General features: G+C 35.6%; 9 protein-coding genes and 1 long non-coding RNA gene across 11 annotated transcripts in view; 3 read left to right on the forward strand and 7 right to left on the reverse strand.

The window, feature by feature from the left end:
• Positions 1-1,447: 1,447 nt before the first annotated feature.
• On the reverse strand, positions 1,448-20,593 carry LOC123666418 (protein vav). Its single transcript, XM_045600511.1, has 16 exons — positions 20,375-20,593; positions 18,536-18,711; positions 18,396-18,455; positions 18,146-18,320; positions 14,282-14,452; positions 13,245-13,460; positions 12,353-12,472; positions 11,222-11,338; positions 10,710-10,886; positions 9,598-9,800; positions 8,831-8,948; positions 7,842-7,984; positions 6,890-7,033; positions 4,504-4,653; positions 3,760-3,928; positions 1,448-1,522 (listed from the first exon to the last, which is right to left on the reverse strand). The coding sequence occupies exons 1-16, from the start codon at positions 20,591-20,593 to the stop codon at positions 1,448-1,450; spliced, it is 2,433 nt and encodes an 810-aa protein (XP_045456467.1).
• Positions 20,594-21,041: 448 nt separating this feature from the next.
• Positions 21,042-52,912, forward strand: LOC123666410 (spectrin alpha chain). The gene is made up of 46 exons (XM_045600505.1): positions 21,042-21,161; positions 24,767-24,860; positions 25,173-25,346; positions 25,458-25,724; positions 25,856-26,044; positions 26,387-26,575; positions 27,906-28,076; positions 28,548-28,715; positions 29,042-29,281; positions 29,904-30,092; positions 30,173-30,281; positions 30,477-30,656; positions 31,162-31,346; positions 31,563-31,715; positions 31,806-31,965; positions 32,178-32,383; positions 32,665-32,892; positions 33,165-33,299; positions 37,464-37,598; positions 37,703-37,828; positions 38,073-38,264; positions 38,522-38,711; positions 39,043-39,253; positions 39,650-39,767; positions 40,088-40,132; positions 41,139-41,287; positions 42,414-42,615; positions 42,799-42,944; positions 43,048-43,150; positions 43,496-43,645; positions 44,080-44,217; positions 44,303-44,420; positions 44,655-44,850; positions 45,067-45,384; positions 45,601-45,805; positions 46,100-46,304; positions 46,597-46,823; positions 47,061-47,174; positions 47,286-47,433; positions 48,021-48,135; positions 48,870-48,893; positions 50,420-50,532; positions 50,896-51,045; positions 51,284-51,454; positions 51,675-51,844; positions 52,132-52,912. The coding sequence occupies exons 2-46, from the start codon at positions 24,786-24,788 to the stop codon at positions 52,258-52,260; spliced, it is 7,326 nt and encodes a 2,441-aa protein (XP_045456461.1). The 5' UTR covers positions 21,042-21,161; positions 24,767-24,785; the 3' UTR covers positions 52,261-52,912.
• A 908-nt stretch (positions 52,913-53,820) lies between these two features.
• Positions 53,821-60,141, reverse strand: LOC123666426 (dual specificity protein kinase Ttk). The gene is made up of 6 exons (XM_045600518.1): positions 59,260-60,141; positions 57,543-57,688; positions 56,729-56,889; positions 55,666-55,868; positions 54,819-54,966; positions 53,821-54,017 (listed from the first exon to the last, which is right to left on the reverse strand). The coding sequence occupies exons 1-6, from the start codon at positions 60,139-60,141 to the stop codon at positions 53,821-53,823; spliced, it is 1,737 nt and encodes a 578-aa protein (XP_045456474.1).
• Positions 60,142-65,455: 5,314 nt separating this feature from the next.
• Positions 65,456-89,499, reverse strand: LOC123662461 (histone-lysine N-methyltransferase EHMT2). Its single transcript, XM_045597306.1, has 19 exons — positions 88,312-89,499; positions 87,021-87,194; positions 86,363-86,446; positions 86,200-86,280; positions 82,008-82,135; positions 81,355-81,548; positions 75,106-75,308; positions 74,469-74,677; positions 73,403-73,579; positions 72,832-73,133; positions 72,395-72,555; positions 72,056-72,217; positions 69,136-69,199; positions 68,924-69,057; positions 67,741-67,885; positions 67,299-67,448; positions 66,732-66,965; positions 66,410-66,594; positions 65,456-65,642 (listed from the first exon to the last, which is right to left on the reverse strand). The coding sequence occupies exons 1-19, from the start codon at positions 89,067-89,069 to the stop codon at positions 65,531-65,533; spliced, it is 3,657 nt and encodes a 1,218-aa protein (XP_045453262.1). The 5' UTR covers positions 89,070-89,499; the 3' UTR covers positions 65,456-65,530.
• On the reverse strand, positions 77,276-78,427 carry LOC123666430. The gene is made up of 2 exons (XR_006745248.1): positions 78,215-78,427; positions 77,276-78,136 (listed from the first exon to the last, which is right to left on the reverse strand). It is a non-coding gene; the product is annotated as an uncharacterized LOC123666430 (long non-coding RNA).
• A 6,707-nt stretch (positions 89,500-96,206) lies between the features above and the next one.
• Positions 96,207-108,548, forward strand: LOC123666436 (endoplasmic reticulum chaperone BiP). 2 transcript variants are annotated; one of them, XM_045600533.1, is made up of 10 exons: positions 96,207-96,620; positions 97,591-97,738; positions 98,443-98,662; positions 100,201-100,289; positions 100,660-100,803; positions 101,577-101,693; positions 101,983-102,076; positions 105,339-105,441; positions 106,065-107,694; positions 107,807-108,548. In XM_045600533.1, the coding sequence occupies exons 1-10, from the start codon at positions 96,493-96,495 to the stop codon at positions 108,023-108,025; spliced, it is 2,892 nt and encodes a 963-aa protein (XP_045456489.1). In that variant the 5' UTR covers positions 96,207-96,492; the 3' UTR covers positions 108,026-108,548. The 2 variants fall into 2 exon arrangements, with proteins under 2 accessions (XP_045456489.1, XP_045456485.1); XM_045600529.1 differs by lacking the exons at positions 96,207-96,620; positions 97,591-97,738; positions 98,443-98,662; ... (2 more) ...; positions 101,577-101,693; positions 101,983-102,076 and adding an exon at positions 104,649-104,779 and having other exon boundaries at positions 105,292-105,441.
• Positions 108,545-116,960, reverse strand: LOC123666448 (adenylate kinase 8-like). Its single transcript, XM_045600543.1, has 11 exons — positions 116,868-116,960; positions 115,651-115,786; positions 114,647-114,732; positions 114,473-114,578; positions 113,369-113,553; positions 112,954-113,167; positions 112,695-112,819; positions 112,084-112,175; positions 110,184-110,334; positions 109,050-109,137; positions 108,545-108,684 (listed from the first exon to the last, which is right to left on the reverse strand). Exons 1-11 carry the CDS (start codon positions 116,958-116,960, stop codon positions 108,578-108,580), a joined length of 1,383 nt encoding a protein of 460 aa, XP_045456499.1. The 3' UTR covers positions 108,545-108,577.
• Positions 116,961-117,258: 298 nt separating this feature from the next.
• Positions 117,259-119,128, reverse strand: LOC123661206 (putative RNA polymerase II subunit B1 CTD phosphatase RPAP2). Its single transcript, XM_045596194.1, has one exon. The coding sequence runs from the start codon at positions 119,026-119,028 to the stop codon at positions 117,316-117,318; it is 1,713 nt and encodes a 570-aa protein (XP_045452150.1). The 5' UTR covers positions 119,029-119,128; the 3' UTR covers positions 117,259-117,315.
• A 10,444-nt stretch (positions 119,129-129,572) lies between these two features.
• On the forward strand, positions 129,573-138,285 carry LOC123666455. The gene is made up of 7 exons (XM_045600548.1): positions 129,573-129,741; positions 130,888-130,973; positions 133,004-133,087; positions 133,624-133,751; positions 134,090-134,185; positions 136,440-136,958; positions 137,886-138,285. Exons 1-6 carry the CDS (start codon positions 129,607-129,609, stop codon positions 136,931-136,933), a joined length of 1,023 nt encoding a protein of 340 aa, XP_045456504.1. The 5' UTR covers positions 129,573-129,606; the 3' UTR covers positions 136,934-136,958; positions 137,886-138,285.
• A 2,438-nt stretch (positions 138,286-140,723) lies between these two features.
• The window catches only part of LOC123666474 (nucleolar complex protein 4 homolog B), an 8,460-nt gene continuing 5,004 nt past the window's right edge, over positions 140,724-144,179 (reverse strand). Inside the window, exons 9-10 of the mRNA XM_045600568.1 lie at positions 144,008-144,179; positions 140,724-141,370 (exon numbers count right to left, since the gene is read on the reverse strand). The exon at positions 144,008-144,179 is cut by the window's right edge and continues 25 nt beyond it. Coding sequence (XP_045456524.1) covers positions 141,251-141,370; positions 144,008-144,179 — 292 coding nt within the window. The 3' untranslated portion in view covers positions 140,724-141,250. The remainder of the gene's footprint in view (positions 141,371-144,007) is intronic.

Here is a 144,179-nt window from a genome sequence, read left to right on the forward strand (position 1 = left end):
TACATTTTTTTGTTAACTATCAAGAAAAGAGAGCTATAATCAAATTAAAGTGTTTTGCATTTATTAAAATTACACCGCAATCAAGGCACGCGAGAATTTTTTCATCTAATCTTGTATATCAATAATTGTTCATAATATCAATTTCATAAAAATCCAACCCCAAATATTGCATTTTTTTAAAATTCTAACTACTTAACTATCTACCTGGACGAGGAAGAAAGTAATTTTAATAGACTTTTGCTTAAACTTGTTCCATGAACTTATCATTTTAAATGTATATTATGTATGGGACTAACATTAATTTTGTGCTTTGGTGCCAAATTCGTGATTTTATAACTACGAAAACAATGGGGATCAATTCGTGTGTGCATCTATTCGCAATACACTTAATTCTTCTCTATACAATAACAATAATTTTAGAATATAGGCATATAGTTGATTCCATTATTAAATGTTTTAATAATGCATATCAACTGATATCATTTTATATATTTACTAACACATAAAATTTGATACTTCATTACGTTTAGGACAACTATGATACACATTTAATTTCACAGTATACTCTGTTGACATCCTACATAAGTTTAAAGTTTCGAAACAAAGAGTTCACGTGTAACGAGAATTTAATTGAGATTGCATTGACGGGATATGCTTTTAACATTTTTTATATAGATATCTATCTAAGTATTATTCTATGACTTGAAAAAATAACTTATATAGTTCACAAAAATAAATATATATTTGACTCATTTTTAGAACACCAACAATAACATTTATGTTCGGCAATCACGTTGCTCGCTAAAATACATCTGTTAGCGACTAAAACTTCACTGGTTGATTCTTATGCAATATTAAATATAATTGTTTGTAAACTTAAAGGATAATCATCCTTTGTACATTTGAAATAGACTCCTATTATCGTAAAGCACGAGTATTTAAAGCATTATATCATTTCAGCACAAGTAACACTTACTCCATATATATTTTTGTCCATTACTTACATAATAAATTTCATAATCAACACCTATTTGCACTTCACCGTTTAACTTTACTTCAATATAATTATTATGCAGTCGCCGTTATTAATTCTATCTACACCATCGTTCAATATTATCGATGTCCATTACATTACACAGTTCCTCCATAAACCTCCAATGAAACCTCTCTAACCATCTTTTATAATTATTAACTTGTTGAGGTTACTAGAGTGAATCCTGTCGACTTCCGATACCTCAACTCCGATCGTAAGCCCTCACCTACGGCTCGCTCCACGTTACAAGTGAGAGCTGCAGTGAGGCGTTCAGACGAGGTCCCCCTGCTCATCCGGGTCCCCCGGGTCCGCCTGCCCCGGGGCGGGCGAGGCGGGCGGGGCGGACGGGGCGGGCGAGGCGGGCGGGGCGGACGGGGCGGGCGGCGGCTCGCGCTCGGCGAGGCACAGCTGACATCAATCAAGCGCGCCGATACACTCGGGCTCCTCGCGCACGCACTCCTTGGGGAAGTAGCCGGATCTGTTGTCGCCCTGGAATATGAAACGTATTTATCATAACCAATTGGGAGAATCCAGTTGTTTGCAAAGTATTCTATAATATAGGAATTTGTATTGCGCTTTTGAATTCTGCTTTCTCACTTGATATTTATCAAAATTTTAATATGTTTCTCTGTAAAAAAGATGAACGAGTGTAAAGTTTATTTATTTGGAACTGTCTTATTTAGTAAAAAAAAACCCTGTCAATATGTTCACTTGCTCACTTTCCCGATATGCTGACATCTTTTCAGAATAATCATATTCATGCGATCCTGGTAAGCGAATCTTGGTTTCAACCTTTCCTGCCCTCATCATCTTTTATTCCCTACCTGGCTTCCATCTTATCCATAGTGACCGCACTGGGCGTGCTGGGGGTGGCGTTGCCATTTACCTTCGCTCACACATTCCTTTTACCATCATCAGCAAATCCTCGTCTCGCGATGGTCATGGCACAGATCACCTGTTTCTTGAAATAATTGTTTTCAACACAAAGATCCTTTTAGGTGTATATTATAGCCCATCAGCTACTGTTGACTATTTTGCGTCGTTTGAAAATCTTTTAGTTAGTTGAATGCCACTCACTCCTCTCCTAACTGTTCTCCCACTCTCCTTGATTGAAGCATGGTCAGTGCACAGCCGTAGAGTTTTCTTACCATGATCTCATATTTCTTTCCTATAAAGTCCGGCCGCCTAAAGCTCAGCCAATAATTCTTCTGCAGAGCAATTTTGGTGGCATTGATTTGGATCTTTTACGTAAAGATAATTTAAATCTAAATTAGACTGGTCTGACGTATTTATTGCGTCAGGGGTGGATGATAAGCTACTTATTTTTAATTCTCAGCTGATCCAGTTATTTGACAAACATGCTCCTATTCGACCAGTACTTAAGAATTTTATACTATATATGTATGTAATTTTATACTGTCGACAAAAACAAATAGACATGTTTTTTTATTTCACTTCTTATTTTGTTTGATTTATTTTATTTTACGGTATTCGTTATTTTCTAAAATACTAAATTTCCTAAATACTTTTATGTACTTAATTAAAAACCAATCAACAAAATTAAAAAAAAAAATCAAGAACTAGAAAATATATATAATAATTATTATTATTACGTAATTCACGTTTTTTCCGCAATTATCACTTACTTTCACAACACATTAGCTTATAGACATTTGTAAAACTCCATTTACTATTTATTCCACTAAAAACAAATATCAATTTATCATTTTAAACACATAAAAACTATTAAAATACGAATTTCGAGAATACAGATAATTAATATTTTTGAATGTGACATTTCAATGTCTTTTTTTAAAAAGGTAAATAGGGATGTGGTCATAATATTTTTAGAGATGAATAAGACAGTATAAGTGAATGAACAGCATGAGCGATAAAATAGGCCACGTTCTTTACCTATATTTTAAATTTTCACTAATTATACTTTATTGATAAATTATATAAAACAATATTACCGTAAAGCGATTTGTTATTAAGTTTTATATATTGTTTTTTTCTTTTTTTTATGTTGAGCGCAAAAAATGCTTACAAAATATTACAAATGTCAATCTTTTATAGTAAAGTGTTGTTTATTGTAAATGTTTTATTTTATACTATAAATATTTCTGAATATCAATTTCACCCTGAACATTTTTAACGCTATCACACATAATGTAAAATTATAGCAAATAGTACTGGCATAAAAGCTTACTGTAGTTCACAGGATAATTTTGTGGGACTTACCATGAGAGGTTGTTAGAGAGAGTGTGTCGCCGGCGCAAGATTTTTTATTCATAGTAAATACAAATAATGTGACAATAATACTAATAAGGTCGACTTTTTTTTCTAGACACAGACAATATTGTGTTGTAAATTTTACTTGTGACTTCTTTTTTACCGATCATTTTACATAAAAGAAAAATACATTTGTTGTCTTTTATAAAGATGCTCGATTAATTCTTTTTTTTTTTTCGTAATTCTGTACCTCTACTTATTCTTAACAAAAATATTCATTCAATATATTATCAGGTTTTGAAATAATTTTAGTAATATGGTATCGTTAAATATTTGAACATAAAACTTTACTACACTTACAATATTACTCTATTATCTGTGGTCGGAAGTACGCCATATTTGTTTACTAAATAAGACTGTTCCAAAAAAATAGGCTATAGATAAAACGCGACGCCTTCAACGGCCTCAAGCAGCCGAGCACGCCGGGCACCCACCTTGTCGAGCGTGCGGCCCTTCCACCAGCCGCGGCCGTCGCCCTCCTTGCTGAGCACGAGCACCTTGGCGCCGGGCCGCAGGGCGAGCTGCGACGCGTCCAGCGGCCGGAAGTCGTGGATCACCGTCGCCACCACGCGCCGGAACGGCCAGCGCAGGTTCGAGTTCAGCCTACGTTCACGTTCATATGTTTATTCATTGGAGTTTAATAATCTATACATCTGTACAGATAAATAAAATTGGAGTATCTGTTTGTAATAATAAAATAATCGCTCTTTACTAAATGCATATGGATGTATACAGGATACATATACCAAAATAACATTTTTACAATTTTTGTCTGTCTTTCTGTCTGTCTGTTTCGGCTAATCTCTGAATCGGCTGGACCGATTTTCACGGGACTTTCGCTGGTATAGCTAATGTAATAAGGAGTAACTTAAGCTGCTTTCATTTTAGAAATTTATTTTATAACTCTGCGAACTGAAAAATAACCTTTTTGTCAAATTCCACGCGGACGAAGTCGCGGGCACAGCTAGTATACTAATATAATGTTAAAAATCGAGAATTTTGTAATGTGCTTATGTAAGAACTAATATATAAATAACAGCGATGTAAATAAGATATACATTGGACGGTATTTTCATAACAATTGATGCACGAATGTCACAAAGTGAAATGCGTTCATAAAAAAACTGTATGAAAAAATTAAACTAAAAATAAAATAAAGAACAGCGCACACAACTCACCCAACGAAGTTCTCCGACAAGCTGGTCTTCTCGTAGTAGGAGACGAGCTCGACGATGCTGCGGAAGAACCGCGACTCGGACAGGAAGTAGTGCGGCACCTGGTCGATGGGCTTGCGGCACACGCGCATGTGCTTCACCGTGTTGTCCGTCCTGGGCGCAGAGTTCATTCACAAATTTGTGTTGTCAACATGGAAGTTAGCAATTTTTGTCCAATAGACGTGTACCATGTTCTGATGGAATGTGTTCGCGTTGAGTCGGAGAGGTGGGATTTTTATCTTAATATATATAAATCTCGTGTCACAATGTTTGTCCTCAATGGACTCCTAAACCACTTAACCGATTATAATAAAATTCGCACACCATGTGCAGTTCGATCCAACTTAAAAGATAGGCTATATTTTATTTTGATATATTATGTTATTATTATATTTCAGAAAAAAATAAGGTGATACGAAGTTCGCCAGGTCAGCTAGTATTAAATATAATATTAACTTGTTCGATTTGGGTCTGTGTAATGTGATTTTGAGCAATCCTTTGTCAGCAGAGGCTGTAATGATGTATAACTTGTACAAACTAGTAATAAAGCGTAGATAAGTTTAATATAAGCCCCTATGAAGGTGACATATTCAGTGTATGAATAAACCCTCTATAAATAAATAAAGATATAAAAAAAAAAAATTTGTTCAATGGAGACCCCGAGCTTCAGTGCCTAATATTCTTACATTCGTCTGCGACGCTAATTTAACGTGAGTGAACAACGTCATTGATGTAACAATTCAACTTCTAGAAAATGACATAAGTGGATAGATATTTCTACAGATCAGTCACATGACTCGTGGTCGCCTAATAGGACATATTATAAAAATACTACTTTAAAAATCGGTTTATGCTTGATGACGTATGAATTAGGGTTCAGAATCGGGAAATCCCGGTATCGAAACAACCGGCATTTCCCGGTTCTTTGGTCAGTCAAAACGGGAAATCAAATTTCATTCCCAGTTCCGTAGGTACCTTTGTGAATTTTATTTTAATTAGGCAAATTATACAAAAGCTAACTAGAGATTCAAACTGGGTATTCACGTGATATTAATAGTGTGTAATGAACAGAAGGCTGCTATAGTAACAATACGACGGTGGAACAGTGTCAACAGGTGTCTTCAGACATCATCCCATTGTATAGTCGGTTAAAACTCGTGTAGAACCAACGTGTCTATGGAGAGATGAAGGATACCTGAAGGTCATAAACGTCATTGCGAATTACCCGTCGTTGATAGGGTTTAGGAATCGGGAGTATATATTGGAGGACACCTGCAAAGGTGCAAATAATACTCCACATCTGCGAAGAAGAAGCCAATTTCCCAATACGAAACATCGTCTGACCCTGTTCAGTACTTTTAAGCAGCTAGTTTGGCATTACTCTCCAAAGGACGGATACCAAGGATTCGGAATAGAACCTCATTCGTAACGTAAGCCTCACAGATCTTAATATTTAGGGAGGAGTTCAAGAAATTGGGAGGAGTTTCCAGAATGTAAGGTACTTCGTAGACATCGCATTAACGCATTCAGCCTGTAACATACCACCGTTGGGTGAAGGCCTCTTTCTCCGAACTTAAAATTTAACGAAAACTACTTAAATGTTTAATAGTAGTGCACTTTTGAAGAATAGCACTTATTTTATATAATAAAAAGTAAAAAGAACCGAAAGTACCGAAAGAATCAGGAAATCCCGGTTCAGCTAAAACAAAGTACTGGAAAACTCGGTTCTCAAAAACAGACCTGTTCTAGAAATCATAGTATGAATACAAAACGGGTAGTAAGTTTCGAAATTCACAGCAAAATAATACTGTTTTCAAGCAGTACTGTGTTCCTGTTTGTGAGTAAGGTGACCAGAGCTCCTGGGGGATTGGGTCGGCAACGCGCTAGCGATGCATCTAGTGTTGCAGGTCTATAAGCTACGGTGCTGTGTGGCTACGGCACGAAAGAAGAATATAGCCATTCCCTCTCTTCCCGTGAGTGTCGTAAGAGGCGACTAAGGGATAAGAAGGTTCCACTACCACCTTGGAACTTAAGAAGCCAACCGATGGCGGGATAACCATCCAACCGCTGGCTTTGAAACACACAGGCCGAAGACGGGCAGCAGCGTCTTAGGTGCGACAAAGCCAGCCTTGCGGTCACCAACCCGCCTGCCCAGCGTGGTGACTATGGGCAAAACACGTTATTTTTGGCGTAAACTTGTGGAGGCCTATGTCCAGCAGTGGATTGTATAGGCTGTAATGATGTCATGATAATAGAAATTGAACATCTCTACCGGCACAGGAGCATTGTGATAGTTTTGGTAAGCGGTCGTCGTCCAGCAGAGGGCACATTAAGGCTAGTGCAGACTCACTTGAGCGAGAGCGCGTAGTGCGTGTCGTGGTGCGGCGGCGGCGGCGCCAGCGCGGCGCGCGGCCGCACGCGCAGCAGGAACGTGCCGTCCACGCGCCGCTCCAGCCGCGCCGTCGCCGTCTCGCGCCCCATCTCGCCCACGTACCTGCGTACACCAACTGCTTACTACATGTTTCTTGCGGTCATGCATTACGAGGACTATTTTAGTCGTTTATGGTTAAAATAATTGTGTTTGCAGGGAAACGAAGTGTGTATACGTATGTGTAAGTCTAATTATAAAAAGCAAAGTTTTATAGGTTGATTTTTTATTTTCTAATAACAAATTAATATGCGTTATAACACAGGAAAGAAATGCATAATAATTGTGTTTGCAGGCAAACGAAAAAAAAATCGACTTCAATTATATCGACAAGTAATAAAACGTAGGTAGACGAAAAAATAGTCAAGTAAATACGCGTTATCAATGATTACTCCAAAAGTTGTAATCAGACCTCGATGAAATTTAAATGTAACCACATGATAAACATCGGCTTTCGATTAAATTAAAAAATCATCAAAATCGGTACACCCAGTAAAAAGTTATGCGGATTTTCGAGAGTTTCCCTCAATTTCTCTGGGATCACATCATCAGATTCTGGTTTCCTTATCATGGTACCACACCAGGGATATCTCCTTTCCAACAAAAAAAGAATTATCAAAATCGGTTCATAAACGAAGAAGTTATCCCCGAACATACATAAAAAAAACACATATTTACGATCGAATTGAGTAACCTCCTCCTTTTGAAGTCGGTTAAAAATAGAAATGAGTGCTATTTATATATATAAGCTGTGATCTGTGGTTAGACTTAATTTCTATCGACACGTTAAATTTAGTCGCATATAATATTGAACGGTTCGTCTATCGTCCTAGAGTTAGCCACTTATGACGTAACGTAAACGCAGTCGGCGCACCACATGTAGTAGTGCAGCGCGCTGTCGGGCTGGTGCGCGTGCGGCGGCAGCGGCGGCGCGGGCGCCAGGCCGCCGCCGCAGCGCCCCGACAGCGCGATGCAGTCCTTGTGCGCGCACGCGTTGCACACCGAGCACAGGTAGCCCTGCAACACACGCACTCATCGGATTTCGTTCATACACATGTGTGCACTTAGTGACGCTGTATTTTATGCAACATGTTTCTAATTTTGTACTAAAACACAGTTTATATATTAGTTTTCAAAAGAGTATCTGCGAAGTTTCTCGCCGATTCTTCTCTACAGAAACTACATTCCGAATCGGTGGTAGCTTTACTTCTACAAATATAATAATTTATTTTTAAAGTTTTAATTTGTAAAATGACGTTTCGAAAGTGCTCTTGGAGCATATTTCATTGAAGCTATTTTTGATTTTGATTTTATTTTATAAGAAAACGCATTGTATTTAAGAAATTTACTATCATCGTCAATGAATCGACGACGCGTTGGCGCAGCAGTCACAGTACTAACTGTTACGCTGGCGGTTGCAGGTTCGATCTCCACTCACGGCAGATATTTGTATTGGCCATATAGATGTTTGTCGTGGTCTGGGCGTTTATGCTTGTGTATTGTGTGCTTGTTTTCGGACCCCCAACATAGAAGAAAATCCTACTGGGGGCCGTTGAGTGTGAATCGTTTATTTATTTTATTTATCTAATATAGTTCACTATAGGCACACAAGGTACGCCACAAGATCCGATCACCCACACTAGTCATCTAGATACTTCCAGTTACCCTCTCCAAATCATCGCTCCATCTGGCTGGAGGACGTCCAACACTACCGTTTAGCGAGTCATGGTCTTCTTTCATAAATATAGTAATCTAGTAAATATATACTAATGAAAATAACCAGACCATTTTTTTTAAATTTAAAACAGTGTGTGACAGTGTGCAATGTCTAACAAAAAAAAACAGCTATATATCTTTAAGAACCTGGAATATTCTGCCCTTAAGGAACTTCGAACAGTGGTGACACGTGGCAGGCTTCTGGAACGTGTGCAGGACGAATTTGTGGTTTGTGCTACGACACCCGGGCGGCTCTAAGTTGTCACTGTTACCGGTGATTAAATATTAAATTACTTAAACTTAGAATTCAAAACATACTTGAAAAATTTATTTTAGTTTAATTAAAATGATACCGTTCAAATTTTAAACAACAACAATTTAAAATCTAGTTTCAATTGAACTGCATCACAGTCGAGAGGAATTAAAAAGACGGTTTCATGAAAAGGCAGAAATAAAAATACGGTCAAACTTTCAGCAATGTTTTCAATAAAAACATACATATTCTGCAAATATAAAAAAATCCATACCAACTTCAAGGTTAATTTATCTCAACCAAGACTTCATCTATCTTTAACATTTGTGCTAAGCACAGACTGAATACTTTTTTTTTTATTTATAAATTTTGATCCACGGGCTCAAAATGCCTGTGCCTTTGTTTATCATGCATGCATTATAATACTACAGGCGATTTTTCTACTTATTATACTACAGATCAACAGTCCTGTGACTGCCTAGTAAAAGTAGGACGTGGTCCGACGCCGACGGTTTTTATTTATTTTTTTTTCCCCTTACTAAATACTGTTTATGCAGAAGTATACACATAATTGCTTTCTAATTTTTAACATTATTATTTTTATATGACTGAATACTTAGGGCCCGTATAGTGTTGGCACACGGAGGCACAGTGAACGTACATGGCGTCCTTGATCGCCTTGAGCCACTTGCGGCGGCAGTCGTCGGTGCGCGCGTACAGCGTGTAGGTGGTGTCCTTGGAGCGGCGCACGAGGTAGAAGTGCGCCGTCCAGCGCGCGTCCCCGCGCAGCGCGCGCCGGCCGCAGCCCTCCTCCACGCGGTACTCCGCCAGCCGGATGCCCGTGCGGTACGAGTACTGGTTGTCCTGCGGCACACGTGCGCACGTGTAGCACACATCGGACGCTGATATATCGACTGGACTGCAGTTTGTTGAGCGCGTCGTTTATTACTCTTGTATGGTTTCGATAGTGTTATTAAAATCGGTTCAGTACTATAAGAGATTAACGATTACAAATAAATAAAATAAACTTCTCTTTATATAATATGACTATTAATAAAAATAAAATTTGATTGCACTAAGATTGCAAATATCACGTCACTGTAATATTTTATATATAACACTTAGCCTGTAACATCCCACTGCTGAGCATAGGCCTCTTTCTCCATGTAGAGGGAGAATTAGAGCTTAACCCACCACATTGCTCCACTGCGGGTTGGCAGATATTTTCCTTACTATGAGTAATAATTGCTATCAGGTAATTATGATAACAACAGGGACCGACGGCTTAACATGGTCTCCGAAGCTCGGTGCGGAGACCTACAAGGACAGACATCGAAATCGGAAAGAAATATTTAAATACAAATATCCATCCTGAGCAGGAATCGAACCCGCAAACCGTCGGTGTTTTAGGCGACACGCACCTCTACATCAGAGCAGTGTTTATATATTTAGAAATATTTTTTAAAGTTTACAGTATATTTAATTCTGTTCACATTATGTAGTTACTGCGTGCTGTGTAACCTTTTTTAAATAATAATACACTAACATACATGCAGTTCATTGTAAAATTAAAAGTATACTCATTAACAAACGTAATTGCTAACAATCGATATAATACAAACTATCCCGTATCAACCAACTACACTACTCGTACCATACAAACCGTACGAACAAAACTACTCGCTATCCGAGGTCAGTCAGTATCTAGCAGATCTAGGCCGCACCCAAAGCTACGTTAGTAGTGTGTGTGATATTTACTGTCGGGTAGATCACCTTGACGGGCTTGCAGAGCAGCATGAGCTTGTCGAAGACGAACACGTATCGCGAGCGCATCTTCTGGTCCTCGTGCGCCTTGACCTTGAGCTCGCCGTCCAGCAGCAGGCGCCCGTACGCCGCCAGCCCCGCGCCGCCCGCCCCCAGCGCGCCCGCCTCCCAGTCGATTATGCTCTCCTGGTACATTCGTCTCCATGTTACACTAATTATGACCATTGTCTTAAAGTTTACCGATATTAATCGGTCATATTTTCTTCACATATATTTTTTTTACTCACATAGTTTAATAAAAATAATGTTCACTTATAAAACATTACAAATTAGTAGTTTCACCATTAAAATTATCTACAAATTCTAGATTTATTATTTAAATTGGGTCAAAACAGTGGAAAAACTTAAAAAGGCATCTCAAAAGAAACAAAATTCCATTGTGTTGTGCATTTGACTGATTTTACAAATAATTATATTAAATATAGAACCAGATTGTTTCTCACCCGGTGCCGCTATCTCACCTGGACCTTAGCGAGCAGCGTGAGCACCTCGCTGTCGCGCTTCACCTCGTTGATGTACTGCGCCACGTCCACCATCGCTTCCTTCGCGCGCTCCAGCCCGCGGAACTCCTCATGGTTCTGAAATTTTATATTATACAACTGACTAACTTACAAGTAATTTAACTTAGGAGTACTTGCTTAATAATAAACATTATTATAAGTTTTTGTAAATCTCATTTTTATCTTGGGTTTGATCTGTAATTGTCTATTTTTAGCCGACTTCAAAAAAGGAGGAGGATACTCAAGTCGACCGTTTTTTTTTCTTTCTTATGCATGTTCGGGGATAACTCCGTCATTTATGAACCGATTTTTATAATTCTTTTTTTGTTGGAAAGGAGATATCCCTAGTTTGTTACTATGATAAGGACACCAGGATCTGATGATGGGATCCCAGAGAAATCTAGGAAAACTCTCGAAAATCCGTATAACTTTTTACTGGGTGTACCGATTTTGATGATTTTTTTAATTTAATCGAAAGCCGATGTTTATCATGTGGTCATATTTAAATTTCATCGAGATCTGATTACAACTTTTGGAGTAATCTTTGATAATGCGTATTTACTTGACTATTTTTTCGTCTACCTATATTTTATTACTTGTCGATATAATTGAAGTCGGTTTTTTTCCGTTTGCCTGCAAACACAATTATTATTTCTTTCCTGTGTTATAACGCATATTAATTTGTTATTAGCAAATAAAAAATCAACCTATAAAACTTTGCTTTTTTAATTAGACTTATACATACTTATACACACATGGCATAGAGAGAATATTTTTGCTGTGAGAGAAGTAATTTAGAGGCAATTTTTAAATACGATTATTTTAAATCTTATGTTTAAAATACTTCTACCAATTGTTCGAACCAATTGAATCTAAGTCGAACGTAACATAATTTTAGGTTTGTAGCTATTTTAAAAATAGCCAATTACAATTTGTTTTAAACAGCAAAACAACAAAATTGCATTACGAGAATGTACTATTGATTTTGTTTGTTTCCTAATTTAAAAAAAAATCATAGTTGACTATTTTTTAAATGACCTCCTGAAATATTCCTAAACGAAAGCTACAAAGCCATAATAGAAGCGCGTGTACCGGTTGTGTTTCGTGCACGAGCTTGTCGAGCAGCAGGTGGTACTTGAGCACGCGCTGCATGGGCACCGACAGGATGTCGCGCAGCTGGATGCGCCCGTCGCTGTGCTCCTTCTGGCATTTCTGAAACGACAATTTGATAACCAATAAAACTACACAAGGGGTCTGTTAGGCTTCCTCAAGGAGCAGGCTGGCATGAATGAGGCCCCCAGCCTACCACGCAAAATAGGCGCACTGAGACGTCGAGTTGCGGAGAATAGCCCGTGGAAAATCAATCAATCAATCAATCAATCAACAAATAAAACCATATATATACTGTTCAATGTTTTAGAATTATTTCATTTAATGATTTGATGATAATGTCTCAAACTCAACCGTCCCCAATTCCGGTCCGCAAGTACTTTCAAGAAATGGTATAAATACTGAAATTAGTTCTTATATCATATCTTAAATGTTTTTTTTTTTAAATATATATCACTAGTTCGGCAAACAAGCGTACGGCTCACCTGATGGTAAGAGATTACCGTAGCTTATAGACACCTGCAACACCAGAAGCATCGCAAGCGCGTTGCCGACCCAATCCCCAATCCCCCCCAGGAGCTCTGGTCACCTTACTCACCAACAGGAACACAATACTACCCACAGTCGGGCTGCTCCATATTTTGAACAGGAAATTCCTGCTGTGCCCTACCTCAGTTAAAATGTACAAACGTATGTATTTAGGACATACTTGTTTATTTATGATGGAAAATTTGCGCATTGAAACTTAATCACAATATATATAGGCATATATTGTTGTTTTCATATTCATTTCACATATTACAAATGAAAGCAGTCTGGCTCATCATTCTTAGACACATTTCATTTTATTGTTATAATGAAATAACATATTTACCGCAAGCTGCTTGCTAAACGTAGAGTCTCTCGCATCGAGCGTTTTGAGCGTGTCCTGAGCGTTCGTGAGGTTGGAGCAGTAGTCGCCGTACAGCAGCAGTTGTTCCCTCCACGCCAGAAACACATCAGCTAGTCTCGGCGCTCCGTTACCAGGAACGCAGTTCTCTGTAGCTAGTCGGAGTTGTCTCAACAGTCCCGAGTGGATTTCATGTAATTGCTATAAATAATTATATTGTTTTTAATTAGTCATCATTTCGTAAGTTTGTTCTTGTACTATCCCATTAAAATGGATTTTTATTTCATAACAAAAAATTTAGAAGTTTTTTCCTGTTTTATATAAAAAAACAACATTACAGGAATTTCGTAAGCGTTGCCAGTCTTTAGAAAAAGGTACACTAGACGCTGAAAATACCCTATTTAATTAATTTATTATAGCGCTCAAGGAAAATCATGTAAATATTGCTGTTGCTAGAGAGATTTAATTTATGTTATACAAACATTTTTTAATATCATATCAAAAATCGACCGTTCCAGCGGGGATCGAATCTGCATCTCCGACTGACCGTGTCGGTGCTCTAGTCAATTAAGCTATGGAACGAAGTACTCGCTAGATGGAAATTTTTGATATGATGATTTTATATTCGGTCTAAGCGAACAAAATCGTACAAATTATGTAATACATTTTTGCGATAACATATTAATGATAATTGATATCTAACGTACACAATAACTTACAGTATCTCGGTAAGTAAATAATGATAATTGTCTATTTGTTAAGGTGTACGCGTGGGGTACGGACGAGTAATCATTGGTATCACTGGTATACTTATTGATGTTTACGGATTGAGCCAACACTTTGATTTATTGCTATATACAGTTTTATTAAGTCCCGAGAAGAAGGTGTGCAATTATATCCACATGATTTAAAAGTTAATAAATAATCGGTCACATTAGATCGTGTTAACACAACGGTACTTGGATAGTTCTCTGTACACAATAAACAAAATAGAACATAGGTATATAATACAAATAACATACCTTGACACCGAAAAATATGACATGCATGTCCTGAGGTTTCAAATAAGGCGTCAGCGGCCTCAGGAAATATTTAATTATTTTACTAAGCACGTCCACGTAATTGCACTCCGTGTCGACCAGTTCCCTTATAACGTAGTCTCTTTTTTCTAGGCTGTGCGACGACGTCGCTAGCTGGAAACACACAAATAAATAAATACATCTAGAAAAATCAACAAATCTGAAAAGCGATAGACAAGCATTTCAAAAAAAGAGTGTTAACCATTCTATGCTATCAACATTATAGACAACTAACTACATGGCGGCAAAAAATCAAATGGCATCGGAAGTAATGAGTATATGAATAATTCAAACCAAGATCGGAACGTAATGTGTAACTTTTACTCGTTCACTTAAAATTCCAAGTGAGGCATGAAAATGGGACCGTCAGTGAGAGCTTGCCGTAGAAACGACCAATCGCATCGGGTATTGCCACGCGTGTAATACCCCGGAGACGTTGTACGAAAGTTTATTGTTTTTATTGTGCAAATAAAAATGTATTGCATTGCAATTATTGTTATATAGAGAAAAAAAAAAATACATTGATAATTTACGACTTCTTTTAATGAATAGAATATAAAAGAGATCGTAATCTAAATCTTCCAAAGATCATAGACTCATTACTTCACTGGCTGAATAATAAAAAAATAAATAATAAAAAAAAAGAAACAAACGCGTACTGCGCTGAAAGCGATCGGATGGTGCGGGGCGGCGGGCGGGTCGCGCGCCGGCCCCTTGACCGCACAGAGGTCGTGGTAGATCTCCTCGTCGTGGATGCGCGCGCAGTAGCTCGCGTACTCACCCACCTCGCGGCCCGCGCACACGCCGCCGCTGCGCACGCGTCCCATTTACAGCCGGGCAGATAGATCGAACGAATGCAACGCGCTCCTTTCTCACTTATACAGATCTTACTGCCCATTTAAGGACTTTCTACTATTTCTAACAAACGTGAATCGACTTTTGGGCTGATACTAACTATATCCTTATTTTTATAGCACATCATCATTTCATCATTCTAGCCTATTGCAGTCCTCAGTTGGACATAGGCCTCCACAAGTTCACGCTAAAAATGCGTGAACTCATGTGTGTTGCCCATAGTCACCACGCTGGGCAGGCGGGTTGGTGACCGCAGGGCTGACTTTGTCGCACCTAAGACGCTGCTACCCGTCTTCGGCCTGTGTGTTTCAAAGCCAGCGGTTAGATGGTTATCCCGCCATCGGTCGGCTTCTTAAGTTCCAAGGTGGTAGTGGTACCTTGTTATCCCTTAGTCGCCTCTTACGACACCTACGGGAAGAGAGGGGGTGGCTATATTCTTTGGTGCCGTAGCCACACAGCATATACACATAATAAATTTAATATGTACTGATGTGCAGTTGAAAAGAGAAAGATTTGATTATTTTCTATGACTTTACGAGTAAATATATTGCACAATTTTTGTACAGTAATGTTTCGGTAGAGGACAGAATGTATGGGGATACAAATATTTGCGCGATTTTGGTTATAGCGACTGAAAGAGAAAGCGTTTAGGTACAACAACTTAAAAACACTTGATCTCTTACTACGGATACTATATGAATCGGTACAAAAGCTACAGATACTGCAGGAAGAATTAACATATTTTTGGGTGGTTACATTTAAATTTACATACGAAAGGAAAAAAGATCCTAATCTAAACGAATAACGTATTTAGTGGGTCAACGTTTGTAGAACTCCATACGTAGGAGATAAAAGTGACATAGTATGGAGCGGGACAAACATAAATGAATAAAATATGGATTTTACAAACGATAGAAGAGTTATATGAAACGGTACAAATAACAGTGGGGCCGAAGAAAGATTCTTTAACTTTAAACGATTTGAAAACCGGTACAATCCGTTACAAACTAGCATAATTAAATGGAAATTATAAAAATTAAGTATAACCTAACAAGTTGCCAACTTTACATAATTATGTAGTTCTTATGTGCCTAACTTCCCAATTTGTATGAAACACATACGATTATTATCAATGCTATACAATCGTTTTCCTCTAAATAAGAATACTGTACGCTGAGCTAGATCGCTGCAAGAGTTTTGTCGGCAAGATAAGCATCAAAGGTCTTTTGTGCTCTTTAACCTTAGAAATATTTTGGTGCCTCTTTTATGAAAGAATATTTTAATTCTATTTGGAATTTTAAAAGCCCAAACTGGGGTTTTTTGAGAAATTATTTTCAGAGGCTGCGGTACACAAATAGTTGTTTGGCGTTAGGCAAAGCAGGCATTAGGTACTATTACCTTTCCAGTAAAGAGGATGTTTTTACTACTTATTAGGTACATATGCGTATTACAATTAAGTTTATATTATTCATAAAATCGTATATCTACATAAAATATACAAATAATAAAAAATGATAAAAATTAGCATAACCGAGACGGGAATTACTGTTTCGAGATTGTGAAGGCGTGTAATTTTACTACAATTCTGTTTTTTCATAATTCTCTAACGGCCGCTTTCTATATGATTTAAAATTCGCTCGTGAACAAATTTGGGTTAATAGTATTTTATCGCAACTAAAGTTTCGTTCACGCGGCTTTATTGTTTTAAGTTTTCGACACTCGCTTTCGTTCGATCTATTTGTGACCGGCAATACACATGGTTTCCTACAAAGCGTAACATAACTTCGCCGTATATGTTTATATCTCGGAACGGCACAGCTGGTTACTGTACAAAAATCATATACAAACAAATTCGTAGCTCATTGCTAAATACGAAAAGTCGACGCAACTATTTATACATACGTATAAATTTTATATTTTTAAATTTTCATCGATGATAGGAAAACTTACAAATACAGCAGGAAATTGTACGCTTCGTAGGCGACCAAAACTATGAGCGAAGTTACTGGAGACGTATTGTATTTCAAACGATTCCGACGTTCTATTTTTAAAATTTTATTAAATCGAAAGGAATATAATATATCGTATGAAATACAACGGCCTTGACATAATGAAGCAATAATATGTGATGCTGATAAAACACTTATTTAAAATATAATTAATGTGTTTCAAATTAAATCAAAATATGATTTCAGAAAAAAGAAATGTGTTCTATTCGATGTTTATCAAAACATTTAAGCTTTAACAAACATCTATTCGTCGATCTAGGCTGCTAATGCTTATTAATTCAAATTCAAATTCAAATTTAAATTAAATTAATTGTGTCGTGGACAAAATAAAATTAAAAGGAAAAAACACTCATCTATTAAGCATGTGATAAAGACATGCCTCATATTAAATAAAACTAAATTCAAAGATACTTTTGCTAGATTCTATCGCTACATCAGCACTAAACAAACATAACAGGCAGCGGAATACGGAACCATCGTTCAAAAGCCATATGTTACTCGCATTATATTTAGAATATCTTATTTAAATTGGATTTATCTCTGCGACGATATTTTAAAGCTCGGGTTAGATAACGTCCAGTAGTACCACGAGTATGTGACATTCTAAGAAGCACTAAACGTATCGAAGGCGATAAAGATCGCATTTTTATTGGAAAAGAATGATGCATACTGTTACAACAAAATAATTAATTAATGTCTCATGTTCGCGTGACAAAGTTGCAGACAGTTGCTTTTACTTTCATTACCTTTTTCGACATACTAAAAAATACTTTGAATGATAGTTCAATATTCTTTAATATATTTTATCGCCAAGCCATTAATCCGTTTCTAGACGATTTGTTTTAAAATTAAAATCATAAAAAAAAACGAAGACAATCTAAAACAAGTTTCGAATATGTATCGTGAACATCAGTACAAAGCGTCAACAACGAACAAGCGCCACCTCAGGCATGTCGGAGGTGAACTTGACATAGCAGAGGTCCTCGTATATCTCCTCGACGCGGTCCTCGCACGTGACGCTCGGTATCGTGAACTGTATCCACGGTACTTCCGCGGTGTTCGCGCGGTCGTCGAACGCCACATCGTACGGGGGCGGTAAATCCGTCGCTTGGTTTACGCTATTACAATGGCATACATTTCAAAAAATAGTTTTAAACGATGCCTACGATACGCGATAAATGATAAACACTTACACGGCTTGTAAATCTCTGTAAATGTCCTCCTCGGATTGTGTTCTTCTTGCTGAGAATGGTCTGTAAAAATTATTCCATTTAGGTATTTACAATAACTTAATTGTTATTTAAGACTGAAAAGTCTTTATTAATATACTTACTGAATATTTCTCGCTAATGCCTTTGGACATTGACTAAGCTTTGCCAGAGTGCACAGAACTCGATGAAAATTGGACAAGTCAAAGAGCATAGAGGGGTCAAACAAATCCGTCTCCCTGAGTTCGAACACTTCGTGGCATGTTCGTAAGAATACTTTTATATTCCTCATACAAAGAAACTGTAAACAAACGGAATATATTTTATTATTACCTATTCACTAAACATTTTAGTTAGTAACATTATAAAAAATTGCAGTATAAATATAAATGGCTATAATTTTCTCATGTGTTCAAAATAACAAGTATTCCAAGGTCATGGTTATTAAGCATTACATGAACAATGAATTCATCTCTAGATAAATCCACAATTTACATATCAAAAACTAACAATGAAGGTACTTCTGTTATGTAGAAGATGAGGTGGTATCAAAAATTAAATTCCACAATAAGTGTAAGTGATTTTTATTATCAATTGTAAATGAACAATTAGTAAAATTTGTTCTTGACTCAATTTTTTCAAAGCAACACAAAGAAAATATATTTTAAAATAGATGATAATATCACATTATTTCTAATTCCTCAAATTGCTTAAAAATTCCTTTAAAAACTAAAGCATTAATCCTGTAAAGTAGTAAAGTAAGGTTGATATCACTAATTTGGGACTCTTGACTTGTACTAAATTTGGTAGCATAGTCAAGCTAAAGATTTCTTTTTCAGTTGCTTTAAAAACAAGTGTATATGTAGTTATTAAAGGTGATTAAGTGCCTGTTGCACCAGTTGTGGATAACGCTATTTGACAGATGACGATACAAATATACATTGATAGCGGTAGGTAGAATAGGCCAATAGGTTCTCCCAGGTTTCTCCTCATTTAATAATATAATCTGCAACATAAAGATTAATAAATGCTAATAGAAATATCTCATAAATGTAGTAGAATTTTAATTATCATAAGTATAATAGAATGACGATGCGTTGGGGCAAGAGTTATAGCACTGGTTGTGACTGTGTGTTTTGGTGTGATGGATGTGATGTTTGCCATGATCTGGTGCAGTCCTTGTGGGTCTTCCCATCGTGCCTCAGAGAGCACATTAGGGCCTTGGTCCAGGTTCTTATCATGTACACCTGATAGTGATCATTACTCATAGTAGGGAATATATCAGCCAACCCGCATCGGAGCAGCATGGTGAATTAAGCTCTGATCCTTCTCCGATATGGGGAAAGAGGCCTATGCCAAGCAGTAGAATATTGCAGGCTGAAGCTTTTCATAGTAGAATTTTATAGTATTAAGAATGATGAATCAAAAATTTTTTACTGTCTAATACTGTCATCGATCAAATAGCGTTATCCAAAAGTGGTAAAACAGGCCCTAAAAGTAAAATTATAAAATAATAGTATAAAAAATAAGTGCTAAAACACGAAACAGTTGTTTAGGACACAAAGTACAGTAATCAATTCATACATCAGTTTCCCAGTAGTCAGTACAGCGTTAACACATTTGATACAGACATCAATGAACTGCTCACCATTCATTAATGCATGCATAATTAATATAGCTTGAATATATGTGTAACGACATTTATTGATAAAACATCTCTATCAAAGAACATCCTCTTTATTATTCTAAGTGTTGGATCAAAAGTTTTTTGACCTGTTGTCATAATTATATAATAATAATACGATTACGAGTATGTTAAGTATTAAAAGAATAAAAAATATTTCATAGGAATGATAAAAAAAAATTGTTTTCAATCCATGGAAAGTTTTGTAAAAGTAATTTTGACTTGAATATTAACGATTTAGTAGTAATTAGAGCGAAGGTCGCGAAGCTGTCTCAAATACCTGAGCCATCTGTGGGCGCTGATTTACGTCTTTCATGTCGATACATCCTGGATGCAGCACGTTGAGCAGGTTACAGAGAAGCACACCGTCTCGCAGAGTGTATGCGAGGTCGTGAATAGAACTAGATTCCCAATTCGACTTATGATCCGGCCGTAATAAGCCACATCTCGTAAGCCAGGACGCGCACTCGCGCCACAGATCTTCACCGCCAGCAGCCATTATTCACGCATTCACTACACTGCACATCGATAGTAGTCACACCAAGCTCTGCTTTTTAATAATCAACAGGCCATTATTAACAAGGGTTAATTGATAATTGACATACAAATTGATACAACAAACATAACGACAGCCATACCAGAACAAGTATTTCTGACAACTGACTTCCAGTGTGTATAGATACGAAAAAAGTACAATCTAATAGTAATACGTCTATTTAAAATTGACAGTTTTAAAACTTTCAAAATAAAATACGTTTTTAAATTACTACAGAATAAATATCAAACTAATAAAAAAATACTGCCATTTCTATTCATAAATGTTTAAAACTTCGAGATTAACTACAAACTTACAAAATACAAACTACAAAGTACTTAGTCTTAAACTTCAATGAATCTGAATTTCTTAAATGTCACATATTTTAAGAATAGCAACATTTTACATTGATGTAGGTGAAGTGACGCGAATTGTACGTCGAACGAACGATTTTCATTAGAAAACCCCATAGAAGTGTTAGTAAAACATCAATAATCAGTATATGTGTAATTGTGTATAATTTGAATTGTTGGTAAGTATTTAACCATTGAATATTTCCTGTTTAATTTTATTTTAGTACGCCAGGGTATTTTAATTTTTTCTTATCTGACACACCCATGTATCGGCGAATTCCATACTTCTTAACCCTTTTCCAATAAAAATACTTCGTATGATATCAAAACATTTTAAACTATCTTCATACTATTATTGGTTTTATTAATACATCATACTATTTACTAAGCGGAAATCTATTTTTGGAGTATACCGTTATCCTTATTAGGTTTATTTTGGAGCATTACGTCATTGTATAAAGAGGGAAGTGTATAGTTATATAGGTGTACCTAACGACCGGACCCCGGTCGCCGATGCGTGCAGTCTGAGGAATGTTGGAGCACAGTTGTGTCCATTACGGCTTAACTTTCAAAGTATTTTTATTCTTATTGCGAAATTGTGCCGTGAATATCAATGACCTTAATGTACTGCATTGCTGTGTATATTATTGATTTGTAAATCTTTCATGTCAAAGCCAACAATTAACTGTTTTATGAGGTAAAACAATTACTCAATGAGCCATAGTTACAGTTACTAGTAGGTTTTTTATGTGAAAAACATTATTAATCTGTTTTTTTTTTTTTTTTTTACTGTATTGTTCATGTTAGACAGAAGTTGTTTTTATTTTCTTACAGTTTAAACATTACCTAATAAATATAAAGTGTATACTTTATTTGATGTTGTTTGAAGTGCCATCATTATCTTAATATAATTATAAAAGTACACACCCATTCAGTGTGACCTAGATCACACAGCTTACTCAATAAGTACTAAAATTTGTAATAGAATAGTTTCAAGGCTTCTTCTTGCTTCAAAAGTTATTAATTTTATATAAGAGAAATTATATATTAAATCTATTTAAGTCTTATTGATGTATAATGATAATGATATAATAAAGTAAAATAAAAAATAAAAATAAAATAAAATTGATTATAGCTTTGCCTACTTTTATATCATTTGAGTAAAATTTTTATTTAAAACAATTATATTGAAATTGTAATCAATGAAGCTTAGTCGTGCAATTTTAATTTTTCACTCAAAATACATACAAACATTATTTGAGTTATAGATACTTTACTATAAATAATAATACAAAAATGATGTATGTTCTTAAATTACAATACTTTTTTTAATTTTAACAGAAGAGGTTTTGAACATAAAAAAATAAAATATTCAATCCACATTGATTATTTTTGTAATGAAGAATTACAGTCACTGAATATAATCTGATAAACATTTTTATCAATAATGATAAAAAATAACATTCCATTGACAGGTAAATTATATATTATGTAACATGATGGTATATATATACCTTGGATACACAAGAATACCATGACAACGTTCATATATGATATAATAGTTCCTTTTTATCTCCAGTAGTGATGTGTTACAATGCCCGATGAGTCACAAGGCCATGTGATGTAATCAGGCAGTTATGTCAAGTGCGGCTGACCTTAGGCTTTTCACTAATTACCTTGTTTGTCAGGAGTCATTTTTAAGGATTTTATTGCAATTTTTCAAACATATTGATAATTTTAATTTTTTGTTATTTAACTGAAACATATGAAAGTGCTATCAAATATTTTTTTAAAAAAAGGTATGTATCTTCTTTCTTATAAATAAAAATGAATCAATAAATGTGCAAAAATTGAGAACCGCTTTACTACTTAATACTGTATAAATTTTTTCTAAACTTTTCTGAAACTTTGTACAAGGTTTTTATGGAATAAAAAGTTAATAAAATTACACAGAATTTTGGTAAGAAAATTTTAGAAAATGCAACAAATATTTCAATGGCACATATTTGTCAGTTCGGAGACAGAACTATGTATTAACAAATTGTAAATACAGTTTTGATCTACTATTGTGGATAACTTTTTATAACTGAGTATAAGTTTCCCCAAGATAGCAAGATGCAAATAGAATTTTTGTCATGTGCAGGTATCAAACATGTCACCGCTAGTGTGTACTATGACAATTTTGCCAATGCATTATCTGATTGGGTCTGGTCCTGTAGTGAAGTTTTTATAATTATATAGTATAAGTCTCTGATATACATTATCATAGGATATATTTTATATAGTTTTAGTCTGGGATAGACTGGGATTGTTAAGCCATAATGAATGCAAAAAAAAAACTATTTAATTCTATTTATTAGGAGTTTTGGGGCAATGGGCAAAAATAAAATTATTTTGATTTTGTTTACATAAATTGAAGTCGATTTTTTTCGTTTGCAAGCAATTAATAACATCGAGTTCCATACCTTAAGAATTAATTCTTTGTATGGATTGTTTTAAAACAACCATTTTGTAACATAAAAATTGTACTGTGTGTTAAATAAAATGATTCGTATTTAGGCAATTTTCGTATCCCTTGCATTAAAAAGGAAGACGACACACCCACTAGACCATTACACTCAATCAGTGTATTTACCCTAGTTAACTATAACTACTAAAATTTTTCTATCTCTAGCCACGTGTAAAATGTTTTGTTGTTTTACTTGCCTTTATTTTGTCATTTAACACTTAGATATTTCACCGTATCTCAATTATTTGTGTCACTTGAAGACTATTTAGTTAATTTAATGTAAATGTTTAAAGCTTACATTTTATGAATCCAAGAATATAAATAATCTGTGTTTTAATAATTCGCTATCTATTTGATAATAAACGGGCTATATATTGCAAAAATGTCATTCCTGAGATTAGGTCATTTACACAAATAGACGTTTTATATAAAAATTCAAATGTTTTACATGCATGCATACTTGTATGTAGTTTTTTTTTTTAATATATTACTAGCGGACCCGGCAGATGTTGTCCTTCCTGGAAAACAGCTACCAAATTTGATTTCTTACATACCGATAGAGAGCCACCTACCGGGTCCAACTGAGATAAAAACTACCTTATCTCCCAAGTAGGACCAAATTACAGATACTTACAAAATTTGTTAAAAATTGGTTCAGTAGTTTCAGAGTTCATCGTTACCATATATCGTGACACGAAATTTATATATATACTAGCTGACCCTGCAAACGTTGTTTTGCCATATATGTTTTAAGCCCCCCCCCCCCCTTAACCCCCCCCTTACAACTTAGAGATATGAAAAATAGATATTGGCCAGACCTACCCGATATGCACACAAAATTTCATAAAAATCGGTCCAGCCGTTTCGGAGGAGTATGATAACTAACATTGTGACATGAGAATTTTATATATACGATAGATTTTTGTACATGTGTATTCATATGCATTTAGTAAAAAGCGGTTATTTGAATATTACAAACAGACACCAATTTTATTTATTTGTATAGATTTTACAATAAAGAGTGTTAACGTATGGTGAACATTAAAAATGATTTAATCAATTGTTTAAATGATAAACAGCCGTTTTAAAAGTCGGTGAACTCCGCCCTTACAGTACTAAATTATGCTATTAAATTTAAAATCGGCTTCTAAGGGTTAAATAAAAATTAATGTCGTAACTGGATGAGAAAATAAAATTGAAAAGAAATGAGAAATGTATTTATATACTTATTTATTAAACAACAAACTCAGCTACAAAATATTACATTTGTTTCAGATAAGTGAACACATCCAACATGGAGCAGATTCCACCCCCTAAGGAGGTGAAAATCCTTGAAACAGCAGAGGATATTCAAGAGCGTCGTGAACAGGTAATTTTATAATTATTTCTAATTTAATATTATTGTTTATTTTTAGTAATCAAACATAGTGAATACCAAAGATTTGATTAACACTAATAAAATGTGATGAACCTAGTTTAAAAAGACATTTTGATACATATTTACAACCATTTTTAGTAGTTTTATCGTCCATATTGACACCTGTTATATTAAATGATTTTTATAGTTGATCACTTTCGATTTTAAATCAGAGGTGGTAACTTTTGATTCTTTGAAGGGTTTTATTCCAATATTTCCAAGGTTTATATTCCAATATTTTTTAGTTACGAATATTTTGTACAGGTGCTCAACCGATATGAAGACTTCAAACAAGAGGCGCGTGCGAAGCGAGAGAAGCTGGAAGACTCTCGCCGCTTCCAGTACTTTAAACGTGATGCCGACGAACTCGAGTCTTGGATCCAAGAAAAATTGCAAGCTGCTAGCGATGAGAGCTACAAAGATCCCACCAACTTGCAGGTACGATATTGAATCACAAATTTATCGTGAAATTATTTTCTACATAAGTTCAGTCAATTAAATACATGTTTAATTTATCGTGAGAATTAAATTTAAAAATTGGTCAACCAGGCCAAGATTCAAAAGCATCAGGCATTCGAAGCCGAGGTCGCCGCGCACTCCAACGCAATCGTAGTGCTGGACAACACCGGCAGCGAGATGATATCCGCCGGTCACTTCGCATCGGAGACTATTCGCAAAAGGCTCGATGAGCTGCATCGCCTGTGGGAGCTTCTCCTCTCCCGTCTCGCCGAGAAGGGTATGAAACTGCAGCAGGCACTCGTCCTAGTGCAGTTCTTGCGTCATTGCGATGAAGTTATGTTCTGGATTCATGACAAGGTATATTTTTATTTACCTACCTTACCGCCTTTTTTTTGTAATACTTGTTTTCGAAAAAAGTATAGTTAAAAATAGTCGTCGATTGATATTTAAAAATTAAGGAATTAAATTAAATTCTTTTTACTAAACAGGAAACATTCGTATGCGCGGATGAGTTCGGTTCTGACCTGGAGCACGTAGAGGTGCTGCAGCGCAAGTTCGACGAGTTCCAGAAGGACATGGCGGCGCAGGAGTACCGCGTCACGGAGGTTAACCAGCTGGCCGAGCGGCTCGTGCTTGAGGGACACCCCGAGAGAGAGACCATCGTTAAGAGGAAGGATGTAAGATCTTATTGAAAATTATTTTTCTTTGGACACAGTTAATGAGTGAAAATAGATTTTGAAGAGATATAGTCTAGCTGGTGCTAATTACAACTACTATGTTAGATGGTTCAACTCAGTCTGTGTCTGTTTGGGATATCTATACCTGCTTCGGAAGATGTGAAATTCGTATATTCACAAATGAGTGTATTTGGAGATTTATTCTTAAATTTATTTGAGCCTATGTTATATATTTCTTGTATAATGTAGTAAAAAAAATTCTTCGAAATCATAGATACAATTTCCGATCTCTTACATTATAAAAATTATGTTTAACTTATTCATGTATTTCTACTCCCATAGGAGCTGAACGAGGCATGGCAGCGTCTCCGGCAGATGGCACTGATGCGCCAGGAGCGCCTCTTCGGCGCCCACGAGATCCAACGCTTCAACCGCGACGCCGACGAGACTATCGCCTGGATCTCCGAGAAGGACGTGGTGCTCGGATCCGACGACTACGGCCGCGATCTGGCTACCGTGCAGACTTTGCAGGTTTTGAATTTGGTTATAACATAGCTTACCTGAAATAAAGAAATTATTATATAGCATTCTGTGGGTAAAAGTATTTATGAATTAAACATAAAAACTTAGTATATAACATGGGAATAGCAATGTATAACATCCAGCAGGCCTAGCATGAGTACAACGAGATATCTCATGACGAGAGAGAGAGATAATGTCTACATCGAGTATTTTCTCGATTACCCTAACATGCGCACTACGAGAGACAAAATTCTCTTCCGAAGACTTTGCCTTGTCGAGTAGAGAAAATTTTGCTGCCCTTACAAAAAAATATACCATTTTTTTATAATGAAAAATATAAATACTAACTAAATATTACTAACTAACAACACTAACTAACTAACTATTAAACTAATTTAAAAAAACAAGAAATACAAGAATCTTAAAATTTCGCCTATCACTTCCAAAATTCAAAACACTTTGTAATGCGTTCGATTATGAAATTTTAATAAAGAAGGAATTTCAAAAATTAAACATTATCAACAATAATCACAACTGAATATCATTCTTATTTCTTATGTCGTAAAGTTGAATTTACAAGGCTATTGACCAATCGTGCCAAATCGGGATGAACCAACGTTTGGATTCACAGTATAATTTCAAACGAGTGACACATGTTTTATTTAACAATGTTCTCGGCCTTTTGGCTAAGATAAAAAGTGTATATCAAATTTAAAAAAACTAATATGGAAAATAATACGGCGTAAGTAAATGAATTTAATTATATATGTAAAACAATATGCTCGTGTTGTGCTTTATATCTTGTCGCACATTAGATAATTGTAATTCTATCACGCATTGTTTTAGAATAAGAAGCAACAGGGCGCAAATACGTTTTTTGTGCCATTATATGGCACACTTCACTCGACTTTTCGCGCTTCCCGCTCTTCGTATACCGAAATTATATAATTATAATAGGGTAACGCCATGGTATACAAAAAATAGGCACCCGGTTTTATTTATTTTTTATTTATCGTCTTTCTCGTCGATAATATTGAAGACGAGAAGTTTCTCTTCCTAAAACGTCAAAATTCGACAAAATTACGATGTCATGTTAGTTTCCGTAGAGATAAATATCACAGATCACTAAAATTTAATGATTATCTTTTCTATTGACGCAACGAGAAGAGTATCACGTGCACGCATGTTAGCTACTGTAGACATTGAGAGATAATACGAGAAAAGGGGTAGACAAAATTTTGTCGTGGCGCGCATGCTAGGCCTGCATATGTAGACAGGTCAAAAACTGCCTGAATTTGTACCATAGGAATATGAATACTGAAATATATGTCTCCTGTAGCGTAAGCACGAGGGCGTGGAGCGCGACCTGGCGGCGCTGGAGGATAAGGTGGCGACGCTGGACGGCGAGGCGGGGCGCCTGGCCTCCATCCACGCCGACCACGCGCCCGCCATACACTCCAAGCGGGACGAGATCACGCAGGCCTGGCAGCGACTCGTGCAGAAGGCTCAGGTACTCTATATATTACATTCTTTTGTTTGTTTTACTTAAAATGACATTTCACATTTCTCTCTTGTGTAAATTATCTATGAAATGCAAAGTGTATTATTTGTGGTTGTTGCGATATTTTTTTGCATGTGTAATACAATAATATAGAAGGCCGGCATAGTTTATGATTGTGACCATGTTATAAATTTATCCATAGAGATCTTTTACTGCTATATATTTTAATAGGTTTTGTACCTTTTGATACTTGTATTTTTAAGATTAATTAAGTTAATATTAATTGGAGATCATCTGATACGTAAATAGTCATCATTGTCACCATCTTCATTCTAAACACATTCTCAATCTAATTGGAGTCTGCCCACGTCGCCGTTCCTAGTGCACGGTTGTCATTAAAACATATTGGGCTCCCACAGTCAGTTGCACGATAGTCGCTATGTTTAAAACATAAATATGAACGTTGTAATCTGTGACCAGGAACGTCGCACGGAGCTGGAGTCGTCGCACGCGCTGCACCGCTTCCTGGCCGACTACCGCGACCTCATCTCGTGGATGAGCGACATCCGCGCGCTCATCGCCGCCGACGACCTCGCCAAGGACGTGCCCGGCGCCGAGGCGCTGCTCGAGCGGCACCAGGAGCACAAGGTACGTGGACTGTCTACTAGACTATACTCTAATCTATATCATTTTTGGTATAACATATTCTATATCGTTTTGCAGTAACAATAGTCCACATGAAATAAATCATTAATGCTTATGTCAATGACCTCAGTGGTGAGTGATACAATGAAACCTTATCTTATTAATAATTAATATAACCATAATACAAAACTTGACAAAAAAAATGTTTGGCTTCAGTATCGATTGTAAATCGTGTGATCCCAAGTATTCTTTTAAAAAATATTCAATGTACAGTTTTGACTTCCTACCATTTAATTATATGCATAGATGACAGTGTTCGTGTGTGCTAGGGCGAGATGGACGCGCGCGAGGACGTGCTGAGCGCGTGCGTGAGCAGCGGCCAGGCGCTGGTGGCGGGCGGCCACCGCGGCGCCGCCGACGTGCAGGCGGCGCTCGACGCGCTGCACCGCGACCGCGCCGCGCTGCGCGCGCTGTGGGAGCAGCGCCGCGTGCTCTACCTGCAGTGCATGGACCTGCAGCTCTTCTACCGCGACACCGAGCAGGCCGACGCCTGGATGCACAAGCAGGAGGTAGCTCCGTCTGTACACTACCGAGCTGAGGACGGCACCAGCCATTTATACTAAGCTAACTCTTAAAAGTGAACTTTACAATAGAGACTTATAAAAGGGAAAAACGTGACACCTTTTATATTAAGAAATTAATTTTATTATTAATTAAGAAACTTATTTGAAATTTGGTATCTTTAATAGTTAATTTATTCATTGCAATTTCACAATTTTTTTTATTACATATAAAAACACATTTTATGAAGTTCGCATTAAAAAAACAAACTTATCGAAAAGTCAAATTGGCGTAGTATAAATTGTTGGTATTGAGGAGTCCATTCATCACGTGAGGATGAAAAGGAAGGGGGCAGGGGAAAAAAACACGAAACATCAAAGGGAAGGTGTTAAACGTGTATTTCAAGATTTTATTCTGAATATTTCACTAGACTGCAAAATATATAGGTGATTATTGAAGAGATTCATGCTGAAAAACATAGCGTGATTAACGAACGACGAACCCTAATTAGAATCACAATAGTAAACAGATGCAAAAGTTTTGCAATACAAAGCCACTAGCAAACTGAAGGCGCAACAATGTAATGTATAAAAATTATACTTTAATAGAAATTATTGTTTTTATTTTTAGGCTTTCCTTGCCAACGAAGACGTCGGCGATTCCCTCGACTCGGTAGAAGCTCTGCTAAAGAAACACGAAGATTTCGAGAAATCACTCGCAGCGCAAGAAGAAAAGATTAAAGCCTTAGATGAGTTTGCCACTAAACTCATTGAGGGCCAACACTACGCGGCCGATGATGTCGCTCAAAGGAGAGAGATGGCAAGTTTTATTCCCTTTTGAATTAATTGAAATTATTTAAAAGGGACATTAAATTAGTAATAAATTTAAATTTCTAATAGCTCCTCGAACGCCGTGCAGCTCTTCTCGAGAAATCGAATCAACGTCGCGCCCTTTTGGAAGACGCTTACAAATACCAGCAGTTTGAGAGAGACTGCGATGAGACCAAAGGCAAGTTTTTTTATAAATCATTATTAAAATTATTTTAGTTCAAATTTTGAATAAATAAATAACATATTTATTGTAACTCATGGGTAAATTGCAATTTCGTACTTATTTAACAGTTGCAAGTGCATGAGTTTGGCAGAGCCTGCCTTTTACAATGATGTTGTAAGCACATAATAACATAATGGGTGTTGTGCTCAGGTTGGATCAACGAGAAGCTGAAGTTCGCGACGGACGACTCATACCTAGACCCCACGAACCTGAATGGCAAGGTGCAGAAGCATCAGAACTTTGAGCAAGAGCTGCTGGCCAACAAGCCGCGCGTAGACGAGATCAATGCGCTCGGCAGCAAGCTGCTAGAACAGGAACACTTCGCGAAACGTTCGTATTACCATCATATAATTTATGTCAATGTTATGTATGCAACTCTACAGGGACTTTTGTATTGTTGGCTACAAGATTTTTGCTCTATCATGTGTTAGGTAGCCTATAACTGGGTGACCACTGTGACATATATTTTTTTGATGTTATTTCTTCATTTTGTTGTGTGTGAAAATGAAGTAGTGAAGTAAAAATTGGGAAAGTCCAGCCTTTGCTATTGGTTGTTAGTTTTTTCTAGTTATAGTAGTTTCCGATTTTAAGTATTTTAGTGACATACAACTATCTTTTCGGTTGATGGTTATGATTACTTGGCTCACAAGAGTCAAAGCATAATTACTATTCTTAGGCTGAAATATTTCCTAAAAATGAATAGGCTAGATTAGACAAACAAGGTTAGGCAGACTAAGATTTTTGGAAACGACTTATAGTTAAGAATTTAAAACCAAGAATATAAATAATTTTTGTATTTAACATCTATTAATAAAGTATAATTTTTTTTATACAGCTCAAATTGAATCACGCGTGGATGAACTGGGTTCGTTATGGGAGAAGTTAGTTCAGGCTTCAGAACTGAAGGGGAGCAAGTTGCAAGAGGCCGCCGCTCAGCAACAGTTTAACCGCGCCTCCGAAGACATCGAGCTGTGGCTCTCGGAGGTCGAGGGGCAACTGCTCAGCGAGGACTATGGAAAAGTTAGTCATAATAATACAAATATAATTAATTTTCTTAAATACAGGAGTTACCATTTTTATTACTGCATAAATATTGATTAAAAAAAAATCTATTATTATCTTTAGTAGTACTGTGTTGGAGATGCTTCCATATGTTTTCTTTTGTTGAAGATAATAATAAGAAAAATTGACTTGTAAATATTGTATATTAATTCTAATAGATCTTGATGTTTTTAGGATTTGACAAGCGTGCAAAACCTGCAGAAAAAACACGCGCTACTAGAAGCCGACGTGAGCTCACACGCAGAGCGTATTGAAGCGTTGCGGGCGCAAGCCGAACAGTTCATTGAGAAGGGACACTTTGATGCTGACAACATTAAAGCCAAACGCGTTAGTATTTCTCATGAATGTTATAAATTTAGTAATTTGCTTTAGTATGGTGTTTCAAATGGTAATAATATTTGTATATTTCTTATTTAGGATGCGTTAGTGGCACGTTATGCGGCCTTGGATAAGCCAATGGCGGTTCGCAAGCGCCGCCTGCTAGATTCTTTGCAAGCGCAACAGCTATTCCGTGACCTCGATGACGAGGCCGCCTGGATACGTGAGAAGGAACCAATCATTGCATCTACTAACAGAGGTACATTTGTATTACACATCATTTTTCATTAAATTAAATAAATATTGTAAGTGTGAAGACTGTTAAAATCGTTTGTCTCAAAAGACAGTAATATTTGAAACTAAATTGGAGAAAATCTTATTCAACGTTTTATTGGAATAGCGTCAAAATTTAAAAATAAAACCGTGAAACGAAGTCGACCCCCTCTCACGTACGCGACAACGTGTCCGCAGGGCGCGACCTGATCGGCGTGCAGAACCTGATGAAGAAGCACCAGGCGGTGATGGGCGAGATGGCGCAGCACGAGGCGCGCGTGGAGGCCGTGCGCGCGGCGGGCGCGGCGCTGCGGGACGCCGGCCACTTCGCCGCCGCCGACATCGCCGCGCGCCTCGCCGCGCTGCACGCCACCTGGACGCAGCTGCAGGACAAGGCGGCGCAGGTGCTCTTGACGCTCCATTGCAGCTCATGTGTTATATTGAGGTGGGGCGCAGCGCCAAATAGCACGAATGGGGATACTTCCCCACGCCCTTACAGAAAACCTCAGCTAAATATCACTGCTTTCGACAAGTGTCGTGTTATTGTGGTGAGTAAGGTTGCCAGAATTCCAGAAGAGTATCAGAGATACGATCGGCAACGCACAACCTACCGTATCCACTTTCCATTACAGTTCTTCACCTTTGTAATGAAAAAAAATAACTAAAATATGTTTTACAATAACAGCGCAAGCAAGACCTCGAGGACTCGCTACAAGCCCAGCAGTACTTCGCGGACGCCAACGAGGCCGAGTCGTGGATGCGCGAAAAGGAGCCCATGGCGAATACGCAGGACTACGGCAAGGACGAGGACTCGTCCGAGGCGCTGCTGAAGAAGCACGAGGCGCTGCTATCTGACCTCGAGGCCTTCGGAAATACTATCAAGGCTCTGCGGGAACAAGCTAATTCTTGCCGTGTAAGTGAAACTTGCCGTTTCATGGAAGTTTATAGTGATAATTATAAATTTGATACTACTCCTAGATATCATATAAAAGTTTGAAAGCCATATAAAACGTTAAAGTGTAACTATTTCACACGTTTTCACTCATTTTTTTTTTTATACCACAGCCCTTATGTCTTTTCTTAAGGAGAAATTTTCAAAAAATATTTTGTCTTCATTCAGATGATAACGGAGTATGTTTAGAATGATTTGATAAAAGTGTAAAAGAGTATGTTTATATGCAACAGCAACAAGAGTCGCCCGTGGTGGACGTGTCGGGCAAGGAGTGCGTGGTGGCGCTGTACGACTACGCGGAGAAGTCGCCGCGCGAGGTGTCCATGAAGCGCGGGGACGTGCTCACGCTGCTCAACTCCAACAACAAGGTGAGACACACAAACACACAACAGCGCTTATGCACTCACACATATATATATTCAAACACATATACGTATATACACTGAACACTTAGTTTCTGTTCACACACACATGCTTATGTGTTCGTACACATAAAATTGTTACAATTGACTTAACTAAAGCACCCCTGAGACAATCAATCACAATTGGCAATTGTGTAACATTATTGATTATTACACTTAACATACTGATTATTTAAATTCTTAATATATGCCTTAGTTGCGAATGATATCAATCTTTTTTTATTAACAATATGGTGGCTATTATTCATAAGAGTCAAATTTCGTGTAGAGCGCCCGTCGGTGGATTTTGGTCATTTGAAATTATTTTCTTAAGTATTTTTTTTAAACAAAATTTTATTTGTGTCATGTAATACGCATATTAATACGATCAAAAATGCTATAAATAATATTAAGGTAATATTTTTCAACAACTCTTTCGTCGATCTATTCACAATTCGCTTTTTTTAAGCTTAGACAAATCCTACCTTAAACCTTCCTTTGATAAAATTAAACTGCTGTAAATGTGTAAACTTATTACATACAACTACAAAACTAAAAATATTTCTTCACTGATAGTCACTTTACACTGTTATCGTCAAATATTAGGTAGCTGAATGCTTACAAAATATTACGTTTCCTGCTCTTATCAGATAATCAAATTCACGTAATTTCTGGTATTACGTAGGAAGTACGAACACAAGTAGATAAATTTAATTTACTGTGCATTAATTACTCTTTATTAATTTTATTTACAAACTGCACAATACCTTCAGCCTATAATATCCTACTACTGGGCATAGGTCTCTTTCTCCATGTAGGAGAAGGATCAGAGCTTAATCACTATATATTCACTACTACGAGTAATGATCGCTATCAGGTGTACATGATAACAACCGGGACCGACGGCTTAACGTGCTCTCCGAGGCACGGTGGGGAGACCCACAAGGACTGTACAAACACTCAGACTACGGCAAACACCTGTATGGCCAATACAAATGTTTGTCATGTGCGGTAATCGAACCCGCAACCGCCATCGCATCACGTACAATCCATAGCTGTAACCGTTGCGCCAACGCGGCGTTCATATAAATTTTTAATTAAATCTTAAGCGTTTTTTTATTTGGTTTATTATTTACGTTACCGTCGAAATAAAAAATAATCTTTAAAATTGTTATCAAAGACATTATCGTTTCTTTTAATATTTATTTAAATACTTAATAACTACTGTGCCAGCGACTTTGTCCACGTGGAATTTAACAAAAAAGTTATTATTCAGTTCGTAGAATTATAAACTAAATAAATTTCTAAAATAAAAGCAGCATAAGTTTTATTATTACATCGGCTATCTGCCAGTGTGTCTTGTCAAAATCGGTCCAGCCGTTTCAGAGATTAGCCGAAACAAACAAACAGACAGACAAAAATTGTTAAAAATGTTACTTGGGTTTATGTACCGTGTATACATCCATAAACATTTAGTAAAAAGCGGTTGTTTTGATTAAATTTCTTTAGTAATCGAATTATGTTAACTTGATATATGCAATACGTAAAGGGTTTTTCTTTAAAATGTCTCTATTTCAATATTCATCTTTTTTTTTTGTAATTTGGTCGTAAGAAATATAGGTATTGTATTTGTCGACACGATGACATGTCAATATAAGTTGCTAAGCGAATGTACCATAAGTTGTGGATGGCGACTATCTAGTATAATAAATTATAATACACCTTATGTTGAGAAAACACTAATCAGAAGTACTTATCGCATCAAGATACTAATAACTGAATACTCTTGTTGGTAACGACGATATAATTATATTTACATATCTTAGGCGAGATGACTTCACTTATTAGTCTTAAATTCAAGTGTTTTGTTGTCAATATTTACGTCAATAGAAAAAAAATGTATTTTTTAGTTTAGGACTATAAATATTATTATTTTCTGGTCCAACGGTAAGAAATAAAATAAGACTAAAGATAAGTCTTAGTTTGTGTGATACATCATGAGATCTTAAAACAAGAGTCATTTAGAGGTTAATAAATTATATTTTATTGAAAATTTTAAGCTTTTGACACGTATAAACAAATTAAAAGAATCATATAACAGTTCACGGCTATCAGAACTAATCGTAAGAAATTTCGGTAATAGTAAACGTTACGCTATTACGTACTTGATTTAAAAATTACAATCCTTCTCAGTTCCATCGCGAATCAGCCTCGAACCGGCCGCGTTATATAATATACTTACCCAGACAAATCTACGCAGTAAAGTATTAGATATAACAATGATATATCTACTAAAATTTGGTGTTAAGAATTACAGATATACGTGCCTATAATTACTGATAAAAAGTTATCTCGGAGCAAAAAATAAATAAAAGCACTAATTGCAAGTAAGAGCGGCTAGTAACGGAATTTATAAGTATGTAAAACAAAAATTTCGGTGAATCAATCTGTGATAGAGTAGTGATATTATAATAAAAATGATAGTTTTAAGTTGGTTGTGTGTCGCGTTGTTGGAGGATGTCTTTATAAGTAACAAAAGGAAGGAAAAGGATAAGTGTTTAGTGCATGTAAGTATATAAAAATATAAGCGAAGTTTAAAAAATCATTACCTTTTATGAAATTTTTCTATGTGCATTTTTTCACTTTTCAATGGAACATAAATTTTAAAAAAGATGACTAGCCTGTAGGCGCGCCTGCTTTCTGTTCCGCGGGTTGCAGGTTCGATTCCCGCCTGAGTCTGGGTGTAATTTTTGTATTTATATATGTATTATTTCTATGTATATTCATAAAAAAAAGGTATATCAGTCGGCTGTTATATATATATAATAAAAATCATTAAGTTGCTTACCATAAAAACAGACGATCGTGTATGTATATCATAAGATGTTTAAAAGAAGATGAAGAAAATCGGTAAAGTCGATCTCAAATTATAGCGTAATCAAGAGTATAGACAGCAACATACAATTTAGAAACTCATACTTTAGACGACGTGTTTGGAGGCGTCCATAAATTACGTGAGGTGAGATGTCGTGAGATTTTATTCAAATTATTTATTTATTGAGATTGTATTAAAATGCCACTTGCTTTTCTTGAAGTTGTAGAAAAAGAAAAAAGGGGATTTAATTTGTAAGCTTTGCTAAGTTCATTCTTTAAAAGTACGCATCGAGTTGTAAAAATTTGGAACATTCAGAAGAGATCATTCTGTTCAGTTCAGAGGTCAATAGAATTTTTTTCAAACGAGTGGTGCGCCAATTCTTATCTAAATTACCAAACTTTCAGCGTATGTAATGATGTCTTATATACAATATCTTAAAGGTAAAACTTTTGCGTCTATCGTCTGAATATTTAGAGATTCTGGTACGAATTGTCTATAAAACAACATTGATTTATTAGTAATGAACTTATTTTTTTTGTAATCTGTCAATTATCATACCAAGTAGTAACTATTACAATATTACTAGTTTATACTTTTACTTAATAAGATTAACTTGCTTAAAGTACAGTGTTGAATTTCATTAAAAAAAAAATACTCAATGTTAAGTAATGAAAAAGTATTTTAAAAATTTCGCGTTTATTTCATTAATTTGAATTTATTACAATAAATAATTTGTTTTCACCATTAGAGCAGTGTGGTTTTAATACGAGACATCGCGGTTTAACGCAATTGAGAAGCACATACCTTTACATAATTCTTCACACCCATCAAGATACAACTCTATACCTTTTGACACACATTGTTGCAATAGTGTATAATAATATACACATAAGAGAAAAAACTGAAACAACACTTGGTTATCCACATTTACTATTATTTAAATGTATTATTATAAAACGTTCTCTTTTTGAAGCCCTTGAACATATTATAACATCAAAATATATATATAAAGTTTAGAAAATAAATATTTAGCGGTATGACAATAATTTGATAATTACGTCGTTCATATAATAAATATAACAACCGTGGACTACTAACTAATTTCATAAAAAGTTTACCAATATACCTACTTTGTTATGCAGTGGAAATCCATCCTGCAAACCAAATGCAGTTACTATTTTCAGTGATCAAAATTTTGTCGTTAAACACTTATTAAATTTATAGCGATTCTAATTTTAAATGATATTTTGTCTCAGGACTGGTGGAAGGTGGAAGTAAACGACCGACAGGGTTTCGTACCGGCCGCCTATGTGAAGAAGATCGACGCAGGTCTGTCCTCTTCGCAGCAGAACCTCGCCGACTCCAGCTCCATCGCCGCTCGCCAGACGCAGGTGGGCCACACACTTACCGTACATTTTTACATATAATATTTATATATGTATATAGGTATTGATGTGTTGTGCTTCACATCTAAATAAATTCTTTTTTGTGATAGATCGAGGCGCAGTACGATAATCTGCTGGCTTTAGCTCGTGAGCGCCAGAACAAGCTCAACGAGACCGTAAAAGCATACGTACTCGTGAGAGAAGCTGCGGAACTCGCGACATGGATCAAGGACAAGGTACGTAAATCCTGCATCCATTTATTTAAATAATTTTGAATCATATCGTTAAAGAAACGTGTCATTCACTTTTGCAATAACTTTGTCTGTTCTTCTTTTATTTTATGTATAATTGACTAAGTAGTAGGTTCTTAAATTAGTTTTTTTTCTTTTTAGTTAATTTTATTTAAGTCGAGTTTTCAGAGTAATCAAAGCAAGTTTTTTAATGTATGTTAATAATAACTTCGTGAATGGTGTTTTCCAGGAGATGCACGCACAAGTGCAGGACGTTGGCGAGGACCTGGAGCAGGTGGAAGTGATGCAGAAGAAGTTCGATGACTTCCAGAACGACCTGCGCGCCAACGAGGTGCGCCTCGCCGAGATGAACGAGATCGCCGTGCAGCTCATGACCGTCGGACAGACGGAAGCTGCGCTTAAAATCAAGACGCAGATGCAGGTGAGATGAACGAACATAACATTTAATAGTACTGAATTTACTTTATTTTATGATTTAATATGATTTTTGGTTTTCTCTTTAATATTACTTTCTATCGCAAGCAAGATATTGAAGTTTTGTGTAAGATTTTTAAATATATCGTAGGGTGTATTAACTTTTAGCAGCAAGCAACATTTGTCAGTCAGATAATGACGATCGACGAGTCTAACCGGTACGATGCACTCCTTGTAATACTAATGGCTCGCCCCCTCCCCCAGGAGCTGAACACGAAGTGGACGTCGCTGCAGCAGCTGACAGCGGAGCGCGCGGCGCAGCTGGGCTCGGCGCACGAGGTGCAGCGCTTCCACCGCGACGTGGACGAGACCAAGGACTGGATCGCGGAGAAGGAGCAGGCGCTGGCCACCGACGACCTGGGCCGCGACCTGCGCTCCGTGCAGACGCTGCAGCGTGAGTGCCGCCACTGCAGACAAATCACCTATTCTCTACATGTTAAATTACCTGATCCGTACTAGTCAAATATTTATTATAATTGACTACACAATACTGACTATACTTTTATCGACTAAATCGCTTTTTACTTAGTATCTAGTGTGGGTGAATTACATAGGTATAGATTAATTACCGATGCGTATATTCAGAAAGTGATTTGTTCTGCTTACTACCTGTTATTGATTATGGATATGTCGTGATAAAATTTAACAAAAAATACATCACGAAGATTTCGAGTAGTTTAATTTTGTTAATTTCGGACGAATTGTAAAAATGTCGTCGGTAACAGGTAAGCACGAGGGCCTGGAGCGCGACCTGGCGGCGCTGGGCGACAAGATCCGGCAGCTGGACGACACGGCCAACCGGCTCATGGCCACGCACGGCGACTCGGCCGACGCCACGTACAGCAAGCAGCGCGAGATCAACGAGGCGTGGCAGCAGCTGCAGGCGCGCGCCAACGCGCGCAAGGAGAAGCTGCTCGACTCCTACGACCTGCAGAGGTCCGCTCCTGTTTGCTCTCATTACTTATCCCAGCTCCACATTATGCCAAGCCAGTAGAACGAACTTTCTTTATTACTTGTTAAACGGCTGTAATTACTTATCGTCATCCACAGTATTGTACAATTATTTTTTACTGATGCTATGTTTCACCTAATTCACAAAAACAAAGACATCAATGCAATGATTTTTATATTTCGATTTATAATAATATCTTATCATAAGAAAGTAATCTAAGTCATACAAATAAATAAATATCTATTAAATACACAGATGGTCGTTAGTTTCTCAGGTAAACAACTTAATGCTTGTGTGCCTATAATACAATTACATATAAACAAACGATTGGTTACTGGTATCTGGCAATATTTGAATGACGAGAGAGAGTTTCGTGACAGATTCCTGTCCGACTACCGCGACCTGATGGCCTGGATCAACTCCATGATGGCGCTCGTGAGTTCGGAGGAGCTCGCCAACGACGTCACGGGCGCCGAGGCGCTGCTCGAACGACACCAGGTTTGTGACATGTTATCATTTTATATCTCAAAGCCAATATACTTAAAATGTTTAAGGAATTTTATTTAAAGAGTCCTATTGACGGTCTTTATGTTTTAAATTATTTTAATTATACATTGTTTTACTGTCTACTTTAAAATTAAAATTGTATTTATATGTAAACATTATGATGTATATAAAACAATACGCTTGATTAATATCCAGGGGTATAAAATAATATTCTTGCTAAACTATTTGGAAAATTTACTTAAAAATATAAATGTACATATGTATATAGTTATTTTATAAGAGGTAGAGGTAAAACGGAGGTGTGTTTCTAGAACCAGCGCTTGGAGATAGATGCGCGTTACGGCATAGTGCCGCAGGTCAGATGCACGCATGTGTGACACGAGGCCCTGTCATATTACCATTTGCATACTATTACTAAAGAAATGTACACATATTTAAAAAAAAATGGTTTTGTCATTTTATATGATAAAATTATCCTATTTATAAAGTAAATTGCCTGAAAATATAATAATGTTAATGTGACACCGGCTTCATACTTCAATTTCTCGCGCGATCTTCGCGTAATTTTCGTTTTTGAAATCACTGTTTTCTAACAAATATTTTTTTATTGTATAACACCAAAATGAAAATCCACTTTGACAATCATATGAAAAAAAATTGTCTCTTAACTATTCTATGTAGGATATAATTAAATTCAATATATAAAAATATTAAAACGGTGCTTTATGAGACTTAAATAATCAGAATTTTATTTTTGTTCTTTATTTGCATTTTTAAATGGTTTTCAATTTTTTCTCTTTTGATGGTGTTGTAATTTTGCTTAATAAAACAGTGTACTTCTTGTTGTTTCTTCTGCAGTTTATTTTTCAGTTAATTTACCTAACGAAGTTAACAAAAACAATTATCAATTGTAGTTTAAAATAATTTTAATTGGTCAATTAATTGGAATTTTTAATAAAGGTAACATTTTATATTGCACATTGAAAGTTTTAAAAATGTTGTTATCCACTGTATTAATGCTAAATAATAATTATAGAAATTAATATTTTTACATTAAATTCAAATAACACCTAATCTCACAAACACAATTGATCTAAACTTGTAACTAGAAAAATAATTATATATCGTGTTCAGCAGAATAGGGCATAAGCATCAAAAATCCTAATAACCAAACTGAACTAAAGGCCTTTGTTTTGTTTTGTTATGCGTGAAAAGAAAAAGGCCTTTCTGCAAAAGCTTTTTACAAGACAAAAAAATAATTAAGTTATGAGCTATTTGAAGTCCATATTCCGAATTTCCCTCTTTCGCTGAACCGACTCTCAACTTCTGTGGAACCCTGTAGTAACTAGTTTTGTTCGGCAGGAGCACCGCACGGAAATGGACGCGCGCGCGGGCACGTTCCAGGCGCTGGAGCTGTTCGGCCAGCAGCTGCTACAAGGCGGGCACTACGCCAGCGTCGACATCCAGGACAAACTCGGCGCCATGGCTGATGCGCGACAGGACCTCGAAAGGTGAGTGAGCTATTGGTTCAAATATAAACCATATTTATCATAACTGCGTATGACGCCTGTCTAAAAACCGGCGATTTGCGGGTTCGATTCCTGCTCGGGATGGATATTTGTATTTGTGCAAATATTAGTTTCCAGTTAGTCGGTGACTACGTTAAACAGACGGTCTCAATTGTTATCGTAAATGCCTGATAGCAATCGTTACTCATTGTAGGGAATATATCCGCCTACCCAGGTGTAAGATTAGATTATAATAGGGTTACACTATACTATAATATTCTGTCGGATGCAGCATGGCTGTACTTAAAGCACTAAGGAGCAATTCGATCAACTCTAGTCTTATATACGAATGTCACCAAACCCTGGAAGTATTGGCCTCACATAATGAGGTAATCCTACAGTGGATAAGAGGACATAGCAAATCACACGGAAACGATGCCGCCGATGAACTTGCAAGACAGGGGTCCAATACAAAGGTAGCTGGCCCAACCATCTTAATGCCGCTACCATTTGGACAATTTCGCTCGTGGGTTAGGCAACGTACACGTGCAACTCACAATGCCCTTTGGGCAAACCAAACCAGCTGTAGACAGTCCAAAATGATACTCACGGAAGTATCACCGCATCTATCGTGCCGACTGCTCAGTCTAAACCGTCTGGACATCAGAATAGTTGTTGGCACGATTACCGGCCATATGGCACTCAATCACCAACTATTGCATTATGAATGCAACAGACAGTCCCTTTGTGTAGGGGATGGCTGGTTGCTGAAGAAACAGCCACGTGATCCTGGAATGCGAGGGAGTGGCCACACTTCGGGCAACCTTCCTTAAGGAAATAAGGAGGCTTCGAGAAGCCTGCAAACGCCCCAGGAGGCTTCTGAGCTTATGGAAGGAGCTGGGCTGGCTGAACCAGTTAGCCCTCTTTTCACGCATAACGGACCACCTTTGTGTCTAAATGCGGAAAACCAAGCCCACAACAAACAAAAAACAAACAAATACTATAATATTAAAGCTACATGTACGGTACGTTGAGAGCGGCAAAGTGGTGCTAGAGAACTCAGTATAATCGATAAACAATTTTTCGCAACGTAGAATCGCGCATGTTAATTCGCAATACTTTTATCCAGGGCGTGGATCGCGCGTCGCATGAAGCTGGACCAGAACCTGGAGCTGCAGCTGTTCTACCGCGACTGCGAGCAGGCGGAGGCGTGGATGGGCGCGCGCGAGGCCTTCCTGGCGCCGCCGCCCGACGACGCCACGGACGCGGCCGACAACGTCGAGCAGCTCATCAAGAAGCACGAGGACTTCGACAAGGCGATCAACGCGCACGTCAGTACTCCACCTCACCTCGTGATCGTGACCGTTGATGATTTTTGATGTGGACAATTTTCATCTCTAATCGTACATAATTTAATGTTTTGTACCCTATGGCCACCATTTATTGCGTTTTTTTTTTTGAATAGAATAATTTCTCCTTCTAACCTAACCTTCTAACAAGTCTTTTATTTCCAGGAGGAGAAGATCGCTCAACTGCAAACGCTCGCGGACCAGCTGATCGCGTCCGACCACTACGCGGCTGATCCCATTGACAAGAAGCGCAAACAGGTGCTGGACCGCTGGCGACACCTCAAGGAGGCGCTCATCGAGAAACGATCCAGGTACTGTGCTAGTGTTGATTTTTCTACTTCAACGTTACATTATTTGTGAAACATCTTTAAAATTCTTTTAGTGGTACTAATAAAAGTAATTTTTATTACATAGGTTGGGTGATGAACAAACACTGCAACAATTTTCGCGCGATGCCGATGAGATGGAGAACTGGATTGCCGAAAAGTTACAGCTCGCAACTGAAGAGAGTTACAAGGTAAAATAATCAAGTCAAAATTTGTGTAGTTTATATAACTAATAAATACTAATAAAACTAAGAACTAGGACTAATAAACTTTCTAATTTAAAACTTCATTGTTTGATTAGCAAAAACGGGACCTCTAATAACTTATTACGTGTAAATTTAATGTAGTCTTTTAATAGTGTCACAGATTAAGACTACTAAAACATGAAAACTAATGCCAAATATCTTATCTCAAAGATACATTGCGTTACTACTAGTATATTTTCTAATATGCCTTTTTCTAATATTTCTAAGGTATATATATAATCATCACTTACATCTTGTAGAAACATTTAATGAGGGTTTTGTTTAATGCAGGACCCAGCCAACATACAGTCGAAGCACCAGAAGCACCAGGCTTTCGAGGCTGAATTGGCGGCCAACGCGGAGCGCATCCAGTCCGTACTGGCCATGGGCGGTAACCTCGTGCAGCGCGGACAGTGCAGTGGCAGCGAGGACGCCGTGCAGGTGACGAGAGATATACTCCTTAAATTTGAGCAGAGCTGGCAATCAGACGACAATATTTGACATCTTAAAAAAATAATTCGTTTTGGTTCCGTACTTACTTGAGGATACGTTGGCGCAACGGTCATAAGATTATGCTATAAGTAGTTGCGTTGGCGGTCGCGGGTTCGATCCTCGCTCATGACAATCATTTTGCAATTGGTTGACAATGTTGTTGACAAATGTTTGATGTGATTTAGTATTTTACTTGTATATTGTGTGAGGTATTTATTAGTGCGAGTCATTTGCTGTATCATTTGTTTCATGAAATCTACAGTTTATTGTCCCTAGATATTTTACAAATCAAAGGAGTTACGAGCTCTTGAAGAATTTTTTTAATGACTAAGCACTAATAGCCTTTGTTGTGGCATTTTAAAACATGTTTATTTCGCTCGTAGGCTCGTCTCGCGTCAATAGCAGATCAATGGGAGTTCCTGACCCAGAAGACGACTGAGAAGTCACTCAAACTGAAAGAGGCCAACAAGCAGCGCACGTACATCGCGGCCGTGAAAGATCTCGACTTTTGGCTTGGAGAGGTAATTTCAGCAAATACTCTAAAAATCTACATTTTTATAAATTACTAAGTATATAAGATTACTTATGATTTATTTTTATGTATAGGTTGAAAGTCTTCTGACCTCTGAAGACTCTGGAAAAGATTTAGCATCTGTACAAAATCTTATGAAGAAACATCAATTAGTCGAAGCTGACATCCAAGCTCACGAGGATCGCATCAATGGTATGTTATCTACCACTATTGTTTTTATATATTAGGGAAACATTAAAAATAAGTTTTTCCAGTAACGTATCAATATTCTCACTTACACACTACTTTAATTTAAACGGGACTTACCACGTGGCGGTTTCAAAAATATCGTGAATCTCAAAATAATAGTCACCATGAGTTCTGCTTAAAATATTGTGACCGTAAAGGCTTGAAAACCTATATTCCACGAGTGTCCGCCCCCCGTAGACATGAACGCGCAGGCGGACGCGCTGGTGTCGTCGGGGCAGTTCGACAGCGCCGGCATCGGCTCGCGGCGCGCCGCCATCAACGAGCGCTTCGAGCGCGTGCGCGCGCTGGCCGCGCACCGCCGCGCGCGCCTGCACGAGGCCAACACGCTGCACCAGTTCTTCCGCGACATCGCCGACGAGGAGTCCTGGATCAAGTGAGCTTGTTTACCACATTATTACCACGCTAGCTAACTGTGTCACTGGTCGCTATTTTAACTGTGACGTATCTGAACAGTTTTTAAAAATTCGTATACTCATTATAGGCATATCTTGCTTAAATAAATTAGCCTTTTATACATATAAAATCTTCGCTATATATATGTAAATAATTAATGCATTTACTACATACTTTGAAACTTTCCAAAACAAAGGGAGAAGAAACTCCTCGTCGCGTCGGACGACTACGGACGCGACTTGACCGGCGTGCAGAACCTGCTCAAGAAGCACAAGCGGCTGGAGGCCGAGCTGGCGAGCCACGAGCCCGCCGTGCAGGCGGTGCAGGAGGCGGGAGAGAAGCTCAAGGACGTGAGCAACGTGGGCGTGGCGGAGATCGAGCAGAGGCTGCACGCGCTGGCGCAGGCCTGGGACGCGCTGCAGGCTTTGGCGGCCGAGCGCGGCGCCAAGCTGCAGCAGTCGCTCGCCTACCAGCAGTTCCTCGCCAAGCTCGACGAGGAAGAGGCTTGGATCAGGTAAGGACTGACTGTCAAGATTGATCCAACTGTGGGTAACTAAATGTTTCAATTGTAATAGAAATGGCGAATAATCAAGACAATCTATGACTTCGATTGCATGCATTAAGGGCATAAAATCAAGAAATCAATGGTAATTGTTCACCTTAAAGTCATAATTATCACATGATGAAATTGATGAACGTAAAGGTGTAATATGTGTGCTTCGTCTCGCAGCGAGAAGCAGCAGCTGGTGGTGGTGAGCGAGTGCGGCGACAGCATGGCGGCGGTGCAGGGGCTGCTGAAGAAGCACGAGGCGCTGGAGGCGGAGCTGGCGGCGCGCGGCGAGCGCGTGCGCGAGCTTACGGCTGAGGGCGAGCGCCTGCTGGCCGCCGGCAACCTGCACTCCGAGGCGCTAGCGCACCGCCTCGACCAGCTCCAGGTACTAATTTACTGAAAAAAAAACTGTTTTTTCAAACCAAAAATATTTTTTATTCTGTAAAAATAAAAACCTAAATTAAGCCATATCAAGTGACCTAAAAACCTAATCGAGCCTAATTAATCCATATCATCTTAAGTATTCTCTGGTTTTGTGTACGAGCGATAGGTTTTTGGCCCAATTTGTTTGGAGTTTACGTCAAAATTCTATCTCTAGTGAGCAAATTCAGATATAGAATGAGGATTAAAACTGGTTTTGCGAGCTAAATACGCTAAACAATAAACGGTATTGTGTCAGGCTAAACTTGAGAAGCTGACGTCACTGGCGGCGCGGCGCAAGGCCGCGCTGGTGGACAACTCGGCGTACCTGCAGCTGCTGTGGAAGGCGGACGTGGTGGAGTCATGGATCGCGGACAAGGAGACGCACGTGCGCTCCGATGAGTTCGGACGCGACCTCTCCACCGTGCAGACCCTGCTCACCAAGCAGGATACTTTCGATGCTGGTTAGTTTCAAAAGCTTTATTTGCTGTCTATAGCAATCGTTTTTTTTTTTTTTGGAAGAAATAATTTTTTTATAGATTTATTTTGAGACCTAACTAAAAAAACTTTACTTAGAACTACAACAAAACATTACTTATACATTTCAGTTTAAATCCCAATCCCAAGAGAGTCCGAAGAGTATTATTATAATTATGACTGTATTTGATATCCCAGTCCTTAAAGGAAGGTACCAATTGAAGCATTTTCTAAAGTTTTGTATACTAAAACTAACTTCCCAAAACATCCTTCACCCAGGTCTCGCCGCGTTCGAGCACGAGGGCATCCAGAACATCACGGCCCTGAAGGAGCAGCTGGTGGCGGCGGGGCACGAGCAGAGCGCCGCGATCTCCAAGCGGCACGGTGACGTCATCGCGCGCTGGCAGCGCCTGCTCGCAGACTCGGCGGCGCGCAAGCAGCGCCTGCTGCAGCTGCAGGACCAGTTCCGGCAGATCGAGGAGCTGTACCTCACCTTCGCGAAGAAGGTATGTATCTGAGTCTATTCATATTTAGCTGTTCCATTAGTTACCTCGTATTGAGAAATTACACTAAACTTGATTGAGATTAGGAGGGTCGAGGGTAGGGTCAGCTACGCGACGGTATCTTATATTCGCCTCATAGAATAACATTTAAAAAATTATAATTTTAATATTCGACATAATCTTGTTCAAACTTTGTTAATTTACAACTTACATTTTTGGTATCTATTTTCTTTTACATAGGCATCTGCATTTAATTCATGGTTCGAAAACGCTGAAGAAGACCTCACAGATCCCGTTCGTTGCAATTCTATCGAGGAAATCAGGGCTCTGCGAGATGCGCATGCGCAATTCCAGGTACGGAAAATTTGTTTTACTTATTGCTTTAATTATTTCATTAAAAAATGTCAATAAACACAATTTAGTTGATGGTGATATATGATAGTGAGTATTTATTTACCCGTACAGGCATCGCTCTCGTCAGCGCAAAGCGACTTCGAAGCGCTGGCGGCGCTCGACGCGCAAATCAAGTCGTTCAATGTGGGCGCCAACCCGTACACCTGGTTTACTATGGAGGCGCTCGAAGAGACCTGGCGAAACCTGCGCAAGATTATAGGTAATCTAGACTCCAATCTAACTTAACACTCAGAACCAAGGTCGTCTAAATGTTTTTCTGAATCTTCAGTTCTCATACCTGAATCAAATATACATTTACTTAAAATTGGTTTAGACATTTTATATACTATAATAGGATCAGTATGTTATTCAATCTACACAAAATTACGAATTGATGAACGTTGGTATGGTAAAAAGTACTCGTTATTTTATCATTTCATTTATTTTGCATAAAGAAACTTTGCTTTTCATTAATAAAAATTGTGTTTGCTCGCAAACGAAAAAACCGACTTCAATTATATCGACAAGTAATACAACGTAAGTAAACAGAAAAGAAATAACAAACGTCTACTAATAGTCGTCACTACGAATTTCGAGGGTTTCCCTCGATCGATAAAGAATTATCAAAATCGGTTCATAAAGGACAAAGTTATCCCCGAACATACATAAAAAAATCATATATACGGTCGAATTGAGTAACATCCTCCTTTTTTGAAGTCGGTTAAAAAAAGTTATTGATTACGAAAAAAAAATGCTATATTTGAAGACATTTGAGCAGTAACTTACACGTTATGAATGTTTTTTTAGCGGAACGCGACGTCGAGCTGACGAAGGAGGCTCAGCGTCAAGAGGAGAACGACAAGCTGCGCAAAGAGTTCGCTAAACACGCCAACGCCTTCCACCAGTGGCTCACTGAGACGCGGTATGTGCTCAAAGAATTTTTTTTTTTATGTCATAAATTCGACAAAGTTTATAAATAAATAAAATAGATATCTTATAAACATACCCACTACAAACTGCGTCAACAGGCAGCTTATTTGCAATGTTAAAGCTTATGTTCATTAGCAAAAAATTTCTTCCGAAGTATGTATTATACAACTTATTGACGCGCTACCGCAACAGTCTCAGCACACGGTAGCCCACGGCCTCCCGATGTCTCCAGACTACTTGAGATTATGTGTAGTTTGACTACTTTTACGCTCTAAAAATACGCCATTTATTTAATGTGTTTGTCTGGGGCCTCATAAGAATTGAGGTAGGATATACCCTGCTCAAAATCTGGAGTAGCCCGACGGGAAAAAAATGCTTTCAGGCAGTCTTGTGTTCGTATGGTAAGTAGGGTGACCAGAACTTCTGGGGATTTGGCGTTGCAGATGTCTATAAGCTACAGTAATTGCTTACCATCAAGTCAGCCATAGACTTGTTTGCCGACCTCGTTGCATAAAAAAATATGCTCTTCTTAAGCGCGATTGCGAACAGTTGTATCACCTTCAAAGACCGTGACTGTTTGGTTGAGGAAATGCTTAATTAGGATAGATCTTGGGATATTTGCCTTCGCTATTCCTCTGTTACTTCTTCTGCTTACATGAGAATTTTGATTATTTTTTGGTATTATTTTTGGTGTTTCAAAGTGTACAATGTGAGATTGGTGCGCAGGTACCGGCTGCTAGGCTGGGATGGGTAATTATCGGAATGATACGTGTGATTCTCTAAAGTGTAGATAAGCTTTGCTTGCCTGGGCAAAACTATTTCTTTTTGTGATTATATAAGATGATGTCTATATCAAATTATACTATGAAAGGATATAGTTCGCGTCATGTAAAAAGAACGCTGAAAGAAACTGGAGGGGGTGCGTTTGCGCATGGTTATACTCGCGCACAAAAGTACTACTGTTTTATTTTTTAATTAGGCTTTTACTCGCGGCTTCTTATAATGGTTATTGGTAGGTACATTAAAAAATTCTGGAAATACCAGTGCGAATAAGTAGGAGGAGGTTACTCAATTCGACCGTAACCGAACCGATTTTGATAATCTTCTTTTTTTGTTGGGAAGGAGATATTCCTAGTTTGTTACCATGATAAGGAAACCAGGATCTGATGATGGGATCCCATAGAAACTCTCGAAAATCCGCATAACTTTTTACTGGGTGTACCGATTTTGATAAATTTTTAATTTAATCGAAAGTCTATGTCTATCATGTGGTCACATTTAAATTTCATCGAGATCTGATTACAACTTTTGGAGTAATATTTGATAATGCGTATTTACTTAACTATTTTTTTTTCTACCTACGTTGTATTACTTGTCAATATAATTAAAGTCAGTTTTTCTTCGTTTGCCTGCAAACACAATTATTAGTGAAATAAATAGTAAATGGAGTTTTACAAGTGTCCGTGTGTTAATGTGTTGTGAAAGTGAGTGCTAAATGCGGAAAAAACGTGAATTACGATTGACAGTGGTTTGTTTACCAAATAAGACTGTTCCAAAATATGGACAGTACGAAAAAGTTTATTCAAGAGTTGGCAACACTCATTAATCTCCTTTGCGCATTTTGACAGCCAGCGTTCTTTTTACATGACGCGAATTATATATTATAAATAATTTATCTCACTTCTCTATGTAAAACGATTTCGTAATTTAAAACTTGTGCGCGATAGTATTTTGAGTCGACGTCGAACTGTCCAACCAATAGCACACCGGCAAGCATGCTACACGTGATAAACACGCCCGCCCTTACTCCATACCACCAAATAGACCGATAAATCGCTTCTGCGCAGCTTCAAGGCCAGCGTTTTTTACATGACGCGAACTATGTTAAAATATGTGAATAAGTAACAGTTTATGTCCAGGCTATGTCTTTCTAAACGTATTTCATACGTCTGTCTTTTAATTATTATTTTATATTCTACACAAGCTGTACATATTAATAAAATGTCTAACATTTTAATGTTAACGATTTTATTTTCATGTTTTCTTTTTTCTTATTTAAAACTAAATAGATAATAATATGGATTTTTATTTTTTATTTTAGTGGTGTGTTTTTATTTGATTGTTGTTTATTAATATTTTCATTACTAATACTAAGATACAAAGTGTATAGACACATTTGTAACCATCATTAGCATTATAATTATACCATGAGGATCATTATCAATAGTGAAAGAATGTTACTATTAACAAAATATAATGTTATGTATCATGTTCAGCACGTCCATGATGGAAGGCACGGGGTCTTTAGAGGCGCAACTGGCGGCGCTGAGGCAGCGAGCCACCGAGGTGCGCGCTCGCCGCGCGGACCTGCGCCGACTGGAGGAACTGGGTGCGTGACTGATGTACTTTTTATAGAGAATGTATGAAATTTATTAATGTTGATTAGCAATATATTGGCCTTCATTTTTTATAATTTACTTCAATGATTTGAAGATTTACTAAATTTTCTTTTTAAAGAAGATTGTGTTTAACACAAAAACGACTTCAATTTTCATTGATAAACAATAAATGAGAACATCACCAACTACTTTTCACATTTCACAAATTTAAATGGGAATCAAAGTTTAATAAAAATGAACGTTCAAATTGTGAATCTTCTCCTTTTTTGAAGTCGGTTAAAAATAAAATGCGCACTTTACATTTTTGTTTTCTTTATTTAATAAAACTATAAACAATAAACCAATGCCCACAGGAGCTGCACTCGAAGAGCATCTCATCTTAGACAACCGATACACGGAGCACAGCACGGTGGGGCTGGCCCAGCAGTGGGATCAGCTCGACCAGCTGTCTATGCGCATGCAGCATAACCTTGAGCAGCAGATACAGGCCAGGAACCACTCTGGTCAGTGATGGACACATTATTTTTTTTTTTTTTTAACTTTAAATACGATTTTGAAGTAGCCAGAAAAATCGCTAATTTTCAGTAATATTAGTAAAATACAGAACAAGTGAAAATAAAGTAAATTCCGGTAAGCGTAATAGAAAATATCAAAAATTTAACCAAATTTGACAATATGTTGAATAATTGGATTAGTGCAAATGACTAATTCTAATGTTAAGTATTTGTATTAATTATTCAGGTGTAAGCGAGGATGCCCTGAAGGAGTTCTCAATGATGTTCAAACATTTCGACAAGGACCGCTCTGGTCGCCTCAACCACCACGAATTTAAGTCATGTCTACGTGCGCTCGGATACGATTTGCCCATGGTGGAGGAGGGCCAGCCCGATCCAGAGTTTGAGGCCATACTAAGTAAGTGCAAAACTCCTGTCTACGTGATTCAGTAGCTTCATTGTCATTCAACATTAAAATATCACATATATTTTATAAATGCTCTGTTACTATACTGTATGATTTAATATATACAACTTCCTAATAAAATTTTCGATATTTTTTCTTGAAAAAGAAGCAATAATAATAACTCAGTATTTAATTTATATGTCCACGGTATTAATGAAAAGTATGCAAACAGATGTCGTGGACCCGAACCGCGACGGGCAGGTGTCGCTGCAAGAGTACATGGCGTTCATGATCAGCAAGGAGACAGAGAACGTGCAGTCGTCCGAGGAGATCGAGAACGCATTCCGCGCCATCACGGCGCACCAGGACCGCGCTTACGTCACCAAGGACGAGCTGTATGCGGTCAGTTGTCATGCTATCTGTGCATATCAAAACATTATACATATAATTTAATAATTGTGTTTTTAAGTCGTACGTGTCTTTGCGTAAATAATGCTAGATCAGGTCGGCGGAAATAACTTATATCAAGAGATAAACAGAAATGCTTAATGATTTATCAGACAAAGTTGGAAAAGTTTTTGTCCATTACCATATAGGTACTTTACGCATTTTTTTAAGAATCTTATCTGTTGATAGACAAAGTAAATTATATTATGTAACAAGTTAAGTAATGATTACTTTTGTCACAGAACCTCACGAAGGAGATGGCGGACTACTGCGTGGCACGTATGAAGCCCTTCGTGGACCCGAAGACGGAGCGCCCGATCCCCAACGCGCTCGACTACATCGACTTTACGCGCACGCTCTTCCAGAACTAAACCCGTGCCCTCCCCGCCGCGCAGTTGTGCCTATCATTATTATAACTTATTAAAAAAGCAAAAAATGTTTTTAATTTATCAATCCTTCTCTTGAACTGCGCGGTCGGGTGCCGCGTTGCAAGCTTGCATAGTCTTTACTATTACAAATTTCAAAATTCAGACTGATGTTTCGACGCATTTGTTTCGTGCACAATTTATTAGAATCCTGTCAGCTGTTGCGATTCTTTTAGTTTTGAAGAACTAGTGAGACTTTGATAATAAAGTTTTCCTCGCTCGTTCGACGAATATCCAAGCTGTATGCCACAACGTGTAGCGAAGCAGTCTTACCATCTGGTATTTAGAAAGTACAGTATGGGTATGAATTCCTTTCCTCTGACTAGCAGAGGGATACGAAGCTGCCTTGACGGTTTTCTACTAAAAACGAATAAAACTATTTTAGAGTTTGTCTAGCATTTAATATAATCAATGGTTATAATTGCATTTCACTCCATAGTTTTGCAAGCTCATTTATTAAATATTGTAAGCTTAAATTTCATTATTAGATTATCTTGTTTTTCAATGTTATTCCACACTTAACACTAAGATTTTTATTATTTATTTTTTGTATTCACATAAACATTATATTAAATATATTTAATCCGTGCAAAATGAATTCAAGCTTTATTATTTCACTATGTACATTATGTTGTTTACATTTATTATAATTATAAATTATTTATGTGTCTTAAATATTTTCATTAAGTCTATTCTCAGTAGCATAGTCGAAGCTTCGAACTCTTATAAATTTACATAACGTTAAATTTGATGTTCAATATTTAGCATAACTTTTTTTTGTACGATGACGCGCGTCGACTTGCGTCGAATATTTGTAAAACTACACGTTTTATACAGAAATAAAGCTATTAAAATTCCAGACGAAATGTTAGATCTGGACGCATGTCGACGCGCTATTCATGCACTTTTGACTTTTCGCTAACATCTGAGAGAGAAAGAGAGAGAATAATAGTAAAAGAATTTATTAAGTAACAATATTTATTAACTACGGGTACTTTAGTATCTTTCGATCCGAAATAATTAAAATATTATTAAATCCATAAGCGATAGGCATCAAATACATATTATTTAACTTTTATTTACAATATTATACAAAGTTACTAATATACACAACTCCCTAGTACCATGCTAGTCTTTATCTAGGTACATATCCAATTACTGCAATATCTGGGGGCGTAACGAACGCCATATGAAATTATACGAGGGGCCCGCGAGTCACGAGAACCTCCATTAAGATAAACAAAAAACCATTTAGGTTTTACTACAGTATATTAAAAACAGCCTCCTAACATTACAAATACGGATCTATTAAGGACTAGCTCCACTACTTTCTACAACAAACGAAACTCAAAATTAACCATTTAGAGTCTCATTATAATCATTCACCGGAGAAATTCCTAGTGAGGCCGTCGAGGGTAAGGCGTTATCTATGCACAGAGCAAGGTATACGAATCGTGAGAGCCTTTTAGTGTGAGGCGTTCATGAGGCACACGGACGCGTGTGGAGCTACAAGCGCGCCTGCTGCAAGAGGCGGAACTCGTCGGCGGCCACGTGCGGCCGCAGCCTGTCCAGCAGCGGCGCCGGCAGCGCGGCGCGCGGCGGCTGCAGGTGCTTCACGGCCAGCAGCTCGCGCACCGCCGGCCGCGCGCGCGCGTTGTACGTCAGGCACCACTTCAGGCTCGCGATGAGCGACTGCGGGAGATCTGAAACAGTAATACATGTTTCATTGACGAACAAATATTGTTACACTGTGGAGTGATATAGCATATTATACGGAAATTGAAAACTGAAAAAGTGACGGAAGGATAGACTATACCAGAAATAAAAAAATTTGCAAGTATTTTAAACATTAACAGAGTATGTTGAAATTGATTTTTTAATATTTAATTCTAAAAGAGCGTTAAAATTAAAGGAGCAATATTTCACAATTATAAAAGAAAAAAAAACAGTATTAGTTAGGAAGATTAGGTAGTATCGATTAGGCTACTAACACAACGTTGAGAATGTTTGCAGTTATTTTATAATATTAGATCAGGGAAAAAAGTTTCTTCGTATTTTATAGACATTCAAGGTAAATTTTTACAAAATTTATGTACGATAATTATTATGTAATATATATGCATAATTTTGTTCAATAACTTGCCGCCATCTCGTAGGTAGTGAAAGGGTTCCATTGTTGTAAAATTTTTGGAACTTCTCATTAAAAAACCGTTCCAAGTCGTTCTGTCTTGATATAACTTTACACTACCTAAAGAATTCCGATGAAACCGAAACAGTTGGATATCTGAGTATGCAATGTGGTGGATGCATTAAGACTTCCCAGTCAAACTCTCTCAATTATTGTTGAGTGACTAAAGCCGTAAGTGGTCGGGCGTTGCCCTGATGAAAGACCACACCTTTTTCTGTTGCTCAATTCTGACCGCTTAAAAAGATTTTATTGCAATTTTTGTCTAGAAAATACGAAGACCTGTTCCCCGACCTATAGATTAACGTATGCTACTAACGGTCAGCAGGAGGATATTCAATACGGTGGTTGGGGTCGAGGATTGCCGCCAGCTTGGCGAGGTTGGGGATGTGGCCGAATGGCGTCCGGCCGTATATCATGCTGTACAGTATGCATCCCAGTGACCACACGTCTGAACGAAATGATATCTGAAAACCAATAATTAAAATTGTTTTCATGTCTTTATACTACAGATAACAATCATGTAATAAGAAATCTGAACTTGGCGACTGTTTTGAGAGAGACATTCTGCATTTAAGACAAACATTTTTAACGATCTATAGATGACTTTAAAATAAAATATTGCACATAGGATGAGAGTCGTAACCTTAATGTTAAGATATATTAAATACTAGCTGTGCCTGCGATTTCGTCCGCGTTTTGGGTATTTACATGTTAACGCGATTCTTTGAATTGGCATAACTTTTTTATTTATGAACTGGTTGACATGAACACTAAATGTTAAGTGAAACTTACCACAATATATTAGTGAAAACCACGTCTAAATCGAATAAGCCGTTTCTTAGATTAGCGTGCAGAAACACACAGACAAACAAACAAAAATTCTAACAGTCATTATTTTGGGTGCTTTTTGCGTTGATAAAGGTCCCAATAATATTTTTTCTCATATATCTTCCATGTATAGACGGCGGTCCGTTACATTTTTACTATATACCTATATGATATATTATGACGAGATCAGAAAAGTATCGAACGTGAGAACGCGACAAAGGCACAGCCCTCACAATAACAACCAGCGATCACTAGCATGAGAGCTGCTCATATACGAGAAACATGACCGAGCACACGTTTCAACAGTAGTGTGTACAAAGGAGGGGGGCGCGCACTTTGATGTCGGCGCTGCCGCCGTAGCCGCCCGCGCCGCCCATGAGCGCCTCGGGGCTGATGTAGGAGTAGGTGCCGGCCGCCTGCGCGCGCACCACGCTCGTGGCGTCGCTGCTGATCGCCGACGCGATGCCGAAGTCGATCAGCTTCAGCCGCCCGCACACCAGCAGGAAGTTCGCCGGCTTCAAATCCGCGTGGATCACGCCTAAGGAGTATAAATTACGTACAGAGAGAGGAAATACCAATTTTAAATACAAAGTGTAAGTCACATTGGTAAGCATTTGTGATTAGTTGTATGTTATTGTTTATTTTATAATGAAGACTAAGTTTTTCTATAAACGAACTCTTCTATTCCATGATAAAAATACTAAACTTTGTAGTGTAGCATCACACAATAGTCTAAATGCTAAGCAAAGGCCTCTTTCTCCTGTGAAGGAGAAGGACTTGTTTGCTTATGACTAACTAGCTAACAAACCTCTGCTCTTGTACGTCGTACGTACGTACGTGTAAGTAAGTACGTGTAATGCTAAAAGCATTCAGCCCGCCTTTTGTATAATTATTTAATGTATTGTGCAATAAAGTATTAATAAATTAATAAATAGCTATACGCCGCGCGCGTTGCTACGCTTTTTTTTTTTTTTTTGGTCGTACCAACTAGAAACTTTTGTACACTCATGCACAACACTTTGCTGAAGATTATGACATGATCAAATACATAGTTTACGACTCTATAAAGGACAGACTTTCGTTTTTATATATAAAGATATAGGACTGCTTAAGGAATCATTGGGTCTCTCTTGAGTATGAAGTGTTTATTATAAAATATTTGCGTTTATTATTTATTATTGTGGTGCGCAACGGCCAATAGTCTAGAATATTTATAACTAAGATGCGAGAAAAAAATTAGTGCCTTTCTTATTTTAAAATATTAATTTTTAATTATTACTTTTATTGGGTATGTCTTCAAACGACAACTAATTTTGGAGTTCATAGTTGTAAAGATGATACACATGTAACACTGTGTTCCCAACCAAATGATAATATAATGAGCAGCCCGGAACGCACCGTGCTCGTGTATGTAGTGCACGGCCAGCAGCATCTCCTCCCAGTAGTGCAGCACGAGCGCGGGCGGCAGGCCGGCGCCGCGCGCGCGCAGGAACGACGACAGGTCCGTCTCGCCCACCTCCAGCACCAGGCGCAGGAACTGGTTCTGGCGGTCGTACTCGCTGGAAACCGACACTGGTTGTAGTAGCTTTGTGTCTGTTTTGATTACTTTTGGGTTGTAAAATAATTAGCTTAACGCACTCGCATTAGTGCAAAACATTGCACAGCGTTCTTACTTCTTGGAGTATAGATTACAAGCTGTGCTGTCACATTGGATAACTACAATTTACTGATGATAATCATCAAATAATAAATGATTTCCAAAATATCCTGACATCTCATAAATAGATTGACGACGCGTTGGCGCAGCGGTCACAGTACTGACTGTTGCGCTGGAGGTTGCGGATTCGATCCCCGCTCACGACAGATATTTGTATTGGCCATATAGATGTTTATCGTGGTCTGGGCGTTTGTGCTTGTGTATTGTGTGTGTTTCCGGACCCCCGACACAGGAGAAAATCCTACTGGGGGCCGTTGAGTGTGAAGCGTTAATTAATTTATTTATTTATAGGCATAGATGAACACTCATTCACAACTTTCTAAATTTACACAGTTTACATTTGAAAGTTTAGATAAACGTTCATTGAATGATTTATATATTTTGATATCAAATATTGTAAAATATATTCCATAATATTCCATTGGGAAAGTTACGAATCAATAGTAGCATGTATGTTATAATAAACATCTCCCTGAAAAATGTAAAGCTACTAACTAGTCATATAGACGTATCACACGATCAGAGTTCTGTAATTCCTTGAGGAGACGCACTTCATTGATATAGCCCTGAGCCAGCTCTTGGTCGGTGGCCAGGTACACACACTTCACTGCAAACTCACAGGATGTTCTTATTTCTAAAACCTGAAATTGATAAATATAAAGTTAACAATCAAATGATTATCTATTAGAGTTAATTATAATTATCGTTTTTTATTTTATTATTTACTTTTTTTTAAGTATTATTATTATACTAGCTGCCCGGACAGACTTCGTTCTGTCAAAAGTTCATAGTAATTTTTTTTAGTATTAAAACCTTCCTTAAGGAACATATAAAAAAATTAATTAGGCGAATTGGTCGAGCCATTCACGAGTTATGTGCTTAGCAACATTAATTTTTATTTATATAGATTATTTATAAATGTATTTATCGAACTAGCTGTATCCGTGACTTCACGTGGAATTTAACAAAAAAGTTTTTGTTCCGATTGCAGGGTTATAAAATAAATTTCTTAATTAAAAGCAGCCTAAGTTATTCCTTACTACATCAGGTATCTGTGTTCACGAGCAGAGGTATAGACATTTGAAGAAGTAGTACATAGGCACTATCTTAGAGAAAAAAAAAAAAATAAATAGAAGGGGTTGAGTATCCCTTTTGAAATTTTTAATTATCGTTTTTAAACAGTAAAAGAAAGGTTTCTGCGAAGTGACAACAAAATGTAGTGTCCATGAGCAGAAATATAGACATTTAAAAAAGTAGTACATAAGCATTGTCTTAGAGAAAAAAAAAAATTAAAAAATAGAAGGGGTTGAGTATGCCTTTTGAAATTTTTTATCATTGTTTCTAGGCAGTAATAGAAAGGTTTCTGCAAAGTGACAACAAAATGTAGCGTCCACGAGCAGAGATATAGACATTTGAAGAAGTAGTACATAGGCACTATCTTAGAGAAAAAAAAAATAGAAGGGGTTGAGTATCGGCTTTGAAAATTTTCTTATCTTTTCTTGATAGTAAAGAAAAGGTTTTTGCAAAGTTACAACAAAATACAGTGTCTATGAGCCGAGATATGATAACTAACAAATTTTATATAATTGTCTGCTTAGAAAAATTGAAAAAAAATTAAAGTTCAAATTTAAAAAAAAAAAAAATCAAAATTTTCTTGTTATTATAAATTACATTTGTTTTAAAATTTTAACCCTATTACATGCTTAGTAACATAGATTTTTAGCTTTTATATCGAATTAACCTTCTTTTTTGGTTTTTTAAAAATAGATGGGTTGGTATTTACCCTTTGGATTTTTTTCCATAGTCAGATGAAATAACGATACTAATTTGTGTAAAGTTACCACTCAATCTGTTGTTTAGAAGCAGAGATATAAAGAGTGGCTGCTAATTTCAGCGTCATCAAAAAAAGTATGTGATTACATTGTAAAATGTGAATATTATTCAATGTGATATCAATCAATTAAAATTTTTATTTACTGCATTTCAAAAGATTTTTTGATCAAATTAACAAAGGGCCAATAAATGTATAAAGAAATTATTACCCCATTTTATTTTTTACTAGAAAAGTGAAAGAAAAATTTTATGGACTTCCAGCTTTTGTAGTAAAATTAATTAACCCACGAAGGTATGAAATTTGGACAGTCCTGTACTAGAATATATAAGATACAGTTATTCATTGAAAGTGAATCGAAATTGTGATATACAAACAAACCTTGTAAACTTCACTAGAGCCTCCTGTTCCTAATTTCTTTATAAACATATATTTTTTATCTTTAATGGATGTAGTTTTGAACAATACTTTTGAGTTGTTTCCAACCATCCCTTGTGGGTAGGATGGCGTTGCAGCATAAGATGCAGGCATTGGCTTTCTGTTTACTGGTGTCTCTGGCACTGGAAGTGGCGGCTTAACAGGAGCCAGTGTTTGGGGCTCTACTGGAAGCTGTTTCTGATTATGTCTAAACAGTTCACAACGAACTTTGTCTCTATTCTGTATGACTGTTGGTTGAGGAGTTTTTTTCTGACTATGTCTCGACGAACCAGGAGTAAATTTCCGAATGCCTGATTTAATTTTAGGCGTCCCCGTTTTTGTTTTCTGTGAACTATTCGGAACTTTAATCTCAGGAGTCTTTGTATGGGCTGAATTAATTTTAACTTGTGGCACCTTTACGTTGGTGTCCTGTTGTATGAGTACACTTCGCTTTTTCATATCAGAATTTGCATAAGCTGATGGAACCTTTACTAAGTTTTGAACACTCGGTAAAATATTGTTCTCAGACTGTATCTGATTTTGATATTTAAATGCATTAGAGTTCTCTTTGTTATGTTCATTTGAAGTAAGTTTTTTCTCGGAGGCAAAATTATGTCTATCTTTAGTAACTTTGTACTGCGGAGTTGAATACTTGTTTGTGTTGTTTTTAGACGGTGTTTTCGACATAGCGATTTCGTTTGAGGATTCATCGCTTTCGTCTGTCGTGAAACTAGAGTCAGGAGTATCAGATGTTTTTTGTAAAGGCATCAAACTAGCTAGTAACGCCGACATGGGCATCGGTGCAAATTTGATACTGTTTGAGGTCGACTCCGAATTGCCGTTCATGGTTTAAAGTTAAATTAAACACATTTAAACTAATAAATCCATTGGTTTACACTTTGCAATGAACTATCATCCACTTTTAATACTTTATTTTTACAACTAAATAAACTTTCCGTTAAAACTTTTCAAAATCATGACGTTGGTTTGACAATTGACATGTCTTTTTTTTATGGACTGCATTTAGATCATTGCCAGTGACGAGCAGGTTTTTGGCGCGAATTGGTGGTTGACACACGTATTAGAGAGATTGTTGTCGCTTAATTTATTTTTATTAGAATTTATTGTAAAATTTTTAGTTAAAATAGTGGGTAATTAGTTGTATTAGTTTTTAGTAACATTTGTAAGTCCTGGTAAGTGCTTTTTTTTGTATTTTAACTAGAATAATCAAATTATTTTTTTCTAACTAATCTTTTTTTTCCTTTCTTTTAATTATAATGGACCTAGAGAGACCTCCGGATCCACTGGACCCTGGTGATCCTTAGAGTTCTCAAAAACGTCTAGCAGCCGATGATCTGTCCACTAATCCCTCTCCAAAAATAACTATTAGCGATCCTATAGCCGCTATTCCCTCTATACAGACCGTTTATGTTCACCCTTCTTTTTCCGAAGCTCCTAAGAGCTACGCAGAGGACGACAAAGGTCCTTTCATAGTCAATAACTCACGATAAGTCTCAGACCCAGCCTCAGGAACTACGATCCGAGCCATTAAATTTGATCAGTTCTTACATACTAATAAAATTAAATCCGTTGTTAATGATGGCGTTAAGAACGTTGGACGAAATAAAATTTCTGTACAATTTACTTCTGCACAAGCAGCCAACTCTTTTTTATCTAATCCGGTTCTAGACTTGTGTAAATATAAAACTACTGTACGGACATACAACATCACTAGAATCGGCTTGGTTAAAGGCGTACCAGTAGACTGGTCTATGCAGGAACTAGTTGAGTCCTTGGAGCTTCCCTCCAGTTGTGGACAGGTTATGAAGGCCAGACGTCTAAATAGAAAAACAATAAGCGAAGGTACTGTTACTTGGGTACCTACTAAATCTGTTGTCCTCACTTTCAGGGGGCAAATGCTCCCTGAAAAAATATATTCCTACCATACGTCCCTTCCCGTAGAAATTTATAAGTTCCCGACAATCCAATGTCTCAGCTGCTGTCGTTATGGTCACATAAAAACTCAGTGTAGGTCAAAGCCTCTAGGCTTGCTATAAATGTGCGCAGCCTCATACTGGTGAGTCATGTGAGGTTTCTGAAGATAATGCGACATGTTTACACTGTTCAGGCAATCATTTTCCTATCAATAAGTCCTGTTCAGAGTTTTCTCGTCAGTAATCTATCAAGGTCATCATGGCACAGGAGAGCATTTCATAGTTGGAAGCATCCTCCCGTATTCCCCCTTCCACTAGATCCTATGCAGAAGTAGCCAAAGCAATGTTTTCTCAAACCAAATACTCCCCCTCTATCCCCCAAAGGACCAGTCCTACGCCACCTATTATACCTACCTTTTCACCTTACCATTCATATAGAAAAACAGATTCCCCAACTCCTCGTTCCCGACCTGCTTTGGGAAAAGGGTTCAACAAACAGGCTCATGATTCTATTATTTCTAATTGCCCCACTTCCCAAACCCAACGGCTGCGCCCTTATCTCAAATAAGGATCCCTCCTCTCCTACTGTTAATCTCAATCTTTTACAAAGTCTCACCCAAATTTTCATTTTCATTGCCACTAAGTATACTGACTCGACACTACCGACCAACGTTGCCTCTCATTTATCCTATATTTTAGATTCCCTTACCAATGGCTCAAATCAACTTCCTTCAATGGAATAGCCAAAGCCTACGTCCTAAACTACATGAATTCCTTTTATTAATTAATCTTTATAAACCCATCATTATTGCCATCGCTGAAACATGGTTGGTTCCAGGTTCCCGGTTCCGGGTTCCAGGTTTCACCTGTTTAAAGGATGACAGGAATGATGGGTATGCGGGTAGTGCCATTCTTGTCCGGCACTCCACTCCCTTCTTCTAAATCCCTCTTCCCTCCCTCAGTCCTAACTTAAATGCCGTTGCCATTAGAGCCTTCAACATTTCTTTCCTATCTCTGTATATCCCTCATCCTCGCTCTTCTCTTGGCCCGGAATTACGATCCATATTCTCTTCCCTCCCTAGTCCTATAATTATCATGGGAGATTTCAACACTCACCACACTTTGTGGGGTTGCCATTCTTGTGATGGGTTTGCCCAAGTGTTGTTGGACATTGTTGACGATGTAAACCTTTGCATACTCAATGATGGATCGCCGACGCGCAGGGTTTGCCCTAATCAGAATCCCATGTCTGCTGTTGATCTGTCCCTATCCTCTACTTCTCTTTCTTCCCGAATTTCCTGGAAGACTCTATCATCTACCTACGGCAGCGATCATTATCCTATTCTTCTCTCTCATTCAAAGTTCCCCACCACTTTCCACTACAGTCCCTTCCCTTAAAAAGTATAAACTCCACAATCCAGACTGGCATTCTTATGCCGCATCTGTTGATAGCATGTTAGATTGTCTTCCGGATTTTGTAGATGGCAAAAATATCTTTTTTTATTACAACCATTTCTATAATGCTCTCATTTCTTCAGCTGACAAATATTTTAACAAAATTAATTTTATTAAAATAATTTACTACCCTTCCACTCCCTGGTGGGATGAAGAATGTAGCCTTTTGATAAGGGAAAAAACAGAAGCAGAACAAGCGTACACACTATCTATGACTGTTGAAAATTTCATCAAATATCGTCATATCGAGGCAAAGTGTAAAAAGCTTTACCGTAAGAAGAAAAAAAGTACTATGTATGTATATAAATACTATGGACGCACCATTTTCTTTCGCTGAATCAGAATGCGCATTGAACGGCCTTAAAGACTCTACTCCCGGGGAAGATGGTGTTCCCTATTCATTCGTAATAAATTTAAATGATAAAGCTAAACAAAATTTTCTGAATATCATTAATGCTTGTTTCACGACAGGCATCGTCCCGCAACCTTGGAAGTCACAAATAATTATTCCAATTCTGAAACCAGGCACCCACTAAATTCTAATTCATATAGACCCATTACTTTATCATCCACTTTATGTGTACCACGCAAAATTATTGAACATCTTATCGAAAATCGACTGGAATGGATAGTGGAAAGCAGAAAAATTCTCTCTCTTTCAATTTGGCTTTAGAAAGGGTTTGAGCACCATAGATAGTTTGAGTATTCTATCAACAGACATTCGAACTGCTTTTGCAAAAGGTGAGTTCCTGGTAGATATTTTTCTTGACATCACTTCTGCATATGACAATGTACATCTTCCGGTGCTCAGGCAGAAAATGCTACAACTGAGTATTCCTCCGAGGATAGTGCATTTCATTTATATACAACCTGTTGTCTTGCAGAACCATAGTGGTTAAACACCAAAACCACCCTTTTCTCCCCAGACTTGTCTGGAAAGGTCTACCCCAAGGCTCAGTCCTTAGTCTTCTGCTGTACAGCATTTACACTCATGATCTTGAACTGTCTGTTAATAGCTTTTGTAATATCCTTCAATAAGCGGACGATATTGTCCTGTATCGTAGATCAAATTCCTAGGATGATACTACTTTTCGGCTAAATTCTGCTTTGCACTACCTTGACCAGTGGCTTTCGAACCATGGCTTATCCCTTTCCGTCCATAAAGCCACGGAGTTGTGTTCACAAAAAAGAGGAATATCCCGTCCTTTGATTTGTATATTAGGGGTCAAAGCATTCACTTCACAGATAAGATCAAATTCTTAGGCATTGTTCTCTATTTCAGACTGAGCGGATTTTCTCATGTAGACTACATTATTAAAATATGCGAAAGAAACATTAATATCCTTAGAGCAGTATCAGGTGTTTGGTGGGGTGCCCACCCTTACACTTTAAAATTAATTTACAATGCAATAGTACGAAGTCATCTAGATTATGGAACATTCATCTTAGACCCCTTTAACAAGAGTGACTCAGAAAAGTTAAATAGAATTCAATATAAATGTCTAAGAATTATTGTTGGTGCAATGAAATCGACACCAACAAATGCCTTACAAGTAGAGAGCGTTGACCCTCCTTTACATCTCAGAAGGAAATATCTGTGCGATCGTTATGTCATTTAAACTTTCCAAATTTCTTCCCATCCCTTATGGTCTCGACTAAACGAGCTTTCCCTTCTTTGCTCCAATAGTATGAGACCTCTCCCATCCTGCCTATTAGACAGCTTTCTTAAATTCACCAGATTACCCCATCCTCTAGCATCATATCGGTCTAACCCTCTTTTAATACTTCCTGTCAAGCTTTAGTATATCCCCCTCCCATCATCACAGATCTTGGTCTAGTTAAAGGTGCATCCGATACAAAAACAAAATTTCAAGAAAAGATTTATCAAAATTGGTCAGACTATCTTCACATTTATACAGATGCATCAAAGCTCTCCCCAGATAGTTGTGTTGGTGCTGCCTGCTGGATTCCCAAATATAAAATTGTCCTACAATTCAAATGTCCTCCTCTATCGTCAGTATTCACAGGAGAAGCTGTGGCACTGTTGAATTTCGACTGTCGATATGCATTATCGATAAATTCAAGTATTCGGTTAGGGAAATAAGGTTTTTAAAGTGATACAAAGGTAAGATGTTATTATAAAAATAGACTTAATTTATTATATATTACAAATCAAACATATTCATGTAAAATAAACGATTATAAAGAGTAAAGATTTGATAGTTTGTTTGTTAGCTATGAATAGGCTTCGAAACTACTGGACCGATTCAAAAAATTATTTCATCGTTGAGAAGCTACACTATCCTTGAGCGACATAGGTTATACTATATTTTCAAAAATATTAGGGATCCTTACTGAAACTTCAATAATGTAGTCCAAGGGATAAAAATATAACCTAAAAAATTCCTTACATTGCGTGCGCTGCAAAAACTAATGATAATAGAAATACAAAATGTAGTAAGACTTTGTAGAACACATCATTATCTACAATAATTGTATTTGCTCGCAAACGAAAAAAAAAACTGACTTCAATTACATCGACAAGTAATACAATATATGTAATATATACGCGTTATCAAAGGTTACTCAAAAAGTTATTATCAGATCTCGATGAAATTTAAGCGCAACCACATGATAAACATCAGCTTTCTATTAAATTAAAAATCATCAAAATATGGACTTTTATGGAAGTCGGTTAAAAAGTCATAGGGTATAAAAATAATACAAGATTCTTATTACAGTTGTAAAATTTAATAATTAAATTAGTAAACAATTGTACTTATTAACCTATATATACAGTTATCGAAATCAATACAAATTAACATAATTTTTTTAATAGTATAAACTTATGACTCATCTTCTTCTGTACATTTGGTGGGGTATTTGCAGTCGGGAGCCTCACACTCGCACTTCATCCACTTCGACTTTACTGACCAGAATTTATCACCATAATCAAATCTGAAAAAAGCACCGATATTTTTACATTTTTTCCAGTGACTAAACATGTTATCACATATTTTTAAAATTATTATTATGGAACTACTAAACTATACAACTAAATGGGCGATACAACCATCATTTTTGCTTTTTAATCTAAATTTTATGATCAGTATGTATAAAGTATAGTCATAAAAATCTCTCTTATATTATTGATATAATATGTCTTCATAAGTGTATTTATTAATTTTTAAAAATTTCTCAATACAAATTAATAATTAATATTATTATGTTTCAGTGTAAAAATTTTACGTTAATTATCAGTAAATTAACAGTAGATTTACGCTATAGGTTTGGAGAATAGAGTAACCAAATGAATTAAACGAAACCCGACTTCTTAAATAAATCTTTTACTGTTTTCTAATGTTTACGCGAATTTCACTCATTTATAATAAAACAACTTTTTCCATTGACCAAAGTATCCGAAAAAAAACCGATAAAATACAAAAAAGTTTTTTCATTATAAATCTTTCATTTGTTTATTTACAATGTCTAATTGAACCTAGCCAAATGTCAAGCCTGCCGTAAGGAACTACGTTCCAATAACCCAAATAAAGTATGTAATTGTTATGCAAGTGTATCACTATTAAGGGTAGTATGAACGTTTCGTGCGAGGATAGTGAAGGTAGTATTAACGCGTTTGAAACGTGTCATGCGAGGAGTTTGAGGATAGTGTAAACACATGAGACACGCGTGCCGTGCGAGCAGTGTGAGGGTGACGGTCTCACGTGAGCGGGTCCCCGGCGCGCAGGTCGCGCAGCGCGAAGAGCGCCACGTGCGGCAGGCGCAGGTCGCGCGCCTCCGTGAACACGTGCACGGGCGCGACGCTGGGCCGGCAGCTGTGGTTCATGAAGCGCGCCGCGCTGCCGAACCGCGCCGCGTCCAGGCACAGCTGCGTCTGTTCGCTGCATTGCTGCGGGCACACGTGGTTCAATTAGACTAAGAAAATGTAAGTAAGTAATATCACTAATACAAAAGCGGTGGAGGAAGCAATACGCTAACAACGCATATACATTAGCAGGGTGTGTATCGAAGGACGTAGACGCGCACCTCGAGCAGGTCCGGCTTGAGGTCGAGCGCGAACAGGTACTGGTCGTCGGCGCGGATGTCGGCGCGCTCGTGCGGCAGCAGCTCGCCGCGGTACAGCGCCACGAGCGCGCCGCGCGGCACGGCCTGGCGCGTGCGCAGGCCCCAGCCGCAGCGCCGCGTGCGGTACACCGCCACCGGCACCGCCAGCGAGCCGCCGCGCGCCACCGGCCCCACCACGCGGTTAGGGCAGCGCTTCTGTTGGTATCGAATTACATTCGCTGTATGTCTTATTGATAAACACGTTATATTTTATTCTATTTTAAGAGTAGTGGTTCTCGAATAGAGGCCATGGCTCGGCAAACGTAGACCTGCCAGATGGACCGACGACTTGGAGAGGGTAACTGGTAGTGGCTGGATGGCTAAAGCGGGTGATCGGGTCTTGTGGCGTACCCCTGGGGAGGTTTACGTCCCCAGCAGTTGTGGTGACATAGGTTATTAAATATCTTTACGTCATGTTACATAATGTTTGTTAAATTATCTGAGTATTGCTTAAGACGGTAAACGTGTGTGTATTGAGTGTGTAGTCACCGCGTCGCAGGCGCAGGTCTGATTGCACTCGAAGAGCATGGGCGGGTCGTGGTACGGAAAGGCGGCGGGCAGGCGGCCGGCGCGGTACCAGCGCCGCACACCCAGCACGCAGCACGCGCACTCGTCATCGCACTCCAAACACGAGCAGCCCTTGAGAAGGATGCGGAACTTTTAAGCCTTTAGGGTGAATCAGGTTGTTTTAATTTTAAAAGATACAAATACTTAGGAATTTTCTAAATATTCAAACAATGTAACGTGCTGGGTCTACGAGCAAACGTTTTCAAAAGGCTCATCCTTATGGTATCACTACATAAAAAAAAATATTTTTTTTTATTAACTAGACAATATTCACAATCAGTTTCCCACTCATTCACATACTTCCTGTCTTGCACGCACGCACGCACGCACGCACGCACGCACGCACGCACGCACGCACACACACCTGCATGGTCTCGATGGAGTCGTCGAGCGGCACATGTGCGGGCGCGACGTGCTGCGACACGTACGTAAAGTCATCCGGCGGCGGAGCGTCGTCCACGTCGTTCACGCACGGCACGGAGAATGGTTCGCGACCCTTGGAGATGTCGCTGCGAACAATACACCTTCATATAATTAACAATACAGCAAAGCATTTCAAGTGGAGATATAAAAAAATGTCCGTATAAATGTAACTTGTATTAATTATATAACTAAGTGAAACATCTAGTCTAGGTCAAAATCACTACATAGTATAAAACAAAGTCGCTTTCTCTGTCCCTGCAAATGTATGTACGCTTAAATCTTTAAAACTACGCAACGGATTTTGATGTGGTTTTTTTAATAGATAGATTGATTCAAGAGGAAAGTTTATATGTATAATAACATCCATTAAATAGTGGAGAAATACTGTTATTTTTGAGTTTTCTAATGTTATGTCGTAAATAATATTTTTTTTCCGCTTAAATTGCAAACGCAGGCTGAACCCTACGAGATTTATCAAAATAATGTACTAAGTATTGTACACATTAAAAAGGTCTACAGAAAACTCCGCTATGGTGTATGTCTATCTCTTATGGATATCCCACAATAACATTTTTTTGTCATTTACTTTTTACGACAAATAATGGCTAATTTTCAAAACGATTTTAACCAATACAGCATTAATCCTTATCTAATTAAATACCTTAAATACATTGTTGATTTAATATAAATCTATATGTCCCTTTACAGCATATAATTTAAATGAATATTTTCGAAGATATTACAGATTTAAAAATTGCAGTACGTAGCGTTTGCGGCGGTTCCGGCCGGCTTTTACTCTAAAGTTAACGCGAGCGGGCCACGGGCAGTAATGAATAAATCAAAATTACTGGATCGATTTTAATCATTTTTTCAGTGAATGATATAGGCTATAATTATATTTTATACCCGTGCGAAGCCGGAGCGGGTCGCTAGTAAACTAATAAACGTCAAGTGAAAACGCTGTGTATATAATTATCATGTTCAGCAGCGAATAAAACATTACGCCTGAATCCTCTGTTTTTAAGAAAGTGAAAACATGTACATGTATTCACCAATCAAGTTGATAAGTAAGACGGCCCATCAGTGTGAGTAATAGCAAAACTGCATATTAGGTAATAGTAAACCTGCACAGAATCCGGCTACGCGGTATCTTATCCTTCACGGCCATTGTCATCTCCATGTTGAGTAGGATGGCGTTACGGATCGCTCCACTGCAGACGTCCACAGGTAACTCCCCTGTAGAGTTCTCTTGATCCGTCTAAAAGATTAAAACTATTTATTAAATATTTTTATCACTTAGAAAATATTTTTGGCGTATTTAATTGCATAATTATACCTTAGCCCCGTGTGCGAGCAATACGATGACGCAGGCGTAATGACCTTCCCTGGCCGCGACGTGCCTATGTAAGAAAGACATGGAATTTTCACTAAATATTTAACAAAAGGAAACATTATGACAAACCAGATGTAAATGTGAAACTTAAGCGCATTGAAGTTCGATTATTTTACTTTATAATTACTGAGTTATGTTTATTTTAAAATAAATATATGATCGCTATCAGGTGTACATGATAACAACCGGGACCGACGCACATAGGGGTATTTTGATGATCTAGGCGGCCAAAAATATTTTTGTAGGTTTTTGATTTTATAATGATGGAAATAATACAAGGGGAATATAAATAGACAATAACCTTTATTATTTCTCAAAAAAATCAAAAAGAAAAAGAAATACAATTTTTTTTAAAAATTTGATAGTAAAAAAAATATTGAATGTTATTACATATAAACATAAAGATTATTAATTTAACAATAACAACATATATAACATATACAACCAACATAATATATATTTTTAATTTACAATATAATATACGTATTAAAATAAATGTATCTCGTCCTCACTTTCTGATTGGAATGCATCTATTGGGTTTGGTGTTGCAGATAGAAGCATGTTTAACGTTTCAGGAAGAAAAGAAGACTTCTTTTTTTTCTTTATTACCCTTGAAGCGCTAAAAAAGGGATCTAATTTTCCCACAAATATAGCAACGACTCGTGGACGTTGTTCCAGTGCGTTGCAAACCTTTCCATCAACCATTGTCATTACAAATTGGGAATAAATCAAAAACTTTTTGCCACCAATGTCCACCTCAGTCGCAACCAAATTTTCAACTGAATTTTTAACACAATTGATTTCTTCATTTGTTATATCAATTGTCTCTTTAACGAAACGAAATCGTATTGGACGACAAAATTGGGGAGATGAAGGTGTCGGATTTTCCCATAAGACCTTTTGGTTGTAATTGCCGTATACAAGTCTTACAGGTACAAAGCAACTTTAAAAAATATGTGCATCAGAGTCAGTCTCATTTTCAAGTTTTTGTTTGTACTGTGCTTGCTGAGATCCATCGCAGCCCCACTTACAAATTAATTTCAAAGTGTTTCGCTCTTGCTCTTTTATTGTTAATAAGACCTCTTCTAAGTATTCCGATAAGCGCCTAACGGTAATATCTATCAATGGTTGCAGTTGGATTTCGGCACATGTACTCGTTACCGTGAACGTTTCTGGTGGAGGATAACACTTTTTTTTAGCTTCCTGAATTAAGCTATAACACGGAAATAACTTTTTATTTGTATTTCTTATAATTTCATACTGTCCTCGTGTTAAGTCCGCGTCTATAAACATTTTTAAAGCTTCCGTGGGGGTTAGACGCGATGTTTTTCCACGTTTGGAGGTATCGTATGCTTTTTTGTATTTCGTTGCACGGGTCGGAGAGTTCATAATATTTTTAAGTACGAGTGAAGCATCACGTTTTCCCGAATTACTTAATTCAACTTGAGCTGCGTGAAGTATAACACCGTCTTCTACATTGGACCGGATCTCTTCCGTTTTTCTTCTTTTGCTCCTTTCGCTAGATTCACTAAATGATTTACGAGGGCGACCTGGACGATTTGTAGTTGTGACTGGAATTTCGAAAGTACCTTCCAGCCAAAGACGGTTGTTTTTTAAGAAAACCTCTTCCTTTTTGTGAGCTTTAATCCACCTTTTCTTCATCGCAGATTTAAAATGTGCAAAATGGCTTTTCAGTTTATTTAACTGATTTTCGGTAAGGTCGTCACGAGTGAAAAGATGATCTCTCAAAAAACACAATTTTTCTTCTAAACTGCGTAAATTTTCTTTCTTCGTCATATCGAAGAGTGATTTACGAGTCACTATTCTCAATCCAGAGGCACCCGCTGAATCTGAAAAGAAATTTATAAACATAAAGAAATTTTAAAGTAATTGAGCTTATTTTGACTTAAAATATAAAAGTACTATGATTTGCGTATCCGCGCTATTCCGCGCATAATTTTTTTATTTTTCGTTACTTAAACACCTACCATTGTTATATAAATAACAAAAGTTGCGGGATCTACCGGGATACTAAAACAAATACGCGTCTAAAGATAAATTTATTAAAAAAACATATGCTTATTTCAGACGTTATTTCGCAATCCTTTAAAATATATTAAATGGAAACAAATTTAATTAAATTCATGACATTTAGATTGTCACATACCTGTAGTCTCCGAGTCCATTGCTTCCTTGCACCAGGTTAACACAGAAAACTGCAGTTTAACTCACAAAGTTAACGCTTTCTTAAAATCGCCAATAACTGAATACGTACACAAAGTTCAATAATCAAGTTTCGACTAAATTTACAAGGCAACGCGCAACTGTAAAGGGGCGGGGACAGTAGTTTATTGTTCGTCGGAATGTCCCATGCCTCAGGTAGTCGAGTATAATAGCATTTTTTTAACTTTGTTAATTTGACTTTTGGCCGCCTAGATCATCAAAATACCCCTATGTGCGACGGCTTCACGTGCTCTCCAAAGCACGGTGAGGAGACAAGGACAAGGACTGCACAAACACCCAGACCATGTATGGCAAATACAAATATTTGTCATGAGCGGGGATCGAACCCGTAACCGCCAGCACAACAACCACTTAAATCTTCTGAATTTAGCTTTACGTTTATCGCTTTAGACGAATTTACGACGCAAATGGGTGATAGCGAGATGGTTGGGTGTGAGTGTGTGTGCGATTACATGGACTCATGTGAGTGTTAGTGCGTGTACGTACGTGGCGTATACGTGTGTGTATGTGCGTGTGTACTGACAGCGGCGCAGTAACAGGGCCAGCGAGCGCGCGTCAGTGCACCGCCAGGTTGTACACATGACTATATGTGTGTTTGTGTGTGTGCGTGTGTACTAACAGCGGCGTGTCGGTGTGCGCGTTGGGCGCGGCGGCGGCGGCGGGCGCGGCCCGCAGCAGCAGCGCCAGCGAGCGCGCGTCGCCGGCCAGCGCGCACCAGTGCACCGCCAGGTTGCCCTCATTGTCGCTCGCCAGCGCATCCGCGCCGCTCTCCAGCAGCAGCCTGTAACATATTTACTATTATTATAAAAAAGTAATAGCTGGTTCTAAAATTCAAAAACAGTTTTAAAGGCAATAACAAACTCCCAAATTAACTTTGGTTTCGTACTAAAGTAACACCAACAAAGAACACACTGTTAGTATCAGATCTACAAATAATCAGCAGTAACAAGTGGCGCACCTCACGACGTGCGCGTGCTTGTGCTCGGCGGCGCGCACGAGCGCGGTCCAGCCGCCGTGGTCGCGCGCGTCCGGCCGCGCGCCCGCCCGCAGCAGCTCGCGACACACCGCCTCGCCGCCGAACTGCGCCGCCATGTGCAGCGCCGTCATGCCCTCCGGGCCCTGCCCGACACGCATGACATATTATTTAAGTACATATAAAATACGCGCGAAACTCATTTCTTCTTTGCAGTAGGGTAAACAAAAGCAATTTAAAGATATAAGGATCAATCCAGCCGACGTTGGACGAAAAAAAATGTTAATATTAACTTTAAAAAGTCTATATTCTACAAGATATGAAATGTAAATAGACATATTTTTCTTATGAATTGAAATAATGATCAAATTTCAATTATTTTTGCTTTATGAAACCAATAATAAATAGTCTGAAATATTCACCTGCTTGTTAACATCACAGCCAGCTGCTAACAAATATTTTATAACTTTCATGAAATCTTCTTCGTTTGGTTTATTTGGGTCTTCATTAATGTCATCTTCTTTCGCTTCAGTCTTGTCTTCTTCGTCCTTGTTTGTTTCTTCGTCGTGTTCTTCCTTCTTTTTCGCCTCCACTTCTTCGTCTCCATCCTTCTTAACTTCGTCATCTTCACCGTCTTGTATTTGTTTTATCTTCTTGTTATCGTTAGATTCTTCTTCATGGACCTCTTGCTCTGCTTCTTCAGTCGTGTCTTTATCTAGTAATGCTAGAGTAAGAAAAAATTGTTCTAATTTTATGGTAAACACAACGTGCACGCACTCATGTGCACACCCGCGCACGAAACCGCGCATATACATAAAATATTAATGTCATAGTACTCATCTATATCTTTTCTATTGAACGCAACAAGGTAATGTTATAGTGATTACTAATAAAAAATCTTATCTCTTACAACGATTATTTCTCAATCTCCATCTTTGATTTATTTTTACATAATTTTATTAAAGATGTCGGTAAAGGTAAAGAATAAGTAACCTAGTATGGCCCTCATTAGCGGCGTGCGCGCCAGCGAGTCCCCGGCGTCCAGGTCTGCGCCGGCGAACTGCAGCAGGCAGGTGGCGAGCACGCGGCCGTGCGCCGCCGCCGCGTGCGCGCACGTGCCGCCCTCGCACTCGGCCAGCGGCTCGTTGAGGTGGGACCCGCGGACTGACACTGTGTGTAAATGGATATTTAAACCATATAAGTCTACGATTTGTACAAAGGGAGTGCACCTTACGGAACTGATACGATTTTCGTGCGGTTTCACCAATGGAGAGAGGGTTTCAAGAGGAAGGTTTACGGAACGGTTAAGCCGATTTTGATGAGAGTTTCACTGGAAGTTTGTTGGGAAAACTTTGTGACACACCGATTTCAACGCGGGCGTAACCGCGGGCACAGCTAGTACATATATACTTACATTGAAATGATCCTCACATAAATGCAATCGGCTTTTAGTTGATAATGAATTAGTATCTCGTTTTGCGAGTTTCAACCAAACATTGCTCATTTCAATATCATCTGGCAATTTGATAAACAACTATTCTGGAGTTTTAATGCTAGTATTTGTACATTCAGACACTACACACTAACGATAGCTATTGTATTTCATTATTTTACACTAAAACACCAAATATTTGTAGCTGTTGTTATTACACTACACTTTGATCTTAGCTAAAAGGCCGAGAAGCGATAGCTGTTGGTATTGAACCTGTGTATTGGACTATTGACGTTGATGTATTGAACGATTTCGGTCTTACATACGTCATACACGACTTTTGTTTTTAACCATATTACGTCACCAAAATGGCTGATAGCGTTTTCGCGGAAATAAAAATGTCATGAAAGCGTGTTTATTTTGCGGATATATATATTTTTTGTGGCTTTTTATTGGAAAATCAACATTTTGAAGTACTTTTTCAAACATAGTGGAATACCCTTATTTTCTTAAGAAACATCAACCTTCCTCATTAATCACTCTGTCTATTGCTAAAAATCCCATGAAAATCCATTTAGTACTTTTCGGATTTATCATGAACAGACAAATCTTATATTATTGACTTACCTATTTTCGGTATCAGCTGTTCCATTGCATCACCGGCTATAATCGCCTGATATAAGTCATGTATTGAATAATCTGTTGAATCTGCGTCGTCTCTCTCGAACAACTTTTTAAGATCGGAAGGCATCGACGCTAGTAACTCCTCAGGAATCGGTGGCTTTTGGTCCAGTTGTGACTGATCGAGCGGTGTAAAACCCAGAAATGCTGGAGTACTGTAACAAAGGATAGAAGTAAAGTGCTAATCGAGTCATTTAATTGAGTTTATACAACTGATGGCAATTCATGAAGATTTTTATGACAGTTAGATTTCTGTTTATTTTTAACTATTTGTGCTATTCAATAATTCATTTAGTTGGATAATAGTAACACAACTGATGGATAAATTTTACCTCCCTCTCATACCCCATTCCAGGTTAATAAAATACAACGTATCTGAAGTGCTCAAACATAGAGGGCTTTCCTATTTTACAGAGGGTGCGATGTAACCAAAAGCCGGGCGTTAAGAGCGCCGATAGCTACACATTTTCGGCTGACCTTTTTTATTTAACAGAGCGCCACGGTACTAATTCCTCCCGGGCGCTACATTGGCTAGAGCGGTGCCCTGCAAGTCTGTTGCTAAAGCGTGTGTGTGGGGGCTCACCACTGCTCGCGCTGGTCGGGCAGGAACACGCGCTTGTTGCTGCAGTGCATGTCGACGCGCACACGCACGTAGTCGCGGTTGACGGGCTGCCAGCGGTACGAGTGCACGCCGCAGTGCGGGCAGCCGGCGCGCTGCTTCGCGTCGCCCTGGATACCGCACTCCACGTGGAACAGGTGCTTCTTCGAGCATTGGTAGAATATACCCTGGAACAAAATATCTTTTAAAGTCTAGTTTTCATTTTATTTTTGAATATCATCACTTCATCACTTCAGTCTATCGCAATCCACTGCTGGACATAGGCCTCTACAAGTTCGCGCCAAAAAAAGGCGTGAACTCATGTGTATTGCTCATAGTCAACACGCTGGGCAGGCGGGTTGGTGACCGCAGGGCTGACTTTGTCGCACCGAAGACGCTGCTGCCCGTCTTCGATAGTATTAATCGAAATGATGTAAGCTGACTCCAACAGAGCTACAAGAAAACGAGCGGGAAACTTAAACGCGCGCGGTTGTGTTTTTTCTTGCTACTGCTAAAATTATTTTAAATATAGTTCAGATCAGGTGTAAAGTGTATATATTTAGTTATTTAGTTTAAGTTTTGTATTTAGTTTGTTTTTCTTCTATTTTTGGTAAGTCTATGTAAATATTTATAGAATGAACGAACCTCCGGACCCGGGTGGCGGGAATGATTTTAATGCACAATATATTCCGCAACCTAGCAATTTTATTACCATTGATTACGATGAATCGAGTATTGAAACTGATCATTCTATGACTAAAAAGCCACTTAAGAGATCTCGTCTTCATAAAATTTGCAAACAATGTAATAAAAAAGTTAGAAAAAACGCGGGAAACCAAAAAGTTGGTTGTCATTGTTCGGAGTCTGAGAAATCAGATGAGACGAATAAAAATGAAATTAATAAAAATGTCCCCGTTTCGGTACCACAATCACAGCTCCAATCTGATAACACTGTCTCTAAAAATCCCATAGGCAGAAATATTTATAATGAAAATGACGTGTCTCCATATTTAATTCATGTTCAAAAAATTACAAAAGGTGATAACGATGGAACGATTTTACACCCAATCACATTCGGAGATTTCCTTATGAAAAATAAAATATATAATATTATTAACGGCAGCTTGAAAAAGATAGGACGAAACCGAATTTCTGTAGCATTTAATAATTTTAAAGATGCGAATTCTTTTTTAAATAATAGCCTGCTGCTTGAAAATGGTTATCACGCTTTTATACCATCTTTTAATGTTATTAGAATCGGTATCGTTAGGGGTGTGCCAATAGAATGGTCCCCAGAAGAAATTATAAAAAATATTTCTACACCTATTGGTTGTGGTAAAGTTGTAAAGGTTAGACGTTTAAATTACAAAACTGTTGTTGAAGGCGCTACTGTGTGGAAGCCCACACAATCAGTAGTAATTTATTTTGATGGCAGGGTCCTCCCAAAAAGAATTTTTATATGTTACAATTCTCTTCCAGTCGAGCTTTACATCTTTCCCACAATCCAATGCTACAAATGTTGTCGTTATGGACACACAAAATTGCAGTGCAGGTCTAAGCCTAGGTGTTTAAAGTGTGGTCAGGAGCACACATCAGAGTCATGCAATGCCAATGATGATAATTATTTTTGCTGTTTATGTTCTGGCAACCATATGGCAAATAGTAAAGCGTGCCCTGAATTCAATAGGCAAAAATCTATTAAAGTACATATGGCTGAAAAGTATGTATCATATGCAGAGGCTAATAAAGAGATACCAACGTCATACAAATCTTATTCAGAAGTTAGTAAAGAAGTAAATATTAGCCAAAATCCTAATAAATCATACAAAAAAACATTTATATCTAGACCTCGGGATCCTATTAAGCCTAATATAGGTTATGATAAAATTGCTCATAAAAATGTAATAAAAGAATTTTCATTCAATGAATTTGAAAAAAATTCAACTCCAATAGATATTATTAACTCTAAAAATGATTTTGCCAAAATTTCAGATGTGCTTTCACTATTACAGAGTTATTTACAAAACAACAAAAGTTTACCGTCCATCGTTGCCCCTTTAATACAGTGTATCGTAAATATAATTCAAAATGGACAGTTCCCAGATAATAATACAGTGGAACGCCAGAAGTGTAATTAATAAAAAAAACGACATAATTTATTTATTAAATAATTATAAACCTTTTTTATTTAGTATTTCAGAAACTTGGCTTAGGCCAAGTAATAATCTTAGGTTTCGAAATTACAATACCATCAGAGAAGATAGACTAGATGGTTTTGGAGGAGTAGCCTTTCTCATTGAGAAAAACCTTCCTTTTAGTTTAATTAATATTCCTGTACATAGTTCTGAACTTTCTATTTTAGCTATAAGTGTACATAACATATGTTTTGTGTCTGTATATATTTCTCATATTTCTAATAATATTTTAAACGAAATAAATAATATTTTAGCATCACTTCCAAAGCCGTTAATAATAACAGGGGATTTTAACTGCCAGCATCAGTCCTGGGGTAGTTCAGTTAGTAACAGTTATGGTAATAAGCTTTTAGATATTCTTGATGTAAATAATTTGTGTATTATAAATTCTGGAGAGCCTACAAGGCGGACTCTGCCTTTTGAAGGTAAAAGCGTGGTGGACCTAACTATTTGTTCACCACAGTTTGTGCCACAATTAACTTGTTCTGTATTAAGTTCAACCTATGGAAGTGATCATTTTCCTGTAATCACTTCTTGTGCTTTTAATAATGTAAATGTACCAAAACAGAACATAAAACTGCTCCCTAGATATAATCTTAATAATGTTACATCAGAAACATGGGAGCAATTTAGTAATAAAGTAGATACAAAATTGCTACAATTATTGTCTAATGATGCACTTATTGATGCTCCTGTTTTCACGGATGTCTTGATTGAAAGTGCTAATGAAATCTTCCCAGTGAAAAATGAACCTTCTCATATTCCTAGTCCACCTTGGTGGGATAAAGATTGTACGGAAGCTATAAAAAAAAGAAAACAGGCTGAAAAAAAATATAATAACAATATGTGTTTGGAAAACTATCTGTCATTAAAAAATATTGTAAATAGTACTAGATTACTTTTCAAAAGAAAAAAATGTGATGGTTGGAGAAATTTCTGCTCCTCCTTATCTCCTCATACTCCTCCATCAGATGTATGGAAAAAGATAAGAAGATTCAAGTCAGCATATAATACAACCCATTCTGTATCACTCCCCAGTAGTATAGCAAATGATTTTCTTGATAAACTTGCTCCTCCAACAGTTAACATAAATATTAACCTATTAGACAAAAATAGCATAGCATACGAACATGACGAATCTCCAGGATTAAATTCTTCCTTCAGCAAAACGGAATTAAAAAATGTATTATCTTATGTCTCAGACTCTGCCCCTGGACCTGATGGTATATATTACTCATTTATTTCCCATCTTAATGACAATAGTTTGACAATATACCTAAAAATAATAAACATTATTTTTCAGTCTGGCAATATCCCATCAGAATGGAAATGTCAACTTATTATCCCTATATTAAAAACAAACAAGGATCCTCTCCTCCCATCCTCATATCGCCCCATAGCTCTTTCATCAGTCCTTTTAAAAATAATTGAACATTTAGTTAAAAATCGCCTTGAGTGGTTCGTAGAAAGTAACTCTCTTCTTTCTTCGTCCCAATTTGGTTTTCGGCGAAATAAAAGCACGTACGACAATATAGGTATATATACTTCGGATATAAGATTAGCTTTTTCTGTAAATAAATTTGTGCTTTCAGCCTTCCTAGATCTGTCGAATGCCTATGATAATGTCATTGTATCAATACTAAGACAAAAATTATTCAGTCTTAAAATCCCCAGCAAAATTATTTCATTTATAATAAATATGCTTACTGATAGATCAATTATTTTTTACAACAATAACCAAAAATATTTAAGAATCCTCACCAACGGTTTACCTCAAGGGTCAGTTTTAAGCCCCTTGTTGTTCAATTTGTATACCCATGATTTAGACTTAGCAATTGACAAGAATGTTGATGTTTTGCAATATGCGGATGACTTACTTTTATACATAAAAGGAAATAATATTGATGATGCGTCTTCGAAATTAACGGAATCTCTGTGTTATCTTAAACGGTGGTTAGATAATCATGGTCTCGATTTATCACCATCAAAAAGCTCCGTCGTTCTTTTTCATCGAATGCGTAGAGCTCCATTACTTCAAGTGACTTATGACAACAGTATTATACCGCAAAAAAACCATCATAAATTTTTAGGTATTATTTTAGACGAAAAGCTTTCAGGAACTCCTCACTTTAATTTTATTATAAATAGATGTGAGAGAAATTTAAATATTATGAGATGTCTTGCAGGTGTATGGTGGGGTGCCCATCCTTTTTACTTAAAATTGATATATAACGCATTAATACGTAGCATATTAGAATATGGCACCTTCTTGCTAGAACCTGGGTCTATGTCGGGATTTAAAGCATTGGACAAAATTCAAAGTAAATGTCTTAGGATCATCTGTGGGGCCATGAAAACTAGCCCTATTAATGCTTTACAGGCTGAATGCTGTGACCCTCCTTTGCATTTACGTCGTCAATATTTGGCAGACAAATACCTTTTTCGCTGCCTTCAAGTCACTGATCATCCAATTATTGCAAAGCTCCAACAACTTGCTTACTTTGTTTCTAATAGTTCGTATTGGACAAATAAACCAAACCCGTGTTTAGTTACAAGTTATTTTAAATTGAAATCTCTTTCCGCTCCAATTCAAAGCTCTTGTAATTTACCAATTTTCTCTTGTTCATACAATGCCCTTATTTCTATTCCTAATGTTGTAAACTTTGACATAGAAAAAACAAATTCTTGTAGGGCTGATGAAAAATTTAAAAGAATAATTAAAACAGGATTTAGCGATTATCATTATATTTTCACAGATGCGTCAAAACATTTTGCCAATAGTAATGTCGGAGTAGGAGTTTTTCACTTTCAATATAATATTGTTCAAAAAATCAAACTCCCTCCTGAATGTACAGTATTCTCTGGGGAATGCTTAGGCATTTTTAAAGCTTTAGAATATATCAGGTTAGCTAAACTTAAAAAATCCATAGTTTTCACAGATTCATTAAGTTCTATTCAAGCTCTTGTCAAGAATCCTTTTAAAATTAAACAACAGCATCCTTATATATTTGGCATTAGACAATTATTAACTGAGTGCACTGAGAAAGGTATTTTAATAACGCTTGCTTGGATCCCTAGCCATTGTGGAATAGAGGGAAATGTTAGAGCAGATACTCTGGCTAGAGAAGCTACAATAAGTGGTGACCTTTTTCCATATAAAATTTCCTACCCAGATTTATTAACTTTGCCCAAACTTTGTATGGATAAGTCGTGGCAAGAGTCCTATGATCATAGTAGTAGGCAAAAAGGAACGTATTATTATAGTTTACAATCTGAAATTTTGGTAAAACCATGGTTTTATAATATGGATTTTAATAGAAAAGGCTGTAGCATAATATCGAGACTAAGGCTTGGTCACACTTGTTCTCCACACCATCTGGCTAGATTTAAAATTATTTCCAGTCCGTCCTGTTTTTGTGGTTATGAAACGGGGGATATTAACCATCTTTTATTCTCTTGTCCACTTTTCAACCGCTCCCGTTTCCTAGAGTCACTAATTGAATATAAAATTCCTTTTCCTACATCTATAAATTGTTTATTGTCTTTTAGAAAGTATGATATATATAAAATTGTATTGGATTATATATTTCTTAATAATATAGACATTTAATATACTGTATATGTTTTTTATTTATTTTTATTTTTTCCTTTTCATCATAAAATATATTATTTTGTTTCTTCCTATCCTGTTCTGAATCCTCTCATAAATTCCTCTTGTCCGTTATCCACAATTTTTGAACATTTTTCTTAATTCCTGCTCGTCATTGGCAATGCACTAACGTGCAGTGCATAAAAAAAAAAAAAAAAAAATGATGTAAGCTGCTAACTAAAATGTATGCATTCAAACTTCAGTGCCTCAGTAAAGTCACTTAAAAATGTCTTTTTACGGGATTGGAAGGTGCCATCTGATGTTAAATAACTGCCATCGCTCATGGCCATCTGCAACATTAGAGGAGTTGCAGGTGCATTGTCTGCCTAAACTGTCTACAGTGTCAAAAAACAGCGCGACAGTAGAAAAGTACACCGGACTAAACTGCACCTGCGTGCAGAACAGTCCGCAGAGCGGGCAGCACATGTGTCGCCGCAGCTGCGCGGCGTGCAGGCGGCAGGCGAGCACGTAGGGCGCGCGCGGGCCGGCGCGCAGCAGAGCGCGCGGCGCGCCCGCCGGCAGCGCGTGCGAGCAGCCCACGCGCACGCCCTCCACCAGCTCCACCGCCTGGCAGAACACCGGCTCTGTAACAACACATATCCTTTAAGTCTGACATTTTGTTCATTTGTATATGCTCATATACATTAATTAAAAATCAAGTATAATAATCCAAAACCAAAATACAATTATATAATAATATAAACTCATTTCTATTGAGGTATGGAAAGTATCCTGCTCAAAGTTGGGAGCAGCCTAACGAGAACTACCTCTGAGATGTATGCATTAAGTAAATGTAACAATAAAAACCGAAGGCGACAGTAAATTTAATTCAATAACATAATAAACTGGACAGTGGACATGCAACTATAAACTTCTATTCTTAAACACCCCGAGTTTCCCACCTAACTCCTCAACTTTAGAGAAGATTACATCAAAATAATAGTGTTTTCAAGAAGTGTTGTGTTCCTGTGGTGGGTAAAGTGGCTAGAGCTCCAGGGGTAGATCAGGAGTATAGTTGAACACTAGTAGTATAAAAAATACACCTTTCAATTCGGAAGGAGCAGCATATATGTTTGTGGGTTCCTCGCACAGACACGTGGCAACAACTGTGGTGGTGTCGCCCGGGCACGCCGCCTCAACGTCCTCCTCCGCGCCAGCCGCATCAGAGCCACTACCAACAATAAAATTTGTTTTATTATAAGATTAGACTTTCCGCACAATTTCATCAACATTGTAGTAGTTGTAAGTATTAAGATGTATGCTATATAATAAATTGTTGACGTTATTGGAAAAACCAAGGTCTTGGAGGAATAGAGTCTTGAATTTCAGCATAAAGTCTGACACAAGTTCTGCTTGACTGAGACCAAAGGAAAATTATTCCATTTAGTCATCATGTGAGACTTTGCAAATGGGATAAGATCCTGGCAATAAACTCTCAATTGACTAAGAATACCAGATATTGTGGCTTCTTTAGCATAAGCATCTGCAATTTCATTACCTGAGATACCACTATGTCCAGGAATCCATGGAAGCACAACTCGAACGCAGGATAATGTGAGGTGGGAATATAAGAGATTCAAAAGGAGTCTCAAAAGGGGGATTAAGTAGGCACTGGAAGATAGAGCAAGGGTCAGTTTTTGGTAGCTAATTAAGAGACATGGGGGATTTTTAATTAGAGGAAGAGAAGAGTTGGGAAAGAGAATGGATCTTACTAATAAGTGGGTGATAGCGGGATTGAAAGACTTTAAAAAGGAATCTATCAGATAAGTATTGTCTTCGAATATGAAGAGGAGAATCAACACATTCAACTTGGAGAGCATTAACTGGGGAAGATTGCATGGCACCTATAATGATTCTTAATGATTTGGACTGGATCTTGTCTAACGACTTTAAAGATAATTTATTACAGGGTTCTAAGAGGAAAGATCCGTAGTCTAAATGACTACGGACAAGGGAATTATAGAGTAGCTTCTGGGAGTAAGGATGGGAGCCCCACCATACTCCTAAAAAGGACCGCAGTATATTAAATATTAATGTTCTTTTCACATTTCTGATTTATGTGATTAATGTGATGTATATCCGTCATAATCGAGTCAAAATTAACACCCAAAAATCTTACACTATCTTTAACCGGGAAAACTTGTTGGTTACGAGTTATATTAATGTCAGAAACAAGACGAACGAGAGAAAACCACTACAGTATTTTTGTCAATAGATATGGACAACCCATGATTATCTAACCAGTCATTCAGATGTTAAACACTATTTTAAATGTTGTGACAAATATCAGCGTCAAAAACATTCCTTACCAATAAAGGAACCCTAAAGATAAAGCATTTGCTCTTTAAGTGTCACTCAAATGGGATCCATGTCAAACTGGCATAGATGGTCACTCAGGTATCAAAGGCAACGAAGAGGCAGATTACTATGCTAAGGAGACCACTACATATGGAATATTGTGTCAATATAGGGTTTACTGTTATGATCTCATGACCCCCAAAACCCGCATGCTCTCAGACTGGGGTGAACAATAATCCCGTAGTAGCCTCATTAAAGGGAAGTACTATGACTCCTCTATTTGTGAATGTGGTTTAGTCGAAGGCACCCCAGAAACTTTATTTTTTTTTTCTTGTCCTAAATGACGATTCTCTTTGTATGATGCTCTTTCCCCCTGAGATTCCACGTCCTACTGACCTAAAATCTTTATTAATGTGTTTTCTCCCCGTTTATAACTTCTTTATGCACTTTCATTAAAACTAATAATATAAAACTATAACGGGATGGAGATGTCTAACAAAAGTTAACTATTCCAAGTATATATTTACTATTATATATTTATATATCTTTGTGTATTTTTGTTTTAGGCAAGTTAACTTTTCTTTCAGGCAAACTTGTGCGGGAATTGGAACCGAACTTGTACTCCCACTATAACTCCAAATAAAAGTTTAAATACTCTGATATTGGCAAATCCACAAGGGAGCCATTTCAAGAATAATAATAATAGAGGAACCCACGAAAATAAAAATAAAACTGCTAAGACAGCATTTGAAAGGGTATATCTAGATTTGGTATGTCCATTTGAGATAGATGATAATAATCTATAATATAAAAATGAGTCGCTGAATGTGTTGCTAAGCGCAAAACTCGAGAACGGTTGGACCGATCTCGCTAATTCTTTTTTTAAAATATTCCTTGAAGTACGAGGATGGTTCTAACGGAGAGAAAAATTCTAAAAAAAAATTAATAAAATGAAAGAATCGACTGTTAGGCGATACGAAGTTCGCCGGGTCAGCTAGTTACTCATAAATTTTAACCCTTCAATGTGAATTGACAAAGTATGTTGAAGCATATCCCTTGATTTCTAAAAAAGCGGAGGAAGTAACGAAAAGTTTTGTTAATAATTTTATCCTTAGGTATGGAATACCGAAAGAAGTAGTTACAGACAGAGGGAAGGAGTTTATCGCAGCTACATTCAAAGAGGTATATGTCGGCGTAAATAAACAAAGTTGTTTACAAACGTAAGCAAGTGTTGCGATACGTCATTACCACTACTACCACTCCGTGAGTCAGGCGAGAGGTGGGGACGGATCGTTATAAACACGTGCACCGCGTAGCGGGGATTCATTCGGACCGAGGCACTCGCTCCGTCAACACCTCAAGTTAAATTGATTGGTGTCACACCTGAGTCACAGAAGTATTATTTAGTCATGTCTGATGGCCGACCTAGTGAGGATAAGGATCCTAAGGATCATATCCCGCCTTCACCAATTCTGCAACAAGTTTCGGTTCCATCCGAAATATATAGTTTATTATAAATAAAACAGTTAAATTTTACAGCTTATCATCAATCATTAGGTGCATTGAAAGTGTCTCATAAAAATTTAAATTCATTTCTTAGAATCCAAACTGATAATCATCCTGAGACTTGGAGTTGTTGGCTCCCATTCTGGTCATTTGCTTTTAATACAACAGTTCACTCAGAAACTAATTTTACCCCATATGAATTAGTATTTGGTAAAAAATGTTTACCATTTAACTGCAGATCTAGAGCCATTATATTATAACTTTGATGGCTACCCTTGTGAACTTAAATATCGTCTACAGATGACACAAAAGGTTGCTAGAAATTATTTATTAAAATTTAAACAAAATAGAAAATTAAGTTATGACAAATATACTAATCCAATTACTTACCAACCTAATGATATGGTTTAAAAATGAAACAGGTAACAAGTTGTGTTCTTTATTCTCAGGTCCATTTAAGGTAATTAAGGATAAACCACCTAATGTAGAATAAAATAAAAAATGGAAAAACAGAAGTAGTACATGAAAATCGTACAAAGTTATATATACAATAATTAATATCAAGATTTATCTATTAAATATGTCTATGGTTGATATTTGTTAAGTAAAAAAAAAAAAAAACAAATTATAAATATCATTAGTATTAGATATATGTATAATAAGAAAAATGTATCTTTTATAATCTTTTTAAATTTTATTATAATGCAATTTGTATTACTTTAAAATTAAAAAAAATGTAACTATAATATGTAATCATTTTTTTTTTCTTTTGGATGGATGGTGTAGTAGTGTAAGTATTAAGATGTATGCTGTATAATAAATTGTTTGATGCAATAAAAGTTAGTCTTGCTTCAACCTTTGTTCAATTCACTAGACCGATATTTCCCACCACACAACATTGACATATTACTATTTCGTAGATGGTATAACTTTCTAATGATAAAATATTTTTTAACATTGATTCAAAAATTTCAGTTCAATATTTAAAATGTTTTTTCCCTTCAGCCTACCACAGTCCACAGCTGGACGTAAGCATCCCAAGTTCGCATCAAACTTCACAGTTTTTCAGTCCTCATTCAGCCCCACTGGCGATCTGACGTAGATCATTGGTCCAGCGGGCTGAAGGGTGTCTCACACTGAGAATGCCAACATGTGGTCTTCACTCCAGGACACATCTTCTCCAGTGGCCAACCACAGGTCACTAGCCCACTGCCAATACAACTGGCTTATTCTAGAGGCTATGTCGGTTACTTTTGTTCTCTTGTAGATAGTCTCATTTGTGATCCTATCTAAGACCGCAAGCATAGCACGTTTCATTGCACGTTGAACGACTTTGAACCAGTGGACTAATCCTTTCGTCAGTATAGATGTCGCGGCACCAAACATTTTTTTAGGACAATATTTTTACTACTTATTTTATTCAATACATACATTTTAGCTTCAGTCTCCCCTTCAGAAGGAACTTCCTCTGCACCGTGAGATCTGGTACTCTTACGTTTTAGTTCATAGTCACTAAAAATAAAGAAGACATCTTAAATTTGTATAAAAAATTGGACTATATAGTAAAAAAAAAAACTCTCAAAAGTTAAGGTACCTGTCGCCACCATCTTCAAACGCAAAGGTATCGTAATAGTAAAGACCAGAATTAGCTTTGCGGGATGATCGTCGCAGGGGAGCACTGAAAATAAAGTAAATGTAAAATTTCTATAAAGTTCAAATATTAGAAATACAACCACACAACAATAAAAATAAAAATAACAGTATGAAATAAATGTACATGAGGCAAGACTAAGTTAAAATAAGAATCTGAAATAAAGATTAGAAAGAAGTGTTATAGAAATAAATATAAATACAGATCACTATTGCACATGACAGTCATTATTATTAACAAGTATTCCTATGACAAAATTAGTTACAAAATATATATTTTAAGTTACAAATTATATATTTAGTTAATAATAGTAATTTCTGACTAATACCAGAGTGATCTTAAAAATATATAAATCCAATTCAAGAAGCATCGACTTTTACAGCTCTTTAAAAAGAAAAATAAAAAACTATAAACAATAAGCAATACAACTAAATCGTACATAGATTTTTGCATACATACTAACCAAAACTTTTGAACAAAAACCTAAAACCGATTTTTACAGCAAGAAGCAGTCATGAGCCTGTTAGGGAAACAAAATTTTAGAGCTTAGGCTACATTTGCAAATATTTTAAAATAAATCTGAGAAATAGTCTGCGCGTACGGGGAGCTGTTTTTTCGAGAACGCCTTCGCTTTGTAGAAGACTCTGGACAGAAGTCTTCATCACTGGCGCTCTCTTCATCTGCTTCTAGAAGTTTACTAATAACCTCTGTGTCATCATCAATCTCTTCATCTTCATCATCATCTGCTGCCTCATTTGCTGAGCTGTCTGTTTTTCTAAAAGCAAGTGCATAGCCATAATGTAGCTAAAACTACATAGCATTGGCTTCTAGCTCACACTTTGAGATATATAATTATTTAAAATTAGTAGTGGATTAACACTGCCTAAATGAGTATTGAAATTGTAATGAGGTTATCGGCGACTAGCCCGTTGGCGCAGTTTGTAGTGACCCTGCTTTCTGCTCCAAGGGTTGTGGGTTCGATTCCCACCCCGAGTCTGGGTGTAATATAAATATTTATTATGAATTATTTTACATAGTAAATTACTTTTAAATATAGCTTTAATGCTTTTCATGTCGCGTTCTTGTCACAATGTAATATTTTATAAATATTGTATAATATTGGGTTCGATTCCCACCCCGAGTCTGGGAGTAATATAAATATTTATTTATATATTCATACATGTATTATTTATAAGTATGTTTATTGAAAAAAAATATATGTAGCTATACCAGTCAGCTGTTACCTATAACACAAGCATTAAGTTGCTTACTTTAGGAATAGACGACTGTATGTGTATTGTGTAGATATTTATTTATTTATTTATCACATAATATTGTTTAGATTTCATAACATTACTCTAGCAAAGTTCATTGCAAAATGAAAGTTTAGTGTTTAAACAAAATTAAATTACATTTGTAAAAATATACAAAATTAATAAACTATGAATGAATTAATTATATAAATATTTTAATGATAGTTTTACCTGTCATAAATTATTTTGAGAATGTTTGCTTTAAACTCGTTTAAGCATGTAATAATCCAACTACATTTCTTCCTTATCTTTTTATACTTTAATCCCTATCTTTATATAGACATATATTTATTTACATTACAGGTTAAATTTTTAAGGGTTTAAAACAACTTGTTAAGTTTGAAAATTATCAAGCATTACAATATATTTTTGAACAACTATCTTTATAACTAATAATGGATTTTTTTAGTATGAGGACTGATTGCGAGACCATTCAAAGGTTACAGTAGGTACAAGTAGGCCATACAAAAGTTAATCAACAAAATATTAACAAGGTTCTGTTATATAGCTGTTGTCTCAAGTTATAACCAGCATATGGTATGACTCATTAAAGTATAAGTATCATTATAAACAAGTTACCTGTTTTCTGCTTCACTTGATTCATCATCATCCTTGACTTTAAGGCCGAGGTTACACAAGTGGATCAGTTTCTTTGAAGAATTGTCACTCTCTTTATCTGAACTGTCATTTGCACTTTCTTCTTGGAGTTTTCGTTTTGAAACCCTTTTCTCTGATGAATATTCAGCACTTCTAGTTTGGGCTGAGCGTCTAGTTCTCACTCCTTCCTCTGAACTTTTATCAGCAGATATTCCAAGATGAGCATTGTTTTGAGATTCTAAGCCAATTTTTAACTCCTTATTGGCTAGTATTTTAGCTTTTGGTTTAATTCTACGAGACAATGTTTGTGTAAATAATGAGCGTGCCTCATAGTAAGATGCTTTTCTTGCAATAGCATTTGCAATAACATCTGTGAATGCCTTACTGTGATGTCTAGTGAAACGCTTAGGAGGAGTAGTCTCAATCAGTTCATCGTCTTCGGAATCAACATGACTCACATCATCTTCAGACTCTTTCTTTGTGTTACGTCTTCTGATAGACCTTCGAGGAGAAATTTCCTCGTGTTTTTCCTCATTAGATACAATTTTCATGTTGCTAGTTTTCGCCCCAGATTTCTCCGATCGAAATGTGAGAACTATTCGCGGTTTAGGGTCTTCTGTATCGCTCTTTTTCTCTTTCTTGATTGCGTCGCTTTTATCAAGTCTTACACTTATGTTATCAAGCGACTCGTCGATAATATCTTCTTGTTTGGTAACGGGGACTTCGTCGTCAGTATGCATGTTGCCAAGGTCGCTTCTTATGGTACCCAGTAGAGGTTGAAATGTCCTCGAATAACTTGTTTAATAAGCGTCTATTACGAAAATGTAAACTAATTATTGAAATAACTCTTAAGTAATCTTCACTTTTGCCGAACGATAGAAACTACTGATACTACTAATTTTCATTCTGAGTATCAATGAGAATCTGATTAATTATTTTATAATAAATTACTTTTAAATATAGCTTTAATGGTTTTCAAGTCGCGTTTTTGTCACAATATAATATTGTATAAATATTGTATAATATTGCTGTATACACGAACTTCATACATTTAATATAGTTTTATTTCACTTATTCTCTATTTTATAAGGTGCATATTTTACTTTCTATTTCCTAAAATAAAAACAAAATAAAACATAAAGGAGTAAAAACACCAATCAATATCAGTGTTACCATAAATTTTTGCCCGTCTGATCTTATATAGGTACTCTTTGGTCTGATCGACAAAGTGCCGTGAAATTATCGTACTTTCGGAACAATTATCGTACACCCAAAACATTTGAAATTCAAAATTTAACAGTTATTTAAATTGAACAGTTATTTTCAAATGTCAGTCGGCTAAAACAAAAAAGCATGTCCACCCAAAAAAAAATTTGAATAACTTAAAGATCGTCATTGCTTCAAATTATCGTAAAGTTTCATCAAGTTTCTCAGATGACCAAAAAATAGGTCGTTGCTCACTAAAGCTCTAGATTTCCGTTCCAGCGCCACTTAGCTAGTTTGCAATAAAAAACTATCGATATTAATGTAACAACCTTTGTAGTTCCTACAGTACACGCTAAGTGGCTCTGTTGTCGACAAAAAGTTGCACATCTTCGTGATACTAATATTATTACTATTGCGTTTCATCCGTAAAAATTGTATCATCATGTGCCTAAAGAACTTTCACTTAAAAAACACTCCAGAGTCATATTTATTAAACAACTCGCTGCCCGGACAGACTTAGTTCTGTCTAAAGTTGATAGTAAAAAAATGTTTTTAAACTATTTTTTTCAGTACTAAAACCTAGGTCTTAACGAACATACCAAAAATGTAATAGCCGAATTGCTCGAGCCATTCTCGAGTTATGCGCTTAGCAATATACATTTTCATTTATAAAATATGATGATATATTGATATACATATTAAACTAACGGACCTGGCAGACGTTATCCTGCCCGGAAAACAGCTACCAAATTTGATTGCTTACATACCGATAGCTGCGCCATCTACCAGGTCCAAATGAGATAAAAACTACCCTATCTCCCAAGTTGGACCAAATTACAGTAGCTTACGAAATTTGATAAAAATTGGTTTAGTCATTTCGGAGTTACATACTGATAACAGCGCCACCTACCGGGTCCAATTGAGATAAGAAATACCCTATCTTCCAAGTTAGACCAAATCACAGATGCTTACAAAATTTGATAAAAATTGGTTCTATAGTTTCGGAGTTACTACATTTAAAATTTTCAGTGTTAACGCCCACCCCCGCAATTCTTATTGGAGACGTGAGATTATAAAATCTGCTCATTGATCATTTTCACATCACATATAAGAGATTCCTGTTAAATTTGGAATCGATAGGAGCTATAGTTTAAAAACGGGAATTTTCCATTGTTAACGCCCCCGCAAGCCCCCTTTATCCTTAGGTGGAATTTCTCAAAATCAATTCTTAACCGACTTCTACTCGGTGAAAGGAAATATTCCTACCAAATTTCAAGTCTCTACGCCTTATAGTTTCAGAGATATCGTGATGAGTCAATATATAGGTGGAAATCTCTTATATATCTATAATCTATAATATATATAAAAGCGAAAGGTCACTCACTCATCACGAAATCTCCGAAACTATAACACCTACAAACTTGAAATTTGGCAGGTAGGCTCCTTATAAGACGTAAGCATCCGCTAAGAACGGATTTTACGAAACTCGACCCCTAAGGGGGTAAAACGGGGGTTGGAAGTTTGTACGAAAGTCCTATGTTTTTGAAGTAAGAGACTTGAAATTTAAAATGTAAGCTCTATAGATGGTGAAAAGGTGTTGAAATAGTGTATCTTTAGAAATCAACTCCCTTTTGGGGTTAAAACGGAGTATGGTAGGTTGACTCACTCATCACGAAATCTCCGAAACGATAACACCTGCAAATTTGACATTTGGCAGATTGGCTCCTTATAGGGCGTAGACATTTGCTAAGAACGAATTTTACGAAATTCGACCCCTAAAGGGGTAAAACGGGGGTTAAAAGTTTGTATGAAAGTCCTTTGTTTTTGAAGTAAGAGACTTGAAATTTAGAATGTTCGCTCTTTAGATGGTGAGAAGGTGTCCAAATAATGCACATTTAGAAAGCAACTCCCTTTTCGGGTTAAAACGGGGGATGGTAGGTTGACTCCCTCATCACGAAATCTCCGGAACTATAACACCTACAAACTTGAAAGTTGGCAGATAGGCTCCTTATAGCGCGTAGACATTTGTTAAGAATGAGTTTTACGAAATTCGACCTCTAAAGGGGTACAACGGGGGTTAAAAGTTTGTATGAAAGTCCTATGTTTTATGAAGTAAGAGAGTTGAAATTTAGAATGTTCGCTCTTTAGATGGTGAGAAGGTGTCCAAATAATGCATATTTAGAAAGCAACTCCCTTTTCGGGTTAAAACGAGGGATGGTAGGTTGACTCACTCATTACGAAACCTCCGAAACTATAACAGCTACAAAGTTGAAATTTGGCAGGTAGGTTCCTTATAGGGCGTAGACATCCACTAAGAACTGATTTTACGAAAATCAACCCCTAAGGGGATAAAAGGGTGGTCGGAAGTTTGTATGAAAGTCTTATGTTTTTGAAGTAGGAGACTTGAAATTTAAAATATATGCTCTATAGATGGTGAGAAGGTGTCCAAATAATGCATCGTAATCTATATATATAAAAGAGAAAGGTCACTAACTCACTCATCACGAGAACTCAAAATCCATCCAGGTTTGACAAAGATAAAATTTGGCAGGGAGGTAGATTATAGTTAGCAGACGTCCGCTAAGAACGGATTTTACGATATTCCACCGCTAAGGGGGTTTAATTGGGGTTGATAGTTTGTATGAAACATACACAGCCTGAAAATAAAACTAAAAATGTGGTGTATAGAGAGGTTTTATAAAAATAACTATTAAATTATACTAAATTGTGCCTTTTAAAAAGTTACTCAGTTTGATAAGCATTTCAAGTGACTGAAATAGAAAAATAATTTGCGTTAAACATCATAAAAGTAATGCATATCTTCATAACCACGCGGGCTTAGTCGCGGGCAACAGTTAGTGTATTATAAAACAAAGTCCCCAAAAGTGTATGTGATCGATTCGCTCAAAATCTACTGAACGGATTTTCATGCGGTTTCACCAATGGCAAGAGGCAGGTTTACGGAACGGCTAAGCCGATTTTGATGAGATCTTCACTGGAAGTTTGCCGGGAAAACTTTGTGACACACTAATTTCAACGCGGGCGAAGCCGCGGGCAAAGCTAGTATATATATATATATATATATATATATATATATATATATATATATATATATATATATAAATTTCTAAAATAAAAGTTACCTAAGTTACTCCTTAATATATCAGCTATCTGCCAGTGAAAGTCCAGTCAAAATCGGTCCAGCCGTTTCAGAGATTAGTCGGAACAAACAGACAGACAGACAGACAGACAGACAAAATTTCTTAAAAATGTTATTTTGTTATATGTATCGTGTATACATCTTTTTTTTGTAACAAAATTATTTCGATAAACGGTCTAATTTTCAGCTTAGATAGGTTAGGGTTATTTTTTTTATTGTAACGAAATTAGGCCGATAAACGGTCTAATTTTGAGCTTAGATAGGTTAAGGTTTTTTTTTGTAACGAAATTATGCCGATAAACGGTCTTATTTTAAAATTAGATAGGTTAGGGTTATTTTTTATTTTTTTGTACCGAAATTATGCCAATAAACGGGCTACATTTGAGCTTAGATGGTTAGGTTAATTTTTTTTTTATTTAATTAATGTCATGTTTTTTACTTCAATATATTTTTATTTTTACTTATTTACTGTTATATATTCAGTAACAATTATTAAAAATGAACTGGAATATTGTATATTTTTCATATATGACGATTAAATTAAAAATTATCAAAATCGGTACCCCATCCCATCATATCCTTATCATGGTTCCAAACTAGGGATATCTCCATACCAACAAAAAAAGAAGAACATATATATATATATATATATATATATATATATATATACGGTTGAATTGAGTAACCTCCTCCTTTTTTTTAAGTCGGTTAAAAATATATTTAAGTCAAAAAAAAAACATGAAACAAGGCTGTAAGGTCTTAGATCTTCGCGTTTTACGTATATTTAGACAAAAACAATGCATTTATGCTTATATTGCTTTGGAGCGAAAACGCGAAACGAAGTGGCGCGCCATTTTTTTAAAGCATCTATTTTTCAGTCGTGAAACGTCAGTTGTATCGTTTGTTAAAATAACGTGTGAAAACGTTAAAATAACATGTGAAATGTGAAAATAACGGGCGAAATGTGAAAATAACGTGCGAAATGTGAAAATAACGTGTGAAACCTATGGAACGGGACATGAGTAACGTAAGTTGTATCGTTTTTTGATCTTGCTTAAGTTGATCAATCGAATCCTGTTTTACATGTAATTAGATAGGCTTGCATTTGACCACTATTTCACCTGATATTAAGTGAGAATGTGGTCTAAGATGGAGCACGCTTCCCTAGAAGTAGCCTATTCACTCGCGACTTAAAGGTCCCCAGACTGCAGCTATCCGGGAACACAGACGCTGGTAGAGAGTTTCATTCTTTAGCCGTACGCATCAAGAATGTACTAACGAATTGTTTTGTGCGTATAGTGGGTATGTCAACCATAGGGTGGCGTAACGCTATGCGTCTGGTTGTTCGAAGGTGGTAGGGGCAGGGAGGAAACAGGTTCCGGAGTTCCTGCACACATTCTCCAAAGTGTACCCGATAAAAAACCGACAGGTTATCCTACGCCAATAATCCAAACTTTGCAGCATTGCAGCGACCAGAGTATCACCAATGAGCCTCTTGACTCACCTCTCGATTGACTCGAGAAGCTCCAGCTGGTACTTGGCAGAACCATCCCGAAGATGAGAGCAGTACTCCGTGCATGAGCGAACTTGAGCTTGGTATAAATTTAAAACCTGTTACGGAGTGAAGTAATGTCTCACCTTTGAGAAGACGCTCATATTTTGGCAGCTGTTCAATCGAACCTTTGCTTCTATGTATGAGTAGGTCCTGCCTGAAAAATCGTGTGAAATGTAAAAATAACGTGTTAAATGTGAAAATAACTTGTTATAGCTCAGAATTCTTCTTCTAATCTCAAAACTTTAACCTTTAACCTATCTTCATAATATCTCCATAACCATGGGGTTCCGAAGGGTGACAGTCATAGAGCAACACGGAGGAGAGTGGCCATTGCGTTTGTTACCGATACAAAACTTTCTGTCATTTTTTGCGGGGGGAAATTACACACATGCACACATTATCTAATTCCCACACAAAAATATTGTCTGTCACTACGAAACTCACACATACTAAATTAAAATCACACTTACATTTTTCACACACACATAGATACATTCTGTGTCATTACAGTATAATGAGACACCGCAACTACACTGAAAAGTTGCTAACAGCCGTGGTTGTAACAACTGTCGATATGCGTTATCGATAAATTCAACTACTCGATTAGGGAAATAATATTTTTAAAGTGATACAAAGGTAAGATATTATTATAAAAATAGACTTAATTTATTATATACTACAAATCAAACATCTTCATGTAAAATAAAGGATTATAAAGAGTAAAGATTTGATTGTTTGTTTGTTAGCATTGAATAGGCTCCGAAACTATTGGACCGATTCAAAAAATTATTTCATCGTTGAGAAGCTACACTATCCTTGAGCGACATAGGTTATACTATATTTTTAAAAATATTAGGGATCTTTACTAAAACTCCAACAATGTAACCCAAGGGATAAAAAAAATATCCTAAAAAATTCCTTACATTGCGTGCGCTGCAAAAACTAATGATAATAGAAATACAAAATGTAGTAAGACTTTGTAGAACACATCATTATCTACAATAATTGTATTTGCTCGCAAACGAAAAAAAAAACTGACTTCAATTACATCGACAAGTAATACAATATATGTAATATATACGCGTTATCAAAGGTTACTCAAAAAGTTATTATCAGATCTCGATGAAATTTAAGCGCAACCACATGATAAACATCAGCTTTCTATTAAATTAAAAATCATCAAAATTGGTCCACCCAGTCAAAAGTTCTGAAGTAACATACATAAAAAAATACAGTCGAATTGAGAACCTCCTCTTTTTGGAAGTCAGTTAAAAAGTGTCGCGATAGCCTATGTCTAACTATTATAATTATGTCACAATACGTTTGGTGCAACGTTGTTGTGCCAAACAATGCCATTCAACAATAAACGATTTAAAGTTAACATGAAATTTAAAGTTAATATGAAAGGTAATGCCATGTTTTAGTAAATTTAACGTGGCAGATCTTTTTTTGAAGGAAAAAACAGAACAATTTGGCATTTTTTGAAGGACGTTGATTCAATCGCGCAACTAGATTTAGTCTAGTGATCAGTGCGGCTGCAACTAGTTTTATTGTATACATATGGCCATTTGGCCTTATACCTTGACAGAGGGGAACGCTTGTACATGGCTACTCCCCTTAATCTAAAGCCTTACCAATAATAATAAACAAATCATACCGCGGTCAGTATCGGTCGACAGTGTTTGGCTCAAACTTGGAAAGGCCTATGTGGCTATGTTCAGCAGTAGAATGTTACAGAAATAAGTGGGATAATATTTTATAAAGCGGTCGTCATTGATAAATAATATAACCTGTTATATTTTAAAAGATTAGAAAACACAACATTTTTAAATAAAGCCTGATCATTCCAATTAAAAATGTTAGAATTTATGCGTCATTTACTTCAATGTTCAGAAGAATCAAAGGTCAAGTGAATTAGCATGGAGCATAGGTACTCTATGCTCCATGTGAATTAGCGAGTCTGTCGAATTTCAACTGTCAAGTGTCACAGATTCAGATTGCTGTCAGACGTGTCAGACGAAGTAATAAATGTCTTATAAAATTAATTTAATTGTTTTTCCTTGACTCTAAGCTCAGATTATATTCATATTATTCATTGCTTACTTCGTTCATAGATACTGATTAGTGAAAATATTTGTTCTTGTGTACTGTTACACACTTAAAAATTATTATCATTTAATCCAAGTTTTTCACTACAATTGTATCTACCTATTATAAGTGACTAAAAAAGAATCAATCTAACATGAATTCCCTCTTCTTGAGTCCGGAACATGTCCTTCAAGGAGGGTACTTTAATGCTACCCTTCGAAAACTGCAGGAACCCAACACCAGTATTGAGCCTCATAATATCATGTATCCGATATTCTTACTGTAAGTACCGGTTGTATAATATTATAGTATATTGACTGATTGCTGCATATCCTTATCTTAAATTAGCTGCATTTAAAATTTTATTCAATAATCAACTTCAAAGCTATTGTTTGCTTTCTGAAATGTAAAAAAAAAATTGAATATGAACTCAAAATACTGATAAAGTAAAGTATATGTACGCTATAATTGCCAATAGTTAATAATCTAGGTCAAATTGAAATAATTAAAGTAGAATTTATTTGAATAATTATATTTAAGTAGCTATTTCCTTTGATTGTTAGTGACTGAGAAACCTTAATTTCAAGCATTAATTTAATAGCAGTATAAAGTTAAGTTTTGTTTATCGTCTAAATTAGTTACCTATTCATGATTTTATATAACTTATACATTATTATTCAATAAAAATACTAATGTATTAATTTTGAATAAAATTCATTTTCACTATTATTATTCATAAATTACGTCACACAAATTTCACAATTTTTTTTATCTATATTTTATCTTTGTCTCAGCTGTGTGTCTTTTGTCTGGTCACATTTATGAGACTACCCCACCTAGTGTGACATCACACATTTTGCAATTTTACACCTAGAATTTAATTAAATAAGTTTCAATATTATTTTTATTTCTATTTACATTATTTTTCAATTAAATCAACATAAACATAGAGTGAAGTGTAGGTACGAAAATTTATAAAGTAGTATAGCAAGTGTCAATACAACAAATCAATTCAAGCTTTAATTTTTAAGCTGTCCCCACCCTTTTTCATACAATGTCACACTTCGTCAACCCTTGACATAATTTATGGATCGCCCCTTATCTTTCTTTTTATTTTAAAAATAATACTTTTTTATTTAAGAAAAATAAAGCATAAAAGTACCTACATCCACTTTTTTATTTTCATTAAAATAATTTAAAACTGCACACTATCTCTTTTACTATTTTATCTAAAGCACTTTTCGTTGTTAAGGGAGAATGACGAAGCAGTGCAAGCTGTGTCAAGCATGCCCAATGTGTATAGATATGGCATAAACACCCTAATGCCAGCACTCACTGAGCTTGTCACGAAGGGACTAAAGTCTATCCTCATTTTTGGAATTGTCGAAACACTGCCTAAGGTACTTCAAAATCTTCTAACACAACTAAAAACTAATAAATTTTAATGTCAAATATATACATGTTTTGTCTATATTCTATTTACTTAAGTAATCACATATTAGAAATATAATAATAAATAATATTAATAAAAAATGCAGTTAAATATGTATTTAACTTATGTAAATTTCAACACAAACAAAAAAAATAATAGAGATAAGATAATAAGCCAAAAATTTATAAAATTATTAATTGTCATAAATATATATAAAATTTATCAATCATAGTTAGGATCATTCAAGTAAGCAGAATTTTAGTAATTTTTAACCCCTGACCCCCCTCTTTATCAGCGAAAGGTAGCACAACCACACCCCCTCCCCCTATACTTACGCAAACATTTGTATATACATTTTTAATCTATTCAGAAATAATAAATAAATAATTCTGACATAAGCACCATAGACCTAGACCACTCGCCCTTGTGTCATCAAAAATAAGCAAAACAAAGATCCCCCTCTACCCCCACCGGTGTTTACGTAATACTCGAATGATCCCTAAACTATGTGCTAAAAATTATTTATTTTCTCCAAATCATTCATATTAATTAAAATTAAAGTATAATTATAAGTTCGGAAATTGTAACATAAGAGTAATAGCTATAAATATAATGTATGTATATGGTCATAATTTATATTGAACCACCTATTTTAGGCTTTAAATATTTTAGGATGCCACAGGTTCAAGTGCCGATGCAGCAGAGAACCCAGTAATTAAGGCTCTGCCTAAGATAAAGGCTGCGTTTCCCGAACTTACTATAGCATGTGATGTATGTCTCTGTCCATACACCTCACATGGACATTGCGGTGTGCTGACGAAAACTGGAGCTATTGACCATGCTGCGTCTGTTAAAAGGATTGCTGAAGTAGCACTAGCTTATGCTAAAGCTGGTAAGTTAAGCTTAGTTAGCTTTAGTTTTGTATTGAAAATTTATTTATAATTTACTAGCGGACCCGGCAGACGATGTCCTGCCTGGAAAACAGTTCAAATTTGATTGCTTACATACCGATAGCTCCGCCACCTACCGGGTCCAATTGAGATAAAAAACTACCTATCTCCCAAGTTGGACCAAATTACAGTAGCTTACAAAATTTATTAGAAATTGGTTTAGTCGTTTCGGAGTTACATACTGATAGCAGCGCCACCTACCGGGTCCAATTGAGATAACAACCCTATCTCCCAAGTTGGACCAAATTACAGTAGCTTACGAAGTTTGATAAAAATTGGTTTAGTCATTTCGGAGTTACATACTGATAGCAGCGCTACGTACTGGATACAATTCTCAAGAAGCGTCGCAAGCGCGCTTCCGACCCAATTCCCAATCTCCCCCCAGGAGCTCTGGTCACCTTACTCACCAGCAAACCACAGCACTGCTTGAAAACAGTATTATTTAGCTGTGATCTTCTGTAAGGTCGAGGTGTACTACCTCCACCCAGTTGGGCTGCTCCATATTTTAATCAGAAAATTCCTGCTGTGCCCTACCTCGGTTCAGTATATAGATTGTACATAGTAAATTTAATTTTAATTACTCAAAAAAAATCGATCAGGCAGACTTGTGACTGTCTTACATTCTTTCACTCATTTTCTCCAGACAATTCAAAATTTAGCATATCTTCAGCCTAATAACTATCATGTTTCACGTTTTTTTTTTTTTTTTTTTTAATATGGTTAGTAAATAAAAAACATTCAGATTAAGACTGATCTATTGGTCAAGTTGTGGTTTATTAGTGTATTATTTGTAGTTTTTTTTTTTTATATTGTATGGAAATTCAAAACTGAGATTGCGCAGTTAAAAAATAATTGCTAAGTGTAACTTGGCACTAAAGTATCTTACATGTATTTTAAGTTATCTCTGAAATATTTTATAAACATTGTACATTTTTTATTACTTTTATAGATATCACAATGATGATACATATATTGTCATTGGAAAAAAAATCTTTGACTTTCACAATATATGTATTTTACTACAGTTTGTTGATTCATTATTAAAGACTCATTATCATTCAAATATAATAAATTTACCATTTCTTAATAATTATTATTCGTCTATGCAAATAAATAAAATTGGAGTGTGTCTGTTTGTAGTATTAAAATTATCGCGTTTTACAAAATGCATAATATGGATGTATACACGCTACATATATTATATCAAAATAACGTTTTTTACAATTTTTGTCTGTCTTTCTGTATCTGTTTGTTCCGGCTAATCACTGAAACGGCTGGAACGATTCTGATGAGACATTCACTAGCAGATAACTGATGTAATAAGGAGTAACTAAGACTACGTTTATTTTATAACTCAGCGAACTGAACAAAAAATTTTTGTTAAATTCCACGCGGATGAAATCGCGGGCACAGCTAGTACTTAATATAATTGTTTAAATAATTAAAATTTGCACACTGTATGAAATTTTTTTATTTTCAGGGGCCTCCATCGTGGCCCCATCTGATATGATGGACAATAGGATAAAGGCTATCAAAAATGCATTAGTAGCTAACAGTTTACAAAATCAGGTCTGTATGTTTCATTTTTCGTCATAAAATGCAGATTTTTTTTAATAAGTAACAGGAAAATAAAGTTATTCAATAATATTTTTAAAAAATACAGTATCATTTTAGCGCGACTCTAATAGTTTTTGCTCATCCCCTCCCTTCATTGTCACAATGAACACTTCTGATTCTTTGGGACTTATCGCGATTGTCAATTTGAAATTCCTGATATTTCGATGACGTTTCCATGGCGTATTATTTTTTTAGCTAAAGTACAAACTTACCCATCGAAAACGAAGGAACTTAATTTATTTTATACTTTTAAAATATACACTAAAATATAAATAGACGCCCAAAAAACACCAATAATTTTATCTTTTTTTTTTTTGTCCAGGTGTCTATATTGTCGTACTCGTGCAAGTTCGCGTCGTCCATGTACGGACCGTTCCGCGACACAATGAAGAGCAGTCCAATGGCTGGTGACCGCAAGTGTTACCAGCTACCGCCTGGCAGTGCCGGCCTGGCTGCCAGGGCTGCGGTAACGTGCTAATTTTTTTTATACAACTAGGATTGCCACCCTTCAACCAAGAGTATAGTCTATCTGATGGTAAGCTTTGCAAGCACGATATCGACCCCCCCCCCCCCCCAAGAGCTCTGGCTCTAATCACTACAGAAACACAGCACTACTTGTTGGCAGTATTATTTCGCTGTGGTCTGCTGTAAAGTTGAGGTACCTCCTCACTTTTGCTTTACAGCAGCCTCTTCAATGAAACTCTAGATTAGAACTCCAAATCAGATTAACATCTATAATGTAAAATAAATATACTGTTTTACGATTATCTAACGAATAATAATTTGATATAATTTATTTAAATATTTTTAAATAAAGAAATAAAATGTTGTTATTTACAATATTTTTAATATGTTCTGAAACACCATCCACAGTGCGTGACGTTATTTGTAGGATCAAGCATTGACCGCGTTCCACTAAGAATTCGCAACGCCTGCATCATGTTTTAACCATGCCATTTTTATTACTACAAATGACGTCACGCGCTCTCAGATGACATGACGTGGCGTTTTGGCGGGATTTTTAAACAAACAATATAAAAACATGATATTGAGTAGCTAAAAGGCTATAATTAATAAAAAAATTTTTTTTAGTGAATTCGGTATCCATAAAGATTAATTTAAAACGCTTTCTCAATATTTGTCCAATCCCCTATTATGTTAGAATAACACGTGTAATGTAAAAGTAATATTTCGATTAATCTTCTTAAGAAAATGTATGATTAATTGTGATTTATTTAGGCTCGTGATGTAGCCGAAGGTGCAGATTTACTGATGGTAAAACCAGGACTTCCATACTTGGACATTGTAAGACAAACCAAGGACAAATACCCACACCATCCTCTTTTTATTTACCAGGTATGTGATAAAAGTTAAAAATCGATAACAAAGAAAAAAGTATTATTAAATATTATAATACTCTGTTAGTTTTTTATCCCTAAGTAACTGAAGTCTGACCAAAATTTCATGTCAAATTTGTATCATAACCTTTTTTCCATAAATAAATAATAAAAAAAAAAGAAACCACTAGTATTTTGACTGACCTTAGTGTCCTCTTAAAAAATATTATAAAAATCTTGAGAAACCCACATAAATAGTTACTCTTACTATAGCTTATCTGTAACATTTTTTTAAATATTTATAACAGGTGTCCGGGGAATATGTAATGATCTCTAACAGTGGAGACAGCAAAGAGGTGGAGAGCCATCTTATGGAAACCCTCACGTGTATGCGAAGAGCTGGTGTGTATATTTCTTTAAACAGTTTATTAGGCAGCTCAGTAAAAAATAGCCAATTAGACAATTAACAGGGATAAATATACAGTAGTCATTGGTTAGTTATAAGTTTTGTTTTAATATTTTGATGAAAATTTTGTACTTTTTATATTTTTACATGTATTTATTTTATGGTGTATAATATTATCACTATACTTTTGTATTAAAACCGTTTTCATTGTCATAGTACTTATAGTATTTTGTCACAAACAAAAAAATTGTACCTTTTTGGTGACAAAGAAGTAAGTTTTTTTATGTAAATGATTAAAATATGTAGTAATTTTTTCAGGTGCTGATTGCATCATCACATACTTCGCCCCGCTTATTTTAAGCTTAATATCGAAACAATAAATAAATTCTTCTGACAAAAATATACTCGTGTAACATAAGTGGGTGGAATGTAGCATAATTTATGTAAATTAAAATGATACGGTGCCTATATTTATATTGAATAATATAACATATATGGTGTGGTGTTTTTATAAGTACAGTTACTGTTGTAAAAAAATAAATATTTTTAATAAACTATAGCCTTATTTCCTTTCAATATTAAACAAATATTAATTGATTACAGGATTATGTGTTGTGTGATACCTTAATTTTATTATAAATTAAATTACCAAGAAAGTAATTGTAAACATTGTAAATGTTATTAATTTTGACTCTAAAACTGCTGTAATTATTAATCAACTAGCTGACCCCGCAAACGTTGTTTTGCCATATATTTTATTAATCTTTTCAATCCCTCCCCCCCCCCCCTATAACTTGGGGCATGAAAAATATATGTTGACCAATTCTGACCTACCCGATATGCACACAAAATTTCATAATATTCTATTAACCCTCTTACCCCCCTATAACTTAGGGGTATGAAAAATAGATTTTGTTTGATTCTCAGACCTACCCAATATGCACACAAAATTTCATTGGAATCGGTGAAGCCGTTTCGGAGGAGTTACTACTAACTACTAACACGGCGACACGAGAATTTTATATATTAGATAAAATTACTTTATTACTGATAGAATTAAATGAATTACTTTTTTAGGTTTAATAACATGAAAAAAAAAAACTAAATAAATATTATTATTCTATTTTAATCATAATTATATTTGCTCGCAAACGAAAAAAAACCAACTTCAATTACATCGACAAGTAATTAGGTACACGAAAAAATAGTCAAGTGAATAAGCGTTATCAAAGATTACTCAAAAAGTAGTCATCAGATCTCGATCAAATTTAAATGGGACCACATGATACTCACAGCTTTTTGATTTAAAAAAAAAATCTTCGAAATCGGTCCTCCCAGTCGAAAGATCTGAAGTAACATTAAAAAAATCTAATTGAGAACCTCCTCCTTTTTTGGAAGTCGGTTAAAAAGTGGAGTGGTGAGGTGGAGTGGATTTGACTGCGTATGTAATATAGTTTAAGTTGTAATGAAAAGAGCCTTACTAAATAATTAATTTACTCAGCATCTAATTTCTATAACTCGTTAAGCGTTTTCTTCCTTACTTTCGATATCTAACTAATATTGTAGAATGTAAAGTAATAATGGCTTACGAAATCGTAATTGTAGAACTGAAATTTCGCCCGTGTGCGATTTTCTGTAAATTCTTTTGAGAAAACACATAAGCAGTGCTAAGCAATAATATTAATTTTATAATATAGATTTTATATTTATCTATTTATTAGAGAAACAAAAAATATATCGCGTTCTTATTTCTTAAAAGTGATAGCAAGATTTCTATGAACGAATTTTCGCAAAAAAATATGAAAATTATTTAGTTTATGTTAAAAATTTGTATTTACTTTTAAAAAATAATAATAATCGTTGTCTTTTTGTAACGAGAAATAGTTATAAGAATATAAATGTACAAAATAACAAATATGTGCTTAATTTCTTATTTTTATTTATGTCATATGTATGTAGTCAAGAATTAAAACCAAATCTAATTCATACCAAACTCGTGTATATTACATTTTGTATTAACCGACTTCCGAAAAAGGAGGTTCTCAATTCGATTGTACGTTATTATATAATTACTATGTTTTTATTCATAGCTTTATATTATTAATGTAACCAGAAAATAACACACAGCATTATTATTATTTTTTTATCAATAATGAATCGACGGCGTATGCCTTAAAATATTTTGTTTGAAGTTTAACGACAATTAAGTATTTATGTAAAGTTAATTTTGATTTAGATTTCTTTTCTTAATTTAAACGATTACAAATATGTTATGATAAACGTGATACAAAACATGAAATCTTCTAAGAAGTTGCGTAGGATTTTATTACGACATTTTAAATCTTACGCCAAAATTGAATCGTATTTTTTCGTATAGTTCAAGTCACCGTCAAGCTGATTTCTCTACCAGTTATAAACGTGGGCCAATTAAATTGCGACAAATCGGTAAACTTGTACCAATCATATGAGATTTTTAAAACCGTCATGACTCGGTCAGCCAATAGGAAAGGCCCACGAGTATCACTAGCGCTAAATAATTACGGCGGCGGCGTGGACAAAGTCAGTTTCTGTCGAACATTGGAAAAGAGAACAACTACGCATTGTGAACAGCACCGAATTTTATTAAGTGTTTTTCTTATAAGTGCGATTTTACGCGACTGTGAACAGTATTTTAATTACAAATCTTCGAGGTATATAAGGTAATTATATTAATTCTTATTAGAGTTTGTCTTTTAAAATAATTCAATATTCATTCATTTTTAAAATTCTAGTTAGGTCTTCTTACTACTACTACGGGTCTAATTTATTCTTATTAGATTTATCGTTTTGGAATTTTAGTTAAGTTAAACATTAATTAGAAGAAAATATATATAGTTACATACATAAAATTGAAATTTGTAACAAACTATTGTCGTGGAATATTCTGGAAGTCTGTTTCAATAGGCCGGCGCGGTGGCCCACATACTGATCTTACCGTTAATATTAACCCGTTACATCTGTTGGCACTTTCTAATAGAGATCGAACTCTATTGCCTAGTGGCCCATTTAGATTCGTCAGCACTTTTTTATCCGTGACGTGTCAGATTACGTGTCCTTCGACAAAGTTAGTGACCTCTGCATCTACCGAAATCTATTTCGAGATCTATCGCGACAGATAATTCTTTAGCAAAGCTCAACGTATGGTTTACTTAAATATTTTTTTTTGTTTCAGTTTATAGTTTGTACATTGCATGGTGAAAATGCGGTGGAGTCTGCTAGCATTGGTCTGCGTGCTCGCGGCGGTATGCGCCGACGAGAAGAAGGAGAAGGACAAGGATATCGGTACCGTGATCGGTATCGACTTGGGTACCACGTACTCATGGTGAGTTGTTGTAGACATTGATATTTCGTGATAATATAACTAGATCTGGGGGTGTTTTAATGAACGAAGCTTAATCTTGCTTAATGGAATCTAATAAATGAACAATTAATTGGCTTTGCTTATTCTTGAAGATTTGCTTGAGGAACATGATACTATAAAAATAATCTGATTATACTGTAAAGTAAAAAATTCAACACCAAAAAATAATTTAATTTTTAATTTTTATTCAAGATAAGAAATTTCCAAAACTAGTTAACTGCAGTTAAATTATTTTATTAGTCACACCTAGCTAGTATGTTAAATATAACAATCAGTCCAAAGACACTTACTTCCGTAACCACACAGCAGTTTTATTTGCTTTTATTGAATATTAGAAACAAATTTTAATTAATATCGAACCAAAATTGTTACTAAATGTAAATTTCTTATATAAAAAAATATATAGTTGATCCCTGTTTTAATGAATAGCGTATTAATGTTAATAACAAATTAATTTTATTTCAAACATTTCTATGGATGGAATTAAAAAGCAATGAGATTTTGATAACTACACCCTGAATTAATAATATGTAAAATAATAAAAATAACATTGACTTACGACATATTTTTTGATTTGTTTACAGTGTTGGTGTATACAAGAATGGACGTGTGGAAATCATTGCTAATGACCAGGGTAACCGTATCACTCCATCATATGTGGCGTTCACAGCTGAGGGCGAACGTCTTATTGGTGATGCTGCCAAGAACCAGTTGACCACCAACCCTGAAAACACTGTCTTTGATGCCAAACGTCTTATCGGTCGTGAATGGAGTGACAGCACTGTTCAACATGACGTCAAATTCTTCCCATTCAAAGTTGTTGAGAAGAACAGCAAACCTCATGTTTCAGTGAAGACTGCACAAGGCGACAAAATCTTTGCTCCTGAAGAAATTTCCGCCATGGTCCTAACAAAGATGAAGGAAACTGCTGAAGCTTACCTCGGCAAGAAGGTTACCCACGCCGTCGTCACCGTACCTGCTTACTTCAACGACGCTCAGCGTCAAGCTACTAAGGATGCTGGTGTTATCGCCGGTCTTAATGTCATGAGAATCATTAATGAACCTACTGCCGCTGCTATCGCCTACGGTCTTGACAAAAAAGAAGGTGAAAAGAACGTGCTCGTATTCGATTTGGGTGGTGGTACCTTTGACGTGTCTCTTCTTACTATTGACAATGGTGTATTTGAAGTAGTCGCGACCAACGGTGACACTCACTTGGGAGGTGAGGACTTCGACCAGAGAGTTATGGAACACTTCATCAAGCTGTACAAGAAGAAGAAGGGCAAGGACATCAGAAAGGACAACCGTGCTGTGCAGAAACTGCGTCGTGAAGTTGAAAAGGCAAAGAGAGCTCTGTCTTCCAGCCACCAAGTTAAGATCGAAATCGAATCGTTCTTTGAAGGTGACGACTTCTCCGAAACTCTGACCAGAGCTAAGTTTGAAGAGCTGAACATGGATCTGTTCAAATCGACCCTGAAGCCAGTACAGAAGGTATTGGAAGACGCCGACATGAACAAAAAAGACGTTGATGAGATTGTGCTGGTTGGTGGTTCAACTCGTATTCCTAAGGTTCAACAGCTGGTCAAGGAGTTCTTCAATGGTAAAGAGCCATCCCGAGGTATCAACCCTGATGAAGCCGTTGCCTATGGTGCTGCCGTTCAAGCTGGTGTCCTCAGTGGAGAACAAGACACTGATGCGATTGTTCTCCTCGATGTCAACCCTCTTACCATGGGTATCGAGACTGTTGGAGGTGTGATGACTAAACTGATCCCTCGTAACACTGTCATCCCCACAAAAAAATCTCAGATATTCTCTACCGCCAGTGACAACCAACACACCGTAACTATTCAAGTTTATGAGGGTGAACGTCCCATGACTAAAGACAATCATTTACTCGGAAAGTTTGATCTCACTGGTATTCCACCTGCACCAAGAGGTATCCCACAAATTGAAGTAACATTCGAGATCGACGCCAATGGTATCCTTCAAGTATCTGCTGAAGATAAGGGCACAGGAAACAGGGAAAAGATTGTCATCACTAACGATCAGAACAGATTAACACCTGAGGATATCGAGAGGATGATCAAGGACGCCGAGAAGTTCGCCGATGATGACAAGAAATTGAAGGAGCGAGTTGAGTCCAGAAACGAACTTGAGAGCTATGCATACTCAATAAAGAACCAGCTCCAGGACAAAGAAAAACTTGGTGCTAAGGTTGGTATTACTTAAAAAATATTACTGAATTATTTTTTGTAACAAAAGAAATTAGTTTTCTGTTCATACACAAAAGAGCAACTTCACTAACGATACTTTTTGTTTGTTTTAGGTCTCCGATGATGACAAGTCTAAGATGGAAGAAGCGATCGATGCTGCGATCAAATGGCTCGAAGACAATCAAGATGTTGAAGCAGAAGAGTATAAAAAACAAAAGAAGTCGCTGGAAGACGTCGTTCAGCCCATCATCGCGAAACTGTACCAGGGACAAGGAGGCGTGCCTCCCCAGGGCGCGGGTGGCGACGACGACGACTTCAAAGACGAGTTGTAACATAACAGACTGAGCGAGTGAGCGTAGCCAAATGTGATCTCCGTAACAATCGCTATAGGTTACGCACATTGTGACAGAGTGCAATGTGCGTAATGTGTATAAATGAACGGATACAAGTGTTTTAGGCGGTGTTGTGTATATTTATTGGTGTGACGAGTGCTTGGGGTGCGGCGGCTGGTGGCTCGTCGAATGCTCGTAAATACAAGTCGACCGCCGCGCTTGTGTGATTGGGTTGTGTGCTCTTAATGTATAAATTGATGCATTTTTTATTTGTAAAGTAATCAGTCGTGAATTGTGTGAAGTCTGTCTCTGTAATACATACTTCTTCGAGCTTCGAGACCTCTACGAGTCTAGTCTCGGTTCACTCGGAGACTACCTCAGTTGTTTGATTGTTCATTCCTGAATGTAATTATTTTGAGACTGCTGAATTGTTAGGTCTTAATTAGCAGATAATATAATAATTATGTAGTTATAATTTTCAATTAAAGTACGAGGGAGTACGAAAATAAAAAATATTTCTATGAACAATGTATTTTATTTATACCTTTTGAATTACAAAGCTAGCTCGTCAGCGCGCACGTTTCGAAGTTGTGAGCAACATTCAATATTAATGCTAGGGGCTGCCATTATAGCTGCTTGCACTTTTACTTGAACTTGATCTGTAATAACTTAAATTTTTTAACGATGCTGGCGGAGCGATCACTGCATTGTCTGTTGTCCTAACAGTCCCGTGTTCGATCCCAGCACATGACAAACATTTATATTGACCTTATAGAAGTCTGGGCCTTCGGATGAATCATTATTTTAATTAGTGTTAAATAAATTTAAAAAAAAAACTGGCCTAATGTGAATGACACTAGCCACTTGGTCTTGGCAAGCATAATCTTCGAGAAAATTGTATGAGACCACATTTAATTTTAATACGCAAAGATTAAAATTGAGGTTAAGTATGAACTAAAAGTAAAGTCAGGGAACTACTAAAAATAGGTATACAATGCACCTACGGTCGTGTTTATTCTCTTACCAATGGTTTTATTGCCGTCTATTTCAACTGCTGTGATACCGGCGTAAGCTCTGAGTTCCGCTAGGTTTTCAGAAAAATAAGTATCTAACTGTAACAAAATTATAACGCGTAACTAAACTACAATTATATTGTAATGTAAAATTTCCACAATTAATAATAACATTACAGTGAGCTAAATTGTAAGTTGAAGCGATTCATATAATATTACATATTGTAACAATATCACTAATTCACTAACAAGATAAGCGGTAGGTATGGTATTATCCGAAATAGATAATTAAATGTTATCTAAAGCAACGAAACTCGTATAATTCGTTAAAAAATTAATTAAAATATTACAAAATAAACTGTAGTTTATCATGGCCTAGATAATAGCTTCTGGTTTCAAATTGCGGCGGAAACACCGTTATAATATAAATTACTAGCGACCCGCCCCGGCTTCGCGCGAGTGTAATGCTGATACTAAATATACTACAGAATGTACCTATTTATAGTATGAAGCTAGCTTATAGCATGGTTATTAACATAATAACATTCAAATATGCGTCTTTAGATTACACGTTACAGAATGCGTTGAAGAAATAAAGGTTCACCGCTCATTTCCCGTCGGTGATAGCGTGATAATTTGTAGCCTATATGTTGAACCGACTTCTTAATAATATTTGTGCCAAATTTGAAGTAAATCCGTGCAGTACTTTTTGAGTTTATCCCGGACATACATACAGACAAACAGACAAAAATTCTAAAAACTATATTTTTGGCTTCGGTATCGATTGTAGATCACACCCCAAGTATTCTTTTAAAAAATATTCAATGTACAGTTTTGACTTTCATACCATTTTAATAAATGTATAGATTACAACTAAATTATAACTTCAAATATAAGATGAGCTAAAAAAAGTTCGACATACTTCTTATAAAACATATAAAACCTAATCGGATTTTTTCGTATCATGTTATCATTTTGCACCGATAGCAAGCGATTCCCATTCAGATTACTCCATATTTTGAACAAAATATTCCCTTCATACAAAAGTATGAAATATCGATCGTTAATCGACCTAGGTTTCAAAGCAGATTCTTGTTTTGTGTATTTATTTTGTACTACTGTAACTAATTTATTGTAATTTTCACCTCAGCATCCAACAATTTCTCGAATTCACGCGACGGAGACATCACCCTCGGCCCGGAGCCGGGCGGCGCCTCCCGCCCCGTGCAGTAGTCCACGCCGCGGGCCATCGTTCGTGCCTTGCACACCTCCCAATCCGTGTTCAAGAATATTATGCTGTTAAAGTTACAAACATTAAATTACTTTAAAATTCGATTTACGTATAAAAAACATTGTGACGATACCTGCATAATTTATAAGATAATTATGTTATTACGCCCGCTAATCTAAATTGCCATAACTTGTGAACATCGTTAATACAGCATATTTTTACAAAAATAATATGTCAACCAACCTGAATAGGAGCTGTAAGAAATTTTGAAATGAAAATGAAATGAATGATTTTGTTTTTTCAATACCGTTTACATGACCAATCTGTGATGTCAATTTTGCGAGTTTTTTCTTTAACTTTCTCCGATAGCGAAAAATTATTTCAAAACACATTGATCCTAATGTGACACAACTGATATAATATAAACACAATAGACCCTGTTGCTGTTGAAAATTAACAAAATCGGAGATATTTAAACTATTAGTATTGATCCGACTTGAAAAGCATGCAAACGAAACTTGTCGGGCTCATATTCGCAGGTAATGAAAGCAGCCTAGAACAGTCCAACAAAAGAACCAAGAGAAAAGTCATAAATATTAAAAGAAATCGTTACAACATTATTTAGTGCAATCAAATTGTTGAAAGACCTCAATATACTTTCACATAGAAATCGTAACAGATTCAGTATTTAAGTCGAAAGATAGAAAACTAGATGATTTCAGAAGAAACAAAGTGCTACAATTTAGCTAAGTACCCATCTGGCTATCAAACTGTGAAACAAATTCGACTATAAGTAAAAGTTTTTGAAATCGTGCGAAATGGTCATGACTTGTAAATCTCTTAACTGTGGTGGTTTGATTTAGTCCTAAATAATTAAATTTTAATTGTAAAAAAATTCAAACACATAAATGAAAGTCATATGGAAGCCCTATAACTAATTATCGTAAAATGCAACTATTAATTTATTATACAGAATTAATACTAAATGACAAACTATATTAATGTAACACAAAATTTAATCTATACATCTATACAAATAAATAAAATTGGAGTGTACAGACACTACAAACAGTTGTAAAATTAAAATAACCGCTTTTTACTTTTTGCACATGGATGTGATACACGGTACACATACCAAAATAACATTTTTTACAATTTTTGTCTGTCTGTCTGTTTGTTCCGGCTAATCTCTGAAACGGCTGGACCGATTTTGACGGGACTTTTACTGGCAGATAGCTGATGTAATAAGGAGTAACACAGGTTACTTTTATTTTAGAAATTTATTTATTATGTAACTGCGAACTAATCAATAATTATTTTTAAATTCCACGCGGGCGAAATCGCGGGCACAGCTGCTTTATACTGTACTTCATTAAAAATAATTTTGTTTGCTCGCAAACGAAAAAAAAACCGACTTCAATTACATCGACGAGTAGTACAACGTAGATCGACGAAAAAATAGTCAAGTAAAAACGCATTATTAGATATAGCTCGAAAACTAGTTGTCAGATCTCAAATAAATTTAAATGGGACTAATTGGCACACACCACCTTTCGATTAAAAGAAAATTTGTCGAAATCGCTCCACCCAGTCAAAAGTTCTGATGTAACATACATAAAAAAAAAACATACAGTCGAATTGAGAACCTCCTCCTTTTTTGGAATTCGGTTAAAAATACTTTTTAAAAATTCATTTAGGTATTAAGTATAATAATAATAAGGTCTATGTCCAGTTGTGGACTGCGATAGGCTGATGTGATGATGATGATGGTAATTAAGTATAAATACTCAGGACGTTATTAAAAAAAGGAATACCGATTAGGAGGAGTAGGCATTCGATCTAAATATTCGAAATCTTCTCCGGATGAAGGATATCCGGTGAGTATCCAACCATGATCAATGCAATCCTAAAAACACAAAATTTTATTATTAAATTAACGGATCGTTACTTAAATGCGAATTTTGTATTTAAAGTTAAATATCTAATTTTAGTTAATAATCTCATCTTTGGTGACGGAGATAATAAAAAAATTCATGTTTCGGAAAGAAATAACAAATCTAACGACAAGACAAATCCACCAACTCGTACTTAGTTGATTACTCAGGCCCAAAAAAAAAATGCTCTGTACCTTAGACCAGACCCATCTAGGATTGTGTATTTCGCTGCGTTGAATCCGAATTTTGAGTCCCTTTTCGATCCATACACCCTCTTACTTTGAGTAAATTTCCGAAAAAACCGCCAAAAAATAGAGAGAGCACTTTTTTTGTGGCCCTATGTTAATAACATCGCAGAGTAGTAAGTAACCTTTCATGAGAGAAAAGGCACATTCATATAAGTTCGTTCGTTTACAGGTCTTTTCAACTCATCGTCAGTACAGTTGCCATGTCGATTCTTATCGATTCGTGTAAAAAGCGAACACAATTACTTTTTGAGCAATGCGACGTTTCACGATCTCTGCTTTCATACGAACGCTCGTGCCAAACTTCCGCATTTTTTCACCGATCTCGTCATTTCTAACTTCTGCTTGCTTGAAAAGTTCCTCGAAATTCACTATAGTGAAGAAAAATTCTTTGTAATTGTAAAAGCTAATAACTCTACAAATTAATCAAAACACTTTTTCAACTGTAGGTACTTTTGCTTATGACAAAACTCAAATTTAATATGTGTAACATAAAGTGTCTTACAATAAACTATATCAAAGTGTCTAGCGGCCGCAATCGCTTGCGTTTTGCGGCCTGAACCTCGAGGTCCAACTAATAGCACACGGTAGACGCCGGGAGCGCCCCATGCATGTAGCCCACGCCCCGGACCTTGTGCCCCTGCGGCCGCAGCGTTGATCGCGTTCGAGCACTTCGTTAATATCTTCTCGGGACTATCTTCTGACTCGATGTATACTTCCTTTATCGATATAACATAAATAGAAAACTAAATTAGTACGTTTGTCACAAGAATAAAAAATAAAATCATTATTTATAGCAATATAATGGTAGTAATTTGGAAACTTATTAAAAGCAACCAAATGGAATAAAAGCCAATGTCCAAATGAGCAAATACACGATACGTTATTGTGAATTATATTTTTCCTTCCACAACACCGACCTTTAAGGTAGCTTTGTAAGCTAACTTAAGTCCTTCAAAGTCTTGTTGAAAGAATGACCTCGCTGGAGTGCGAGGGTCGACAGCTTTCGGAGCAGCCGGTGATGGTGGAGTTAGAACCAAAGTAACAGTAGGCAATATGCCATCTTGTTGTAGACAGCGCGCCTCTTGCAGTGTACAAGGATGGTCTACACATAATTATAACTCATTAGTTTAGGTTAGGCCATTAGAAAATCGTAAGAATAGTAGCAGAGCATCTTACAGACTAAAAAATAATAAAAGTATTTAGCAGTCTCAAGTCAAAAAATAAAATGTGTTTTTTTTTAAGTAGTAACTAACCTAATCTATCCTAGGCGAAATATATTCTACCGATTGATGCAAGTGCTTTCCGGACACGGTTGCTTCGGTAAGTATCTGCACCAAATCGTGAGACAGGAGGCGACTCCAGCCTGCCACGAGTGCGGAGCGCCTGAGGATACGGTGCTCCACACGCTGGAGGTGTACGGTGCTTGGGATTAGCAACGGCACACACTTTCGGAGGTCTTCGGAAGGGATATCTCACTGCTGAGCGTTGTAAATGACATGCTCGACAGTGAATGATCATGGCAGGCGGCGCTCTCCTTCTGCGGAGAGATAATTACGCAGAAGGAGACCGCGGAGCGGGCCAGGGAAGAAGACGCCTCTGTTGACCCGCTCCGGCGCAGACGTACGGGGGAAGGGAGAAGACGGTTTGTCCACCTCCTCTTCCCCCCGTAATAGTGGGGTCACTGGCTGACAGTCGGGGGACTTTGGCCAGCCGGACAACATGAACCCACCACGTCTGAGGGGTGGCCTTGTTGTTAGTGAGGCCACCCGACCTTTGTACCGGGGCCCGAAGGTTTTATTCAGGCCTACCGCCGGGGCGAGATGGTGAATGCTAGCGCGACCCTATCTCGCTCGCACCTTTTCGCACGTAATAAAAGGTGAAATATATTTTTTTAACAAAAATCCCCACATTTCGGTCCTAACAGTTTGTAACATTCTTTTGTAAGTAGGTACCGGTTTAGTAAAAGTTATCTAACTAATTAATGCGCTTTACGTGTAAAAAGATATTTAAAGCAAAGGTACCAAACATAAGCCACCCTGCTTGCGGTACAGGATCTCTCGATGTCATCATTTTCGTGACTTCGGACAACAGGACAGGAGAAACACATCCAGTCACGTACTTATCGTGCTACAAACGTGTAATAATTCAAATATCTATTCCTAATATAACAATTGGTAACTAAAGATAAAACTAACTTTCTCGTATCGGTCCATTACGCAGCGTCGAGTGATAACGAAGTATCCGAAATCTTTTATCATATCCCTTGCTAATCGATTCACATCTAAATATATATTTGATGATTAAAAGTTTATTCTAAAAACATCCATCTTATTCATTAGCAAATTAAAATATTTCTAAATAAAAAAAAAATAATAGCTAAGGAAAAGGTTTTAAAACAGTTGGATGATTCAAAAAAAAAATTTTTTTAAAGGTACAACATATAAGTTTTTATTTAAGAGTGTGTGCACACAAGATTATATTTCTAACCGACGTCAAAAAAAGGAGGAGGTTACTCAATCCGAATATATATATATATTTTTTTTTTAATGTATGTTCGGGCATAACTCGTCGTCGTTATGAACCGATTATGATAATTCTTTTTTGTTGGAAAGGAGATATCCCTTGTTTGGTACCATGATAAGGAAACCAGGATCTGATGATGGGATCCCAGAGAAATCGAGGAAACTCTCGAAAATCCGCATAACTTTTTACTGGGTGTACCGATTTTGATAATTTTTAATTTAATCGAAAGCCGATGTTTATCATGTGGTCACATTTAAATTTCATCGAGATCCGATTACAACTTTTGGAGTAATCTTTGATAATGCGTATTTACTTGACTATTTTTTCGTCTACCTATGTTGTATTACTTGTGGATATAATTGAAGTCGGTTTTTTTTCGTTTGCCTGCAAACACAATTATGTTCTATAGATATAATTTTGTTTTGACTTTTTAGGGGAATTAAAGGAACGGGAACTAAATTTTTAATATGTGTATGTATGTATGTTTATGCATGTATGTGTGTATATTTGGTTTTCTTCCTGTTTTCTTCATTTTATTTTGTAAACTTTTTATGTGTAAGTACAATAAAGCGTAAATTGGATTAAATTAAATTAGGTACCTACCTAGAAATATTATATATAAAGAGATAAGATAATAATTTATACGTATAAACAATGATAGCGAAAAACAGTTAACCAATATGAAGCTCCGGTGAAACCAGTAAGATGACTCTGTCAACATCCTTGGAGCAGTGTAGGTGTCGTCCGAGAAATATTTTCATATGCTTGAGATGATCTTTCGGCAGATTTATTACTAAATCTTGTATCATATCCTTTATTGAATAGATAACAATTAGTTGAGATAGGAATGCTCAGTCAGTTCAGTCAGTCAATTCAGCCTATTGCAGTCCTCTGCTGGACATAGGCCTCCCCAAGTTCGCGCCAGACATCCCGGTTCTCCGCAATCCTCATGTAGCTTACACCGGCAGCTGGGAATAGTGGGGCTGCCGGGAACTGAGGACCGATACTTTTGTCGCGAACTCATAGGGGTTTTTGCCCATAGTCACCACGCTGGGCAGGCGGGTTGGTGACCGCAGGGTTGGTTTTGTCGCACCGAAGACGCTGCTGCCCGTCCTCGGTCTGTGTATTTAAAAAGTCAGCTGTACGATGGCTATCCCGCCATCGGTCTGCTTCGCTAATTCCATGGTGGTATTGTAACTTTGCCATCCTTTAGTCGCTTCTTACTCGACACCCACGGGATGAGAGGGGGTGGCTAAATTCTATAGTGCCGTAGCCACACTGCGAAGGAATGGTCAGTGCCACAAAACTTTACCATTTATTGTAATTATCTCAGTTAATAAAATTAAAGCGTAATTTTTGGCTGCTACGACTAGAGAAGCGGCGCGTTACAACGATTGTTTCATAATACAAATTGTTATGGTAAACGTAAAGTACCTACTTATTACAAGCGAGTCAGACATCCTTCGAAAATACAATACGGCAAAATTTAGAACTGTAAGCTATAATGCCTGTTGCAAAATTATAGCAATATGTGGCCCATAATTCCTTGCAATAAATTAATTTAGAAACATTAACAAATAAAGGTTCCATCCGTTAAGGGATCACTTTCTGTCAATTTATTTTGAATTTATTAAGCAGATTCAGATAAATTTTTGTACAAAGCTAGATGGAATAAATAATAAAAATATGTGACCCAGGCTAGTGTCTACGTTGAACATTTATTTACAGATAATGTCAAAAAGAAAGCTCTAATGGCAATGCGTGCAAAGTTCCACTTATTGTTGAAAATAAATATATAGAAAATATTTATCGAATTTAAATAACTTTTAACACATTCTAAGGTTTTAATAAGATTTCTTTCCTTTTTGAAATAATATGTCAATTTATAAGTACCTTAAAAAGTTTATAAATTCTATATCTTTCCAAGTAAGGAAGAAAAAAATCTGGTATTTCCAAAGGTTGCTTGCTCGCATCAGTCTCAGTCATTTCAAAATAATATACTTTTCACCAGTCTCAGATCAATACATCAAAGTATAATTAGACTAAAAAATAATCTCAAATGCAACAAAACTTAGGTATGTATGTGACATTCGAAATTGACACTTGTAACAAAAATTAAAGCAATAAGTACTTTTTGCTGAAAATCAGAATTAATAAGGAAATCGATTATCAAGGAAATTGACAAATAAGATTCTGATAGATTGTAATATAAGAGCTGTAAGTTTTATTAAACAAGAACAAATAATTACATATATTATTGTGGTAAGAGAAGAAAACAGCATAATTATATTTTACAGAAATAATTTTATTTAAATATACATATTAAGTTACTTAAAAAATATTACTCAATGGTAAGTTGGGTATCATTAACATTTAAAAGTCTATCAATGTCTGTAAGCCATAAAATTAGTCTATCTAAGTAGCCACCATCTTGTTTATAACTCAATAGTAACAATTGCAAATGTTGGAATGCAGTTGGTTGCTCTAATAAATTCTCTAATCTCTTATCTCTAATAGACAATAACCTAATTAAAATAATAGCAATCAATGTCCACTGTATTGGTTTAAACATTATGTTATTAGCTTTCAATTTGAATGTATTGACGAGCAACTGTATATCAGAACTAATTGTTAATGTAAGCAGTCGTAGTGATTTAAGCAAGTCTGGTAAAACTTTATTTAAATGTTGGCAAACTATTCTTCTACGTAAGGCATTCTGTGCATTTTTATCTACTAATGGCAAATGTGTTGTATTCTCGTCTCCATTAGACGTCTCCTGTTCCACATACTGAAGTTCTGGAATTTCAGTCTCACCAGCAAAAAATGCTTTCACTTTTAGCTGCATTCTTTTACTTTCCTCTTTTAGAGTTGAGTAATCTGGTAATGGTTTTGTTTCTCTAGCCAATGTTTGAGCATCATACTGCCTGTCTTCTAATTCTAACATATTAAGCTTACGACACAAAGCCTGATACTGATCATACGTATTTGAGTTATAAAATATGCTCTTTGCGTAGTTGTTTAAGTATTCTTTAATACATTGCCCCTTATCTGCTACCATTTCTTTTACTTTTTCTTCACCAAAGAGAAAGAGTAGTGTGTCTATTGTGAACCACTCAGCCAAACACTTCTCAACTTCGATGATGACAGATGCCATACAAGGTTGTTTCTTCTGTGGTAATTGTTTGTGAGGTATTTTGTTTAAGTTTTCATTAGTACAAGTGGATTCATTCGCAGGTGTATTTAATAGTATGGGATCAATTTTTCTTTCAGGTTTTTCTATTACTTCACCCACTATGTTTAATGGATTTGGAACAGGTTTTCTAGAAGATTCCATTTTATGTGTATTTTGGCTAACATTGATTTTGTCATCCGTATTTTCTTTATTTTGATTGCTATTATTTTCAACATTGTTGTTAATAATATTATTTACAGTATCTAATCTTTCTGATTTAATTTTATTGTGGTATGTCTGTATATCACAAAGGGTTGCTTTTGAGATATCTTTAATTGATGTAAAGTTTTGAGATTCAGATTTCAAGTCAATTTTCTCCGTTAAGCTTAAATCTATTTCTTGTCCTAAAACACCCGCTGAGTCTAAAGGAAGAAGATAAAACTTTGGTATATCTTCGTAGTCTCTAAACCATAGGGGACTAGTTAACATTTGTTTCTTAATGTGCATTGCAGACTTATAACAAATATTACTACAAAAACTTTTTCGTGCTGTAATATCATATACCTTGTTAGTTTTCATAGATATTCGATACTTTTGCTTCGGTATGTCCTTCTCAGACAGAGTTCTTTGACACAACGGGTAGCCACATAAATGCAATATGGATCTTTCTTCAATCACATCTTCGAAGTGAGTTTGATTGATGTCAGATAAACACTTAAGGAAAAACTCCTCTGTTACACATTTTTCTAAGAGACTTTCAACAATTGACTGAGCTCTTTTGTTACATTCCCGTTTCTTAAGGATCGCCTGGCGTACTTGCTCTTTTGTCAGTTCTTCGATTTTAGTCGGTTTTTTTAAAGGCCTTTTTTTTTGAGTTTCCATTTCGATGTTATTGTAAAATACTTAAACTATTACGAACTATTTCACAATAACAAACAGAAAATAATCTGAAATGTCAATCACATGTCAAATGTCAATAACTCCGAGTATGCACCTACCCCACCCCAGTCTGCAAAATAATGATACCTGTAATAAAAAAATACTAATCGATAGATTTTAAATAGCTCAATTCAAAGAGCAACATGGAGGGGAGTAGCCATGTACAGGCGTTCCCCTCTGTCAAGGTATAAGGCCAAATAGCCATATGCAGACAATAAAACTAGTTGCAGCCGCACTGATCACTAGACTAAATCTAGTTACGCGATTGAATCAACGTCCTTGAAAAAATTCCAAATTGTTCTGATTTTTGCTGCAAAAAAAGATCTGCCACGTCAAATTTACTAAAACATGGCGTTACCTTTCATACGTAAGTATTTTTTAATCACATTAATAACTTGTATACTTCTTTTAAACATTTTTTAAACTTAAAAATTACAAATATTATCGGTCGTGTTGACTCGATTTGTTTACCAACACAGGCCGCTCGCTCTCATACAATATGCGGATCGGTCGAGCGATTGATCGGAGTCTATTTCCGAGAAGTCACTGTCGCCGAGCGATGGTGTTGTTACCGGTTTGTTTGTAGATGGTTATCGATAAAAACGGCAAAGGCAAAAAAGGAGACAGACATTTTTGAGATTTTGATTTATTTAAAATATTATATTGCTAGCTTTTTTTTAATAAACATAGTTATATAATAGAATTGCATTAAATTAAATATAATACACGTATTATGAGTATTAATACATTTTACTAGAATTACTTAATGTGAACTTCCACCATATTGTTTTATATAAAAATTTGGCAGGTTTTCTAAAAATCCAAATTTAAGGGATACATGAAAAAAAATGTAATAACAGATTAACCTGGACGCCCACAAAAAATAGTGTAATTTGTTCAGATCATATCAATACCACTAACTTTCAAGTGTTGGCGACTAATAGAAGGATTAGTCGAGGGCACCAAACCAACACTAACGCCACACTGTTTTTGTCCGGTAAGTTTTTTTTTCTTTCATGTACAAGGTAATCAAGATATGGTTCACCTTAGTCATAGTAGTGAAATGAAGCTTAGATTTATCAACTTTGAAAATTAACAATGTGCATTCTTTCAGAGTCATCAACAAATCATTAAATCTAGCAGATGACTCAAAATGTATGTTAACTTTAAATCGTTTATTGTAGACTGGCATTGTTTGGCACAACAACGTTGCACCAAACGTATTGTGACATAATTATAATAGTTAGACATATGCTGTCGCGACACTTTTTAACCGACTCCCAAAAAGGGAGGAGGTTCTCAATTCGACTGTATTTTTTTATGTATGTTACTTCAGAACTTTTAACTGGGTGGACCGATTTTGATGATTTTTATTTAATAGAAAGCTGATGTTTATCATGTGGTCGCGTTCAAATTTCATCGAGATCTGATAACAACTTTTTGAGTAACCTTTGATAACGCGTATATATTACGTATATTGTATTACTTGGCGATGTAACTGAGGTCAGTTTTTTTTTTCGTTTGTGAACAAATTTAATTATTGTAGATAATGATATGTTGTACAAAGTCTTACTACATTATATATTTCTATTATCATTAGTTTTTGCAGCGCACGCAATGTAAGGAATTTTTTAGGTTATTTTTTTATCCCTTGGGTTACATTATTGGAGTTTTAGTAACGATCCCTAATATTTTTGAAAATATAGTATAACCCATGTCGCTCAAGGATAGTGTAGCTTCTCAACGGTAAAATAATTGTTTGAATCGGTCCAGTAGTTTCGAAGCCTATTCATAGCTAATAAACAAACTATCAAATCTTTACTCTTTATAATCGTTTATTTTACATGAATATGTTTGATTTGTAGTATATAATAAATTAAGTCTATTTTTATAATAACATCTTACCTTTGTATCACTTTAAAAACCTTATTTACCTAACAGAATACTTGAATTTATCGATAATGCATATCGACAGTTGTTACAACCACGGCTGTAAGAAACTTGTCAGTGTAGTTGCGGCGTGTCATGTACTGTAATGACACAGAATGTATCTATGTGTGTGTGAAAAATGAGGTGTGATTTTAATTTAGTATGTGTGAGTTTCGTAGTGACAGATGATTATTTTTGTGTGGGAATTAGATACCTACCCCACCCCAGCCTGCAAAATAATGATATTTGTAATAAAAAAAATACTAATTGATAGATTTTGAATTGCTCAATTCAACTACGTTGTCCTTTTAAATTGCTCACCTCAAATTATATAATTAAAAATCAAAATTTAAAAAAAAAAACAAATATTTTCAAACTCCTATATCTTTCGATGTATACAATATTTTAAATTGCTCAAAGTGTTAAAAAACTGCTCAAGTTGCATTTATAATTGCTCAAGTATAGTTTGGAACAGATCCACTTCCCTTAATTTTTAAATAAATATAAATAGTTTGAACAAATAAAATATTGATATTTGTAAAAAAAAAAAATACTAATCGATACATTTTCAATAGCTCAATTCGACTACGTTGGCCTTTTAAATTGCTCACTTCAAATTATTTAATTAAAAATCAAAAAAGTCGTTGAAAAAAATTCATTTATCAATATTTTCAAACTCCTATATCTTTTGATGTATACAATATTTTAAATTGCTCAACGTGTTAAAACCCTGCTCAAGTTGCATTTATAATTGCTCAAGTACAGATTTGAACAGCTCCACTTTCCTTAATTTTTAAATATATATAAATTGTTTGAACAAATAAAATAATGATATTTGTAAAAAAAAATACTAATCGATACATTTTCAATAGCTCAAATCAACTACGTTATCCTTTTAAATTGCTCACCTCAAATTATTTAATTATAAATAAAAAAAGTCGTTGAAAAATATTCTTTTATCAATATTTTCAAACTCCTATATCTTTTGATGTATACAATATTTTTAATTGCTCAAAGTGTTACAGAACTGCTCAAATTGCATTTATAATTGCGCAAGTACAATTTGGAACAGCTCCACTTTCCTTAATTTTTAAATAAATATAAATAGTTTGAACAAATTTAACGTTTATATCATAAGACAGGTGAACGCTGCGCGTGCGCATAGACAATGATGCGAAGCCAAAAAATTGCGGATATTCGTAATAAAAAAGATACTAATCGATAGATTTTCAATAGCTCAATTCAACTACGTTGTCCTTTTAAATTGCTCACCTCAAATTATTTAATTACAAATCAAAAAAGTCGTTGAAAAATATTCTTTTATCAATATTTTCAAACTCCTATATCTTTTGATGTATACAATATTTTAAATTACTCAACGTGTTAAAACCCTGCTCAAGTTGCATTTATAATTGCTCAAGTACAGATTTGAACAGCTCCACTTTCCTTAATTTTTAAATATATATAAATTGTTTGAACAAATAAAATAATGATATTTGTAAAAAAAAATACAAAAAAAAATTGATTTTTAATTATATGATTTGAGGCGAGCAATTTAAAAACAACGTATTTGAATTGAGCTATTGAAAATCTATCGATTAGTATCTTTTTTATTACGAATATCCGTAATTTTTTTGCTTCGCATCATTGTCTATGCGCACGCGCAGCGTTCATCTGTCTTATGATATAAACGTTAAATTTGTTCAAACTATTTATATTTATTTAAAAATTAAGGAAAGTGGAGCTGTTCCAAACTGTACTTGAGCAATTATAAATGCAACTTGAGCAGTTCTTTAAAACGTTGAGTAATTTAAAATATTGTATACATCAAAAGATATAGGAGTTTGAAAATATTGATAAAAGAATATTTTTCAACGACTTTTTTGATTTGTAATTAAATAATTTGAGGTGAGCAATTTAAAAGGACAACGTAGTTGAATTGAGCTATTGAAAATCTATCGATTAGTATCTTTTTTATTACGAATATCCGCAATTTTTTGGCTTCGCATCATTGTCTATGCGCACGCGCAGCGTTCACCTGTCTTATGATATAAACGTTAAATTTGTTCAAACTATTTATATTTATTTAAAAATTAAGGAAAGTAGAGCTGTTCCAAATTGTACTTGCGCAATTATAAATGCAATTTGAGCAGTTCTGTAACACTTTGAGCAATTAAAAATATTGTATACATCAAAAGATATAGGAGTTTGAAAATATTGATAAAAGAATATTTTTCAACGACTTTTTTTATTTATAATTAAATAATTTGAGGTGAGCAATTTAAAAGGATAACGTAGTTGATTTGAGCTATTGAAAATGTATCGATTAGTATTTTTTTTTACAAATATCATTATTTTATTTGTTCAAACAATTTATATATATTTAAAAATTAAGGAAAGTGGAGCTGTTCAAATCTGTACTTGAGCAATTATAAATGCAACTTGAGCAGGGTTTTAACACGTTGAGCAATTTAAAATATTGTATACATCAAAAGATATAGGAGTTTGAAAATATTGATAAATGAATTTTTTTCAACGACTTTTTTGATTTTTAATTAAATAATTTGAAGTGAGCAATTTAAAAGGCCAACGTAGTTGCATTGAGCTATTGAAAATCGAACGATTAGCATCTTTTTATAACGAATATCCGCAATTTTTTTGGCTTCCCATCATTGTCTATGCGCATCTGCAGCGCTCACTTTACCGATATAAACGTTAAATTTGTTCCAACTTTATATATTTATTTAAAAATTAAGGAAAGTGGAGCTGTTCAAATCTGTACTTGAGCAATTATAAATGCAACTTGAGCAGTGTTTTAACACGTTGAGCAATTTAAAATATTGTATACATCAAAAGATATAGGAGTTTGAAAATATTGATAAAAGAATATTTTTCAACGACTTTTTAATTTATAATTAAATAATTTGAGGTGAGCAATTTAAAAGGACAACGTAGTCGAATTGAGCTATTGAAAATCGAACGATTAGCATCTTTTTATAACGAATATCCGAAATTTTTTTGGCTACCCATCATTGTCTATGCGCATCTGCAGCGCTCACTTTATCGATATAAACGTTAAATTTGTTCCAACTTTATATATTTATTTAAAAATTAAGGAAAGTGGAGCTGTTCAAATCTGTACTTGAGCAATTATAAATGCAACTTGAGCAGTGTTTTAACACGTTGAGCAATTTAAAATATTGTATACATCAAAAGATATAGGAGTTTGAAAATATTTGATTTTTTTTTTTTAATTTTGATTTTTAATTATATAATTTGAGGTGAGCAATTTAAAAGGACAACGTAGTTGAATTGAGCAATTCAAAATCTATCAATTAGTATTTTTTTTATTACAAATATCATTATTTTGCAGGCTGGGGTGGGGTAGGTGAATTAGATACAGTGTGCATGTGTGTAATTTCCCCCCGCAAAAAATGACAGACAGTTTTGTATCGGTAACAAACGCAATGGCTTCTCTCCTCCGTGTTGCTCTATGGCTCAATTCAACTACGTTGTCCTTTTAAATTGCTCACCTTAAATCATTTAGTTAAAAATCAAAAAAGTCGTTGAAAAATATTCATTTATCAATAATTTCAAACTCCTATATCTTTTGATGTATTTTTTTATATAATATTTTAAATTGCTCAATGTGTTAAAAAACTGCTCAGGTTGCATTTATGATGGCTCAAGTATAGTTTGGAACAGATCCAATTTTCTTAATTTTTAAATAAATATGAATAGTTTGAACAAATAAAATAATGATACTTGTAAAAAAAAAATACTAATCGATAGATTTATAATAACTCAATTCAACTACGTTCAACGTTGTCCTTTTAAATTGCTCACCTTAAACTATATAATTAAAAATCAATATAGTCGTTGAAAAAAAAAAATTATTTATCAATATTTTCAAACTCCTACATCTTTTGATGTATACAATATTTTAAATTGCTCAAAGTGTTAAAGAACTGCTCAAGTTGTATTTATAATTGCTCAAGTACAGTTTGGAACGGCTCCGCTTTCCTTAATTTTTAAATAAAATAACGCTTCGATTTACTTTCAATTCAATATTTTAACAATATTATATTGCATTTTTAATCAATTCTCATCTCAAAGTTGGTAACAAACTTAATAAAGTAGGTAGGTAGTAGATTAAATTTTGATCTCAACAAAGCTGTCAATCACATGAACATCGAGCGTTTTAATTGCTAAATCATAGTGCTAAATATTATTTGAAGTTTTGGTGCTTACAGCCAGCAATAGTGTAATTGAGATATCACTTTCGCTACTTTAAATTAGTTTAGAAAATGTCGTTATTTACTCCAAAATCAAAACAATTTTTTGATATAATGATAAAAGTATAAAAATAAAAGTAATCTTATAAAATTGCTGTTATATTTACATTAATAGAACTATTTGATCGAGCATTAGATAAATTAATATTTGATAACGAACTCACAAGTGATACAAGGATGAATTTGTAAACAGAAATGAAGTGCAGACTGATTAAAGTGATATATAAATAGGTAAGTTGTGTTAAAATTAATTTACTCGTATGTGGATTTTTCAATTCTAATTATTGTTAGTAAATAACAGTATTGTTACATATTATAATGTAACAGAAAGCTAATTAATAAAATGAATTAAAACAAAGTTATAGTCAGTATTCTATTAATTCTTTTAACTCTTCCAATAGTGAATGTGATAAGGATGTACGACACATTTTTCTTTGCTAGAATAGTATTTTTTTTTACAAATGAGTGTGATAGATATGTTTATTGCTCATTAATTGAAATAGTATAATAAAACCATATTATAGGAATAATAATAATAAAAATAAATGATTTTTTTTAGTGAAAGTTTTGCGTTGAACTAGAATTTAGTCAATAATTTGTAAATGCATATAATGAATAAGACCATGAATATTTTTATTAAAATAGTCCTGCTAAAGTTATGCCAGTTACTTTTTTATTTTATTTATTTATTTTATTTTATTTATTTATTTTATTTTATTTATTTATTTTATTTATTAGGTTAGCCAACAGTTGTTTACACCAATTTATAAATGTTTAGCATTGAGAAATAATACATCACACATAAATGCAACAATCATTTATAGGCTAACACCGCATGCAAAATCACAGTTGCACATAGTAAAAACAAAAAGGTACCTAAATTAAAACTTTTTCAAAAAGGACATCATATAAATCAAATGAAATAATGCATATAAATGTTTTACATCAAGAACAAATATTTTTTAAATAAATTCAACAGTTAGACAATAAAAATAGAAATATATTTAAAAAATATTATATGAGTAAAAAAAGTAAATATCATCTATCTATCCCAGGGGTGAGCAAACCGCTGCCTGGGGGCCTGATTTTATACGGCTCGCCTGAGTTTTCAAATTTTGGCACACCAAAATTCAACACTTGTACCATCAAGTCTTATTATTTTCCATCATTCTGTCTTTTTGGCCCGAATATCAATTTTTCAAAATTTTGTGGCCCTCTACTAAAAAAAGGTTGCTCACCCCTAATCTATATTAATAAAAAAAAAACATAATAATAATAATGTAAAAACATCTTATAGATTAGATATTTTTATTATAATTAAACTCCTGTTGAATAATCTTTTCAAAATGTATATGGTAGTTCTTTGCTTTATTTAGGTACTGCATTTTAATTTAAACTCCACTAAATCCAACTTTATTTATTAACCATAACCCCGTTGGGTTATGGTTTTATCAAATTTTACTTATTTGTAGGTATTCATGTTTACTTATTAACACATTATTACGGCACGGCAGATGCCGCGTTGGCGCAACGGTTACAGCCATGGATGTACCTGTTGCGCTGGCGGTTGCGGGTTCGATCCCCGCACATGACAAACATTTGTATTGGCCATACAGCTGTTTGTTGTTGTCTGGGTGTTTGTGCAGTCCTTGTGAGTCTCCCACCGTGCCTCGGAGAGCACGTTAAGCCGTCGGTCCCGGTTGTTATCATGTACACCTGATAGCGATCGATACTCATAGTAGGGAATATATCCGCCTCCCCGCATTGGAGCAGAGTGGTGGAGTAAGCTCTGATCCTTGTCCTACATGGGGAAAGAGGCCTATGCCCAGTAGTGGGATATTACAGGCTGAAGCGTAATAACACATTAAGTTTAGATTCTTAAATATATGTAATTTTTCAAGTCATAGATTTGTTTACAGAATTATATTTTAATAAAGTTCACAAAATATATTTGAGTTTCATTATTAGTATAACATTTTGTATAATTATTTATTTAAACATTTTAGACAAAAATTAAACATTTTTGTTTTACTTTTCCAAATTAATTGTTTTTCTGGAAAACATAAGTACAATTAGAACTACTTAACTTTTCTTGTAGTATTGGATGATAGAAAAAGTTGAAATTTAGCATTATATATCTATGTGTGTAGACACCTACCACAAGTGCTAGATAGCACTTGTGGTAGATGTGTACCTATGTTAATGAAAAAAAAAGTATCTAATGTTTCGTAGTGCATTATGTAATGTATTCAAGTCAATATTTGAATAAAAAACGAATTTCTTTTCACTTCTGCCAAAGTTATGTAACAGAAAATTCTTTTTATTTAAGTAAGCCAAGTAAGTTTATTTTAAAATCGCAGCACATGCATGATTGTTAGCTAAGTTTTATAGGTAGGGCATTTTATTTTTACATCTTTTCGTCACGGTCGTCTGTTCCTGATATGAGCAACTTAATTCTTGTATTATAAGTAACAGGCGACTACGACTGTTATAGCTACATGTAAGTGCATTGTGCATGTTATCAAGTATACATATTTGAATCATTGAAATTATATTGTGTAACATTGTTTTATTTAATTCTAGAATGTGATACGTTATTATAATGTTTTCTAGCTTCTAGTCTAAATATTGTAGAGATGGACCGATGAGTTTGGTCAACTAAGTCAGGTTATGTAACATCTTGACGTGCAATTACTCTGTCCGCATGATATGTTTATTTATATTCTAGTTCTTATACGTGAAGACCTATCATTAGCCAAATGTTGTTTATTTAGTTCAATTGCTATGTATTTTTATTTGTCTTGTTGGTTCTCCGAATATTAAATAAATAAACGGTTGCAAAATGATCGACTTGTCACTTACGCACATAAAGTAGTACATTCTACATTGAAGTATTATTTCGTTGCCAAAATAATAAACCTATATTAATTGTTGCTAATTTTGTAAATATTCATACAGTAATATCGTGATATCACTAACATGAACTATTAGTACTTAAAGGGCAAAGAGACCTTTGCACAGTAAATAATTATACAATTTAAACTAGCTGACTCGGCAAACGTTGTCTTGCCGCTAAACGCTATTTAAAAATAGGGGTTGGTGGTAGAAGGGTGAAAATTTAGGGTTGTATGTATTTTTCAACGCCAAATCATAATAAAAAAAAAAGAAAATAATTAATCTAAAAATTAAAAAAAAATTAGGTGTGGACTATCCTTAACATTTAGGGGGATGAAAAATAGATGTTGTTCGATTCACAGACCTACCGAATATGCATACAAAATTTAATGAGCGTCGGTCAAGCCGTTTCGGAGGAGTTTAACTATGAACACCGCGACACGAGAATTTTATATAGGTATTAGAATATATAGTGCAAACAAAAATGCCCATATCTCAACAAAATTCGGTATTGTTCATACAAACGTTCATGAGCATCGGTCAAGCCGTTTCGGAGGATTTTAACTATGAACACCGCGACACGAGAATTTTATATATTAGACTACTAACACACACACACACACACACTCTACAATTACTAATTCCAGTGATAAATTGATACATGATTTCAAGTGCTCAAGAAACATGTCTTGCATGCTTATTTACTTCCCGGTCCCTAATATGTTTTAGTGTATTTATACATAAAGTACCTATGTAAATATACCACGCCCGGACTCGGGGCACTAATCGAATCCACCACCTTGAAGTGGAGAGCAGACTACCTACTGCTTTAACCGCCAACTCGAAATGATGTTTTGTTAACATTTATTTTTTATTATCGTAATGCATTGTTCTTGTATGTTTATGATAACGTATTTGAATCTATTCATTTCGTTGAAGACAATGGTCCGCGTTCAATTATAATTAATAATAATTATTTTCTTTGTGCAAGATACTATCATCAAAATGTAATCCACGTACCTAGTCAAAAAATATCTTTGCACGGCTTCAATTTCCATTGAAGAGTATTTTAAATTTAATGCTATGCAATAAAAAACTACAACATTACCAACTTGATATCAGAAAATTTATTATTTTGTATGATACTAACGGAAACGTAAGTGCTTTTGGTAACTATGGTGGCAATCAAGCGTAACGTACGTATGACGGGTAAGAGTTTACGTTTACCGTGGCCTGAACCCGCAACAATCTACGCCAGGGACGCAACAAGCGCGTTGCTGACTCTTTATCTTTACATCTCCTCCTTTGAAGTGCTTCTCTGACAAGCGAGGGGTAGCAGTCAGGGAATATGAGTGGATTTTATTAGACTTGTGTTTCATGCAGGTGGCTAGGAAAACCAAAGATGCATATGTGGATGTGGTTTGGCTACGACCTCGGGGAGTTCCTGTTCGCAGGGCTCACGATTAGCACACGATGGGCCTTCGCCTTGACGTGGATCGTGCTTTTCTTCGTGGCGTTACTTTTCGAAGGATCAAAGGCAAGTACTATTGAATAAAACATAACCGTCTTATTCTCAAATTGGTCAAGGCCTATCAAGTTTTACAAAACGATTTTCATAAATCATTTTGCTCGCATCTTTTTATTTTTGTCCACTGTCTAGTAATAATAAAATTAATTGGTGTCATTTGTAAAGGATTTCCGGTTAATATTGTAGTGTACCAAGCAGACTAGTAGTAAATACCTAATAAAGCACGGAACATATTGCGTGTCTTTTTAAAAATTTGGTTAATTATTAGTGTATTCATAAATAGAAACAATGGCACATTAGATATATAAGTAAACATAAGCGTGCTTATGTAGGTATCATCTGTACACATCAATACAAATGTTAATGTTTTCAACTAGCACGTTTAGCGAGAACTTGCATTTCATTAGTACTGAGTCTTTATCATTGTTGAACCTAAACATAATTTTATATTATATATAGTCCGTAAATCTAGATCCGAGTGCCAAAACAAATACTCATATCAACGTAGCTTGACACATTTAATATTGTCTCTTACTACATAATTACATACTTATCTACACAACAACAACAATTCAACAATTCACATCCCACTGCTGAAGCTTAATCCACCACGCTGTCCCACTGGAATAATATTTGTCATCAGGTGGTATGATAACAACTTGAACGCTAGAGAGACCCACAAGCACAGACAACTAGACCGAAAACGAACCCGTAAACCATCTGTGTTTTAGGTGCTTACACGGGAGCGGTTATTGTTACGTACTTATTTAATGGGATTAAACTCGTACACACGAAGAATTGAATCGTTTTTGAAGTTATACTTCTTTTAGCGTGTTAGGGTAAAGTGATGAGAGTAAATTTTTACGATGCACAACGTGACAAAAAACCGACACCCTGAGGTTAGCTAGTCAACGAAGAAGCGTTAGCAACGTGAAGTTAGTTAGCCAATGAAGTATAACTTCTTACGTGCGTATACACACACACTTTTATATAACATTTAAGTAACCTAATAAGGTTTCGATGTTTACACCGTTTTATTGCTAAGGCGGTCTTATTCCTATTAAGACCTCTTAATTACTTTTAAGTTTTCTATTATAAATATGTGTAATAATTACCCTTATTTTTTTCTGAATATAATGGTTGAAAATCTATTAGGTTTATCTGGCGAGAGTACAAAAGGAGGCCCACAAGAAATTGCACCCTTATCGGTCAGACGAGAGGCGAAATCTGTTATGTGAACGGTACGTATTTATAAAAATTAAATAAATATTGCAAATGTGAAAACTTCTAGTGGATTGATGTTGTTACTCTTTCACCTCAAAATTAATCAACCAATTTCAATGATACTTAAATGATGCTAAATGTAAAATTCTCAAAGGGCTATTGAGGGCTAAGGAGGTACCTACTTTTTTAATTCAGGTAGTTGTTAAGACTTACCTACTAGCAGCATGCCATTTTTCGTCGCAAACTATTTACGATTCAGTGGACTTTCGTTATAGAGTAACAAAAACCAATTCAATCATTTTATTTAGTCGTGGCGTGGTAAATACCTATATGTTTTTTTTTTGTACACATGCATAAAAATACATATTTTTTACACGTGGAACATGATCTATAACGGCGACAGAACCTCCCATTTGAAGGAACACAGTTAGAAGTCGAACATCCTACAGATCGTCAAAAGCGTAATTTAAATATGCAAAATTTTCAAAGGTATCAAAAATATAAAAAGATCGGGCGGTTGAGTGTGAGCATGGTCGTACCCAGAATTCTATAAAAGTGGGGTAAAAGATGTAATGACAAAAATTGAGAAAGGTATGCTCAGATGGTTTGGCCATGTCGAGAGAATGAGTGAAGAACGATTGACGAAAAAAGTGTATAAGGCGAGCGTGAACGGAAGGGGTAGACCTAGGCGGACGTTTCGAGACCAAATAAGGGATATCCTGAAAAAAGGCCAGGTCAAGAGTACCCTAAAACCGAAGAGCATGTATGAAGGAAAGAATGAAAGTGGAAGAAGCAAAACAAGTATGCAAACAAGTGGAAAGAAGTGGTCTCTGCCTACCCATATGGGAAAGAGGCGTGATTATATGTATGTATGTATGAGGCAAAAAAAAATAATATTTCTGCAACTTTGCATTTACTTTCACTATCTACCCTACTTCAATAATAATTTGCGGACGTCTTGGCTATATCTACCTAAATTTTCCTTATTAAAATCTAAAATATTCATTACCCCTACCATGCCCCACCCCATTCCCATTCATGCCTGACCGTGGGTACACCCAAGAGTGTGAGGATTTTATTAAAAAAAAAAATCGTGGATTGGCAAAAGGTTAATAACCTTTATAAAATTGTTACTGGATACCTTGTAACGGTTACGAAAGGGAGATAATGTTATCGGCAATAAATGTTCACAACACAGTTGATATCGACGAGCAGTAAAACGCGTTAAACATATCATACAGTTATTTCATAAATTCTTTTGCGGATGTATCGAAGTTATCGAATTACTATATTATTAGTTATTGCTAAGGACTTTAGCCATAAATAAAATGTAATGATATATTAGACTGCAAATATATTTATGTAGGTAGAAAATAATCTTAAAAATCACTAAACGATTAGGAATTTTGTCATAAAGTTGACCTTAAAGTTAACGACAACCCATTCTAACCATTCTAAATTTTCAACCATGTGAGACCTTGCATAATTATAACTAGTGAATGGGCAAATTGTTTTAAACCAGGTCGATTAAACGGAACTTACAGCGTTTTTAATATTTTATAATACGTTGTAAACACTACTAAATTATATATACTCGTGTTCCCATTAATTTGAATTACTTGTTGCTGTAACTTTATTATCTTATTGGTTTAGTTGATCTAAACATGACCTACAATCTACGTTAAGTTATACAAAGTTTAGTTGTACAAATACCATAAGATAAAATTGTGCCTACAAATTAATTAAACTTTAATTGCTTCGGTAAAATAACGTATAGAAATGGAAATATCGCTTGAATAACAATTTATTTTTCTTTCCCAAATAAAAAAAAATGTTTTGTCAATATTTTGGCGCTTATTTTAAAATAGAACATTGTTTCACAATTTTTACAAAATGTTTAAAATTTTTATGTATACTTAAAGATTTCTGTACCTAAATGATATCATGTGGATGTTATATAGTCTGGGCATTGTGCTTGTCTGTTATTCCTCGACTCTCAACTCAGGAGCAATCGAGTGTGAAAAGTTTATTTTATTTTTGTTTGTAGGGAACAAATTAACGCGATGGAGCCAACTACTAGTCGCAATACAAATTCTGGTCAAGTTAGCAGATGGGCGTCCTTCCGCGTCAGGTAGACAAAAAATTTTCCTATCACAAAAATAACGTTTGATAAGAAAATGGCGAACTTAAATTAGAATGGTCAAATGGACAAATAAGTTTATGAACCTTAATTTGACTGATACTATCTTGAAACACTGTTTTGAGATTTATTTTATTAAACTTTCATCCATGTATTTATATTTTTGTTGTTTAAAAAAAATCATGAAAAATGCAGGAACTGATTGTAATTAATCAAAACGATATTTGGATCAAAAATGTTTATTATTATTATTGATGACGACTCTGACGAGAAGTTGGGGCAGTCGCCAGGACTGCTCATAACTCTGTATGAATATGAAGAATAAATAGAGAAAACTCTCTTAGTTTTTGGAGTTTGTGCGTACGCGTATTTGAACGCGCGTGTGCGTGCGCAGGCGTATGTGTGCGTGCATGTTTGGGCGTGTGTATGTGTGTGCGCGCGTAACGGTGCGTGTGGGTGCGTGCGCGGGTGAGTGCGTGTGTGTGAAGCGTTTACATTTACAAAGCCATGGTCTCTGAATTTTCTAGGACGTTGGTGAACACGCACCAGACCACAGTGTTTATGGTGCACAATATAGTGGGCTACCTCTTGATGCTCACCGTTATGATGTACAACGTTCACCTGCTGCTGGCTGTCGTCTTCGGAATGATGTTAGGTGAGTCACGTCGGAAGATTGCACTTAAGTATTGCTTGTTTGAAACACTTGTGCACTCTGTATTTTATGCGATGGAACATGATTTTTGTGAAGCAACATTGAATATTACGCTATTTTTTTATTTGCCGTTAAATATACATACAATTTACAAAGACAAAATTACAATAAAGTTAAAATTACAAAAATAGCAATAACAAATAAAAAATTGAAATTGCACATATTTTCACAACAACAAAATACTTGTAAAGGAACATCAGATACGATATTTAATAAATTTCTGGTTAAGAAAGATTTAAGCATAATTCATAATAATGAAAATGTAATATTTAAACTTTCAGGGTATTTCCTTTTCGGGACAAAACTAACTCGTCTACAGATGCAATGCTTTAGGACCAAGAGGCTGGTGATCTGCACGCCGGAATGTGACGACACAGGTAGGGAAGTTATTACCGAAGTTTTGAAGTTAATTTTTTTTTTAATTTACCCTTATATATATTTATACACCACTTGTTTCATTCTTAAATTGAATGAACGTACAAGATTAATAACATGTGGTGCGCAGTATATTTCATTGAAAATTTATTTGTTATCAGCTTTACTTTATTTGGTTATTATCGACAAACTTTTATAAAGAATTATAGACTATATAGGCGTTTGTCTTATTGTTCGTATGGGCTTTTTTGGGTTGGATTGAGTTTGGGTTGAATGTGTTTTCGGACACTTGGCACATAGTTGTCATATTATATATTTAGGCTCTTAAATGTGAGGTGTTTGTTATTCTTATTTATTTACTTATTACTCTAATAATTTTGTGACAAAATAATAATAAATAATACCTCTAAAAAACTAAAATTCAGTAAAATCGCGTTTGAATAAGTAGGTCACTAAAAGATTTGGTACATGTATTATAGTGTCGTTCCGCTACTTATCGCGTTCCGTCGTTCACAGGAAATAGATTTTATTGATAAAATTTTATCTGAAAAATTAGTGGAAAAGTTAGACCTAATTCAAAGTACCTATTTGTGTATGTAAGGGATATTTCTCGCAGATTACCGTGAAAAATGGTATTGAAATATATGTGAATATAAAATTAATTTAACGTTACGGGAACTCATACTATACGCAAGAAATTAAGTAGAATATTTCTTTTAACTTGCTTGTATTTAACTTTTCCGGTCTTAATTGCTAATTATCAATACGTTAATTCAGCGCATAGCATAATCAGAATCTATTAGGCGTAAAAACTAGGGGAGGGTAGTCGGATAAATAACAAGGGATTCTTACCCCCACCCGCTCCCAGACCGCTGCAACACTGAGAAGTGCAGCTGGGAGGAGTGCGAGGGCAAACTGTGCAAGCAGCTGGACGCGCTGGAGCTGCAACAGGCCGACACCGCGCTCGCGCACGACTCCTACCGCCCAAAGTATACTCATATGTTGAGGGGGTTGCCAGACTTGATTTTTTTGGCACTTGCAATCTATTTTTTTTATACAACTATCGACAAACAAGCGTACGGCTCACCTGATGGAAGACGATTACTGTAGCTTATAGACGCCTGCAACACCAGAAGCATTACAAATGCGTTATCGATCCTACCCCTAAACTCTCCCCCGAGGAGCGGTCGCCTTAATGCCAGAACGCAACACTGCTTGAATGCAGTATTATTTAGCCGTGGCCTTCTTTAAGATCAAGGTACTTTCTCAATCGGGCTGCTCCAAATTTTATGCTGGATATTTCCTGCTGTGCCCTTCCTCAGTTTTTTTTTTAAACTTTATGTATCAAATAAACAGTAATGTAACTTATTTATTACAAACAGCATTAAAAAACCACTCAGGTTTACACCAATGTTATTTAGTTACCAATGAGACAACAAACTTAAAACAAGTACATATTCACACACCATCCTATTAGACGCAAGCCTTTTAAATTAATTGGCGTAATACTTTCAATCAATTCAGACGGTAGATAATTTATCAATCGACCAGTTTTTATTTTATTTCAGTTGCAAGTGCCAAAAATTATATACGACAAAAAAAAATCATGTGTCATTGGTGTGTCTGTTCCTATACGCGACTGGAGTTTACTGCTTAGAACGAGTACCGTTGATAATTAAAAATATATCTCTCTTCCTCGCAAGGGACGTTGCACGGTAAAACGTCACACTTAGGGCAGGTCGTTACTGTTTCACACGATTTCACTTCTCATATTTTTGTCATATCACGCTTTTGTCTGGTAACCCTAATTGTCGACTTTATCCATTCAGTAGTTCGTGGTGTTGCTAGCTTTATTACCTGTAATTCCTTCTGATCCTATATATATATATCCCAACACTTCTGATCCTATATATATATCCCAACACTCCACCGTAGATAGTAGAAAATAATTTTTAGAATAATTTTATAATCTTGATAAAATTACGATCACGTTGTAAGAAAATACATTTTTGGAATTTAGATAAACGCATATTATACTTTCTTACCCATTCTTACTTGGCGTTCGATCTGTAATATCGGCACGTTTTCTGATTATTTAGCGGTATAATTAATTAATACATTGATTCAATACGTATTTATTCTGTTTAGTGCTTTTTAGAAGTAAATTAGATTTGTAACTGTAATAGTGTAGAATTGCTTAGTCACAATGTTGTTAAATTTTACATAAATAAGATTTAATTCGAGTTTTCTTTTCAGCTGAGAACTCGACACCACCTCTTCTGCAGTCTCCTTTAAATTCAGAGTCTAATCTATTCACATGTCAGACAAGAACATGCATCCAGCCATCACACTACTTCCCCGTGAGCACTTTACAAGATGGCGGTGAGAGTAGCAACGCCACGTGTTACTATGGTGCTAAAAAGTGTCCATCGAAAGTTGCCAGAGCGAAAAAAATGCAATCAGGGTCAAGACAATGTCACAGTAGTGGCAGTGAGAAGGAGGAAAGTCCGAGCGTCGAGGACACGCAACTCTTGCGCAGTGAACACGGCTGTTGCATGAAAAAGGAACCGAAAGAGGAAAAATGCTGTAAATCTAGTCAAAGCACGACAGTCATCATTCACGAAACAGAAAGTCACGATGATAGTTCAGAAACGAAACTAGAGCCGAAGAGTAGAGAAGACAGTCCACAGATAACGTGCTGTCATACGAAAGCGTCACCTAGTGAGAGTCAGGAACAGATAATAAAGTGACATTTGTTTTGTTATAATCTGCGGATACTGTGTAATAGTCGTGGGTCGTAACGTCTTTTATGTGTAATCGGTTATACGTAGTTTCGTGGATACGCGTAACTAGTTTCGAAACTGCTTATTTTTCGAAACTAGTTATTTTTGTATACAGTATCAGTACGGGACGGCGACGTTATATTACTTTTGTTTGTATTATGGTTATGAAGTAGTTATATGTTATAACTTGTAACATATACGAATGCCGTTACGTACATTAATATTGATGGATAGTATAATTAAATTAACTTCCCTTCATATTTTATCCAGGCTTACGACTGGCTGCTAAACATGTTATTTAAATTACTTTTTGATTTTTGTATAGTCATAATAATCGATGCAGGCGTATTTAGAAGTTCATTTGATTTTATGTACAGTTTTTAATTATTTTTCGAAATACATACATACATACATATAATTAAAAATACAACAAAAAACCCATACTATTTTAGTATATACTTCAACACGAGACAATAACATTAATCGTTAATAATTAATCACTCGTCAACTGTCTTAACTTAATGCTAAATAGTAAATTCGAAAATATTTAAAAAGAAACACGACCGAAATTAAAATTTCTTTAAAAAAACTGTGCGTATTAAAATAAACTTAAGCTCATAGTCAATTGCGTACAAAATCCCATGAGCATATTCGAAAACAAAGATGCATCTATAGTACTTATAGCCATCTCTTTTTATCCTACGCGTAAGCGTATCTGCGTATTGTAATGATTAATATTAGTAACCTGTAACCTGTTACGTTATTAGGCAAAACGCTTATGCGCCGGTCGTTGTGTCAAGTTTTTGATAAAACTGCGTACGTAAAATAATCGTTACATTTGTATCGGCGAAACTACGTATATGTTTATTAGCTTCGTAACTAGTTACTGAAACCGATTACGTTAAATAACGCCCACCGCTACTGTGTAGTTGTTAAAGAGGCTCATAGATGTACAGATCTATATTTAAAAGTTTTTATCTTTGTACAGATTTATATTCTTGTTACTTTATAATTATGAAATGTAGTTTTAAGTTTGTTATAGCGAATTTTTATCTATATATTTATGATTATGAATATTCGGTTCCAATACCAAGTGCTCAATTAATATCTATGTTAAACTATAGCAATAAAGGCAATAATTGGACGTGCCACTTGCCAGTTAGTATAATTTACTTGTCATGACTATAAATATACAAAAATATATAATATGAACAAATTTCAGCACTGTCTATAAATAGAATGTGACGTTATTTAATATGTATTATTTGAATTAATTTGTATAAATGAGACAATACCTTGTAAATAAAGTGTATGAATTATTTTCTAGTTTTACTGAAATATCAATTCATTGGTTGCAAAAAAAATTACCCAAAATATTTCATCTTTTGACTGCATCATAAAACAATTTTTTCCATTTTAGCAAAAAACTGACATACTAATGATGACAATTAAATCAAACACAATGAACAATTTTTCTATTCATTTATTCATAATAGAACATTTTAATGAATAATAAAATAATGACTTAATCTAACTTAAAACTAACTCTTTTATTTCAAATAATCACATCATACGGCGGGCGCGGTTACATCATCCTAGCACACTACTCCTGAGATTCAGACTGAACTTTGAGTTTTTTGTATCACAGTAAAATGTTACGGCAACTGGGAAATATAGATACTTCTAGATCTTCAGTAATTTGAAATTGAAGTTAATATTTTATAGTACGAAAAAATTTTGGAATATAATAAATGTGCGAATTTTAATTACTATTTAATTTAAAATTATATATAAAACTAGCTGACCTGGCAAACTTCGTATCGCCTTATTTTTTTTCTTAAATATAATAATTACATATATCAAAACAAAATATACCCTATCTTTCAAGTTAGATCAAACTGCACACGGTGTGCAAATTTGATTAATATCGGTTAAGTAGTTTAAGAGTTCATCGCGGACAAACATTGTGACACGAGATTTATATATATTAAGATAGTCATAGATATTCACAAAGCTACGATAATGATCGAAAAATACCATTAACATTTTATTGTGATACAAAAGTAAAGATGAAATACGAAATATAGAATTCATCTATTAAACTTATCACTTTGAACACTATGGGGGACACCAGTTGGGGCCCACTTGTTTAGACCATAGGGCCAGTTTAAAAGTCCTTATTTAAAAAAAAAATTATGATAAGTTTTTATTGCACTACCGTACCCATTCTTAAATAATCTTACTTATTTTTCCTTACACTATATGTCACATTTTTCACTATAAGTCATATTTTTTTAAGTTGACTCTGGTTCGCGTTCATGGGGTGAGCCCGCGGCACCAACGGAAAAATTGTGTGTCGACTGCATGGTGTCCCCCATGGCCCAAACAGAAAAACTAAAAAATCAAGCCGGCGTTTAACGTGTTAATAAATTATCATTTTATATTATAAACACGGTGTTTGTACGGTTTATTGCGATTTGAATTGCACCGCACCCAAACTGCGAGGCTCCGATAAAAAAATAACAATTAAATTAATTATGGCCATTGTCAGAAAACCTGTTAGTTATCAAATATATAAATTTTTAAATACTTCTAAAACATTTCTTAATTAAATAGCACTTAAAACAGCTAGGTTAGGTAGGGACGATAATAAAATTGGAATGAAGTAAAGGGATTAATAAGAAAATTGAAAGGAAGACTTATATAATTATATATAATTTATTATACAAAAATCATACCACTGATGTTGGTGCATTTAGACTGGAGTCTATACCATGAACTTTTATCTTTGAAAATTCTTTTGAAATTTATAACAGTAAATGATACTAATTAAATGCACATTATACTGGATTTCTATACAATTTTTTTTTCATAACTTTAACGTCTAAATATCTTCCAACAATGTTCTAAACGGTTTAGAAATTGGAAGGCTAAGCCTTCCAATTTACGCGAGCTTCGTCGCAACAATAAATTAAAAACTGTCTCAAAAATTGTAATTGTGTAATTTAATAAATTAAAAAAAGTCATAGAAATAGGATTTTTTGAAAATAGTGCAGATATTTCAATAAAAATAAAATTTTACAAAACCCTAAATTAACTTATTAACGAATAAATAAACATCACAAACGGTCTATGATCACGACCAAATTATTATTATTATTTATTAACTAGAGACCTTTCCAATTAATACCACACAACTAATAAAAATGTAAAATAACTTTTTATTTTCAAATTCTTCTAGGCAAGAGTAATGTTGCACAAAACGCGCAAAATCAATCATTTATTTAATAATAATAAAAAATAACCTCGTCATATTTTAACATTAAGTGCAAAATTTATGTAAATACTTACATCTAATTATGTCAAATATAAATTAATACTTATCTTATTGGGATTGTTATTTAGTTTCGGTCGTCACTTATATAACTAATAAACGTGAATAATTCTTGTAAAAATATTGAATAAAATTGCACAAGCATAAATATCTTCCAACAAATTTCTCAAATGTATGCAGTGGTATATTATGTATTGTCAATACGAGTATGTCGCATGCTGTCTTCACCACTAATATTCTGTTTGAGAAAGAAAACTTGAATCGTGAATTAAATTGTCATGTTGTATAGACTTGAAGTTAAATTTAACAAATGGAACTTGTTGAAAAATATTCAACAGTAACAAACGTCCTTTTAAGCTAAAGAAGGAAACCTTTTTACCCTGTTTGATTAATGTTGTAAAGAATAATAAAAAAAAACTGTTTTTGCAAATTATATTGCATTGAAAAAACCGCATTACTACTAATTGTATAGGATGTATTACATAGGGTTACCTATGAGTTTTCAGTACAAAATAATTTATGAACGTTTTTAAACCCGTAATATTTTATTAAACACTATATTCACGTTCATTAGTAAGCAATCGCATACTCAATACCTCTTATAAATATATATTTTATCAATTAATTCTATGTTAAACATCTGACAGAAAGGGTTTTTTGGTCATTTATCTTGCAATGTTGACGCTCAAATTAAATTATCAATCAATAAAACTGTCGATCATTTAATTTTCACGTATGTTTAGAACTATCTGGAAACCTAAAGTTTTCTTCTAGGCTATTTAGAATTTCCGGCATTTCACTGTATCAATATATTAATACTCTTCAATCAAAATCAGTTTTCCTTTATTCGGATTCAGGCAAATCCTTTTCGCCTTTGAATGGAAAAATAAAATATTCATACCTATTTTTACACCTTCGGGTGAATTTGGTATTCAATGTCGAAATCTTTTTCAAGCCATGATGTCCCAGTACTGTAAGAGCCGTTCCCCGGAGGGCAGGGCCATAGTTTGTGGTCTTATGAAGTTTAGTTCAATAGTCTTGAATCTCTTTTTTAGTTCTGCATCAAACAACTGAAAAAAAAGAGGATTTATAGATCTTGACAATATAAGTAGGATGTATTCTGCTCAAATCTCGAGCAACTAAATAAAACCTAAACAACATGACTTTCAAGTAGTGTTGTGTTCCTGTGTGTTTGAGTAAGATCTCTTGGGGAAGGTCGGCGGCGTAAGGTCCAACGCGCCTACCCTAAATCAGGACCACCGTGGTCCCGATTTAATAAAATATGGACATTGATGCTAGAGGCAAATGTTCGAAAATTTTTACTTATGGCTAACATTAGGATAAATAATAAAGACAAAAAAATATTATTATCCTACCAGGACTAATTCTTGGTAAAAAAATAATTACTTTATTTTTGTACTAGCTGCTGCCCGCGACGGCGTCTGCGTGAACGCTAATACAGCACCAAAAATACCTACGATTATACCTTTTAAAGTAACATTCAGTTACCCGTTTCTTCTTTACATTTCATATCTACAGAAAAATCTCATAGATGGCGCTGCTTTAAAATTGTCTTGTCTACTTATATTCATTTAATTATGTTTATCGGCTTAGTTACTTATATTGCGTGATTTTTATAGTGTGAAGCTAGCTTATATAGCATGGTTATTAACATAATAACAACAACATTCAAATATGCGTCGTTAGATGACACGTTGTTACAGAATGCGTTGAAGAAATCAAGGTTCACTGCTCGTTCCCCGTAAGTGATAGCGTGATATTATGTAGCCTATATGTTGACCCGACTTCTTAATAACATTCGTGCCAAATTTGAAGTAAACCACGCAGTACTTTTTGAGTTTATCCCGGACATACATACGGCCAAACAGACAAAAATTCTAAAAACTATATTTTTGGCTTCGGTATCGATTGTAGATCCCACCCCAAGTATTCATTTAAAAAAATATTCAATGTACAGTTTTGACTTTCCTACCGTTTTATTATATGTATAGATATTATTAGGTTCTGAAATAATTTTAGCAATTTATTCAGCGTTAAATATTTGAACATAAAATGAATTTTATATCCGTCTATGACTCATTAATATTGTTCATTCATTTGCTCTTTGTGTCACTTTACTATATATACTTACAATATTACTCTATTGTCTGTGGTCGGAAGTACGCCATATTTGTTTGCTATTTAAGACTATCCAAAAAAAAAATACAATATACATAAAAAACCTTTTAAAGATTTATCTGATAGGCAGAAGAAAATGCGCTCTCTAACACTTTTAGATCATTTTGAGGAGGAACTAGTTTACGCTTCATGTGCTAAATTGAATGAATCTAACAAAACAGAATTAGCGAATACAATAAAAGGATTCTTCCGAAACGAAGAAAAATGTAAAATAGTAGACAAGCTACTAGTTTACTAAAAATAAACTGAAAAACTGTGTCTACCTGACGATAAAACGTTCGCTCTTTAGACATCATCTAATTTATCAAAATCGCAATATCGCAATTTGAGGTTCATTCTCGATTCAGAAAATATTTTTGTGCTACCATCCTATTAAAAGCTTCTGGAAACAAAAAAAAACTTGTTATCCTTTAGAGGGAGATATAATTGTTATCTGGCGTTAAAATACGACTTCAATCGCTACTGGATTTGACTATTAATAGGATTTTAAAAGTAATTCAGCTTGATTCCGCAACCACAAAGTCATTGGTCATCAACCAAAATTTGTTCGATCGCAAAAACAATTATTCCCAGAGGCGCTGGCCTCTCTGGCATTGATCTTAAACAATGAATTTTCAGAGGAAACAGAGATTTCTCAAGAAAACGTTGACCCAAATGTTATGTGAGTTTTGTTTCTAGTGGACTAAACTACTACTCATAAATGAAAGTTGCCTCCCCCCGCAACCGCGTGAACCCCGCTGCGTTGACTTTGTATTTCTTCAAACTTATCTCAAAAACTATTATTAAATTTAAAATTTCTAACATTGTAAGCATTTCAGTTACTATATAATTCTTAAGTAAGGACATATATAAAAAAACCGTTTTTTCAACTTGCAATAACTCAAAAGTACGCAGTGATAAGTAGAAAGTATCTTCGAATGAAATACTCAGAATCACTCGTTTTCTAACATGTGTGATCGCCATCTCGACAACTCTTAAGAATTTCGATAAATTAACAGAAATGTAATTTCTTTCATACAAAAATAAAGTAATTATTTTTTTTACCAAGAAATAGTCATGGTAGAATAATAATATTTTTTTGTCCTATTAGTTATCTTAATTTGTACGATTTTATTTTTGTGTTACCCACACATTAAGAAATTCTAAACATTTTTTAATATCATATCAAAAATCGATCGTTCCAGCGGGGATCGAACCTGCATCTCTGACTGACCGTGTCGGTGCTCTAGCCAATTAAGCCTAGGAACGATGTACTCGCTAGATCGAAATTTTCGATATGATTCGACGGTCGATTTTTGATATGATATTAAAAAATGTTTAGTTATCCTAATGTTAACTATCAGTAAAATTTTTTGTTCGTTTAGCATCAATGTCCATATTTTATTAAATTGGGACCACTGTGCTACGATGTTTCTAGTCTTGCAGGTGTCTGTAGCCTATAGTAGCCGCTTACCATCATGTGGGCCGTAATCTTACAAAGAGAACAAACAAAAGAGCAGGGTACTCACAGCGCAGTCATCGTCCCTCGCCAGCCAGACGGGCGCGGCGGGCGCGTCCCGGGTGTCGGCGGCCAGCAGCCCGGCGGCGGCGGCGCTGACGGCGGGCTCCCAGTGGCGCCGGAGCGCGCGCAGCTCCCACAGCGACGACCCCAGTGCGCGGGCACGGCGGGCCGACGACTCC

The sequence above is a fragment of the Melitaea cinxia genome, chromosome 2 (assembly GCF_905220565.1).
Source record: "Melitaea cinxia chromosome 2, ilMelCinx1.1, whole genome shotgun sequence".
Taxonomy (NCBI): Eukaryota; Metazoa; Arthropoda; class Insecta; order Lepidoptera; family Nymphalidae; genus Melitaea; species Melitaea cinxia.

Bases quoted from the DNA above. Each gene is read 5' to 3' on its own strand.
- LOC123666426 (XM_045600518.1), bottom strand. From the start codon at position 60,141: ATGAACGGCAATTCGGAGTCGACCTCAAACAGTATCAAATTTGCACCG. The intron at 55,869-56,728 runs GTGCGTTCCGGG...TATACTCCTTAG, and splicing joins GCACTACATACACGAGCACG to GCGTGATCCACGCGGATTTG. The intron at 54,018-54,818 runs GTTAGTAGCATA...TTACTGTTTCAG, and splicing joins TGAATATCCTCCTGCTGACC to ATCTCCCGCAGTCGCTCATC.
- LOC123666455 (XM_045600548.1), top strand. From the start codon at position 129,607: ATGCATATGTGGATGTGGTTTGGCTACGACCTCGGGGAGTTCCTGTTC. The intron at 130,974-133,003 runs GTACGTATTTAT...TTTTGTTTGTAG, and splicing joins CGAAATCTGTTATGTGAACG to GGAACAAATTAACGCGATGG. The intron at 133,752-134,089 runs GTGAGTCACGTC...TTAAACTTTCAG, and splicing joins CGTCTTCGGAATGATGTTAG to GGTATTTCCTTTTCGGGACA.
- LOC123666448 (XM_045600543.1), bottom strand. From the start codon at position 116,960: ATGACTGAGACTGATGCGAGCAAGCAACCTTTGGAAATACCAGATTTT. The intron at 112,820-112,953 runs GTAAGACACTTT...TCTTCACTATAG, and splicing joins ACACTTTGATATAGTTTATT to TGAATTTCGAGGAACTTTTC. The intron at 110,335-112,083 runs GTATTCCTTTTT...TAACTTTAACAG, and splicing joins ATGCCTACTCCTCCTAATCG to CATAATATTCTTGAACACGG.
- LOC123666410 (XM_045600505.1), top strand. From the start codon at position 24,786: ATGGAGCAGATTCCACCCCCTAAGGAGGTGAAAATCCTTGAAACAGCA. The intron at 31,716-31,805 runs GTTAGTATTTCT...TTTCTTATTTAG, and splicing joins ACAACATTAAAGCCAAACGC to GATGCGTTAGTGGCACGTTA. The intron at 47,434-48,020 runs GTAATCTAGACT...ATGTTTTTTTAG, and splicing joins AAACCTGCGCAAGATTATAG to CGGAACGCGACGTCGAGCTG.
- LOC123661206 (XM_045596194.1), bottom strand. From the start codon at position 119,028: ATGGAAACTCAAAAAAAAAGGCCTTTAAAAAAACCGACTAAAATCGAA.
- LOC123666436 (XM_045600533.1), top strand. From the start codon at position 96,493: ATGAATTCCCTCTTCTTGAGTCCGGAACATGTCCTTCAAGGAGGGTAC. The intron at 97,739-98,442 runs GTACTTCAAAAT...TAAATATTTTAG, and splicing joins TTGTCGAAACACTGCCTAAG to GATGCCACAGGTTCAAGTGC. The intron at 105,442-106,064 runs GTGAGTTGTTGT...ATTTGTTTACAG, and splicing joins TTGGGTACCACGTACTCATG to TGTTGGTGTATACAAGAATG.
- LOC123666418 (XM_045600511.1), bottom strand. From the start codon at position 20,593: ATGGCTGCTGGCGGTGAAGATCTGTGGCGCGAGTGCGCGTCCTGGCTT. The intron at 11,339-12,352 runs GTACACGCGCTT...ATAAAATTTCAG, and splicing joins TCGTGCACGAAACACAACCG to AACCATGAGGAGTTCCGCGG. The intron at 10,887-11,221 runs GTGAGATAGCGG...CGAATGTACCAG, and splicing joins CGCTGCTCGCTAAGGTCCAG to GAGAGCATAATCGACTGGGA.
- LOC123662461 (XM_045597306.1), bottom strand. From the start codon at position 89,069: ATGCATACTGACGACGAAGTCCCCGTTACCAAACAAGAAGATATTATC. The intron at 73,580-74,468 runs GTAAGTCAATAA...ATTTACACACAG, and splicing joins ACAGCTGATACCGAAAATAG to TGTCAGTCCGCGGGTCCCAC. The intron at 67,449-67,740 runs GTGTGTGTGCGT...ATCCTTCTCAAG, and splicing joins ACTCCATCGAGACCATGCAG to GGCTGCTCGTGTTTGGAGTG.